The sequence below is a fragment of the Trachypithecus francoisi genome, unplaced genomic scaffold (assembly GCF_009764315.1).
Source record: "Trachypithecus francoisi isolate TF-2019V2 unplaced genomic scaffold, Tfra_2.0 Lachesis_group1, whole genome shotgun sequence".
In the NCBI taxonomy this organism is placed as follows: Eukaryota; Metazoa; Chordata; class Mammalia; order Primates; family Cercopithecidae; genus Trachypithecus; species Trachypithecus francoisi.
This window is the reverse complement of record NW_022681454.1, coordinates 47,862,524-48,006,702: the sequence shown is the minus strand read 5'-3', so window position 1 is coordinate 48,006,702 and position 144,179 is coordinate 47,862,524.

Genomic DNA, 144,179 nt, shown 5'->3' with positions numbered 1-144,179 from the left:
GAAGTTCTCCTTGACGCCTTCCTCTTTAGTACCCCCTACTTCTTGATCAATCATTAATTCTGTCATTCCCACCATCTAAATAACTCCCCAATCCATCTTTGTCTCTCATCACCACTGCCACCACCCTAGGTAGGCCAAGTAATCATTGTTTTTCACCTCTATAACCAAAAGACTCCAAGTGGCATATTCTGTTATTCTCTAATCATACTGCAATTAGAGCAATTTTATAAATGAAAATATAATTACATCAGAACTTCTCTAGAAAGTTTGTATTAATTTTTATTCAATAGCAGTGTATATAGGCCTCTAAGTCCTCATATTCTTTGGATTACTGTGTATTATTAAAAAAAAACTTTGCCAAGTAGATTAGCAAAAACTTCCATCAATTGTTTTAATAGAAATTTCTGTGATTATTAGTGAGATCGATGTTTTTTCTCATATATTTCTTGATTAGTCATACTCCTTCTTTTGCGTCTTGCATCTTCATGCCCTTTGTCTGATTATTTGTTGCAGTATTTACATTAGTATTGATTTAGGATAGTTTTGGGGCTATTTATATTTTTATTGACTTAGGATAGTTTTTTTCTTTTTTAAGACTATTGACTATTAAGCTGGGTGCAGTGGGTACGCCTGTGGTCCCAGCTACTCAGGAGACCGAGGTGGGAGGGTTCCGTGAGCCCAGGAGTTTTAGTCTAGTCTGGGCAACATAGAGAGACCCAGTCCCTAGGGGAAAAAAAAATACTAACTCTTTCTTAGCAATATTTTTTGCAAATGATTCCCTTTTTTGACTTTTAGTGTTATTTTCTGGGCAAAAAGTTCTTATATTTTATGTAGTAAAAAATTTAAGCACTGAATCTGTCAATTTTGCTTTATGCATTGTGCTTTTGATACCACGTTTTAATATCATGGTAAGAAAGGCTAGCCTACTCACAAGATTATGTACAAATTCAGTATGTTTTTCTTTGATCATTTTAGGCTTTCAATTTTTACATTAAGTTTTGTTCCATCTGGACTGTTTGGAGTGTGTGTGTGTGTTTGTGGGTTGGTGTAGAGAACTCATTTTTTTTTTTTTTTAAAGAGTCACTATTGAGATGCTTTAACTCAATTTATGAAAGAATACATTGTTTCTTCAGACTTGAAATATATGGCCACTTTTATCATATACACAATTGTTATGTACTATTCACTTGTTTCCAGATAATCAAAAATTCCAAAGTATTATTCAACCAGATTATTCATTTTATTTCCTAGATTTATATCTCCATAATCTTTAGATGCTTCAAGAATTATATTTCCTTCTCAAAAATGAGGAATAATCTTTAATGAAGATTTTAACAAGAATTTGTTATAGGAGATTTTATTTTATTTATTTTTTTGAGATCGGGCCTTGTTTTGTTGCCCAGGCTGGAGTCCACTGACCTCCTAGGTGTTTCTAGAACAGTCCAGGCATGCTTTCACTTCTGCCTGGAACACACTTATCTCAGGTACCCACATAGCTGGATCCCTTACCATCTTAATTATTTGCTTGATCATGGCTTGCTGCAGCTTCAACCTCCTAGTCTCAGCCTTAAGTAGGTGGGATTACAGATGCGTGCCACCACATTTGTCTAATTTTTTTAAAAAAATTGTTTTTGGGATGGAGACTCACTTCATTACCCAAGCTGGTTTCAAACTTCTGGGCTCAGGGATCCTCCCACCTTGGTCTCCCAAAGTGCTGGAATTATAGGAAATTTTAAAAGATAGATATTCAAAATGTTTTTAGTAATGACAGGATAGTGGTAGTAGGTACATAAATTGATTATTACTGAAAGGATAGCACCCAGTTCATAAATATAGCTTCATAGTAATAAAAAACATGTGTTTAAGAGAAATTTTACTCTTTGAATCACTTTCGTTAGGTTTTGACTAGCTCATAATTGCTTCACAAAACTTTTTGTTTTGATCTAGTCAAAACTTAAGAGCGGTTCAAAGAGTAAAATCTCAGATTAAATATGAGGCTTGATTGTATTGATTGCTTTCTGCCACTGCCTCCACCCCTTCCCATGTATGGACATATTTCCTTGTTTCTTCTTATGTTTATTAACTTTTGGTTTAAAACTGGACATTGCAGTAATTTGTTGTAGTGACTCTTGATTTTGTTTTTTTCAGAAGATCGTTGGGTTTTTATTCTAGTAGATAGTTACCTTGCCTGGATTCAATACTACACACTTTGTCTCCCCTGTGGTATATAGCATGTGATGTTTTTGCTTTGTCCTCAGAGTTTCTAGCTGCCGATTTTTAATTTTTAAATTTTTTTTAGCTTGGCCACTGGGAAGTTTCTCCTATGCTTAAATGGTCTGATTCTTCTCTTCCTTTTCAACTTTGCCTCAGAGTAAATGCATTATAAAACAAAAGTTATTCATTCGACAAATATTCACTTATTGAAGGCCTACTGTGTGCCAGACACCTGGGACACACTAATAGAAAAAAAAAAAAAAGGGCAAAAATTCTGCCTCTGTGGAACTTAAGTTGTAATCGGGAGAGAAAGACAATAAATAGCAAACAATGTATAAGTTAAAAAAGTATGTAAGACAATAATATGGTAAGTGCAATGGAATACAATTATGCAGGGTAAAAGGCATCTGGAATGTCTATGGAGGTAGCTAGTGAGTTCTTTCTAAATACTTGTAATGGCCAGGCATGATGGCTCACGCCTATAATCCCAGCATTTTGTGGGGCTGAGGTGAGTGGATCGCTTAAGCTCAGGAGTTCAAGATCAACCTGGACAACAAGGTGAAACCCCATCTCTACCAAAGATACAAAAATTAACCATGTGTGGTGGCATGCGCCTGTGGTCCCAGCTACTTGGGAGGCTGAGGTGTGAAGATCACTTGAACCTGGGAGGTGAAAGTTGCAGTGAGCTGAGATCTCACCACTGTACTTCAGCCTGGGTGACAGTGAGACTTGACCTCACAAAAACAAAAATAATTATAATGTCAACCTCCAAATTGCCAAATAAACTTTAATATTGGACTTCATGAGCCCACATGGTCTGGTTCCTGTAATCTCAGTTGCCTCATTTTGCAGTAGTCTCCTCCTCTTTCCCTGTATCTGGCCACAGCGACCTCCTTGGTGTTTCTAGAACAGCCCAGGCATGCTTTCACTTCTGCCTGGAGCACACTTATCTCAGATACCCACATAGATGGATCTCTTATCATCTTTATTTTCAAATGTCACCTTGTCAGTGAGCCCATCTCCAGCCACTTTATAAAATTGCTTTTTATCTCTTATAGCCTTCCTTCCATTTCTCTTATTTGATATCTTCTCTCCAATTGCATGTATAAGTATATGTAGTATATTTTGTAATGTATTTGTTTGTTTATTGTCTGTCTTTCTCCCACGGAATGTAAACTTAACAAGGGCACAACTCCATCACGTTTGGAACTTACGGGGTACTCAGGACATATTTGTTGAAAGGATTATAAATGAGAGTCTGAGTCTGGATCAAAGTAGAGAACCTGAAAGGCAGTGGCAGATGGAACCAGTCCTTGTGTGACTTGAGACCTATAAGATAAAATTGTCTTACATATTCTCCTTAAGTTCATATATACTTGCTCACTTTCTGTTGTCTGAAGAAATTCTTGTTACCAGACAATGACTGTAAATAGCTGTGGCCGCTTTAATGGTTATGATGTCTCCTCAGTTTGATCTGTGGTATCTCAGGGACCAGTATGTTCTGATTTGCTAAGAGATCTCATAATGCATATTTAAAGATCTAGGAAGATTTTTTTGACTACATAATCATAGAAAAGAGATTACACCAATTACTATTGTCTCTCTCAAGTTAAGATTACTAGTGTTGGAGTTACGTTTATATCTGCACATGTTGATTTTACCATTTTTCATTAACAATGAGATTTTTGTTTTGAAATTTAAAATTTATCATAGCAGAAAGATAAAAATGCACATACTATAGAATCCCCATTGTAGTTGCTATTTTCTTTCCCAAGATAGCATTATTACTAGCATTGAAGTTACGTTTCTTTTCATGTTTATGCCTGCACATGTTGTTTTTATCATTTTTTCACTAGCCATGAAATTTTGATTTTGAATTTATCACAGCAGAAAAATGGAAGTTCACACATTATAATATCTCAGTTGTAATCAGTTGAGCATTGGTATAAGCCATGACTTCCAAATATTGGGAACAGATGCTCTATGCTAATTTTTATTCCTCTTATCTCCTGTGGAGAAGATTAGGTTGTTATGGAGAAAATGTGGGCTATCCTTTTAGGCATGAAATAGAATGGATTGCTCTATCATAAACATGATGAATGCTTATACAAGATATGGCTGCCATAATTTATGCTGTACCTGAAATTTTCTTTTTAGAGCATGTTAAAATTCCACCATTCCCGTCAGACAATATTTTAAATACCATTATATAAGATATATAGCTTAGGCCGGGCGCGGTGGCTCAAGCCTGTAATCCCAGCACTTTGGGAGGCCGAGACGGGCGGATCACGAGGTCAGGAGATCGAGACCATCCTGGCTAACACAGTGAAACCCCGTCTCTACTAAAAACTACAAAAAACTAGCCGGGCGAGGTGGCGGGCGCCTGTAGTCCCAGCTACTCGGGAGGCTGAGGCGAGAGAATGGCGTAAACCCGGGAGGCGGAGCTTGCAGTGAGCTGAGATCCGGCCACTGCACTCCAGCCTGGGCGACAGAGCGAGACTCCGTCTCAAAAAAAAAAAAAAGAAAAAAAGATATATAGCTTAAGTTTTGCGCATTTTCTTTACTTACATCCTAGCTGGTCTGTCCCATAAATTAGAAATTTTAAATATGCCATTTAGAAAACATATCTGATCCTTATAATTTCTGCTATATTAGCTGGCTTCCTAAGTATTTTGTTTCCTAAGTCACTTTCCCCTGTAATCTTCTAAGTGAACACTATTACTACAAGTCTTTAAGTCTTTAAATTCTCTTGGCATGGACATTAATATCAAATACATTATTTTGATTTACCATGCTTTTTATAATAACACATCAGTGTTATGATTGGTGCATTCCCTATATTGCGTTTTTCAAAATCGTTCTCTCTTTTCATTGATTTACTTGACTACAAGCTTCTTTGCAGTTTTTATTACTATTCCATCTGGGTGCGCCAATTAAGAAAGGTAAATTTGCATTTTGGTCCTTAAAATTAACAAATCTGGGCATTATTTATAAATAATGCAGCGTTATTTGTAAGTTGAACCTACACATCAGTATTGATAAGGGTCAGCCTCTATAAAGCTATTAGAGTTTTTTGACTCTCTTTATACTGCATCTCTGCACATAGGAAGATGAGAACCATTTATCAGTACTGATGTATTGAGTTGTTAGAGGTTTATATAATTGGCAGAAAGAACTTTCTATTGGAAAGCTTGGTATTTGTGAAAGATGGCATTCATCATCCATATGTTCAGCAAATATTTATTAAGAACTTCTGATGTGCTTGGTAATGGTCTAGTGACTGATAATTCAAGAAATAAAATCTTTACTATGGAGCTAATAGGTGAAGACAATAACAAAAAAATGTATAAGTATGTGATAATTCTGGTAGCAATAATTGTTATGAAAATACTGGTACAAGCATAGAGTGACTGGGACTACTTTTGATGGAGTACCAGAGAAAGCTTCTTGAGCAAATGGCATTAAGGCTGAGGTTTAAAAATAAGGAAAATAATGGGTGCAAAAATCCAAGAAAGTAGTGGTGTGGCTGGATTATGGAAGTGAATAGTACAAAATCAGGTTGGAGATTCAGGCAAGGGCCAAATCCTGGGGGCCTTGGGAGCCACTGCAAGGAATCAGTCTTTTATTTTCATTGTAATTGAAGCCATTGGGGAGTTTTAAGCAAGGAGAGAGACATAATCTAATGAATTCTAAAAACATCACTCTGGCTTTGATGGGGAAATTGGAGAGGGGGTGTGTGGATATGTTGGAAACTTATTTTTCTGCATCACCAGGGAAAACAGGCAGGCACATGAATGAGAATGACAGTGTATTAGTCAGTTCTCACGCTACTAATAAAGGAATATCTGGAACTGGGTAATTTATAAAGGAAAGAGGTTTAATGGACTCACAGTTCCACACAGCTGGGGAGGCCTCACAATCATGGCAGAAGATGAAGGAGGAGCAAAGGCATGTCTTACATGGCAGCAGGCAACGGAGGCTGTGCAAGGGAACTACCTGTTTATAAAACAATCATATCTAGGCTGGGCACAATGGCTCACGCCTGTAATCCCAGCACTTTAGAAGGCTGAAGCAGGTGGATCACCTGAGGTCAGGAGTTCAAGACTAGCCTGGTCAACATGGTGACACCTGGCTCTGCAAAAATACAAAAATTAGCTGGGCATGGTGGCACATGCCTGTAATCTCAACTACTCAGGAGGCTCAGGCAGGAGAATCACTTGAACCTGTGAGTCAGAGATTGCAGTGAGCTGAGATTCTGCCACTGCACTCCAGCCTGAGAGACAGAGCAAGACTCCGTCTCAAAAAAATTAATAATAATAATAGCCAGATCTCGTGAGATTTATTCACTATCACAAGAACAGCATGGGAAAAACCTATCCCCATGACTCAATTACCTCCCACCAGGTCCCTCCCACTACATGTGGGGATTATGGGAGCTACAATTTGAGGTGAGATTCGGGTGGGGACACAGCCAAACGATATGAGATAGTTACCATACCTCTTTGTATACTCAAAAATCTGAAAATGTTGATTCAGCTGGCACTTGAGGCTTCTGGAGCATATTAGGTTTATGCTAAACACACACACACACACACACACACACACACACACACACACAGACTATATTTGATGAAAGTCTGAAGTTCTTTATAATGTAACTCTGTTTGATGCCTTCAGTCACTTTTCTAGTCTCCTGCTGGCCTTGTCCTTGAAGTTTCTTATTCCTCTATAAATCATCTACATCAGAAAACATTTTTCTTTTTAAGATTTCCCCTTTTTAAAGATACTCTGTCTAAAGTCTGTTGTGCAGATTAAATCCCCTAAGTGAGAATAGGTAAAGGTGAAAATAAGAAATAAAATGTAATGGCCAGGCACAGTGGCTCAAGCCTTTAATCCCAGCACTTTGGGAGGCCAAGACGGGCAGATCACGAGGTCAGGAGATCGAGACCATCCTGGCTAATCAGGTGAAACCCCGTCTCTACTAAAAGATACAAAAAGCTAGCCGGGCGAGGTGGCAGGCGCCTGTAGTCCCAGCTACTCGGGAGGCTGAGGTAGGAGAATGGCGTGAACCCGGGAGGCGGAGCTTGCAGTGAGCCGAGATCTGGCCACTGCACTCCAGCCTGGGCGAGAGAGCGAGACTCTGTCTCAAAAAAAAAAAAAAAAAAAGAAAGAAATAAAATGTAATGCATAAAGCCAAATAAACCAAGTTAAAGAAAAACCAGAGCTTCACAGTAAAGTGATAAAAACAGATTTTATTCAGAAACTATTGCAATAGGAGAAAAGAGACCTAAGTATAGAGCTAGACTCAATTCTGAATACAGCAAGGACAAGTGAGGATTTATAGTCAAGGAGCAGGGTGGGGTCATTGAACAGAAAATTACTAAGAGGAAATTTTGGGGTAAGGGGGGATTCTGGTTAAACTGACTTGACAAGATTCTTGCTGAAGGCAGGCTAGGGGGTCCAGTTATCCCCTGGAGGAATGTCTGGGAAAATAAATTTGATTTTATTGAGTGATCAGAAATGGAGGGTTGGGGATTCTTTCTGAACTGAATTAACAGGATTCTTGCTGAAATTGAGTGATTCAGGCCTATTGATGATGTCCACTGAAGCCTAAAGTCAAAGCTTACTTGAAAAGAAGGTTTAGAAACCTGACTAATATTTGGTCAACAAGAACATCTTTGATAATCAGGAAGGAATATCTATCTATCTATCTATCTATCTATCTATCTATCTATCTATCTCTCTATCTATCTATCTATCTATCTATCTATCTATCTCTTTTCTGTTAACATGATTGGGCCAGACTAATCATTTACAGACTGCAGCTTCCAGGGAAAATAATGATACAATTTTAATTCAGAGGAAATGCATTAAGTGGATTTTAAGGGCAGTTTTCAGGGGAAAAGAGGGAGATCAAATGTTATAGGAAAGCCACATCCAGTTCTTTTGGAAGGATATATAAAAAAGAGAAGCAATTAAACCAGTTATATCATCAATATATTGATAATCTGAGATGCAGTGGATAGTTATATAAGTATTTTCAGCACCACTAAGTGCTCCATTTATTCTAGGAAAATGAACTATGGTGTCTACTGCATTCACAACCTTTGCAACAACTCTACTCACGCACTTCATTGCCATACTCACAGAAAATGCAAAAATTACGAGCCAAAAAGTCATAATTTATGACCCTGCCCCTTTGGCTACAGATATTGGATTATAAGCAATTGATTGAATGGTAGCCAATGCATAGATTATTTGCTCCCTGTGACATGCACGGCTTTGCACGAAATGATGATCTGAGCTAATGACATTCTTACTCTCATTGACAAGAATTGAGGAAAGAGAGAAGCAGTCAATTAATAGTGGATTTGAAGCTGAAGGTTACATGCAGAGAATCCCTTGCCTTGGATTTGGAGCCGTGTATAAATAATTAAGTTTAGGCCTGTGAAAGATCACCACTATCTTAGTTATAATCAGAAGCTATCAGGGAGAGAAAATATCTAGAATACAGAGAGAAAAAAATAAGCTAAATGGTGTGGTAAGTTAAAGATAGCTACGAATTATTTGACACTTTGTCTTCCCCAAAACTGGGGTACTATTTCTTCTTCCTGTTAATCTGAGTGGGTTAAAAAAAAATTCTGGTTGCTTGACCAATAGAATACAGTGGAAGTGACCCTGTGCCATTTGGGAATCTCAAGAGACTGTTTGCTTTCAATTCCTGTTTCTGAATATTTGTGCTAGAAACCAAACCAATCTGCTATGCTTCTCTATGAGAAGACACATAGAGAAGTGGAGAACTAAAGCCTCTCACCAACAGCCTGGGATGAACTCCTCCTAGTCAATAGCAGCACCAATTTGCCAGGCATGTGAGTCAGCCCTCTGGAAAGCAGATTCTGCAGATGCAGTTGAGCTGCTCTAGCTGACACCACATGGAACAGAACTGAGCCATCCCCATCCAGCCTGCCCAAACCATGGGTTCATGAGGAAAATCGATGACTGTTGTTTATTTTTACTTCTTCCTATTTTTTAATTGTGGTGAAATACACATAAAATTTATTATCTGAACCAGTTTAAAGTACACCATTCAGTGGCATGAAGTACATTCACATTGATGTGTGACTATTACTACTATTCATCTCTAGAACTCTTTGGTTTATGAAACTGAAATTCTATATCCATTCAACAACTCTCCATTCACCTCTTCCCCCAGCCCCTGGCAGCTACCATTCTAATTTCTGTCTACATGAATTTGATTACTCTAGTTACCTGATAAAGTAGAATCATACCGTATTTGTCTTTTTATGACTGGCTTGTTTCACTGAGCACAATGACCTCAAGATTCATCTATGTGGCAGCATGTGTTGGAATTTCCTTCTTTTTTCAGACTTCATTGCATGTATATAACTTTTTTTTTTTTTTAGACAGGGTCTCATTCTGTCACCCAGGCTGGAGTGCAGTGGTGCAATCATGGCTCATTGCAGCCTCGACCTCTTTGGTTGAAGTGATCCGCCCACCTAAGCCTTCTCAGTAGCTGGGACCTCAGGCACGTGCCAACAGCTTCACCTAATTTTTTTTTTTTTTTTTTGTAGAGACAAGGTCCCACTTCATTGCCCAGGCTGGTTGTGAACTCCTGGCCTCAAGCAATCCTCTCATCTTGGACTTTTAAAGTGTTGGGATTACAGGCATGAACCACTTTGCCTGGCCTATACCACATTCTACAAATATAACACATTTTGTTTATTCATTCATCCAAAGATGGATACTCTGGTTGCTTCCATTTTTTGGCTCTTGTAAATCATGTTGCTATAAACATGGATGTACAAATATCTGCTTGAGTCCCTGCTTTCAATACTTTTGGATATACATACCCAGAAATTGATTTGTTTGATCAAACAGCAATTCTGTTTTTGATGTTTTAAGGAGTTGCCATGTTCTTTTCCACAGTGGCTGTACCCATGTACATTTCCACTGCAGTGTACAATTGATCAAATTTCTCTATCTCTTCACCAACCCTTGTTATTTTCTGTTTCTTTTTTGGGGGGATAGCTATCGAATGAGCGTGAAGTACTCTCTCATTGTGATTTTGATTTGCATTTCCCTAATGATTAGTAATGTTGAACCTCTTTTCATGTGCTTATTGGCCATTTGTATATTTTCTGTGGAGAAATGACTATTCAAGTCCTTTGTCCATTTTTTTTATCAGGTTGATTTTCTGGGGGAGGTTACTGTTGTTGACGTGTTGGAATTCTTTTTATGTTCTGGATATTAAGCCCCTACAGATATAAGATTTGCAAATGTTTTATTTCATTTCATGGATTTGCCTTTTCACTCTGTTATGTCCTTTGATGCACAGACATTTTAAATTTTGTTGTAGTTCAGTTCTTCTATTTTTCCTTTTGTTGCCTGTGCTTTTGGTGTCATATCTGAGAAATCATTCCCAAATCTTGTTGGTGTTTTCTTAGGCCTCTGAATTTTGCCATGGGTTGCTACATAGAAATAGATAATCAATAATGAGGCATGAGAAATAAGCAGATATGCCACTACAAAGATCATGAATCTTAAGAGAGATAGAGAGAAGAAGTATTTCTTAGAACTATGGTGGACCCAGGCAGGGTGTGGTGACTCACGCTTGTAATCCCAGCACTTTGGGAGGCCAAGGTGGGCGAGACCATCCTGGCTAACATGGTGAAACCCCATTTCTTCTAAAAAAGTATTAAAACATTAGCTGGGTGTGGTGGCGGGCACCTGTAGTCCCAGCTACTCGGGAGGCTGAGGCAGGAGAATGGTGTGCACCCAGGAGGCGGAGCTTGCAGCGAACTGAGATGGCACCACTGCACTCCAGCCTGGGCAAAAGAGAGAGACTTTGTCTCAATGAAAAAAAAAAAAAAAAGAACTATGGTGGACCCAGTCCCTGTAAAGCCTGGTTGCATCATGGTTCCAATTAATACATTTCTCTAATACTTTTGTCTTCCTTAATATCTTATATAAACCTTAAAATAAATTACCATGAGTCGCTTTTCCTTGTTACCAGAAGAGACCAAGTCAGCATGATTTCTTCCTCTTTGAGTAGTTGTGCAGTTTCAGTCACCTGGAACTACCAATAACCCATTTCCCAAAGGGTGGAATGCTGCAATGGCATGGACTGCGGTGCTAAAATGCCGCATGCAAGGCAGCTATTAGATGGGGTCAGTGATGCTTCAGACTCAAGGCAGTATTTGAAATTAGCTACTTAGCCCACTTCCATGTTTATCTACTCAGTTATGATGGCTGTGGAAAGTGTCTCATTTTGATGACACATGTTGCCTCAGAATCTTAAATTTAATTTGTGGAATGAGACAATATAATATCCACTGAAAATATTTCACTTGCTATGCTTTTCAAATTTTTGATCTAGAAAATTTACATTTGTATGTTTAGTCATTTGTTTTCTATGTATATTATACTAAAGGGATTGGTTACTTTTGACTAGTTTTGGTATACCCATACAAAATAGACTGGTACTCCTTACTTTAATTTATTTTCACTTTCCAGAAACAAAGTGGCAGTTGCAAAAATATTTAATGGGATTGAAAGTTTAGTAAATTCCTACAAGTTCAGATGTTCCAGAGCTTTATAACCCTATATATTCATAAATTAATTTATTTTCAGATAAATCACCACTTAAAAATATGTGAAACATGGTCGGGTTCATTGGCTCATGCCTGTAATCCTGGCACTTTGGGAGGCTGAGGTGAGCAGATCATTTGAGGTCAGGAGTTTGAGACCAGCCTGACCAACATGGTGAAGCCCCGTCTCTACTAAAATACAAAAATTAGCTGGGTGTGGTGGTGAGCGCCTGTAATTTCAGCTACTCATGAGGCTGAGTCAGGAGAAATACCTTGAACCCAGGAGGTGGAGGCTGCAGTGAGCCGAGATCATGACAATGTACTCCAGCCTGGGCACCAGAGCAAGACTCCCTCTCAAAAATAAAATAAAATAAAATAAAAACACAAAACTTAATTTTCTCTGACTCTTATTGAACTTTTGATTTGTATGTGATTGTTTCAAGATTCACAAGCTAACAGAAAAATTGCTTTTAACTATTAGCTCTAAGCTCCTATTCTATCCAGCTTCTCATCAATAACAAACTCTGTTATCTTGCATTTGTCTATATTCCTACCTTGATAGAGTCTTGGAAGGGAAAAATGAGAAACATCAAAATAGTTAGAAGATAAGGAAGAACACAAGCATTAAGACAGATAATTGTCATAACCAAATATTCTTTCCCTAAATATTTAAGTTGTATATATGAAGGATCATGAACAATGTTAATATGTGAAGGGGTTTTATGTGTTTCTGTGTGTTATACAGACTGTAGGAAAGTACAGCAACAGTTCTCTGTCTTCTTTTTGAGACGGAGTCTTGCTCTGTCACCCAGGCTGGAGTGCAGTGGTGTGATCTTGGCTCACTGCATCATCTGCCTCCCAATTTCAATTGATTCTGGTGCCTCAGCCTCCAGAGTAGTTGGGAGTACAGGTGAAAGCCACCATTCCTGGCTAATTTTCATATTTTGGGTAGGGACAAGGGTTTCACTATGTTGGCCAGGCTGGTCTCAAACTCCTGACCTCAAGTGCTTCACCTGCCTCGGCCCCCCAAAGTGCTGGGATTACAGATGTGAGCTATCATGCCAGGCCCTAGAGTAACAGTTCTTAAGCCCAGCTGCATAACATTAGCATCAACTGGGAAGCTTTTTAAATACCTGTGCTCAGGTCCCACCTCATATCCTCAAGTCAGAATATCTGGAGATGAGATATCATCAAAGATATTTTTAAAAATTCTCCAGATAATTATAATGAGCATGTGGAGTAGAGAACAACTAGAAAGGAGAATAGGGTCTGTATTTGTGCATTTTATACAAGGCCAACTACACTTTGAGTGCTCATCAAACATTAAGGATGCCTCTACTGGACTAGGTCTTTTAGTAACAGATGAGGCCTCAATTAGGTAGCTAGCCACTCTATTCTATAGTGCTTTCTGTTTTGAATTTCACACAGATAAGACGAACAGTATCCATGACAACGGCAGATGTGATTCATCCATTCCTTAGCTTTCAGTTCCTTTGGGACATTCTGTTCCCTAGGATGACATTTGGGGCAGCTCATATACTCACTCAGCCATCTGGCATAGCTGGTAATTTGAATACTTCTTCATCTAACACCTTTTTAACATTACAATCCTAAGGCTATGTCTTAGGCATGATATCAGTTCACATACACTTTTAAAATATGTCACAACATTTGCGTGATTATTAATGGGCTCTTCAAACATGTAGTGAATATTTATCAAATGGCTACTAACTAAAGGTTAATCCTTGCCCTCAAGAGTCTTTTATTCTAAGTGCTGATACTAATACTCAATTTTATACCATCAAATTTATTGTATAATTTAGGTTTTCGTGCTTATATACAATACAGTATTGGTCAGGGATCTCCAGCAAAACAGAACCAAAGAGGTTTATTATAAGAGATTGGCTCATGTGATTACGGAAGCTGGGAAATCCAAATCTGCAGTATGTGTGGCCTGGCAGGCTCGAGTCCCAGGAGAGTTGATGTTCCAGCTCAGGGCTGAAGGCTGGCAGGCCAGAGGCCCAGGAGATTCAATAGTGCAGATGAAGTCTGAAGGCAGTCTACTGGAAAATTCTTGTTTTTCTTTTTTGAGATGGAGTCTCTGTCTCCAAGGCTGGAGTGCAATGGCATGATCTTGGCTCACTGCAACCTCTGTCTCCTGGGTTCAAGCAATTCTCCTGCCTCAGCTTCCCAAGTAGCTGGGATTACAGGTGCACACCACCACATCTGGCTAATTTTGTATTTTTAGTAGATACGGGTTTCGCCATGTTGACCAGGCTAGTCTCAAAGTCCTGACCTGAAGTGATCCACCTGCCTTGGCCTCCCAAAGGGATTACAGGTTTGAGACACTATGCCTGGCCTCTGCTGGAAAATTCTCTCATGCATGGGGAGGCTGTTTTTTTGTTCTATTTAGGCCTTCAACTGACTGGATGAGACCCACTCAAATTATGGAGGGCGATCTGCTTACTCAAAGGTCACTGATTTAAATGTGAATCTCATCCATAAATGCCCTCCAAGTTGACACATAAAATTAACTGATGACAATGATGATGATAATAGGTACTGATAGAGCAGGAGTATAGCCATCTTTGACAAACACTGTCATTTTAAAATTCACCTTGATCAAAAACTGCCTAAATCCCATAAACCACAAATAACATTTCTGACCAGAAACATTCCAAACACTTCCCCAAGATAACCTCCCTTCACCCAAAGGCATTCCAACCCCACCATAAACTTCTCCCCTACACAGAAACATGCCAAGCTTGTGATAAGCCCCCTCACCCAAAAACCCATATATACTCTTAGTCCGTAGGACAGAATACTCCTGACGAAAATCAGCCAGAAGCCCCCCTCAGGTTGATTTCTCTAAAATAAACCTGTCCTTGACTGTTGAGTTGCATTTCATGTTTGTTTCCTCTTTCTTTAACTCTTACAGGTACACGATATTTTTTATTTTTGTTTTTCAAGATGGGGTCTTGCAATGTTGACCAGGCTGGTCTCAAACTCCTGGCCTCAAGTGATCCTCCCATCTTGATCTCCCAAAGTGCTAGAATTACAGGCATGAGCCACTGCACTCAGCCAATAGGTACACTATATTGAGTGCTTACCATGTGCCAGACACTTTTCTACTTAGTTTGACCCTATGAGGAAACTATTGCCACTATATTCATCATATAGATGAGAAAAATGAGACATGAAAATATCTTGTCCAAGTCACAAAGCTAATAAGGTTAATCCTACAATTTAAATCCGGATCTATCTGGCTTATAGCCCTTGCCCTTAACCACTCCAAAGCTCCACAAAGATTCTTTTGTGAGTTTTCTTTCTATTGTCCTCTGAGGTATACTGCTAGTGAGAAATGACATCCTGTTGCACCTTAGAAAGAAGAATTTTTTATTTGCAGTGTTTCATTTAATATTGACTTGACATACTGTAGACAACTGCATTTTAATGGTTATATTGAGAGCAAAGATCTGTCTTTATCTACTGGAAAAATTTCATTAGAATTAAATGTGCCTCTGCTTCTTACTATTTAAAATGGAGATACTGCTCACTATTGGTTTGTAAAGTGTTTTGAGAGCTCCACATGGAAAAACTCCAAGTAGAGATATCATTATGCTGATTTAAATAATTGAGTCAATTAACTTTAATACATTTGAATAATGTAAAATATGAATATAGGGGCCGGGCGCGGTGGCTCAAGCCTGTAATCCCAGCACTTTGGGAGGCCGAGACGGGCGGATCAAGAGGTCAGGAGATCGAGATCATCTTGGCTAACACGGTGAAACCCCGTCTCTACTAAAAAAATACAAAAAAAAAAAAAACTAGCCGGGTGAGGTGGTGGGCGCCTGTAGTCCCAGCTACTCAGGAGGCTGAGGCAGGAGAATGGCGTGAACCCGGGAGGCGGAGCTTGCAGTGAGCTGAGATCCGGCCACTGCACTCCAGCCTGGGCGACAGAGCGAGACTCCGTCTCAAAAAAAAAAAAAAAAAAAAATGAATATAACCTCTTGGCTCTTCTAACTTAATTGCATAGGTAATATTATGAGTATAAAGGTGATGTTGTCAGGAGAGTTGGCAGTTAGAATGGAAGTAATGATCTTACCCTTCAAAAGAACTGAGAAAATCAGTCCCATATTTTTCTTCAGTACAGTACCCTCTTGTCTTTCACGTCCCTGGTTCACTCAGCATTTATTTTAATTAATTATTTAGTTAACTAGCAGTCACTCATTCAAAAACTTTTGTTTAGCACTTTTAATGTGCCAGGTGGGTAACTAACATGTGTTTACAACTTTATAAAGCGACTTAACATACATCTCATTTATCTTTGCTCCTGTTCTGAGATAGAGAGTATTAACTCTTTTGTCCATATGCACTTATTATTTTTGTTCATTTTTCTACTCCTTTTCAAATGTTACTTTTGTTTCTATATAATTTTTTCCATATAAACTGAAGATTAGGCTCCCTTCAGAGATAACTGCTGATTTCCAAAGCATATAGCTGTTTTTTATTTTTATTTTTATTTTTTGAGATGGACCTTTGCTCTGTCACCCAGGCTGGAGTGCAGTGGCATGATCTCAGCTTACTGCAACCTCTGCCTCCCAGGTTCAAGCGATTCTCCTGCCTCAGTCACCCAAGTAGCTGGGATTACAGGCATGTGCCACCACAGCCGGCTAATTTTTGTATTTTTTTTTTTTAGTAGAGGCAGGGTTTCACCATGTTGGCCAGGCCAGTTTCAAACTCCTGACCTCAGGCGATCTGACTGCCTCAACCACCCAAAGTGCTGGAATTAGGTGTGAGCCACCGCACCTGGCCCCAAAGTGTATAGTTTTCACTAGTATCTTCTTCCTGCTTGGTCTAACCATTTCAGTTAGCAAGAAAATCAGTATTATATTGGTTGTTACCATTTCCTTCAGAAAGTATCAATTATTAGATCAGAGTATCAGATTTTTGGAAAATTATTTGTGAGAAAATGTTATGTAATGGAAAGAAAAACTTAATTAAGCTTTACTTAGTGCTACTGGTGGATGGTGTCCAGGTTCTTTGGCATTTTGAATAAAGAATTAGACAAAATGCACAAATGAAGCAAGGAAGGAATGAAGCCACAAAAGGAGAGATTTATTCAAAATGAAAGCACACTCTACAGGGTGGGAGTAGGCCTGAGCAAGTGGCGCAAGGGCCCGGTTGCAGAATTTTCTGGGGTTTGAATGTCCCCTGGAGGTTTCCCACTGGTTACTTGGTGTACACCCTATTTAAATGAAGAGGCTGAAGTGAAGTTACAAAGTCATTTACTTTGTGTACACCTTGCGCAAAAGAAGAGGATGTTTCCTGTCATAGCTTACTTGGTCTTAGAAAGTTGGGGATTTTCTGTTTGATTTAGTTCTGGGAAGAACTTAGGTTCCCTGCTCTCAGACCCTCTCTTGCCTCATTAGTATTTAAGTGAGGTGTTTGACATGGTGCAATATTACATATTACATAAGAGAGGATAAAATTATAAAGGCATCGGACAGAATATTTGAGAAAGGAATTCAAACCTGACCAACTGTTTTAGTCTGTTCAGGCTGCTATAACAACCATAAACTAGGTAGTTTGTAAACAGCAGAAATGTATTTCCCATAGTTCTGAAGTCTGGAAAGTCCAAGACCAAGGTGACTGCTGATTTCCTTTGTGGTGAGGGCTTCATTTCTGGTTCATAGATTGTGCCTTCTAGCTGTATTTTCACAAGGTGGAAGGGTCAGATGAGCTTTCTCAGGTCTCTTAGTCCATTTGTGTTGCTATAACAAAATATCACAGACTGGATAATTTATAAAGAACAGAAATTTATTTTCTCACAGTTCTGGAGGCTGGGAAGTTCAAGGTCACAGTTCTGGAGGCTGAGAAGTCCAAGGCTGATGTCTGATAAGGGCTTTCTTGCTGTGTCATCACATGGTAGAAGGCAGAAGGGCAAAAGGAATGAACTTCCTCTGACAAACCCTTTTATAAATGCATTAACCCATTCTTGAGAATGGGGCCCTGATGACCCAAACATCTCCCAAAAGGCCCTGCCTCCCAATACTGTTGCATTGAGGATTATGTCTCAATATGAATTTTTGGAGGGGACAAAAACGTTTAAACCATAGCAAGTACTAATCTCATCTCATTCACAACCTAATCACCTCCCCAAAGCCCTGTCTCCTTAGGAGCATCATCTTAGGAGCTAGACTTTCAACATACGAATTTTGGGAGGAAACAAACATTCAGACCACAGCACCAGCCAATGCTTGCTTAACTTACACCCTATATATCACAAAAATAGCAGTGTAAGGCCCCTTTCTGAACTGGGTCTTCCTCTTCTCTTTAAAGAGAAATATTGTGTTCACCCTTTTCTACTAATCACATTATGCATTGCTTTGGAAAAGGCTACCAGTTAACTGCTGAAAATCATTTCCAGAATGCTGGATTACAGATTGTAGAGTAATAAGTCATGAGATCCTTATGACTATGGATATAGGAAGTTACATCTAGTTCTTTAACAAGTTGGCTTCATTTATTAGTAATTAACATCAGCGGTCCTGGAGCTTGAGCCTTTCTGCCTGTTTAAGGACTATATAAAGATAATTATCTTTTCCTATTTTCCTGGAAAATTAGTGATCATAAACATTAAAATTAATTTATGCATACAAAAAGTTTGCAGATCCTCAAATTTAATTACTATTAAACACTTAAAAGTTAAAGAGAAAACTTTTTCTTGGCATTTGGGAAGAACAATTTTCTATATCTCCCACTTGCCTACCTACCCTTCTTTATTCTACAGCAATGAGGGGGAAGTATTGAACGGGATTTATTAAGACATTATGCAAGTCATATTTCTAGGAGTGGAGTCATAGCAGAAGGAGTATAAATAAGATAATATGTTCCCTTCCTCCCTTTCCTTAGCTTTCTCTAGAGCACTGACAAATGGGATTTGAACTTGGCTTTGAAGTATAAAAAAACAGAGTGGACTTTCTAATTCAAGGCTTCTTAGGCCCATCTAATGTAAAAAGAGTTTTTCATTTGGTCTCAATCTAGAAAACTGGGATTTAACATTGAGGTTTGTGGAAAGGCCTGGACATTAATAAAGCACAATTTTATTCTGGTTCATCATCTTGTACATATATCTGCCTTGCAAATTATTGGGAGATATAAATTAAGGAATTGATACGTCCTAGCAAAGACCCCCATAATGCCATTTTAACTTCACTTTAACCACATCTGTTCAATTAATACTTTTTCCTGGTCTTTTAATAAACTGTCATACTAGGTACACTAAAGTAGTCTCAAATTAAGCCCATTCTTCCAATTTCACTTTCAAGCCCAAATTGCAGTCTTGAATTTTACTACTTAAATTCAGTGGAGAGTCACACTTGCCTTCTTCAGAGAAAAAAAGGGAATGGGCAAGTACATAGGATTAGCAAAAACTTTACCCTTACAGTGATGAACCAGTAACCTTGAATCTGACCTGAGGGATAGATAAGGGTGGAGGTAAAATGGTAAAGAAAAGGTTTTTCTCGGGAAGCCAGCTTCCTTATTCCAGATGTAGTCTGAATAACAATAGCCAGTGTCTTCAATACACATAAAACACACACAAGGATTACAATACTTATACTTGATTCCCTCCTTGTACCTACTGCAAACCTGGCAAAAAGTACAATTACAAATATCTGTAAATAAAATAGTTAGCATGACAGATATACTCAATGAAGAGTGTGAAATCTTAAGAACGAATTTCTAATCTATTCTTATTTTAGAGAGTTAGTCTAAAACAAGTTAGTCTCTATTGCTCAATATTGACATTGCTGTTCCCTTGCTTCCCTTGACACCACTAATTTATAGGAAACAGTCTCACTGAAAGGAAGATACCAAGTTAACTTATTTAACTTTAAATACACTTAAGAAGATACAAAAAAAAAAAAAAAGAAACATTTGATAACATGTATTAAGCACTATCTATGTGCTATTCATTGTTAAACTCATTTAACTTTCATAACTCTGTGGCTAGCCACACTTGACATTTTAGGAAACTGGAGTTTTGAGATGTAAATGTTTCAGAGGTCCTGTAGCTAGTAAGTGATGGCCCTAGAATTCTTTCTCAGGACTGTTAGACTCTAGATCCAGTCATCCCATTCTCTATGTTATTCTGCCTCTATGATATGCATATACACTGTATTAGCATGGTCTAATTTTAAAAAGTTTCTAAGTTTAAAAAGATTTGATTCTGTTATAAAAATATTGTTATATTGAACATATCTCCCTCCATTTACATTCCCATTATATGCTATTCATCAGAATTTATTATTATGGACTTACTTATATGATAAAATATTTTGAAAAATTTTTACAATTTTTTTTTTCCTACTGAGAAGAAATATCTAGAGTTTCCTTGCTTAAATGTCTGTGCATACATCACTATTCTGTGATTGTTCAGTTTATCTTCTGAGGTACATAGTAGTTCTTAGGTATTAATCTTTTATTAAATTTGAACCAGAAATAGGGACAGGTGAATATAAGATCTAAAGCTTAATGTCTCCGTTTGGGACATAGTTTTATATGGCTGGAATAGAGAAGGGGCCACGAGTATGCACAGAAATACAGATATGGTTGAAAGGTTGACTGGGGCCGGTTTGTAATATGACCCATATACAAGCTTTGTTGGAAAAGTGCTGTTTTCAGCTGTTGAATACCCTACACTTTGAAGCTTGGCTGTGCAAGGCCTAGTACCTGGCACATAGTGGATACTTATTAAACTTCTAAGGGAAACAAACTCCAGCAAGACAACAAAGTTTAACAGAACAGCATTAAGAATCACAGCCAAATTAATACATTAATATGCTTATTTTTAGTAGCACAACTAGTCTCAGGAAGAAAATGTAAAGGAATATTGGAGAATGATTAACTTTAAATTAGATATTAATATAAGGAAGAATAAGGTTTCTGGAAAAATATTTAGTGCAATGCCTAGTATACTGGAAGTGATTCAATAAATGTTGAATAAATGAATGAAAAGTGTACATTGTGTGTGTGCTCACATTGATCATACAGGCAAATGGTAAATAGGTAAAACAAAAATGAATGAACATTTAATGCTTTCAAATATATTCGCATTAAAGTCAAAGTTTAACTTTAGAAAAACCTAATGAGAAGCCAAATTTAACAAAGTCTGTTTTTTTTTTTTGAGACGGAGTCTCGCTCTGTAGCCCAAGCTGGAGTGCAGTGGCGCGATCTTGGCGCACTGCAAGCTCCGCCTCCCGGGTTCCCGCCATTCTCCTGCCGCAGCCTCCCGAGTAGCTGGGACTGCAGGCGCCCGCCATCTCGCCCGGCTAGTTTTTTGTATTTTTTAGTAGAGACGGGGTTTCACCGTGTAGACCAGGATGGTCTCGATCTCCTGACCTCGTGATCCACCCGTCTCGGCCTCCCAAAGTGCTGGGATTACAGGCTTGAGCCACCGCGCCCGGCCACAAAGTCTGTTCTTTATCTTTATCGACTGCTGTTAAGCCTTCTGACTGTTTCCTTGCGATGTCAAGTTCCCCAGTGCAATACTATAATAATTTAGGGAAGAAAATCTGAGAGGATGTTGAAAATAATGAGCATTTAGCTGGATGTGAATCCAAGCATTCACAACAAAGGCCCAGGAGTAACATATGGAAAAGATTTAATGAAGAAGAGAAAAGTAATGAAGACCCAAACAACAGAAAGATAATACTCTTTAGACTTCAGATCCTAAAATCTGAAATGCTGCTGAAGGTTTCTGGAACAGAGTGGCTTGTAGGACACCTGAACACTTCTGCTTTATTTGTTTGGTTTTGGGAAATGTAAAAGCAACTGTGGGGTTATAAGGTGAGTATGACTTTGTAAAACAATAATTTTAAACCATACTGTCCTTCTCCTCATTCCTACATGTCTGCATGATCTTACTCTGTATGAACTCGCTCCTGTGTGGATGTCTCAAGCCAGCCCACTTTAGAGATTGAGCCCAAAGTTAAATCTCACATGGGGAGAATTTTCTGTAGAATCATTACAAATATGGTAGAGAGTTTGCTTTTGTTAGAAAAATGAAACAAAAAGCTACATTTAAATTTTGCTAAGTCACCAATTTAATTCAGTTAAGAAATTACACCATTCTATGGGAAAAAAATACTCAAATTCTCCATCAACAGCTTTTAATCTTTTGTGACTGCTTCAGTGTCACATTTTAAAATATCTGCTGGACTTTTCTATTTAGGTGTTCTATTAAAACCTTTCCCTTTGCTTCTGGGAGAGTTGACTTTCTCCCCATCAACTGTCCTGATTAGTTCTGTGTGTGTCCTTCCTCTCTAAACATCTTGGTAAAATATTTTGAAATATTTTTTCTCCTCTTTCTCCGTTCAGAATGTTACCTTGTCTTATTATTTTTCCTTTGAAAAATTAAAAATTAAATGCTTATAAATTAAATATAAATATTTAAATATCTCTACTCTTATTGTTCTAGTTTGAATTGTCCTCATAATTAATTGCTTATCCAAAATATTTTTCTGGAAAATGAAGGTTATACACAAGGCTATTGTAAATTTTAAAAAAATGTATGTACTCATTTAGCATAAAGTAGATGCTTAGTAAATAATCCCCCCAGTTTCCCTGTATAAAAATACTTTCCTGCACACAAATTTTCATTGTTTTATTGCCTCTAGGATAAAATCCAGAAACTCAGACTGATAGTCAGGATTATGAGAGTCTGTTCCTACCTACCTATATGAAATTATTTTGTACTAATCTCTATTACTAAATCATATTAATCTCTTTACGCCACTAATAGGCCGTATTCATTCCAATGTCTTTGCTGACACTCCTGCTGTTCATTTTTGGGGAATATTGCTTCCTTTGTTCAATCATATCCTCCACGTTTCAACTCCAGTCTTGCCATCACTGTGGAACTTCCTTCAATTGTTCTAGGTGCAGGGATATAGCAATGAACAAGGTAGATAATGTTTCTGCTCTCAAAATGCTTACAATCTAGCAAGATTACAGATAATAACCAGATAAAGAAAGGATTGACTATAACATGCATGAACTTTGAGGACATTATTCTAAGTGAAATAAGTCAGTCTGAAAAAGACAAAGACTGCATAATTCCACTTAAAAGGGGAGTTGTTCAATGGGTATAGAGTTTCAGTTTCACAAGATGAAAAAATTCTAGAGATCTGTTGGACAACAATGTGTGTGTAGTTAATATGGTACACATAAAAATGGTTACGGTGGTAAATTTTATTTTGTGTGTATTTTACCATAATAAAAATTGATATAAACCTAGCTAATTATGAATACTATTAAGAAAATAAAGGAGGATATAATAGGATGAAGCACCACTGAGAGGAAATGCTATATTAGAAAGCACCTTGGAAGGGGTGACCTTTGAGTTGAAATCTGAGTGATGAAATAGATTAGTCATGAGCATCAAAAGGAATAGTAAGTGCAAAAGTCATGAGACCCAAACAAATTTGGTCTATTCAAGGAAGATGAGGAAGTCAGCATTCAGAGGGCATGCAGTGGACTTGCTGAGGAAGGCAGACACTAGATACTCTAGGGTCTGTGGGCTAGGAGAAGGAGATTGAATTTTATTTCAGTTCAATTCATTGGAGGATTATAAGCAGTGGATGATGTGATCTGGTTTACAGTTTAGAAAAGTGAGCTAGCTGTCATATGCAAACAGACTCATGGAGGCAAATATGGAAGCTGAGACACCAATTAGAAAGCACACTGGAATGCAGTGGTTGCTAATTTGGACTAGAGCTGAGAAGGACTGAGACGGTCTGACCTCGGATATACTTGAAAGTAATGACAATGGATTTGTAGCTGTATTGAATGTGGGAGATATATAAATAATAATCAAGGATGACTTCTATGTTATTGGCCTGGACAACTAAGTGAAAACTCAGAGAAGAATCGGTATAAGGGAGTCAATAGTTAAGGGTTCAGTTTTGGCCATGTTGAGGTTTTTGTTTTTATTTTTTAAAACCGTATTGAAATATAATAGTATAAAATAAAATGTACATATTTAAAGTGCACAATTCAATAATCTTTTTAGTATAGTCACAGTGTCATGCAACTATCACCACAATCTATGTTTAGAACATTTCAATCACTTCAAAAGAAACTTGTACCTATTTCCCTGCTCCTAGCCACCCACAAACCTGCTTTCTGTCTCTATAGATTTCTCCACTTATATAAAGGCATCTTATATAAAGAAATGCTGTGATATATGGAATTTTATGAGTGGATTCTTTCATTTAACTTAATGTTTGCATGGTTCATACAAGTTATGGCATGTATCAGTCAGATGCTTCCACTTTTTGGCCATTATAAATAATGCTGCTATGAATGTTTGCATGCAAGTTTTTGTGTGAACATATGCTTTCTTTACTCTTCAATATATAACCAAAAGTGGAATTGGTGGGTTGTACAGTAGCTCTATGTTTAATATTTTGAGGAGCTGCTAAACTTTCCAAAGTGGCTTTACCATTTAAATTCCCACCAGCAATGAACAGGAGTTTCAATTCCTCCATATCCTTACAAAACATTTGTTGTTGTCTATATTTTTATTATAGTCATCTTAGTGAGTGTGAAGTGGTATGTCATTGTGGTTTTGATTTGTGTTTCCCTAATACTATGTTGTTGAGCATCTTTTCATGTGCTTATAGTTCATTTGTATAAATTCCTTGGAAAAATGTCTATTCATATTCTTTGCTCATTTTTAAAAGGTTTGTTTTTGGTTGTTTTCTTTTGTTTTTGAGCCAGACTCTCACTCTGACACCCAGGCTGGAGTGTAGTGGCATGATCTTGGCTCACTGTAACCTCTGCCTCCCGGGTTCAAGTGATTCTCCTACCTCAGCCTCCCGAGTAGATGGGATTACAGGTGTGCGCCATCACATCCGGCTAATTTTTGTAATTTTGAGTAGAGACAGAGTTTCACCATCTTAGCCAGTCTGGTCTTGAACTCCTGACCTCAGGTGATCCACTTGCCTTGGCCTCCCAAAGTGCTGGGATTCCAGGTGTGAGCCACCGTGCCTGGCCAAACTTTTTTTTTTTTTAATTGTTGAGTTGTGTGACTTCTTTATATATTCTGGATACAAGACCTCTTTGTCAGGTATCTGATTTGTAAATATTTTCTTCTGTTCTTTGGATTGTATTAGCATGTTTTGATGCTATTGTTTGCACTACAAAAGCTTTTGATTTTAGTGTAGTCCAATTTTTCTATTTTTTCTTTTGTCACTTTTTCTTTTAATATCATCTCTAAGAAATGGCCAGGTGAAATTTTAGCCACCTATTAGACATCCAAGACTAGCAAGTAGTTGTACGTGAATCTAGATTTCAGAGGAGAAATTAAATTGCATGGAATTAAGAAGTATAGACCATATTTAAGCCCTTGGACTTGATGAGATCACTCAGAGAGAGAGAGAGACAGGAAGACTAGAAATAGATGAGTCTTGAAGGATATAATTTATAATCATTACACATAGCCCTGGGATTCATTGTATGCCCCAGGAGTACTGGAGTAACACCAATAGAGACTTTAAGTAGCTGAATAAACACTAAAACTGCCCAGTTTCGGGAAGGGCAGATACCTCCCTGGAAGAGGTATCTATTTAAACTAGTTTCTGTATTCCAAGGGGGCACAACCCTTAAAGAGCAACTTAAGTACAATCTAATTTTACATGCCCGTATGTAATTCGTGCATTACTGCTAGTCAGCACGAATATTGTATAGTACTATAAGTGCTTTACCGTCCATAAAACATACAATTACATATCCACCAATAATCCACCCAAAACATGCTTACAAGCAAGAACTCTATTGAAACAACTCAACTATAACACATATCGCCCAAACATCCAAAGCTCACAACACAGTCCACTAGGATATCAACTATCTCACAGTGCCCATTCTGTGGCCACTACAACAAAATAGACCTTTCAGAAATAAACTGAAATGGAATTTTCTCTACATGTTCTTAACTTTCTAGGAAGCCTCCAACATCAGGCTGATTCCTTGATGATTCTAAGATGTGTATACTGAGCAGGGTGTGGTGGCTAACGCCTGTAATCCCAGCACTTTGGGAGGTCGAGGCAGAAGGATTGCCTGAGCTCAGGAGTTCAAGACCAGACTAACCAACATGGTGAAACCTACTGAAAATACAAAAATTAGCTGGGCGTGGTGGTGGGCACCTGTAATCTCAGCTATTCAGGAGGCTGAGGCAGGAGAATTGCTTGAACCTGGGAGTCAGAGATTGCAGTGAGCCGAGATCATGCTGCTGCACTGCAGCCTGGGCAAAAGAGTGAGACGCTGTCTCAAGAAAAAAACAAAAACAAAAACAAAAACAAGATGTGTATACTGGCCAGAGTGGCAAACGGAAAACATTCCAGCATGTTTAAGATAACAAAGAATTTAGTAGAGAAAACTGGTAATTCAGAGAATCCTTATCAGGGGTGAAGAAATAGGCATCAAGCTAAATTAGCGGGTACCATGTCCAGCAGCACTCGTACATTGGCCTGATGAGCAAACTGTTGCTGCTGCCTCTGACTCCAGAAGCATTCTGTAGGACTCTCCTACTGTGGAAAATGCCACCACCATTGCTGCCACAACCCAGACTTCAGATGTCAGGAACTCCACTTCTGTAAAATTGCTATAGATGCCACATGCTCAATTAACTTTATTGTAATTTCTACTGCTACCCCTTAAAGCAACATATTCAGTTGTCACCTGCACCAGGAAAATAGATACCCAGCATTTAGCCTGTTTTCTTATATTATGATTTGAAATCTCTTGTGAGTGCATCTGATTGGTGGAACCAATTTGCTTGCATCCTAGATGCCAAGAATAGTGGGAAAATGGGTTTTCTGAATTTTATCTTGGGAAGACAAAATGCACAATGGAGAAACTCACAAAATTTAGAGGACATTCAAAAGATAATGGGAGGACATGTGTGAGAGGTCTCCACTCACATATAAGGTGTCATGGACACTCACCATGTATAGCACTTCACTGTTACTTGTGGAAGTATTTTCTTCAGATTTCATCTAGTTGATACATGTTACTGTAATCTCAGCTATTGTCTCATCCATTTTGATGAGACAATTTCTCCACCAAAATGTAACATAGGGTGAACTATATTTGTAAATCCACAAGTTTTTTACCCATCTTTTGTACCTGCATTTCTTTTAGAACAGACTTTGGAGCTGGCTGGTAAGTTATACATATGGAATGTTACGCACATTTTAATAAAGAGCAACTAACTGGGTGATCTTACATAGTTAACCATTAATAATTTGTTTATTGAGAAATTTCAAAATATTACTCTCCTAATGAGATCTACATGCATTATTTTATCTGTGAGATCTCTGGCAAAGAAAAGTTACCATAAAGATACAGTACTCGGGATTTGCTGGCAAGATGACTGATTAAGAACAGTTCCAGTTTGCAGCTCCCAGCGAGATTGATGCAGAAGGCAGGTGATTTCTGCATTTTCAACTGAGGTACCTGGTTCATCTCACTGGGACTGGTTGGACAGTGGGTGCAGCTCACAAAGGGCGACCTGAAGCAGGGGGGGTGTCACCTCACCTGGGAAGTGCAAGGGGTTAGGGGATCTCCCTCCCCCAGCCAAGGGAAGATGTGAGATACTGTACTGGGAGGAACAGTGCACTCCAGTCCAGATACTGCACTTTTCTCACGGTCTTCACAATTGGCAGACCAGGAGATTCCCTCTGGTGCCTATGCCACCAGGGCCCTGGGTTTCAAGCACAAAACTGGGTGGCCATTTGGCAGACACTGAGTTAGCTGCAGGAGTTTTTTTTTCATACCCCAGTGGCAACTGGAATGCAGCAAGACAGAACCATCCACTCCCTTGGAAAGGGGGCTGATGCCAGGGAGCCAAGTGGTCTGGCTCGGCAGGTACCACCACCATGGAGCCCAGCAAGATAAGATCCACTGGTTTAAAATTCTTGCTGCCAGCACAGCAGCCTGAGGTCAACTTGGGATGCTTGAGCTTGGCTGGGGGAGGAGTGTCCACTATTGCTGAGGTTTGAGTAGGGGGGAAGTTTGAACTGGGAGGAGCCAACTGCAACTCAGCAAGGTGGTTGTGGCCAGACCGCCTCTCTAGATTCCTCCTTTCTGAGCAGGGCATCTCTGAAAAGAGGCAGTAGCCCCAGTCAGGGACTTATAGATAAAACCCCAAACTCCTTGGACCAGAGGACCTGGGAGAAGGGATGGCTGTGGGCACAGCTTCAGCGGACTTAAACATCCCTGCCTGACAGCTCTGAAGAGAACAGCGGACCTCCAAGCACAGCATTCAAACTCTGGTAAGGGACAGGCTGCCTCCTCAAGTGGTCCCTGATCCCCGTGTATCCTGACTGGGAGACACCTCCCAGTAGGGGCCAACAGATACCTCATACAGGAGGGCTCTGGCTGGCATCTGGCAGGTGCCTCTCTGGGACAAAACTTTCAGAAGAAGAAACAGGCAGCAATCTTTGCTGTTCTGCAGCCTCCACTGGTGATACCCAGGCAAACAGGGTCTGGAGTGGACCTCCAGCAAACTCCAGCAGACCTACAGCAGAGGGGCCTGAATGGCAGAAGGAACACTAACAAACAGAAAGGAATAGTGTCAACATCAACAAAAAGGGCATTCACTCAGAGACTCTATCCAAAGGTCACCAACATCAAAGACCAAAGGTAGATAAAAACCACAAAGTTGGGGAGAAAACAGAGCAAAAAGGCTGAAAATTCCAAAAACCACAGTGCTTCTCACCAGCAAGGGAACAATACTGGATAGAGAATGAGTTTGACAAATTGTCAGAAGCAAGGCTTCAGAATGTGGGTAATAACAAACCCTTTGAGCTAAAGGAGCATGTTCTAACCCAATGCAAGGAAATTAAGTACCTTGAAAAAAGGTTAGACAAATTGCTAACTGGAATAATCTATTTAGAGAAGAACATAAATGACCTGAAGAAGCTGAAAAACACAGCATGAGAACTTTGTGAAGCATACATAAGTGTCAATTGTTGGACCAATCAAGTGGAAGAAAGGATATTGAGACTGAAGATCAACTCAATGAAATAAAGCAAGACAAGATTAGAGAAAAAAGAATGAAAAGAAACAAACGAAGTCTCCAAGAAATATGGGACTATGTGAAAAGACCGAATCTGCATTTGATTGGTGTACCTAAAAGTGACTGGAAAAATGAAACCAAGTTGGAAAACACTCTTCAGGATATTATCGAGGAGAACTTTCCCAACCTGGCAAGGCAGGCCAACACTCAAATTCAGGAAACACAGAGAATAACAAAAAGATATTACTCGAGAAGAGCAACCTCAAGACACATAATTGTTAGATTCACCAAAGTTGAAATGAAGGAAAAAAATGTTAAGGGTAGCCAGACAGAAAGGTCAGATTACCCACAAAGGGAAGCTCATCAAAATAACAGCAGATCTCTCTGCAGAAACCCTACAAGCCAGAAGAGAGTGGGGGCCAATATTCAACATTCTTAAAGAATTTTCAACTCAGAAGTTCATATCCAGCCAAAGTAAGCTTCATAAGCAAAGGAGAAATAAAATCCTTTACAGGCAAGCAAATGCTGAGAGATTTTGTCACCACCAGGCCTGCCTTACAGGAGCTCCTGAAGGAAGCACTAAATATGGAAAGGTACAACCAGTACCAGCCACTGCAAAAACATACCAAATTGTAAAGACCATCAATGCTGTAAAGAAACTGCATCAAGTAAGGGGAAAAACAACCAGCTAGCATCATAATAACAGGAACAAATTCACACATAACAATATTAACCTTAAATGTAAATGGGCTAAAGACCACAATTCAAAGACACAGACCGGCAAATTGGATAAAGAGTCAGGACCCATGGGTGTGCTGTATTCAGGAGACCCATCTCACGTGCAAAGACACACATAGGCTCAAAATAAAGGGATGAAGGAATATTTACCAAGCAAATGGAAAGCAAAAAAAAAAAAAAAAAAAAAAATCAGGGGTTGCAATTCTATTCTATTCTCTGATAAAACAGACTTCAAACCAGCAAAGATCAAAAGAGACAAAGAAGGGCATTACATAATGGTAAAGAGATCAATGCAACAAGAAAAGCTAACTATCCTACATATATATGCTAAATATTAGACAGAACAATGAGACAGAAAATTAAAAGGGATATTCAGGCCTTGAACTCAGCTCTGGACCAAGTGAATCTAATAGACAACTACAGAACTCTCCACCCCACATCAACAGAATATACATTCTTCTCAGCACACTGCACTTACTCTAAAATTGACCATATAATTGGAAGTAAAACACTCCTTAGCAAATACAAAATAAAAGAAATCGTAACAAACAGTCTCTCAGACCACAGTGCAATCAAAATAGAATTTAGGATTAAAAAACTCACTCAAACCACACCAACTGCATGGAAACTGAACGACTTGCTCCTGAATGACTACTGGGTAAATAATGAAATTAAGGCAGAAACAAAGATGTTCTTTTAAACCGATGAGAACAAAGACACAATGTACCAGAATCTCTGGAACATAGCTAAAGCAGTGTTTACAGGGAAATTTATAGCACTAAATGCCCACAGGAGAAAGCAGGAAAGATCTAAAGTGGACACCCTAATATCACAATTAAAAGAACCAGAGAAGCAAGAGGAAACAAATTCAAAAGCTAGCAGATGACAAAAAATAACTAAGATCAGAGCAGAACTGAAGAAGATAGAGACACAAAAACCCTTCAAAAAAAATCAATGAATCCAGGAGCTGGTTTTTTGAAAAGATCAACAAAACTGATGGACTGCTAGCCAGACTAATGAAGAAAAGAGAGACGAATCAAAGAGACACAATAAAAAATTGGTAAAGGGGATATCATCACTGATGCCACAGAAATACAAACTACCATCAGAGAATACTATAAACACCTCTATGCAAATAAAATAGAAAATCTAGATGAGACAAATTCCTGAACACATACACCCTCCCAAAACTAATCCAGGAAGTTGTCGAATCCCTGAATAGACCAATAACAAGTTCTGAAATTGAAGCAGTAATTAATAGCCTACAAACCAAAAAAAGTCCAGGACCAGATGGATTCACAGCCGAATTCTACCAGAGGTAGAAAGAGGTGCTGGTACCATTCCTTGTAAAACTATTCCAAACAATAGAAAAAGAGGGAATCCTCCCTCACTTATTTTATGAGGCCAGCATCATCCTGATACCAAAACCTGTTGTGTTCGGAATTGGTGGGTTCTTGGTCTCACTGACTTCAACTAACAAGCTGCGGACCCTCCCGGTGAGTGTTACAGTTCTTAAAAATGGTTTGTCTGGAGTTTGTTCCTTCAGATGGTCAGATGTGTCTGGAACTTTTTCCTTCTGGTGGATTCGTGGTCTTGCTGTCAGGAGTGAAGCTGCAGACCTTCATGGTGAGTGTTATAGCTCATAAAGGCAGCATGGACCCAAAGAATGAGCAGCAGTAACATTTACTGCAAAGAGCAAAAGAATAAAGCTTCTACGGTATGGAAGGGGACCCCAGTGGGTTGCCACTCCTAGGCTCGGGCAGCCTCTTTTATTCCCTTATCTGGCCCCACCCACATCCTGCTGATTGGTCCATTTTACAGAGAGCTGATTGGTCCGTTTTGCCAGAGTGCTGATTGGTGCGTTTACAATCCTTGAGCTAGAGACAGAGTCACAGAGTGCTAGTTAGCTAGATACAGGGTACCAATTGGTGCATTTACAAATCTTGAGCTAGACACAGAGTACTGATTGGTGTATTTACAAACCTTGAGCTAGACGCAGAGTGCTGATTGGTGCATTTACAATCCTTGAGCTAGACACAGAGTCACAGAGTGCTAGTCCTCCTTCCCAAGCCTATAAAGCTATTAATATTTTGTGTCATTGTAGGTATGATTTTTCCTAATTATTGAAGCATAACTCACGTACAAGATAATGCATCCATTTAAAGTGTGCTGTTTGCTATAGCCACGGATTTTTTCTGAAGTATAATGACTCTCCCTATAATGTTATTCTTTTGAATTCTCAGCTGTAGTTATTGAACTTTAGAATAAACTTACCATCATTTGATTATATGAGAAAACATTAAATAATTTCTCTTCGTTTTCTGTACACACAAAATCATACAGACTCACTCTATATTCTGTACACAAACTATGTAATATAACAATATTCTTGATCTATAAACTATTCTTGAAAAGTTACTGATACCAAGGCCAGAGGAAGCAGATATAAAACTAAACTACTGAGTTAGAACCTAACTACTATTAGCTACAGCCACACACCCATGAATCATAAAGTCCCTGAAACACAGATATTAATAATTTTCCTAGCCGATAGTTCTCATACAATTATTTTAGAGGAAGGTAGATTATAAATCTTAAGTAAACAATTTAATAAATAAATATATACAGCTGGTGTTTTAATGTTCACTGTGTGAAGGAGAGGGTGGATACAGCACATGTTATCCAGGCGCTTCCACTAATGGAACAATTCTGAAAAAGCTTATTTGAAGCTATTAGCAAGTTTTATGAGTTATTGATTTCTAAGTGCTTTCCTAGTTTGGCAAGAAACCAGATTGCAGGAGACAATGCCATTTAATCATTTTTATCAGTTAGGATGGATAACGGTTTAAGTGTAGTCCAGCTCCCTGGATATGAAATAAATAGAATGATTTTCAATAGTGTTTTACCCCAATTTGCATATGGGTTACAGTAATAAATTCTGGGGAATAGATTATTATAGCTTAGAAATTTGAAGCTTCTGAGACAATTTCCAGGAAGGAGTTCCTGAACAATTTAAAATTTGCAAAACAAACAAGAATAGCAATGATGCAATCAATCAATATGCTCTGCACAATAAATCTTTTTAACAAGCATGTATTGTGAGCTTATTATGTCTGAAGCATCACTTGAAGCCATGGTGATACATAGATGAAGGAGGGCATCTACTCTCAAGTTCCTTTTCGGAGCAGGCAGGAGAGAGAGCATTAAATTAGCAATTGTAACATAGGGTGCTAGGTTTAAGGAGAAAAATATGTCGAGAGCACAATGGCAGCAATAAAGAGAGCTAGATTTGGGCTGAGAGAATCAGAATAACCTTTCTAAAAATGATGATAATTTTGCTAAGTCAAAACACACTAGCAAAAATTAGCAGGTAAAGGAAGTAGAGTCTGTTTGGCTATCTTCGTAAGAAATTTTCCATTATTAAAAGTCATACTTCAATAGAAAAACATAGGTAAGATGCTTGAGAGCCTCTGACTTTTATGGTAAGTTTTGTTTCTCTTGCAAAAATTTTGATAAAAAAGATATTTGCTATTGTTCTAAGGGTTTTTAAAAAAATATTTTAAGCAAAACATCAAAATGGACAACATTAAAATGTTTTCTCATTTACTCTTCCACACACACAGCCTCAGTTTCTTCTGTTGATGGGTCCTGACCTTACAATTGAGTTTGCTGAATTTATCATGACTGTGGAAGGTAAACAAAAGAGCCCAAGGACAGAAGTCCAAAGAAATGTTGGCAGAGCATCCAGCCATGCATTCAGAGCACCCACGTGTTTCCATGCTTTGTCTGTATAAGCTTTTATGCCCACCTTGGCTGGCCAGTTATTAATTCTCAACAGAGACATGCTTGTAATCAATACTAGTTTATACAGTACAAAAGAGGTTTCATAACTGATTGCTTTATATCTGATTTCTATTATAAAATCTTGTTCTGTTGGAGAAATGCTTCATGTTTGGTGTGATTGGAGCATCAAGCATTTGGGTTTATGTTGAGCTCTTCGTGTGCCATGCTAAGGAATTTAGATTTTATTCTGAAAGGAATAAAGGTGATGTTTTTAGATGAATTTCAGAGAGGATTGAGAGATGGCATAAGATTTGAGCTTAGAAAAAGTCCCCTGGCAGCAGTGTGAAATATAGATTGCTGTGTTGGGAAGTGGCGAGAAAGACTACTTATGAAGCTATTAGGATAAAGAGGGACTGAAATAAGGCACTAGGAAAGCAAAGGAGGGAATGATTTAGAGAGATAAGAAAATACAATGATTCTACTCTGTGACAAGCTGGATGTAGGAGTGTATGTGTGTGTGTGTGTGTGTGTGTGTGTGTGTATCTGTGGAAGGTGGTGTCTAAATTAATTCCCATCTTTTTACCTGGGTCAGCAGGTAAAATATGAATGATAGGAGGAAAAGAAGCAGGACCAGTTATTTTTGGAGGGGAGGACTGGGAAGAGGATGTATTTTGAAGTTAAGGTATATATGGGATATATCTAAGCAAATATTTAATAGGTAGACCTGAAAATGAGAGAATTACATTACAGATACAGGATTTTAGAGAAAAAAGTGTAACTTAAAATTATTATTAAAATAAAACATCCACATAGTTAAAAGTATCAACTTGGTCATAATGGCTCATAAAGAAAAATCATTTTGGATAAAGAAAATGTGGTACACATACACCATGGAATACTATGTAGCCACAAAAAAGAATGAAATCATGTCCTTTGCAGCAACATGGATGCAGTTGGAGGCTATTATCCTAAGTAAATTAATGCAGAAACAGAAAACCAAATAATGCATGTTCTTACTTATAAGTAGGAGCTAAACATTGGGTACCCAAGGACAAAAAGATGCGAACAATAAACATTGGGGACTCCGAAAGGAGGGGCAAAGTTGGAAAACTACCTGTAAATAACACTCACAGTATTTCAGCTGTTAAAAAAATATTGCTTTGTGAATCAAGTTGTACACTGTGATTACACTTCCTTCCCTAAGTTTACAAAGTCAAGATTCAGTGTTATGCAAAGGAAAGTAAATCTAGTATCAAATTCAAAAGAGTTATCTTTTCATCATTTACTCAAATTCATGCCATGTTTTAGTTTCCCTCAAATTTAAGCTGCCTTTTTAAAAATAGCTTTTTTTTCTTTTAATATCTGGTGAGGGCTGATTTATCTCTCATTCTTTAATTACTTACATTATCTGCATTTATTATAGTCTTGAGTTTTTCCAAGCTCAGAAATTCTCTCAGTTGCTTTTTTTCAAGTATTTCAATTTCTTCTTTTGTCATGATAGTTTACTTTCTTGTTTTGTTGGAGCGTATCATCAGACAAACTCTTAAGAGAGGCTTTCGCGCGTGTAAATGTTTGGAATTCTTTTATGTTTGAAAATTTCTATATCTTGTTTTTATGTTTTATTATCTGGCTAGGTAGAGTACACTAGGTTAAAATTGTTTTCTTCCTTTGGAACTTTGAAGGCCTTCATTATGTTCTGACACCCATCATTGCTCACGAGATGTCTAATGCTATCAACTTAGATTCTTCTTTTCATTTTTGTTTTCATGAACATTCATAATCATGTAAGTCTGCTGAAGCAGAGGGGAGGTGATATGACTGTGTTTGGACACTTTTTCACTTATTCTTCTTGGAAATCAGTTCGTCCTCTTATTTCATGCTGCTTCATCAGTAATCACCCTTCATTTATTTCCTGTCTCCAATAGCTTTATTGAAATATGTACATTGTCCTCTGTGCTGGATATTCTCCACTGGTCTTTTTATGTCCACTCTCCACCCATCATCATCCTGTTAGATGCCCTGGGAAAGCATACTGCAACTAGCTTCTTTGTCCTCTGGCTCCCAGTTGGTTTTAGCCAATGGAAGACATCAGCAGGATATTGGGGAGTGGGAGGAAGGAAAGGTTGGGGTATTTCCTATAGACACCTACCTGTTGAGGCATGAATGGGCAGTGGTTGAATTTTGCTATAGAGAATTACAGCTCTTGCTAAGATTAACTTGTATTGCTGTTCTTCCAAACTGCTTTCTTTTTGTTTCTCCTTCAGGCCTAGGGACAGTTAATTGTTTCCCTCCATTGTTAGTCTCTGCATGCCTCATAATTCCCTGACAAATTTTCCTTAGTCCTGACCCCACTTTTGTTAATTATCAATGTCTTAATCTCTCTTCTTTACCCATTTATGGGGAGCTTGTAGTTTTCTATCTGTAACCTGACTGATACAATCCGCTAAGTCATTTCTTCTTGGTAGATAAATATGTATACATTAGGAGAAGAGATCAATGAGTATGCCCAATCTCCCCAGTATGACTGGTATATGAAAATATAGGTAAATCTGAGTCAGAACATAATAGAACCAGAATATGGGTAATAGTAGAAGCTTGGATAAGGATAGGGCCACCCATGCTTATGTTTTGGAGTACAAGTTGCATTTTCACCTATCTTGTCATTGGCTATATTAGCAATTTGCTGTTAAGATTTTAATCAGATACATTTAAGATGGCCAAATAGGAACAGCTTCAGTCTGCAAATCCCAACTAGATCAATGCAGAAGGCAGGTAATTTCTGCATTTCCAACTGAGGTACCCGGTTCATGTCACTGGGACTGGTTAGACAGTGGGTGCAGCCCATGGAGGGTGTGCCAAAGCAGGGTGAGGCGTCACCTCAGCCAGGAAGCATAAGGGGTTGGGGAACTCCCACCCCTAGCAAGGGAACCCATGAGGGACTGCCACGAGGAATGGTACATTCAGGCCCAGATACTATGCTTTTCCCACGATCTTCACAACCTGCAGACCAGAGGATTCCCTGGGGTATCTATGCCACCAGGGTCCTGGGTTTCAAGCAAAAACTAGGAGGCCATTTGGGCAGACACCGAGCTAGTTGCAGAAGTTTTTTTTTTTTTTTTTTCATACCCCAGTGGTGTCTGGAACACCAGCAATACAGAACCATTCACTCCTCTGGAAAGGAGGCTGAAGCCAGGGAGCCAAGTGGTCTAGCTTAGTGGATCCCACCCCTATGGAGCCCAGCAAGCTGATATCCACTGGCTTGAAATTCTCACTGCCAGCACAGCAGTCTGAAGTCTACCTGGGTTGATCGAGCATGGTGGGTGGAGGAGCATATGCAATTACTGAGGCTTGAGTAGATGGTTCCCCCCCCCACCAACAGTGTACACAAATTCACTGGGAAGTTCAAACTGGGTGGAGCCCACTGCAGGTCAGCAAAGCTGCTGTAGCCAGACTGCCTCTCCAGATTCCTCCTCTCTGGGCAGGGTATCTCTGAAAGAAAGGCAGCAGTTCCAGTCAGGGGCTTATAGATAAAACCCCCATCTCCCTGGGACAGAGCACTTGGGGGGAGGGGCGGCTGTGGGTGCAGCTTCAGCAGACTTAAATATTCCTGCCTGCCAGCTCTGAAGAGAGCAGCAGATCTCTCAGCATAGTGCTTGAGCTCTGCTAAGTGACAGACTGCCTCCTCAATTGGGTTACTGACCCCCATACCTCCTGATTGGGAGACACCTCCCAACAGGGGTTGATGGACACCTCATACAGGGGAGCTCTGGCTGCTATCTGGCGGGAGCCCTTCTGGGATGAAGCTTCCAGAAGAAGGAACAGGCAGCAATCTTTGCTGTTCTGCAGCCTCTGCTGGTGATACCCAGACAAACAGGGTCTGGAGCAGACCTCCAGCAAACTCCAGCAGACCTGCAGCAGAGGGGCCTGACTGGTAGAAGAAAAACAAACAAACAGAAAGGAAGAGCATCAACATCAACAAAAAGGACATACGCTCAGAAACCTCATCCAAAGGTCACCAGCATTAAAAGACTAAAGGTAGATAAATCCCTAAGATGAGGAAAAACCAGCACAAAAAGGCGGAGAATTCCAAAAACCAGAATGCCTCTTCTCCTCCAAAGGATCACAACTCCTTGCTGGCAAGGTAACAAGACTAGATGGAGAATGAGTTTGATGAATTGAAAGAAGTAGGCTTCAGAAGGTGGGTAATAGCAAACTCCTCTGAGCTAAAGGAGCACGTTCTAACCCAATACAAGGAAGCTAAGAACCTTGAAAAAAGGTTAGAGGAATTGCTAACTAGAATAACCAGTTTAGAGAAGAATATAAATGACCTAATGGAGCTAAAAAACACAGCACGAGAACTTCATGAATCATACACAGCTATCAATAGTTGAATCCCCATCAAGTGGAAGAAAAAAAATCAGAGATTGACAATCAACTTGATGAAATAAAGCATGAAGACAAGATTAGAGAAAAAATAATGAAAAGGAATGAACAAAGCCTCCAAGAAATATGGGACTATGTGAAAAGACCAAACCTATGTTTGATTGGCATACCTGAAAGTGATGAGGAGAATGGAACCAAGTTGGAAAACACTCTTCAGGATATTATCCAGGAGAACTTCCTCAACCAATCAAGAAAGGTCCAGTTCAAATTCAGGAAATACAGAGAACACCACAAAGATACTCCTCAAGAAGAGCAAACCCAAGATACATAGTTGTCAGATTCACTAAGGTTGAAATGAAGGAAAAACTGTTAAGGGCAGTCAGAGAGAAAGGTCGAGTTACCCACAAAGCAAAGCCATCAGACTAACAGCAGATCTCTCTACAGAAACCCTACAAGCCAGAAGAGAGTGGGGACCAATATTCAACATTCTTAAAGAAAAAATTTTCAACCCAGAATTTCATGTCTAGGCAAACTAAGCTTCTTAAGCAAAGGAAAAATAAAATCCTTTACAGACAAGCAAATGCTGAGAGATTTTGTCACCACCAGGCCTGCCTTACAAGAGCTCCTAAAGGAAGCACCAAATATGTAAAGGAAAAAATGGTACCAGCTACTGCAAAAACATACCAAATTGTAAAGACCATCAACACTATACCAACTAATGGGCAAAATAACCAGCTAGCCTCATAATGACAGGATCAAATTCACACATAGCAATATTAACCTTAAATGTAAATGGGCCAAATGACCAAATTAAAAGACACAAACTGGTAAAATGGGTAAAGAGTCAAGACCCATTGGTATGCTGTATTCAGGAGACCCATCGCATGTGCAAAGACACACATAGGCTCAAAATAAAGGATGGAGGAATATTTACCAAGCAAATGGAAAGCAGAAAAGCAGGGGTGGCAATCCTAGTCTCTGGTAAAGCAGACTTTAAACCAACAAAGATCAGAAAAGACAAAGGAAGCAGTTACATAATGGTAAAGGTTATCAATGCAACAAGAAGAGCTAACTATCCTAAATATATATGCACCCAATACAGGAACACCAAGCTTCATAAAACAAGTTCTTTGAGACCTACAAAAAGACTTAGACTGCCACACAATAATAGTGGGAGACTTTAACACCCCACTATCAATATTAGACACATCAACAAGACAGAAAATTAACAAGGATATTCAGGACTTGAACTCAGCTCTGGACCAAGTGGACCTAATAGACATGTACAGAACTCTGCACCCCTAATCAATAGAATATGCATTCTTCTCAGCACCACATCACACTTATTCTAGAAGTGACCACATAATTAGAGGTAAAACATTCCTCAGCAAATGCAAAAGAATGGAAATCATAACAAGCATTCTCTCAGACCACAGTGCAATCAAATTAGAACTCAGGATTAAGAAACACACTCAAAACCACACAACTACATGGAAACTGAACAACCCACTCCTGAATAACTATTGGGTAAAAAACAAAATTAAAGCAGAAATAAAGAAGTTCTTTGAAACCAAGCAGAACAAAGACACAATGTATCAGAATCTCTGGGACACAGCTAAAGCAGTGTTTAAAGGAAAATTTACAGCACTAAATGCCCACATCAGAAGGTGGGAAAGATCTAAACTTGACACCCTAACATCACAATGAAAAGAACTAGAGTAGCAAGAGGAAGCAAATTCAAAAACTAGCAGAAGACAAGAAATAACTAAGGTCAAAACAGAACTGAAGGATAGAGGCATGATAAACTCTTCAAAAAAATCAGTGAATCCAGGAGCTGGTTTTTTGAAAAGATTAACAAAATAGATAGACTGTTAGCCAGACTAATAAAGAAGAGAAGAGAGAAGAATCAAATAGACATAATAAAAAATGATAAAGGGGATATGATCATTGATCCCACAGAAATACAAACTACCATCAGAAAATACTATAAACACCTCTGTGCAAATAAACTTGAAAATCTAGAAGAAATGGATAAATTCCTGGACACATACACCCTCCCAAGTCTAAACCAGTACGAAGTCAAATCCCTGAATAGACCAATAACATGTTCTGAAATTGAGGCAGTAATTAATAGCCTACCAACCAAAAAAAAGCCCAGGAGCAGACAGATTCAGTCAAATTCTACCACAGGTAAAAAAAGGAATTGGTATCATTCTTTCTGAAACTATTCCAAACAATAGATAAAAATGAACTCCCCCTAACTCATTTTATGAGGCCAGCATCGTCCTGATACCAAAACCTGGCAGAGACACACAACAAAAAAAGAATATTTCAGGCCAATATCCCTGATGAACATAGATGTGAAAATCCTCAATAAAATACTGGAAAAATGAATCCAGTAGCACGTCAAAAAGCTTATCCACTATGATCAAATCAGCTTCATCCTTGGGATGCAAGGCTGTTTCAACATATGCAATTCAATAAATGTAATCTATCACGTAAACAGAACCAATGACAAAACCACATGATTATCTCCATAGATGCAGAAAGGCCTTCGATAAAATTCAACACCTCTTCATGCTAAAAACTCTCAATAAACTAGGTGTTGATGGAATGTATCTCAAAATAATAAGACTATTTATTACAAACCCACAGCCAATATCATACTAAATGGGAAAAGCTGGAAGCATTCTCTTTGAAAACCGGCACAAGATAAGGATGCCCTCTTTAACCCTCCTATTCAGAACTTCCACAGTATTGGAAGTTCTGGCCAGGGCAATCAGGCAAGAGAAAGCAATAAAGGGTATTCAAAAAGAAAGAGAAAGTCAAATTGTCTCTGTTTGCAGATGACATGATTGTATATTTTGAAAACTCCATCGTCAAAGCCCAAAATCTCCTTAAGCTGATAAGCAACTTCAGCAAAGTCTCAGGATACAAAATCAGTGTGCAAAAATCACAAGCATTCCTATACACTTACAATAGACAGCAAAATCATGAGTGAACTCCCATTCACAATTGCGACTAAGAGAATGAAATACCTAGGAATCCAACTTACAAGGGATGTGAAGGATCTCTTCAAGGAGAACTACAAACCACCACTCAAAGAAATAAGAGAGGACACAAACAAATGGAAAAACATTCCATGCTCATGGATAGGAAGAATCAATATCAGGAAAATGGCCATACTGCCCAAGGTAATTTATAGATTCAATGCTTTCCCCATCAAGCTACCATTAACTTTCTTCACAGAATTAGAAAAAACTACTTTAAATTTCATATGGAACCAAAAAAGAGCCTGTACAACCAAGACAATCCTAAACTAAAAGAACAAAACTGGAGACATCACGCTACCTGACTTCAATCTATACTACATGGTACAGTAACTAAAACAGCATGGTACTGGTACCAAAACAGATATATAGACCAATGGAATAGAACAGAAGCCTCAGAAATTACACCACACATCTACAACCACTGGATCTTTGACAAACCTGACAAAAACAAGCAATGGGGAAAGGATTCCCTATTTAATAAATGGTGTCAGGAAAAACTGGCTAGCTATATGAAAAGAACTGAAACTGGACCCCTTCCTTACACCTTATACAAAAATTAATTCGAGATGGCTTATAAAACTTAAACATAAGACTTAAAACCACAAATACCCTAGAGGAAAACCTAGGCAGTACTATTCAGGACCTAGGGATGTGCAAAGACTTCATGACTAAACACCAAAAGCAATGGCAACAAAAGCCAAAATTGATAAATGGGATCTAATTAAACTAAAGAGCTTCTGCACAGCAAAAGAAACTATCATCAAAGTGAACAGACAACCTACGGAATGGGAGAAAATTTTTGCAATCTATTCATCTGAAAGAAGGCTAATATCCAGAATCTACAAGGAACTTAAATAGATTTACAAGAAAAAAACAAGCAATCCCATCAAAAAGTGGGCAAAGAATATGAACAGACATTTCGCAAAAGAAGACATTTATGCAGCCAACACTCATATGAAAAAAAGCTCATCCTCACTGATCATTAGAGACATGCAAAACAAAACCACAGTGAGATACCATCTCACGCCAGTTAGAATGGCGATCATTAAAACGTCGAGAAACAACAGATACTATAGGGGATATGGGGAAATAGGAATGCTTTTACACTATTAGTGGTAGTGCAAATTAGTTCAACCATTGTGGAAGCAGTGGGTGATTCCACTAGGATCTAGAACCAGAAATACAATTTGACCCAGCAATCCCATTACTTGGTATATACCCAAAGGATTATAAATCATTCTACTATAAAGACACATGCACACCTATGTTTACTGCAGCATTATTCACAATAGCAAAGACTTGGAACCAACCCAAATGCCCATCAGTGATGGACTGGATAAGGAAAATGTGGCACATATACATCATGGAATATTGTGCAGCCGTAGAAAAGATGAATTCATGTCCTTTGCAGGGACATGGATGAAGCTGGAAACCATCATTCTCAGGAAACTAACACAGGAACAGAAAACCAGACACCACATGTTCTCACTCATAAGTGGGAATTGAACAATGAGAACACATGGACACAGGGAGGGGAACATCACACACTGGGGCCTATTGGGGGGTGGGTGGCTAGTGGAGGGATAGCATTAGGAGAAATACTTAATGTGGATGACAAGTTGATGAGTGCAGCATACCACCATGGCATGTGTATACCTATGTAACAAACCTGTATGTTCTGCACATTTATCCCAGAACTTAAAGTATCATAAAAAAAAAGAAAAGAAAAATTTGTTTAAGTTCTTTGTAGATTCTGGATATTTACCCTTTGTCAGATGGATAGATTACAATTTTTTTTCCCCATTCTTTAGGTTGCCTGTTCACTCCGATGATAGTTTCTTTTGCTGTGCAGAAGCTCTTTAGTTTAACCCGTCAAAAAGTGGGTGAAGGATATGAGCAGACACTTCTCAGAAGAAGACATTTATGCAGCTGACAAACATATGATAAAATGCTCATCATGATTGGTCATTAGAGAAATGCAAATCAAAACCATAATAAGATACCATTTCATACCAGTTAGAATGATGATCATTCAAAAGTTAGAAAACAAGATGCTGGAGAGGATGTGGAGAAAGAGGAATGCTTTTACATTGTCGGTGGGAGTGTAAATTAGTTCAATCATTGTGGAAGACAGTGTGGTGATTCCTTAAGGATCTAGAACAAGAAATACTATTTGACTCAGCAATCTCACTACTGGGTATATACCCAAAGGATTATAAATCATTCTACTATAAATACACATGCACACGTATGCTTATTGCAGCACTATTTGCAATAGCAAAGACTTGGAACTAACCCAAATGGCCCTCAGTGATAGACTGGATAAAGAAAATGTGGCACATATACACCGTGGAATACTATGCAGCCATAAAAAATGATGAGTTCATGTCCTTTGCAGGGACATGGATGAAGCTGGAAACTATCATTCTTGGAAACTAACCCAAGAACCGAAAACCAAACACTGCTTGTTCTCACTCATAAGTGGGAGTTGAATAATGAGAACACATGGACAGAGGGAGGGGAACATCATACATTGGGGCCTGTCAAGGGATGACAGGCTAGGTGAGGGACAGCATTAGGAGAAATACCTAATGTAGATGATGGGTTGATGGGTGCAGCAAACCACCATGGCACTTGTATACCTATGTAACAAGACTGCACGTTCTGCACATTTATGTGAGAACTTAAAGTATAATTTTAAAAAAAGAAAGAAATAAAGAGTTTAACCAACTGAATGTCAGTAAGTTTAGAGAGTTTAGCTCAAATTGAGTATTTAGGAAATGTCTTTTAGTAACTTATTAACCTTGAATAAAACTAGATAGATAACTGATAAAATTAGACTTTTAATTCATAAGTAGAGGAATTCAATTTTTCAAGATTTTTGGTTGATCTTTCAAGGATTTATGAGTTTTTTGTACCTTTGAAGTTTGTTATTACCATATATAAGTAAAAACTAATTGTTTAAATATTAAAAATTTTAACTGGAAAATCTTCTTGTTGCTTCTGTAATTAATAATGTGCATACATTTTTTCAGGCCAGATACATTTCAGCATTGAAATAACTATGGTTATTTTAAGGAAATGTAGAAAGACGTGAAATCTATGTGTACTGAGAAAAGTGCAAGAGCTCATAGAGACTTTATAGAGTGGGAAAAGGCAGGATTCACACAACCATAAATTTAGTTGGATGACCACAATGGATTGAGGAATACGCAAACGTCTGGTCCAAACGTTTATCCTGCTAGTCTGCTATGACATTAAATTTCTCTTATAATCCTTTCAAAATAATCTTTAGTTGAGTCATGATTTTGGTAAGACAATGAAGTTGAGGATGCGGAATGGAGAACAGGCATAGGCTGGTGTGGTACTCAGCTTCTCCTGAAATCCCAAGTCCATCAATAGGGGTCAATATGGATCACATACGTTTAAAGTTAAAAAAAAAAACAAAAAAACTTCCTGATAGAGGCTAAGAAGGAACTATGGTGCACTAGATTAAGACAATTTGGCCCATAGTCTTCTATTCTCATTGTCAGGAAGCTCTAGAAATCCATCTTTCGCTGCTTGTCAACAGTCAGCCTCTCAGCATTTGCCTCATGTCTACTGGGATGACTCCATTATTCCATTTGTGCCTATTTATGTCAATCACCAAAGAAGTCCCCAGACAGCCAAGTCACCTCTCCTCTCCCACACTCTAATTCCCATTGAGCACAATATACCCCTATTTTTTTCTCTTTCATTACTCTTCTCTAATTCCTAAAATTCTTCCATGATTCTTTCTAGAATTCCAGTTTCCTTCGAAGTAAAATCTCCTGTACCCACCCTCAACCTAGTTTCCAAATATTCCATTTACCTTGTTGTTCTAAAAGAAACTTGACTCTCTCCTGAGGTTTCTGCCTGCCTGACAACTGTCACAGGTGATGGCTGTTTTATCTTCCATAGCTTTCTCACTCGAGCTTGAGGGCAGAGGTCTTCTCCTTGCACCTTATTGCTGCTTCCAAATGATTCTCCCTCTCTATAGCCTCCCAGTGTTGACTCCCATGCCATCAGATTTTATCCTTCATTACCCATTATTGTTGCCATCCTCTACTGAGTCTCCAGTTTTTTTCTCTTATTTTTCTGCAGTTTAATCCTTGTTTAATTCTTGTTCTCTCTAATACATTCGTGATTCTTGCTCACTTTAATATGCACACAAGAAATCCTTTCAACACCCTGACCTTTAGTTGGTTGAACTTTTCTTCAATGAACTTGTCTCTAGCCTGGTGCAGCCCCTCACTCACATGTTCTCATATCTGAAACCCTGTGATTACCAATAAATCCAAATCCTTCATAATACCAACTTTTCATACCCCACTCTAACCAGCACCTCCTCCCAGCTCACATCTAGCCATCCTTTGATAACCCTCCCCACCCACCCCACTGAGAGGGGTTCCACCACCTTTAAACTGTCCTTCTCTTTTAGACATCATCATTACTCTTCTTACTCAGCTTAATTTCGTGGCCGATAATAATAATCTCTATTCATATTTACTCTTAACTTCCTTTCTCCACCTCTTTCTTCACTGTACTGCTGCATGAAACTACAGCTGCATAAAACCTTTCCTTCTCAGAGCCTACAACCATCCAGCTGAAACTTGCTGGAGGAAAACCTGTAATTATACTGACTGGTCTCATTTTATGTTCATAATAAAAACCTTAAGTGGGCCGTTAATACTACCAGACAATTATACTGGCCCAATCAGTCTCCTATTCTCCTAGACAACACTTCACATTTTCTCCTTTTCCTCCCACCCATAACCACTGCTCCTCTGTCATCCCTCTCAATTTCTTCACCATGAAAATTAAAGTAATTTAAAAAAGAAACTCCATGGAATTCCCACCACCATATCTATCAGTATCTCACTTTGTAGGAAGTATAAATGTTTCGATACTGATATGGTGATATAGTGATATATGGTGATATAGCAGAGTATTGCTACAGATTAACTACCTACATTCTCACTTTAGGTAGAGCATTCTCTTGTCCACTTAATCTTCTTCTCTCTTGCTATACAGACATTGATTTAGCAATTATTCTGCCTACTAGCTCATTCCCGTCAAAATGCAAACATGCTGTTGTTTCTCCCATCTAAAATAAAATATTATCTTGGCCTCATTCTCTCACCAGTTACCAAGTCTTTTCTTTAATCTCCTTTGCTGGAAAACTCCTCAGAAGAGTTGTCTATGTTGGCTGTCTTCAATTTCCCTTCTCTCATTTTCTCCTATACACACTTCTATCAGGATACTTCTGCAAGCACTCCAAAGATTTGATTCCTGTTACAGTAAACAATAATTTCCATATTACTAAATCCAGTGGCCAATTTTTGGTACTTATCTTGTGTTTATCTGTCAGAACATTTGACACAGTTGATCACACTGGCTTCCTCGATTAAACTTCTGCTAGCTTTGCATCACACCACACTATTTTGGTTTTCCCCATATGTCACTGGTAGCACCTTTTCAGTGCCCTCTCCTCTTCTCTCCAAACTGGTCGTTTGGGGTGATCCAGGACTGAGCACTTTTAATTCTTTGATGTTCTTATTTTTTCTATTTATACTCACTTGTTATGAGATGGCTATTAACATATCACCCTTTACAGATGATGAAAACAAGGCAGAGATTAAATATCTTGTCCAAGATTATAAAGCCAGCAAGTAGCAAACCTGAAATTTGAACCTAGATAATTTGATGCCAGTATCTTTACTTTTAACCACTACTCTCTCCTCTTGAATTTATTATTTCATTATATTAATTAATGCATTTTATTGTATTGTATTAGTACACAACCCCATGAGTCACTGTCTTTAACATCTTTATTTGATTGATAAGGAATCTCAGAGAAGTTATTTGCAAATGGTCACATGGGTGGCTAGTGTTGGAGCTAGGATTTGGAACCCAAAATCGTTGGACTCCAGAGTTGATTTTACTTTTTTAGTTTTAGTTTATTTTTAATTGACATGGACTAATTGTATGTATTTTTGGGTACAGTGTAATGTTTTGATACATGTATACATTGTGTAACAATCAAATCAGGGTATTTGGCACATCCATCACCTAAAACATTTATTATTTCTTCGTGGTGGAAACAATCTAAATACTCTCTTCTGGCTATTTTGAAATATACAATATGATATTGTTATCTATAGTCATCCTCCTGTGTAATACAACACCAAGACTTATTCCTCCTATTTAACTTTGTACCAGTTCACCAATCCTTCCCCAGCCCCCTCCCTTCCCCAGCCTCTAGTAACCACTCTTCTAATCAGATCTCATAATATTTTTTTCTCTGTTTTTAAATTATTATACTTTAAGTTCTAGGGTACATGTGCACAATGTGCAGGTTTGTTACACATGTATACATGTGCCGTGTTGGTTTGCTGCACTCATTAACTTATCATTTACATTAGGTATTTCTCCTAATGCTTTCACTCCCCCATGCCCCCACCCCATGAAAGGCCCCAGTGTGTGATGTTCCCCACCCTGTGTCCAAGTGTTCTCATTGTTCAGTTCCCACCTACGAGTGAGAGCACGTGGTGTTTGGTTTTCTGTCCTTGCGATAGTTTGCTCAGAATGATGGTTTCCAACTTCATTCATGTTGCTACAAAGGACATGAACTCATCCTTTTATATGGCTGCATAGTATTCCATGGTGTATATGTGCCACATTTTCTTAATCCAGACTATCATTGATGGACATCTGGGTCGGTACCAAGTCTTTGCTATTGTGAATAGTGTCACAATAAACATAAGTGTGCATGTGTCTTTATAGTAGCATGATTTATAATCCTTTGAGTATATACCCAGTAATGCGATCGCTGGGTCAAATGGTATTTCTAGTTCTAGATCCTTGAGGAATCGCCACACTGTATTCCACAATGGTTGAACTAGTTTACACTCCAACCAACAGTGCAAAAGCATTGCTATTTCTCCACATCCTCTCCAGCACCTGTTGTTTCCTGATTTTTTTAATGATTGCCATTTTACCCGGTGTGAGATGATATCTCATTATGGTTTTGATTTGCATTTCTCTTATGACTAGTGATGATGAGCATTTTTTCATGTGTCTGTTGGCTGCATAAATGTCTTCTTTTGAAAAGTGTCTGTTCATATCCTTTGCCCACTTTTTGATGGGGTTGTTTGATTTTTTCTTCTAAATTTGTTGAAGTTCTTTGTAGATTCTGGATATTAGCCCTTTGTCAGATGGGTAGATTGCAAAAACTTTCTTCCATTCTGTAGATTGCGTGTTCATTCTGATGGTAGTTTCTTTTGCTGTGCAGAAGCTCTTCAGTTTAGTTAGATCCCATTTGTTGATTTTGGCTTTTGTTGCCATTGCTTTTGTTGTTTCAGTCATGAAGTCCTCGCCCGTGCCTATGTCCTGAACGGTATTGTCTACGTTTTCTTCTAGGGTTTTTATGGTTTGGGGTCTAACATTTAAATCTTTAATCCATTTCAAATTAATTTTTGTATAAGGTGTTAGGAAGGGATCCAGTTTCAGCTTTCTACTTATGGCTAGCCAGTTTGCACAGCACCATTTATTTTTTTTTTCCAAAAGATTTTTATTGAGGCTACAGGGAGAGAGAGGTTGATTAGGAGGGAGGTATGCTAAAAGGGAGGCGGCTAGAGATAGCAAACAAAGGTTGGTTAAATGATATGAAGGATCTCTTTCAATCCCCTAGTGAGACTCTGACTTAAGATCATTAATATAATATACTTTATAGAATAATATATATTCTATATAATATATATTCTAATATTAATAATCTTTTTTTATTATACTTTAAGTTCTAGGGTACATGTGCATAACGTGCAGGTTTGTTACATATGTATACTTGTGCCATGTTGGTGTGCTGCACCCATCAACTCATCAGCACCCATCAATTCATCATTTATATCAGGTATAACTCCCCAATGCAATCCCTTCCCCCTCCCCCCTCCCCATGATAGGCCCCGATGTGTGATGTTCCCCTTCCCAAGTCCAAGTGATGTCATTGTTCAGTTCCCACCTATGAGTGAGAACATGCGGTGTTTGGTTTTCTGTTCTTGTGATAATTTGCTAAGAATGATGGTTTCCAGCTGCATCCATGTCCCTACAAAGGACGCAAGCTCATCCTTTTTTATGGCTGCATAATATTCCATGGTGTATATGTGCCACATTTTCTTAATCCAGTGTGTCACAGATGGACATTTGGGTTGATTCCAAGTCTTTGCTATTGTGAATAGTGCCGCAATTAACATATGTGTGCATGTGTCTTTATAGCAGCATGATTTATAATCCTTTGGGTATATACCTAGTAGTGCGATGACAGCACCATTTATTAAATACAGACTCCTTTCCCCATTTCTTGTTTTTGTCACATTTTTCAAATATCAGATGGTTGTAGGTGTGTGGTGTTATTTTTGAGGGCTCTGTTCTGTTCCATCGTTTATATCTTTGTTTTGGTAGCCGTAGCATGCTGTTTTGGTTACTGTAGCCTTGTAGGATAGTTTGAAGTCAGGTAGTGTGATGCCTCCAGCTTTGTTCTTTTGGCTTTGGATTGTCTTGACAATGTGGGCCCTTTTTTGGTTCCATATGAACTTTAAAGTAGTTTTTTCCAGTTCTGTGAAGAAAGTCATTGGTTGCTTGATGGGGATGACATTGAATCTATAAATTACTTTGGGCAGTATGGCCATTTTCACAATATTGATTCTTCCTATCCATGAGCATGGAATGTTTTTCCATTTGCGTCCTCTTTTATTTCATTGAACAGTGGTTGGTAGTTCTCCTTGAAGAGGTCCTTCACATCCCTTGTAAGCTGGATTCCTAGGTATTTTATTCTCTTTGTAGCAATTGTGAATGGGAGTTCACTCATGATTTGGCTCTCTGTTTGTCTGTTATTGGTGTATAAGAATGCTTTTGATTTTTGCACATTGATTTTGTATCCTGAGACTTTGCTGAAGTTGCTTATCCACTTGAGGAGATTTGGGGCTGAAATGATGGGGTTTTCTAAATATACAACCATGTCATCAGCAAACAGGGACAATTTGACTTCCTGTTTTCCTAACTGAATACCCTTTATTTCTTTCTCTTGCCTGATTGCCCTGGTCAGAACTTCCAACACTATGTTGAATAGGAGTGGTGAGAGAAGGCATCCCTGTCTTGTGCCAGTTTTCAAAGAGAATGCTTCCAGTTTTTGCCCATTCAGTATGATATTGGCTGTGGGTTTGTCATAAATAGCTCTTATTATTTTGAGATATGTTCCATCAATACCGAATTTATTAGGAGTTTTTAGCATGAAAAGCTGTTGAACTTTGTCAAAGGCCTTTTCTGCATCTACTGAGATAATCATGTGGTTTTTGTCTTTGGTTCTGTTTATGTGATGGATTACGTTTATTGATTTGTTTATGTTGAACCAGCCTTGCATCCCAGGGACGAAGCCCACTTGATCATGGTGGATAAACTTTTTGATGTGCTGCTGGATTCGGTTTTCCAGTATTTTATGGAAGATTTTTGCATCGATGTTCATCAGGGATATTGGTCTAAAATTCTCTTTCTTTGTTGCGTCTCTGACATGCTTTGGTATCAGAATGATGCTGGCCTCATAAAACGAGTGATGGAGGATTCCCTCTTTTTCTATTGATTGGAATAGTTTCAGAAGGAATGGTACCAGCTCCTCTTTGTACCTCTGGTAGAATTCAGCTGTGAATCCGTCTGGTCATGGGCTTTTTTGGGTTATAGGCTATTAATTATTGCCTCAATTTCAGAGCCTGTCATTGCTCTATTCAGGGATTCAACTTCTTCCTCGTTTAGTGTTGGTGTACGTATCCAGGAATTTATCAATTTCTTCTAGATTTTCTAGTTTATTTGCAGGGAGGTGTTTACAGTATTCTCTGATCATAGTTTATATATCTGTGGGATCGGTGGTGATATCCCCTTTATCATTTTTTATTGTATCTACTTGACTCTTCTCTCTTTTCTTCTTTATTAGTCTTGCTAGTGGTCAATCAATTTTGTTGATCTTTTCAAAAAACCAACTCCTGGATTCATTGATTTTTTTGGAGAGTTTTTTGTGTCTCTATCTCCTTCAGTTCTGCTCTGATCTTAGTTATTTCTTGCCTTCTGCTAGCTTTTGAATGTGTTTGCTCTTGCTTCTCTAGTTCTTTTAATTGTGATGTTAGAGTGTCAATTTTAGATCTTTCCAGCTTTCTCTTGTGGGCATTTAGTGTTATAAATTTCCCTCTACACACTGCTTTAAATGTGTCCCAGAGATTCTGGTATGTTGTATCTTTGTTCTCATTGGTTTCAAAGAACATCTTTATTTCTGCCTTGATTTCGTTATGTACCCAGTAGTCATTCAGGAGCGGTTTTGATTGAGTTTCTTAGTCCTGAGTTCTAGTTTGATTGCACTGTGGTCTGAGAGACAGTTTGTTGTAATTTCTGTTCTTTTACATTTGCTGATGAGTGCTTTACTTCCAATTATGTGGTCAGTTTTGGAATAAGTGTGATGTGGTGCTGAGAAGAATGTACATTCTGTTGATTTGGGATGGAGAGTTCTGTAGATGTCTATTAGGTCTGCTTGCTGCAGAGATGAGTTCAATTCCTGGATATCCTTGTTAACTTTCTGTCTCATTGATCTGTCTAATACTGACAGTGGGTTGTTAAAGTTTCCCATTATTATTGTATGGGAGTCTAAGTCTCCTTGTAGGTCTCTAAGGACTTGCTTTATGAATCTGGGTGCTCCTGTATTGGGTGCATATATATTTATGATAGTTAGCTCTTCTTCTTGAATTGATCCCTTTACCATTATGTAATGTTCTTGTTTGTCTTTTTTTTTTATCTTTGTTGGTTTAAAATCTAGGATTTTAAACCAGAGACTAGGATTGCAACCTCTGCTCTTTTTTTTTTTTTTTTTGCTTTCCATTTGCTTGGTAGATCTTCCTTCATCCCTTTCTTTTGAACCTATGTATGTCCCTGCACATGAGATGGGTCTCCTGAATACAGTACACTGATGGGTCTTGACTCTTTATCCAATTTGTCAGTCTGTGTCTTTTCATTGGGGCATTTAGCCCATTTACATTTAAAGTTAATATTGTCATGTGTGAATTTAATCCAGTCGTTATGATGTTAGCTGGTCATTTGGCCTGTTAGTTGATGCAGTTTTTCCCTAGCATCGATGGTCTTTACAATTTGGCATGTTTTTGCAGTGGCTGGTACTGGTCACTCCTTTCCATGTTTAGTGCATCCTTGAGGAATTCTTGCAATGCAGGCCTGGTGGTGACAAAATCTCTCAGCATTTGCTTGCCTGTAAATAATTTTATTTCTCCTTCACTTAAGAAGCTTAGTTTGGCTGGATATGAAATTCTGGGTTGAAAATTCTTTTGTTTAAGAATGTTGAATATTATCCCCCACTCTCTTCTGGCTTGGAGAGTTTCTGCTGAGAGATCTGCTGTTAGTCTGGTGGGCTTCCCTTTGTGGGTAACCTGACCTTTCTCTCTGGCTGTCCTTAACATTTTTTCCTTCATTTCAACTTTGGTGAATCTGACAATTATGTGTCTTGGAGTTGCTCTTCTTGAGGAGTATCTTTGTGGTGTTCTCAGTATTTCCTGAATTTGAATGTTGGCCTACCTTGTTATGTTGGGGAAGTCCTCCTGGATAATATCCTGAAGAGTGTTTTCCAACTTGGTTCCGTTCTCCCCGTCACTTTTAGGTACACCAGTCAAACGTAGATTTGGTCTTTTCACATAGTCCTATATTTCTTGGAGGCTTTGTATGTTTCTTTTTACTCTTTTTTCTCTAAACTTTTATTCTCGCTTTATTTCATTAATTTGATCTTCAATCACTGATTCCCTTTCTTCCACTTGATCAAATTGGCTACTGAATCTTGTGCATGCGTAACATAGTTCTCATGCCATGGTTTTCAGCTCCATCAGGTTATTTAAGGTCTTCTCTACACTGTTTATTCTAGTTAACCATTTGTCTAATCTTTTTTTTAAGGTTTTTAGCTTCTTTGCAACGGGTTTGAACACCCTCCTTTAGCTTGGAGAAGTTTGTTATTACCAACTTTCTGAAGCCTACTTCCATCAACTCATCAAAGTCATTCTCCGTCCAGCTTTGTTCCGTTGCTGGCGAGGAGCTGTGATCCTTTAGAGGAGAAGGGGTGTTCTGGTTTTTAGATTTTTCAGCTTTTCTACTCTGGTTTCTCCCCATCTTTATGGTTTTATCTACCTTTGGTCTTTGATGATGGTGACCTACAGATGGGGTTTTGGTGTGGATGTCGTTTTTGTTGATGTTGATGCTATTCCTTTCTGTTGGTTAGTTTTCTCTCTAACAGTCAGGTCCCTCAGCTGCAGGTCTGTTGGAGTTTCCTGAAGGTCCACTACAGACCCTGTTTGCCTGGGTATCACCAGCAGAGGCTGCAGAAAAGCAAATATTGCAGAACAGCAAATATTGCTCCCTGATTCTTTCTCTGAAAGCTTAATCTCTGAGGGGCACCTGGCCATGTGAGGTGTCAGTCTGCCCCTACTGGGGGGTGCCTTCCAGTTAGGCTACTCGGGGGTCAGGGACTCACTTGAGGAGGCAGTCCATCCATTCTCAGAGCTCAAACACCATGCTGGGAGAAACACTGCTCTCTTCAGAGCTGTCAGACAGGGATGTTTAAGTTCGCAGAAGTTTCTGCTGCCTTTTTATTCAACTATGCCCTGCCCCCAGAGGTGGAGTCTACAGAGGCAGGTGGGCCTCGTTGAGCTGTGGTGGGGTCCACCCAGTTTGAGCTTCCTGGTCATTTTGTTTACCTATTCAAGCCTCAGCAGTGGCAGACGCCCCTCCCCCAGCCAGGCTTGCTGCCTTGCAGTTCAATCTCAGACTAGCAGTGAGCAAGGCTCTGTGGGTGTGGGACCCACTGAGCCAGGCATGGGATATTTTCTCCTGATGTACTGTTTGCTAAGATCATTGGAAAACCACAGTGTTTATGTGGCAGTGTCCTGATTTTCCCTGTACAGTCTGTCATGGCTTCCCTTGGTTAGGAAAGGGAAATCCCCCAACTCCTTGTGCTTCCCAGATGAGGCGATGCCCCACGCTGCTCGGCTCGCCCTCTGTGGACTGCACCCACTGTCCGACCAGTCCCAGTGAGATTAACCAGGTACCTCAGTTGGATATGCAGAAATCACCCATCTTTTGTGTCAATCACACTGGGAGCCACAGACTGGAGCTGTTCCTATTTGGCCATCTTAGAATGGACCATCTCAGAGCTCATATTCTTAACCTCTAGGGTACATTGCCTGCTATGGATCTCTGAAGTTCCCTCCCTTCTCCCTGCCTCCTTCCTTGTTTCCATTCTGCTGTCCTTTCTGCCCTCCTGCCCTATTCCCTCCCTTTCTCTTTTATTCAACACATATTTATTGCATGTCTGCTTTGAATCATGTACTTCTCTGTGTGCTGAAGATACCTACAATGATGAACAAAACAGACCAAGTCCCTGCCCTCATGGAGTCTATATTTAGTAAATTTCCAAACAAGTAAACAAATGAACAATAATATAACACCAACAGTTGATAGATACTATAAAGATAAATCAGGGTAAGGTAATAGCCAAGAGCCAGGAGGCTTTGAATACAGAGTGGTCAGGAATGCCTCTATGCTAAGGTGAGATTTGAGTTTAAACCTGAATGAAGGCATATAATAAGCCTGTGATTATCAGAGAGAGCATCCTAGTTGAGGTTAAGCTAACTGCAGAGACCTGAGGCATAAGTGTGCTTGGGGCATATGAGGAGTGCAAACTTGCTGCTAGGGTGGCTGGGCAAGAAGACTGTGGAAATGCGATTGTAGAGGTAGCTAGTGGCCCATAAGTCTTTATGAGTCACGCAATAGGCTTTGGATTTTATTCCTATGTTTATGAGAAGCCAGTGCAGGGTTTTAAGCAAAGGAGTGAAATGGTCTGATTCACATTTTCAAAAGGCCCCTGGCAGCTTCATGGAGAAAACCATGAAAGGGGGAGGAGAGGCAAGCACGGAAACAGGGAGACCTAGACTCAGCAGTTGTCCATGTGCCTGTTTATCATCCTACCCAAAGCTCACACTTGAAGTCCAAAGGGATTATGGGAACATTTAGGAGAGGATTTCAGCAGGATGAAGTTTAATGGCTGCTACCACTTTTTGCCCCTAATAAATGTAGATATTCACCATCAGTAAAATTTTATTGGTGGAAATTTCTCTTGAAATTACAGAAAATGGAGAGGGCCCAGCACTGTGGAACAGAACAAGGACAAGAGTGTACAAAAATTGAGTGAGAGACTCAGGAATGCAACAGGAAAGTTAGGAAGAGGGAGTAATGATGGTGAAAAGGGTTAGCACACTGGGGTCTTGTGAGGAGAACAATTTTGTTATCTGAATCAGATTTTCTGCCCAATATGCTAAGACTTGGTGCTGTCAGATGCTGAATACAGGTGGGCTAGATGGTATAAGATGGTAGCCTCAGTTCCATGTTTATTTCTGATTCTTCTTCAGCATGGCAAGAATAATTTATGGGAATCAGTGTTATCATCTTTGATTCCCCTCCATCAAGCTTCTCTGTGTTCAGTTTTCTATGAAGACACAAAGAGCTCAGAAGTTTTCTGTGATAATGAAAAGAACCAATAGTCCCTTTTGTTATCCAAAGTTGTGAGAGTGATATTTCAATGCATATTGCATCTTGACACTCTTCTGCCCTGTGGCTGCACTTCATAGGAAGAGACTGCAGCTTTAGTAATGATTAATCAGTGAACGACTTCACCCCGAAATTGGAAATACAGCACAAGTCCGAGAATGATAACTCGGCTTCAAAGTCCTTTGTTTGTGAAAAGTGTCTTATCACCATTTGAAAAAAATCTGTCTGTTTTCATATAAACCTCTGAGGTAGGTTATTGTCACTGCTATTCTAATGATGAGACTGTGGAGCTTGGATAATTCCTACAAGGTCATATAAGAGGTCATGGGTTTACAATGAAAACCCAAAGTCCTTGTTTCACCAGATTATTGTCCTTCAAGTCACATAATTATGGTGACAAATGGGATAACCAGGGATAATGTGTTAAGAAGTGAGATAGGCATAGAAGTCTGTTATTGCAAAAATTTGGAAGACAAAAGGGGTCATTATTCATGCAAAAAACATAGTCTGTGCCATGCTTTTAAGCCACTAAGGACAATTAAAATAAACTAAATAAAGTGATACATTTGCTTGTTTTTGTTGTTATTTGTGCTGTATCGATTACCTGAATATTGTCTTTGCTTTTACGTTTATAAAGTGATTCCATGTTGGTGCCTGTCAATGGTAGAAACTGCCAAAGTATGGCTTGATGTTCCCCTGAGCAGCATGATGCTTCTGTATTTCATACTCAGAAGGCAAATGATGAATAGCTAACCAGGTAAAATAGGATCAAAATGCAGTAGAGGTTTTAACAATCTCATTCTCCCTTTCCTTTTTAGAATCTTATGAGGTATATTGCTCTATTGAGAGAGAAGGACATGGGGGTTGAGAACAAGAGAGAGTAGTCTAATCTTACTCGATTTCCTGATGCAGTGCTTAACAAAAGGGGGTCTTTATATATTAGGTATATGAATCATAGATGAAGCCTAAGGTGGCATCAGAAGAAAGGTTTGGGCTTTGTGAAACAGAGAAGGAAATTATTTTACGTGAATCTGCTGCAGAAGATTTAAAAGGAGGATCCTCATTGTTCCTTTCCAATTGCCATTCTATCCAGGAGGGATGGAAGTGAACAAAGGTAAGCAGAGTGCTGATAGCCTTATTACAACATAGACTAAGAGACAGCTTCTGAAGGCAGACAGTAACACAGCTTGTGGAGAGACATGGGCATGACTAACCATAGCAGAGTAACAGCCCTTTTAATGCCACTTGTGGGAGAATTGGGAAATATTTCTCACCTCTGTTATGTCAAGAGTAAGAACAATTGTAAGAGTGATTGCATATGAAATGTGAAAAAAGGCTGAGGAATCTAGTGTCACATTGAGAAGGTGTAAGGAAAATTTTCTAGCTGGCTCCCCTCTCCTTCAGGAGAAAATAGTCTATAAGACTATTTAAGTAGAGCAGCTCACTTTTTCCAATTTTTTTTTCTGCACATCTGGACAATTAGTCACTATATTTTTGGGGAGGGAGAGAAAACCGACTGGGCTAGGACTCCTCCTTTGTTTCCCATGGAACCTTGTACCATCCACATGATTGTGCTTATAATATTGTAATGGTCTATGTTCTCATCTATACCCCGACAGGTACAGGCTGTATGAGGCAGGGATCTAGTCTGGCTTGTCAGTGTAACATCTCCAGCACCTGGTGCAGTGTGCTTGATACTTAGCACACTAAATGCGGTTAGTTGTCCAAAGGAATGAATGGTGGATCAAGGAAAGGGAGTGCATAGATAGGAGAAAAAGTCAATTTCTGGTTCCTAAATCTAATCTTATTTGTACTTTTTAAAGAGGCTTGTAGTATATAATTTAGCATGTTAGCTCTGGGCCCAGACTGCTTTAGTTCCAAATCCAGTTCAGCCATCTCCAGGCTGTGTCATCACAGGAGTTCCTTAACTTTATCTGTGAGTGGGGACGATGATGCCCACTTATATTAGGGACTGAGTTTGGCTTTATGTATAGAAAACCCAAATAAGAGCAGTTCAGGTAGGATAAGGGTTTATCTTTTACTTCCTAATGAGAAGTCAGTTGAAAGAGAGGTAGTCCAGGGCTATGCAGGCATGACCCAGGCTCTCATCACCCCTTCGTTCAGCCATCCCCAGAGTCTTTCTTTTCCTATGGTCACCTGGTGGCTGCTGGGGCTCCAGCTATCACGTTCACTCTGCAGGCGGGAAGAAAGAGAAGAGCAAAAGCAAACTCCACATGTTAGTAGAATTTGCTTCCTTTCAAGATTTCTCAGGAATCTCAACCAAAAACTCCCACTGATATCTCATTGACCAAAACTGTATCACATGAATCCCCCATCTGAATAAAAGTCTGGGAAATGTGTTTTCTTTCTTTTAGCTGGACATATTGATAACTCCACTATAAAAAAGAAAAAGATTATGTTGGTAAGGAAGACGTGAAAGATGAAAATTGGATAGGCAACTAACAATATTGGAGAAGGTGAAGACACACAGTGGTTACTCAGCAAATGTGGGTGTACTCACATTTATATTAGACTTGTGATTTTCATTGAAAATGTATATAAGAATAAGAAATGGTGGCCATATAGACTTGAACATTGGGCTTAAGCATGTGCCTTTTGGGGAGTGTCACAGCCCATGGGTAAGGATTAATGCTGACATGGAATTTATTGTAGACCTGGATCTTTATGTATATTCATTCATTTAACCCTTAACCACAATTCTGAAAAATAGGTATGGCTGTTATTTTCACCTTGTGGATGGAGAAATTGGTTCAGTAGGGTGCTTGAGTTCTACAATCACCAATTGGTAGAGGTAGGTAAGATCTGAATTCAGACAGTCTGCCTTCAGAGTCTAAACTCTTAATCCAATATGAGTGAGAGAATATTTTTCAGTAAAAGTGAATTAAGAAAAATAACTTCTAAAGATTTTCCAGTTCCCTGGATGGAGTATGTTAACTATAGAATCTTACAGATTCATTTAAACTTGTTGTGTCTCTGTGATACCATGTTCAAAATAAGAAGAATAAATAGCAGATGGTGATATTTGTTAGAATATAAACCCAATAAGGGAAAGAACTGCCATTTTTTCTGGCTGCAAGAAGTGCCCAATTTAGTGTTTCAAATATTATGAGAGTACTTGGCAAATCACATTTGTTAGTAAAGCCTACAGTTTGACATTCCCAGCTACCAAGTCTCACCATATAAATATGCTGCAATTTAAGAGCTTCCTATACAGATGGAACTAAAATTCTCATCTTTAGTCAAAATGAGACTATGCTATTTATAAAAGTGTTTAAAGCCAAATGATCACCAACCAAGCAGCTTGAAATTATCCAAGATGAAGCAATATAATCAGACTGCATGCATATATGCATACACACATAGACATATGTATGCATGTTACATGTATATATTATAAGGATTCATGCTTACAGAAGAAAAAAAGCCTGATCATTCTTAGAGCATCTGTTGGGAGAAGTGAACATTATCCAGGCATCGTTCAAGGAAGACACAGATGGTAGATACTGACTGATTATGAAGAAGTGCATGTTATCCCCATAAGGTCAGGCAAAACAAGCTTTGAACCATTTTAGTGTTAGGATGAAGGCAATTCAAATGCAAATATGAGAGAGGAGGAGGAGGTAGCAATCACTGCAGCTGGACTAGACAGTGACCAAATAACGATCAGTATTAACCCTGATTGGAAAGACAGGAGAAGGTGGAGGCACTTATCTTGTTTTAGCTTTCTCTTGCCAACCTGCAACGGATTAGCGGCGAGGTGGGTGGGATGTATAACTGCTTCTGATTGGCTGCCTTCCCGTCCCATGGAAGGAGAAAAAAGGAGAATCAGCAGGTGGGTTTATAGTTCCATAAGCTCCAGACTGGATGATATTTCTGCTATAATTAATCCCACGGGGGCTGCTTTTTCTTTTTCTCCCCTTCTTTGTGTTTTGTTAGTTTACGCCAAAAACGTTGACCTTTCACATTGCCCTCAAAGGAGCCCTTCTGCCAAGATTCGTGGCTACAACTTTCAACCACACACACTCAGGAATCAGTAAGTATTTTCATGCCTAGCTTACCTCTTTTCCTGTGAACCTCGTTGCTGTGGTAGTTGCTTTTTTTTTAATGTTTGGACAAACTGTCATAAAAGCGGCCCTGTGGGACGCACGAAGGCCGCCCATCCTGCTCGAGCCCTCTGTGGAACGTGTCGACTGGTCCATCACCTGCAATTGTTTTAGGAGTAGTCAGGGGATTATTTGCTGCTCTTGGGGTGGGGACAACCCCATAAGAAAAAAAAAACCAAACTCCATAAAGAATATCACCTCTTGTAACCTATTACTCATGTTATTATTGTTGAAATTAGTAGAGCAACAATCTCAGCTGCACAAAATCAGGGAAGAATAGGAACTCAGCTGCCTTTGATTTTGGTAGAGGAGAAACGTTTTTCATCTTGTTATCTTGTCATTCCTTTGTAGTTTTTGAAAATGTGCAATTTCCATGTAAATGTATATTTCCCTAAGGCTAGCGGAGATGAATGAGTAAAAAGAGGACAGTGATGCCTATTTCTTTCTTTCTTTTAATAGAAGTTTTACTCTGTATGTTTCATTAAAACTTTGTATGAGATATTCTCTGAGGTTTGAAATTTTAAAAACATCTACTTTCAAAACTCTTTATAAAAATTTATTTTCACGACATTAGGATTTTTGAGTAAGATATAGAAATAAGATAGAAATATTAAATAAGGTAGTCAAATCTGATTTTCTGATTATTAAAAGCAAGCAGATATTTATATATTTTGGGGGCATTCTAGTTCTTATTATTCGTTTTCCCTTTAGAAACACCCATATCTTATTAATTTGGATGGTACTAATTACTAATTTGTCATAGTTTCAGCTATGTAAAATTTTCCGAGCCAGCCCTTTAATCAGTGATAAACAGTTTTGAAAAAGCAAGATTGTAGAAAGAATGTTGCAAAGAATAATGAGAACACAGTACTTTTAGCTCTTTACTCATTCTCTACCCAGAAATATTTTGGAAGCATATTTGCATTCAAACAACCCAATGGCTACAAGGTTTTCTACTTTACCTGCCAGCACTTCGTTCAACAAATATGCATAGAAAATCTACCTTTTCCCAGGAACCATGCTAGGTACTAGAAATATCAGAATGAACCAGGTAGCTCTCCGTCTTCAGAGAGCTCCAAGTCTAGTGACACAGTAGGACATAAATAAATCACAATAAAAGTAGTTAATATTCTTACTCATGTATGAGCAAAATGTTGTGTAGGTCATTCTCTGTAGGTGTCAAAACAGGCTGAAGGATTTACTCAGGAGATGACATTTAAGTTGGGTTTTGAGGAGGAGTAAGGGGTTTAAGGTAATGAAGTAAGCATAGGGCAGAAGGAGTTGGGAAGTCAGAATCCCAGAGTTGTGACATGGCTTGTGTGTGTCTGGACGCAGTGTGCGTGGAGGGTCTGGTGTTGTCCTTGTAGGAGGTAACCTAGGCTGCATGTGGATGTGACAAGGGTGTTAGTGATGGTACAAGGGCAAGAGCAGTTGGGACTCTAGACCTTGGGTCCATGTTCTCTCTCCTCTGCCATGAGGGCACTGTGGGGATTAGTTTGAGAAGCACTAGGGCAATGGGGAAAACGCTAACTTCATAATTTCTCAAACTTTCTGAGCTGCATTTTACATAAAATGATGCAACAACCCTACCTTGCAGGAATAATGGGAAAATTAATTTAGGAAAAACATAAAAATTGCCCATTAATCTACTGAGTATCTAGTCACCTCAGGTACTTTCCTTTCTCTCCAGGAATTTTTTTGTAAATGAACAAATCCTCTAGTTGAATATTTGTTTTTTTGTTTCATAAATATGAGTTATAACCTTACTTATCTATATAATTATATGAATCTTCCTAAACTTTTGGACACAGAAACATGAGTAGAAAATCTGAAAGTTAGATGATTTGTATCTTTAGGCTGAATCCGAACTGTCATTCTGATGTAGACTGAATATAAACTCACATAAAGTTTCTACAAAATTTCTTCCTCTCAGTATTTTTTCTCAAGAGGTAGACATAATAACAGCTTTCCTCTATAGTTCCTGTGGAGATCTTTGAAGAATAAATTAAATAATGTGTGCAAAAGTAATTTAAGAAGATCCATACCAAAGTACCAATAATAATATGTTACAAAATCCTTAATCAGGTAAATGTGGGTTATTTTTTATTCTAAATGCCTTAATGCATTTCAGTAATCTGTTGTTAGGATAGAAATCTCTGAATAAAAATGCAAATACCTAAAAGCTTTGACAATTTCCTTAAACATAAGTACTCAATTCCAAACCTAGTTTAAAGATTTTTTTTCATTGTTTGTTATGGTTATGCTATGTAGTAGAACCAGAATAAGACTTTTCATATTTATTTTATTAAATCCCTGAACTCTTGGTATGTTGGCCAAGATTCATTGATCAGTCCTATAGTAGTGCATCTTATAACAGCTATTTTCAAAATAGTCCTTAGTTTTTATAGAACAATGTTAATCATTTATCATCATACTTATGGGTTACTTTCTGATTTGTAATCCCTTAACCTAATAATGATTATTGAAAGTTCACAGTACTAAGATGATGCTTTCCTTGATGCTACACATTTACACAGGCTTTTTATCAGTTACTCTACCTCACTTGGGTTCATGAGCAGCTATTTTCCCTCCCTCCCTCCCTCCCTCCCTTCCTACCTTCCTTCCTTCCTTCCTTCCTTCTTCCTCTCTCTCTCTCCCTCTTCCTCTCTTTCAGACAGTCTGTTTCTGTCACCAAGGCTAGAGTGTAGAGGCATGATCATAGCTCACTGCAGCCTCAATCTCCTGGACTCAGGCAATCCTCCCACCTCAGTCTCTTGACTAGCTGGGACTACAGACATGTGCCACCACATCCAGCTAACTGTTTTATTTTTTTGTAGAGATGAAGTCACTTTGTTGTCCAGGCTAGTCTCCAACTCTTGGGCTCAAGAGATTCTCCTGCCTTGGCCTCTTAAAGTGCTGGGATTACAGGCATAAGCCACTGTGACCGGCTTTGATGTTTTCTTTCTACTTGTGGTTTTAGTGATGATTACTTTGTCTTTGATTGATGCAATGCATAGGTCTGCTAGTCTCATGCTTGTGTTATTGTAAATTAGGTCATAATGATTATTGGCTTGACCAGTGTGTTTTAGGATGTAAACAATAGTTATGTCTAGTGATCAGTTTGTAGATGTTGTAGTCACCCAGGTTTACAATTGACAGCATTGTAAACAGCTCATGTGAACAATTCTCTTTTACTTTCTTTTTTTTTTCTTGAAAAAATAATCAATTTTAATTAATAATAGTTTTACTGTATCAATGAACTCTTTATAGGATGTAGCTATTAAAATAAAATCAACAGTTTGACAATTACCTTTTCTTCATTACTCTCCAATTGTTTTATAGGAATTGCTTTCTTCCCAACTAGATTTTATTTTACTTTATTTTTTGTTTTTTTTATTTTTATTTTTTATTATACTTTAAGTTCTAGGGTACATGTGCATAACGTGCAGGTTTGTTACATATGTATATTTGTGCCATGTTGGTGTGCTGCACCCATCAACTCGTCAGCACCCATCAATTCATCATTTATATCATGTATAACTCCCCAATGCAATCCCTCCCTCCTCCCCTCTCCCCATGATAGGCCCCAGTGTGTGATGTTCCCCTTCCCGAGTCCAAGTGATCTCATTGTTCAGTTCCCACCTATGAGTGAGAACATGCAGTGTTTGGTTTTCTGTTCTTGTGATAGTTTGCTAAGAATGATGGTTTCCAGCTGCATCCATGTCCCTACAAAGGACACAAACTCATCCTTTTTTTATGGCTGCATAGTATTCCATGGTGTATATGTGCCACATTTTCTTAATCCAGTGTGTCACAGATGGATATTTGGGTTGATTCCAAGTCTTTGCTATTGTGAATAGTGGCGCAATAAACATACATGTGCATGTGTCTTTGTAGTAGAATAATTTATAATCCTTTGGGTATATACCCAGTAGTGGGATGGCTGGGTCATATGGTACATCTAGTTCTAGATCCTTGAGGAATTGCCATACTGTTTTCCATAATGGTTGGACTAGTTTACACTCCCACCAACAGTGTAAAAGTGTTCCTATTTCTCCACATCCTCTCCAACACCTGTTGTTTCCTGACTTCTTATGATTGCCATTCTAACTGGTGTGAGATGGTATCTCATTGTGGTTTTGATTTGCATTTCTCTGATGGCGAGTGATGATGAGCATTTTTTCATGTGTCTGTTGGCTGTATGGATGTCTTCTTTTGAGAAATGTCTGTTCATATCCTTTGCCCACTTTTTGATGGGGTTGTTTGTTTTTTTCTTGTATACTTGTTTGAGTTCTTTGTAGATTCTGGATATTAGCCCTTTGTCAGATGAGTAGATTGCAAAAATGTTCTCCCATTCTGTAGGTTGCCTGTTCACTCTGATGGTAGTTTCTTTTGCTGTGCAGAAGCTCTTTAGTTTAATTAGATCCCATTTGTCAATTTTGGCTTTTGCTGCTGTTGCTTTTGGTGTTTCAGACATGAAGTCCTTGCCCATGCCTATGTCCTGAATGGTACTACCTAGGTTTTCTTCTAGGGTTTTTATGGTATTAGGTCTAACATTTAAGTCTCTAATCCATCTTGAATTAATCTTCGTATAAGGAGTAAGGAAAGGATCCAGTTTCAGCTTTCTACTTATGGCTAGCCAATTTTCCCAGCACCATTTATTAAATAGGGAATCCTTTCCCCATTTCTTGTTTCTCTCAGGTTTGTCAAAGATCAGATGGCTGTAGACGTGTGGTATTATTTCTGAGGACTCTGTTCTGTTCCATTGGTCTATATCTCTGTTTTGGTACCAGTACCATGCTGTTTTGGTTACTGTAGCCTTGTAGTATAGTTTGAAGTCAGGTAGCATGATGCCTCCAGCTTTGTCCTTTTGACTTAGGATTGTCTTGGCAATGCGGGCTCTTTTTTGGTTCCATACGAACTTTAAAGCAGTTTTTTCCAATTCTGTGAAGAAAGTCGTTGGTAGCTTGATGGGGATGGCATTGAATCTATAAATAACCTTGGGCAGTATGGCCATTTTCACGATATTGATTCTTCCTGTCCATGAGCATGGTATGTTCTTCCATTTGTTTGTGTCCTCTTTGATTTCACTGAGCAGTGGTTTGTAGTTCTCCTTGAAGAGGTCCTTTACATCCTTTGTAAGTTGGATTCCTAGGTATTTTATTCTCTTTGAAGCAATTGTGAATGGAAGTTCATTCCTGATTTGGCTCTCTGTTTGTCTGTTACTGGTGTATAAGAATGCTTGTGATTTTTGCACATTAATTTTGTATCCCGAGACTTTGCCAAAGTTTCTTATCAGGTTAAGGAGATTTTGGGCTGAGACGATGGGGTTTTCTAAATATACAATCATGTCATCTGCAAATAGGGACAATTGGACTTCTTCTTTTCCTAACTGAATACCCTTGATTTCTTTGTCTTGCCTGATTGCCCTAGCCAGAACTTCCAACACTATGTTGAATAGGAGTAGTGAGGGAGGGCATCCCTGTCTTGTGCCAGTTTTCAAAGGGAATTTTTCCAGTTTTTGCCCATTCAGTATGATATTGGCTGTGGGTTTGTCATAAATAGCTCTTATTATTTTGAGATATGTTCCATCAATACCGAATTTATTGAGCGTTTTTAGCATGAAGGGCTGTTGAATTTTGTCAAAAGCCTTTTCTGCATCTATTGAGATAATCATGTGGTTCTTGTCTTTGGTTCTGTTTATGTGCTGGATTACGTTTATTGATTTGCGAATGTTGAACCAGCCTTGCATCCCAAGGATGAAGCCCACTTGATCATGGTAGATAAGCTTTTTGATGTGCTGCTGAATCCGGTTTGCCAGTATTTTATTGAGAATTTTTGCATCAATGTTCATCAGGGATATTGGTCTAAAATTCTCTTTTTTTGTTGTGTCTCTGCCAGGCTTTGGTATCAGGATGATGTTGGCCTCATAAAATGAGTTAGGGAGGATTCCCTCTTTTTCTATTGATTGGAATAGTTTCAGAAGGAATGGTACCAGCTCCTCCTTGTACCTCTGGTAGAATTCAGCTGTGAATCCATCTGGTCCTAGACTTTTTTTCGTGGGTAGGCTATTAATTGTTGTCTCAATTTCAGAGCCTGCTATTGGTCTATTCAGGGATTCAACTTCTTCCTGGTTTAGTCTTGGGAGAGTGTAAGTGTCCAGGAAAGTATCCATTTCTTCTAGATTTTCTAGTTGATTTGCGTAGAGGCGTTTATAGTATTCTCTGATGGTTGTTTGTATTTCTGTGGGGTCGGTGGTGATATCCCCTTTATCATTTTTTATTGCGTCTATTTATTTGATTCCTCTCTCTTTTCTTCTTTATTAGTCTTGCTAGCAGTCTGTCAATTTTGTTGATCTTTTCAAAAAACCAACTCCTGGATTCATTGATTTTTTGGAGGGTTTTTTGTGCCTCTATCTCCTTCAGTTCTTCTCTGATCTTAGTTATTTCTTGCCTTCTGCTAGCTTTTGAATGTGTTTGCTCTTGCCTCTCTAGTTCTTTTAATTGTGATGTTAGAGTGTCATTTTAGATCTTTCCTGCTTTCTCTTGTGGGCATTTAGTGCTATAAATTTCCCTCTACACACTGCTTTAAATGTGTCCCAGAGATTCTGGTATGTTGTATCTTTGTTCTCATTGGTTTCAAAGAACATCTTTATTTCTGCCTTCATTTCGTTATGTACGCAGTGGTCATTCAGGAGCAGGTTGTTCAGTTTCCATGTAGTTGAGCGGTTTTGATTGAGTTTCTTAGTCCTGAGTTCTAGTTTGATTGCACTGTGGTCTGACAGACAGTTTGTTATAATTTCTGTTCTTTTACATTTGCTGAGGAGTGCTTTACTTACAACTATGTGGTCAATTTTGGAATAAGTGTGATGTGGTGCTGAGCAGAATGTATAATCTGTTGATTTGGGGTGGAGAGTTCTATAGATGTCTATTAGGTCCGCTTGTTACAGAGATGAGTTCAATTCCTGGATATCCTTGTTAACTTTCTGTCTCGTTGATCTGTCTAATGTTGACAGTGGAGTGTTGAAGTCTCCCATTATTATTGTATGGGAGTCTAAGTCTCTTTGTAAGTCTCTAAGGACTTGCTTTATGAATCTGGGTGCTCCTGTATTGGGTGCATATATATTTAGGAGAGTTAGCTCTTCCTGTTGATTTGATCCCTTTACCATTATGTAATGTCCTTCTTTGTCTCTTTTGATCTTTGATGGTTTAAAGTCTGTTTTATCAGAGACTAGGATTGCAACCCCTGCTTTTTTTTTGTTCTCCATTTGCTTGGTAGATCTTCCTCCATCCCTTTATTTTGAGCCTATGTATGTCTCTATATGTGAGATGGGTCTCCTGAATACAGCAGACTGATGGGTCTTGACTCTTTATCCAGTTTGCCAGTCTGTGTCTTTTAATTGGAGCATTTAGTCCATTGACATTTAAGGTTAATATTGTTATGTGTGAACTTGATCCTGCCATTATGATATTAACTGGTTATTTTGCTCATTAGTTGATGCAGTTTCTTCCTAGCCTCGATGGTCTTTACATTTTGGCATGTTTTTGCAATGGCTGGTACCGTTGTTCCTTTCCGTGTTTAGGGCTTCCTTCAGGGTCTCTTGTAGGCAGGTGGTGGTGACAAAATCTCTAAGCATTTGCTTATCTGTAAAGGATTTGATTTCTCCTTCACTGATGAAACTTAGTTTGGCTGGATATGAAATTCTGGTTGAAAATCCTTTTCTTTAAGAACGTTGAATATTGGCCCCCACTCTCTTCTGGCTTGTAGAGTTTCTGCCGAGAGATCTGCTGTTAGTCTGATGGGCTTCCCTTTGTGGGTAACCCGACCTTTCTCTCTGGCTGCCCTTAACATTTTTCCTTCATTTCAACTTTGGTGAATCTGGCAATTATGTGTCTTGGAGTCGCTCTTCTGGACGAGTATCTTTGTGGCGTTCTCTGTATTTCCTGAATTTGAATGTTGGCCTGCCCTACTAGGTTGGGAAAGTTCTCCTGGATGATATCCTGAAGAGTGTTTTCCCACTTGGTTCCATTTTCCCCCTCACTTTCAGGCACCCCAATCAGACGTAGATTTGGTCTTTTTACATAATCCCATACTTCTTGCAGGCTTTGTTCATTTCTTTTTCTTCTTTTTTCTTTTGGTTTCTCTTCTCACTTCATTTCATTCATTTGATCCTCAATCGCTGATACTCTTTCTTCCAGTTGATCGAGTCGGTTACTGAAGCTTGTGCATTTGTCACGTATTTCTCGTGTCATGGTTTTCATCTCTGTCATTTCGTTTATGACCTTCTCTGCATTAATTAGTCTAGCTGTCAATTCTTCCACTCTTTTTTCAAGATTTTTAGTTTCTTTGCACTGGGTACGTAATTCCTCCTTTAGCTCTGAGAAGTTTGATGGACTGAAGCCTTCTTCTCTCAACTCGTCAAAGTCATTCTCTGACCAGCTTTGATTCGTTGCTGGCGATGGGCTGCGCTCCTTTGCAGGGGGAGATTCACTCTTATTTTTTGAATTTCCAGCTTTTCTGCCCTGCTTTTTCCCCATCTTTGTGGTTTTATCTGCCTCTGGTCTTTGATGATGGTGACGTACTGATGGGGTTTTGGTATAGGTGTCCTTCCTGTTTGATAGTTTTCCTTCTGACAGTCAGGACCCTCAGCTATAGGTCTGTTGGAGATTGCTTGGGGTCCACTCCCGACCCTATTTGCCTGGGTATCAGCAGCAGAGGTTGCAGAAGATAGAATATTGCTGAACAGCGAGTGTACCTCTCTGATTCTTCCTTTGGAAGCTTCCTCTCAGGGGTGTATTCCACCCTGTGAGGTGTGTGGTGTCAGACTGCCCCTAGTGGGGGATGTCTCCCAGCTAGGCTACTCAGGGGTCAGGGACCCACCTGAGTAGGCAGTCTGTCCCTTCTCAGATCTCAACCTCTGTGTTGGGAGATCTACTGCTCTCTTCAAAGCTGTCAGACAGAGTCGTTTGCATCTGCAGAGGTTCTGCTGCTTTTTTGTTGTTGTTGTTTAGCTGTGCCCTGTCCCCAGAGGTGAGGTCTCCAGAGACAGGCAGGTTTCCTTGAGCTGCTGTGAGCTCCACCCAGTTTGAGCTTCCCAGCGGGTTTGTTTACCTACTTAAGCCTCAGCAATGGCGGGATTTGGCCCCTCCCCCAGCCTCGCTGCTGCCTTGCGGTTAGATCGCAGACTGCTCTGTTAGCAATGAGGGAGGCTCCGTGGGTGTGGGACCCTCCTGGCCAGGTGTGGCATATATTCTCCTGGTGTGCCCGTTTGCTTAAAGCGCAGTATTGAGGTGGGAGTTACCCGATTTTCCAGGTGTTGTGTGTCTCAGTTCCCCTGGCTAGGAAAAGGGATTCCCTTCCCCCTTGTGCTTCCCAGGTGAGGCGATGCCTCACCCTGCTTCAGCTCTCGCTGGTCGGGCTGCAGCAGCTGACCAGCACCGATTGTCTGGCACTCCCTAGTGAGATGACCCCAGTACCTCAGTTGAAAATGCAGAAATCACCGGTGTTCTGTGTCGCTCGCGCTGGGAGTTGGAGACTGGAGCTGTTCCTATTCGGCCATCTTGCTCCGCCCTTACTAAGATGTTATTTACTTTTTACACTATATTGGCAATTGCACTGAAGATACAACATGGTGGGTGAAACTGCTAATATCTTTGCATGAATCAAGTCACTGGCACAAAGCAGTGGAAGCAGTCCTGAGATTCTTCATCATCACACGCAGAAAAAAAGTACATTTTCCCTTACAAATGTTCTTGATGAAATGGCAAATATGATTTATTTTATTAAATCTCAACCCTTGAGAACACATTTTTTCAATGTTAATTGTGACAAAATGACAATGTCAACATAAAGCACTCTACTGCATACTAAAATATGATGCTTTTCTTAAGAAAATGCACTTATTTTGAGATGATTTGACCTAGGCTCCCCAGCTTTTAAAAATGGAATGCCATTTTTACTTGAGAGACAGGAAACCTATGGTCATTCAGATTAGGTATTGGGGAGACCTGTTCTCAGAAATAAAGTGGGTCTGTCATTTCAAGAAAAAAAACTGACAGTATTGTGGCTAATGGTTAAAATTTGACCTTTCAGGTGAAAATTAGATATTTGAAGAAGTTTTACCTGTCACTGTGAAGTTGAGGCTTCCCAATAGTTAGAGGAGTTTCTGAAGAGCTTAGTAGTGATAATAACAAATGAGATTTTTTTTTGTAGAATGCAATTTGTCAGCATTTGAAAGGTGTGCATAACTCATTGATATAACACTTTATAAATGACCAATGCATAATGTTTACAAAATAATGCATGTATAAAAAATATCCATTCAAACTTCAAGACAAACCAAGGAAATTTAATGTATCCATCTTAAAATATTCACTGATACAGTTTCAGATTCTACATTGCAAGTAACCTTTAGGAAGCTACTATTTGTTGAGTTTTGCTGAGAGTATTTAGGAAAAGTATAGCAAGGCTTTACTTAACTTCATTGATAAGTTCTTGGACACTGTGACTTTAAGCAAAATGCTGTGTAATAAAAATAATTTTTTCTACTGGCTAATTAATAAAAACAATAGTTAAGTCCCTGCAGCACATTTCTGGTCACAAAAATAGCATCAACTTTCTAAATTAAGACCCCAAACACTTCTACTGTTAAACATTGAAATAAATGTGAGTGATACATAAATTTAAGAAAGATGAATAAAAAGTATGATAATTATTTACCCATTTTTGGTGAATCAGTGAGGGACAGTGGTTGTAGTGGTGATCGGCTAAATCAAGGGATATTTGCAAAGTGAAAATGGTCAGGAGCACCTTCTCCTACCACACAGTTCAAAACCAAACCATGATCAGTATGGTTTCCTCTCTGAGCCTTTTGTGCCACATATTTTATTGTTGCACATCTATAGGATTATCTACTTTGTTAATTTTAATTTTACTATAATTTATATTGATTCATCTTCCAAACGGCTTATTCCAGTTAAGGGTGTAGGATGGCCCAGAGCCCATCTCGAAAACTTAGGGCACAAGGTGGGACCCAACCCTGGACAGGAAAGCTCTTTATCACCACACACGCACACATACTCATGCATACTGGAACCATGTAGATAACCCAGTTCACCTAATGTGCACATCTTTGGGATGTGGTAGGAAACTGCAGTACTCAAAAAAACCCATGCAGACATGGGGAGAACGTGCAGACTACACACAGACAATGGCCTTGTCCAGGAATCAATTATTTTTTCTCATCAACATTATAACAAAACGGACCGGGTGTGCTGGCTCACTCCTGTAATCCCAGCTGTTTGGGAGGCCATATTGGGCAGATCGCTTGAGGTCAGCAGTTCCAGACCAGCCTGGCCAACATGGTGAAACCCCGTCTCTACTAAAATACAAAAATTAGCCCAGTGTGGTGGCCATGCCTGTAATCCCAGCTACTCGTAGACTGAAACATGAGAGTCACTTGAACCTGGGAAGTGGAGGTTACAGTGAGATCGCACCACTCTACTCCAGCCTGGCTGACAGCCAGACTCTGTCTCAAAAAAAAAAAAAAAAAAAAGAAAAATTATATAACAAAACGATGTTGAGAAAACGTTATTGGAGACCTTGCTATACCTACAATTGTCTGAAGAGGCTATTAAAAGACTCCTCACATTTTCAACTATGTATCTGTGTGAGACTGCAGTTTTTTTTTTTATTATATACTTCAACCAAAACAGAATATTACAGACACATTGAATGCAGAAGACTGGATACAGCTCACTTTTATCAATAGTGAATACTGCCATTCACTATTGAGATTTGCAAAAATCTAAAATGATAAAACTTTTTCCTACATTTATTTTGTTTTGGAAATGTTTTTAATAAAAATATGTGATTTGTGGTAATATGTGGTCAGTTTACTATTTTTTAAATAACTTTAAAATTCATTTTAAAATAAAAATTGTATAAATTTCTGAATTTCAATTTCTAATATATCAATAGACATTATCTAAACAATAACTCCCACCCCAAAAGTTTGTTGTGAAGGTTAAATAAATTAATACATGTAAAGTGTTCAGAAAATGAGGGCACATAATGTCAAAGTCAAAATAAAATATTAAGACAAATCTCTAAATTTGATATTTTATTTTGGGAAGGAAGAATTGCAATTAAGAGCACACACATAGACCACATAGACCAGGTGATCTTTGGTATTTCCAAGAACAAGGAAAGTTTGGGGATTTTATTAGAAAGATAAATGTTACTTATTTTCTTGAAAGAAAGGTCATTGCCACTAGAGAAGCTTTTGGGAGCTCGCAAGCTCTGATTGGTGAATGATGATGGTAGGTAGAATTAGTCTTACAGTTATGGTAGGTCGTTTCAGCAGCTTCTAGGTAAAACTGGTCTTAAGGTTACAGCAGCCTGTTTCAGCAGCTGGGCTTGTGGAAAATTCTTCTAGCAGGTGCTGTGTGCCCTGAGGGCTTTTCCCCCCCGGCCTCTTGACTCCAATTTAGTTGAGCATGTCAAGAAAGACCCCACTTGTGTAGTCAACTTTCACAATAGTAAATGTTTTGAATTATTACTATTTACTTCTTACAACTTGATGAGCTCTTTAAAGAGAAGTAGGTGATTTGCAGCAAAACTCTTCAGGCCTCAGACCTTTTGATGCTTATGTGTCTGTACACAGTAATAAAGGAGCAAAACAGATGCTATATCTCTCTTCTGCCTTTTACATCTCATGGGAGCATCTCTTACTAGTAGATTATAACCTAGAACCATACTGACAAGGGATTTTCAGAAATATTTTTCTCTGCTTGGGCCCCTGTTTCACAGGAGAGCAGGGAATGGTGCTGAGCTGCCAACAGATTATTTGAAGCACAGGAAGTATGGGGGTAACAAAATTAAACACAGTTAAAAATGAATTTGTTATTTCTTAGAGTCTTTAATATGCCAGTGGGCATTGTAAGACTCCAAAGGAGACAAACTTATGATTTCCAAACTTATTTGAGACAGAGCTCTTTCCCTCTAGATCACTTATTTTCCATGGAGCACCTGGAAAGAGAAGAGTTTGTAGTTCTCTTTGAGAATTCTGGGCTCAATAAAACATTACAATACATGTTGGCATTGATGGACTAAAGTCAGCAAGGGTTGAACGTAACAGAATAAGTGCTTTAATTCTTGTGATGCTATCAGATTTCAGGGAATGCCAGGCGTTTCAGCTCTTTTAACCATTGGGAAACTGCAAGAGTTTGCAAATAATCTCCCATCACCTGAAGTTTTTTTGGCCCCAATCCACACTGTTCTTCTCTTTTGATATGCCATGGGCAAATTTTAGAACAAAATTAAAAGATAATAAAGACTCAAATGAGAGTCAACTGGTATAATCTTCAAAAAATGTGTTTCTACAATTGTGATGTCATACTGTAGTTGATTTATGAACACTCAGAGTTGATTTGTCTAATTAGTGGATTACAATATTAACCAGTTATCAGTATCTCTCTCATTGTTTCATTTCTTAATTGATGTACTAAATAAGAACATATGTATATTTCTGAATATGTATGTTAGTGTGTGTATATGCAGATAAATAGATAGATAGATAGATAGATAGATAGATAGATAGATAATTCCTACCAGCAATATACCAGGCATGGAAATATAAGGCATGGTGCTAGACATGGAAATGTAACAATGGTAAAGAGAATCACCCTTGCCCTCAGGAACTGTACAGTCAAGTCTAGTGGATCTCCGTTTCTTCACATACTGCCTATTTTGTTAATTAAAAATTTAGTGGATGAACCAGAGGAAACTCAAAATATGGCTATAAAGTAAACACTTCTTTTAACATTTTTTAAGACAGTTGTGTTGAAAAGATTAGCTATTTTCATCAAAGAGAGGTAGAAGTCCATAGGGGAAATGATAAAAAAATTATTGAGTAAAATATAAAGTTTTTTACTTAATTACTAAGTCGTTTATCTAGGTTCTTTTCATTTCCTGTTGTAGCTGATCTGAACTTCATTTTATAAAGAGTCAAGCAGACACATTTTCAATTCTTTATTGCATTAAAATTACTGTCATGGATTAGTGCATCTGTGATTGTATGATAAATTCTGTTGGTATTTGCATCAGCAAATTTAACACCTCAGCTCCAGGAATTATAGTCCTTCTGTACAATATACCCAAAACTACATGTGTACATATCTGTAAATTTTATATATCAATCAATGGGATCGTTACAGACTTATTTTGTCCCCGTAAAATTTATGTGTTGAAAAGACTTCCAGTGAATGTGACTGTGTTTGAAATAAGACAGTAATTAAGGCTAAATGAGGTCATAAGTATGGGTCTCTGATTAGATAGAATTAATGTCCTTATAAGAGGTGACACCAGAAAGCTCATTCTCTCTCTCTACCACGTGAGAACACAGCATGAAGGCAGTTATTAAATCTATGTTTGTTGTTTAAGCCTTTTGGGCACATGATGGTTTGTGATAGTAACCTGAGCTGACCAATACGTAGGCAAATGGATAAAACAAAAAAATTTACCTGTCAAGGTTGACAGCAAGGAAATATGTAATCTTGCTTTATTTTGAGAACCAATGCAAGTATGTAGGGGATTATTTAGAAATAAAGCACTCCCCAAAATCACTATAAGTTAATTTTGGAGAGTGCATTATTTCTAAGGGCAATGAATTTGTGTAAGTTTTCATGTCAGTGATCATGATGTATAATAAATATCTGACAATACTGTGATAAATAAGTAGTTGGAGGTATGAAAGATAACTTTTAAAACAATACAGAGAAGAAACTGCAAAGAATGGTTTAATGGCATAATTACTATACATCGATTATACGTCAGCTCTTACCGTACAATTTATTTGAACCTTTATGGCTGTTGCCATCAAAAAGTTTCCAAAGGTTTTTTTTTTTTTTTGTCAAGGGTAATATGATTAAAATAACATATAAAGTCAGCTTCCAGTTTTTTAGGAGACTTACTAATTTGAAGCGAAAGACTTACAGCTATTCAAATTTCTTTTGCTCTCTCCCTCTCCCCATCTCTCTTCTTTGTTTAATCCATTGTTACTCTCAAGCACATTTTTTTTCCTTAAAGCGTTCATTTTCAGATGATAATGCACCCCAAACTCAGTCCTTGGACCTCTTCTCTTCTCCATTTACACTTTCTCATCTGGTCCCATGGTTTTAAAAGTCGTCTATATGAAAATATATATTCCATTCCTGTTTCTCCCCTGGGCTCACACTCATACACCAAACTTCTGTCTCTGCCTTGATTTCTATAGCCACAAACTGGGATTCTTGTTCTACACTTTCTTTTTTAGGATATTAATTCTGTCTTTATTTTACTTTATATTTGATGCACATTAAAGTGGACTTTATCTTTTAAATAAGTTTTAGGTTCACAGCAAAATTGAGCAGAAGTTACAGAGATTTTTCCATGCTAGCCTCTACATATGCACAGCAGTTCAATCTTTTTAACTAACAGGCCATTATCATGTCATTTTTTTCTGTGCAGAGTTCTCCACATCATAGAGAGAGCAAAGGTCACATCTCTCATCAATAAGGTTCTTTATGATCTAGCTGCCTTTTCAATCTCCTTTCCTATTGTTGTTTTTCACTTTCAAGCTGATTCAGACACATCACTTTCTAGTGGATATGTTAATTGGCTTCGCTATAGTAACCTTTTACTATCTATATGTATCCCATAATGTATTATAGATCTTAAATATACACAAATCTATTTAAAAAAATAAAGTGTAGCTACTTCTCAAACACACAAAGCCCATTCCTATTTCTGGACTTCTGCATTTGCTATTTATTCTGCCCAAAGTGCTCATTTTCCAGATCTTCACATGGCTCTCTCCCATACTTATTCAGGTATCTGCACATTTTTGTATCCTGGAGAAAATTTCCCTGGCAATATTTTCTAAAAGGGCAACCCTAATCACTTTTTATCCTCTTGCCCTGATTTAGTTTTCGTCATAGAACTAACTCTAGAACTCTTACTGTCTGACATTATATTATATATTATTTGCTTATATGTTTATTATTTGTCTCTTGCAGCATAATATAAGCCTCATGAGAGGTGGGACATTTATAATTTCTTTTCTACTGAATCCCCAGTTGCCTAAAACTGCTTGACACATAGTATGCTCTTTATAACAACTTGTTGAATGAATGAATATGAATGAATGTTGTGCTAATTATTATTTGAATGTTGACTCTTCCCTTTTTTTTTTTGAGATAAGATCTCATTCTGTCACTCAGGCTGGAATACAGTGGCATGATCATGGTTCACTGCAACCTCAACCTCCTAGGCTTAAGCAATCCTCCTACCTCAGCTTCACGAGTAGCTGGGACTACAGGTGTATACCACCACACTAGGCTTATTTTTTTATGTTTTGTAGAGACTGGGTTGGTCTCACTTTGTTGCCCAGGCTGTCTTCCTACATATTTATGCTCAGCTGTTTTATCTATCCACAATCTAGTCTCCCTTTTTATTCTTATAACAAGAAATTAGATTTTGCACCAGTGGGTTTTGGTTCATTAGAATATTTCTTTGAGATTTAATGACATTTGCAATTGTAGTATTCTTTTAGTAATCTCTAGTGATTCCCTCTTTCATTCCCCATGATTAGTGCTTCAAACCTTTACATATTCATAGACTCCTTAATCCATTCAACATGCTTCTTAGTAGAATATTTTCTCACTTAGTCACTGAAAATATAGACTCTCTTAAGTATGAATTCCCTAATATTCTCTGTTTTTTTTTAAACTTGAAATTGTATTTAATTCTACTTTTCCTTTGTGCCAACTCTTGTCTCTGCTTCCTCTTAAGTGAGTGCTCTGGCCCTCTGCCCCTTATGCTCATTACTCCCCAACCTCTGGAAGAAGTCAACCCTTGCTATTTCTGCATCTTCATTTGCCACTTGATATGATTTGGCTGTGTCCGTACCCAAATCTCATCTTGAATTGTAGCTCCCATAATTCCCTCATGTTGTGGGAGGGACCCAGCGGGAGATAATTGAATCATAGGGGTGGTTTCCCCCATACTTTTCTCATGGTAGTCAGTAAGTGTCACGAGATCTGATGGTTTTATAAGGGGAAACCCCTTTTGCTTGGCTCTCACTCTTCTCTTGCCTGCTGCCATATGAGATGTGCCTTTCACCTTCTGCCATAATTGTGAGGCCTCCCTCACATGCAAATGTGAGTCCATTAAACCTCTTTCTTTGTAAATTGCTCAGTCTAGGGTATGTCTTTATCAGCAGTATGAAAATGGACTAATATACCACTATTCTTGATATTGCTTTTTATATCCACAACTCTTTTCTTAGCAGTCACCTGTTATCATCTAATTATCAAGTCTAATAATTTCTTCTTCATCTCCATACCACGTGAACTTACTTTGATTTTAATTTTGTTGATCCATCTTACATCTTACACCACCACCTCATTTTGTTTGACTCTTTCTTTAGCTTCTTATTTCTCTTCATAAATATTTGGTAAGCTTATGGAATTTATTTAATTGGTTCCTGTTTTTCATATGCAACCAAAAATATGGGTGCTAGCCAAAGTCCTATGCTCCGATGCTAGTGATCAAAACCCAATTTGGAACAACCTAAGCAATAACAGAATGTAGGGTGGGCTTCATTTATGGACTCCAATGTTGTCATCAGACTCTCTGCTCTGTATCCTCCATTCTGTGAGTCCCATATAATGACAAAGTTGACCACTGGCTGCTCTCAGCTTATATTTTCTTTATAGCTAACAAGCTGGGGAGAAGCGATTACCTTTTTTCTGATATCTTTACAGAGAGCAGATTTTTCTGATAACTTTATAGATGTCTATAGTTACTTGCTGGCCTAGCTTAGGTTCTGGGATCATCCCTGAATCAGTCACTATGATCAAGGGATGGGAGGACTTGGAATTACCAGTCTTGGATCACGTACTCACTCCTGCAGTTGGAATTTGGGCCGTGTCTCTCTCAGAAGCACATGACCTGAGAATGGGAGAGGACTGGGTCTCCAAAGCGATACTGAGTATCTTCTCTTCCTATTTTTTTATACATATTCTTGGGTTATCATGTCCACTGCTGTAGTTTCTACTATTATCTATTAGTTGGTACTTTGCAAGTCTCATAATATGAATGAGCCTAAATAAACTGGAAAGCCACTGGAAAATTAATTGGAGCTAGAGGCACTGCTCCAAAGGTAATGGTTGATACTAATGAAAAAAATAAAAGCATAATGTCCAAAGAGGATGTCACACCATATGCGGTTTGCAAAGTATCACTATCAGATACCAAAGTATCACTACCAGAATCAGGCAAATTATAATAATTCAATAGCTGAGTAGGTAGATATTGCCAATATTGCCTAAATTCAGGTAGACTTCCAGGACTTCTTTCCAGTCTCGGAAACTCACCTAAGGCTAGTAAAAAGCAGGATCTGACCCTGCAGCTGAAGAAGGACTGAGTGGCAACCAGAAGGGGCATCAGGGGCCTAGTCAAGCAGGCTGGTTTTCAGTACAAGACCCTAGTGCAGGGGATAGACAGGGAAGCAAATAGATACACTGGGAAGAACATAGAAAGTGGCAGACAGGAGACTAACACAGATGGGACCAGTGCAGAGAGGAGATTGGTACTGAAAAAGTAGTTGCTTAAGGTCCACACTCAGGTTTTTTTTTTTTTTTAAATGTAACAAGTTCACAGCTCATTGTAAATATAACTTTGCTATAATCCAAAGTATTGTGAATACTCAAAGATAGGCTTTTGAGAACTTCTGTTCCTACCAATTGCATTTCCGTTTTTTCTTCTTTGTAAATAAAAAATTACAAACAAAATATTCAGGTTGAGTTAGCTAATCTCTAAATTATCTTCTCAATTATGCATGCCTCTAATTCTATGAGTATTCAAGAATATAATTAATAACTTAAGTGAGGGCAAGTATTTTTTGTTTTTTTTTCTCCAATTAAGTCAATACCTAGAGCAGTACTTTACACAAAAATATTTATTAAATTTGAAAGAGTGTTGTGCATGGGAAAATAAAAAGTGGGCTATTGGATTTACTCTCCTTCTCTGAATTAAGGAATAAGATTTAAAAATAATTTTGTAATATATGACATGAAAAGGGGATAATAAGTTTAACTGGAAACCTGTAGAGTTCATAAGTATTGTAAGAAAACTGTGATAGTAGTAAGTCAAAGACATGTCTATTGCTAATTTTCAAACAAATTTGCTTTCAGTTTACTTGGCTGGCCTTGATCTTACCTTAGAGAAACAAAGGAGGTAGACAGACTCCTGAGACAAAATGTTTGTTTTAATATTAATTTTAATTAGCTTTAATTATTTAAAAAGTCCATCATACAGTATCATTCTGTGGAAGACTTTTTACCACATGATGGTATAATGTGGGAAAGTTCCCTAGAATGATTGATTTAAATAAGAAATTAAGAATTTCAAATAGTCGTTTTTAGAGCCAAAATCATACTTGTTGTTATTGACAACTTGTAAGACCAAATTGTGCCACTAGGTGGCAAGAGTTGCAAGTTGAAAGGCAGTGGTGTTACCAGATACGAAGTATACTGGCTGATGTGTACCTCTATACCAGCTTATTTTTGTGTGCAAGTATATTAATCTTAGAAACTCTTATTAGGAGAAAAGAAATTTTATTTGGGTCTTTACGTATGAAATCTATATAATAAAATAGAAAATAGGCATAAGCTCTTAGAATAAAGAAAAGAACAATAGTTTCTCTTAATTGCAGTGATTGGATATTGAGCTACAACATTAGGGAGCATAAGTAAAGTTAGCCTCAGGCAAAATTGCAAAGTGGTGGTTTCATTCCCCTCTCTGCTATCCCCTAGGTATCAAAAGAGATGGTTTTCAACTTTCTTCATTCTCTTTTAGTAAGATCCCTCTCCCAGCTGCTGCTGTTCCTGCTGTCCCAGCTGCTCCATTGTGGGCACTTACCACACTCATTTTTACTTGTACCTTCATCAAAACATGCCTATTCCATGTCTTATCCCTCTGGAGTCAAAACTTTGAGTTCTTACTGTATACGGGCTAATCAAAACACAAACCCATTTTCATGTTTTAATAAAGACTTAAGATTTAATGGAGAAATAGCTCAACTTTGTTTCATTGTGTTACTCCTCTCTTAGTAGATACACTACATTTCCAAATGGGTTCTGTTAGTCATGCTCTGAGCAGGAAACAGAAGGCATGCTTGACAGATGGGGTAACTGGAGAGAATTTAGTAAAGGTACTAGTTAGTGAAGTCCCTAAATGAAGAGCTCAGGGACATCAACAAGTGATAGGGAACCACTGTGGGACTATCCACAGTGAGAACTTATTACCATTCCTTGCCACGGAGTAGACACCTTCCATAAGGAGCTGTGAATATAGAGAGAATGCGCTACTACAAACCTGAGGCCCCCATGGGGAGTGTGTGAGGGGGATGGTGAGGAGTAAGTATTCTGACTTTTCTTTCCTTTCACTGTCTGGTTTCCTGATGTTGCTCTCTATTGGGAAGATCTTAACCAGAAGCTGGAGGGCAAGGGAGCCTTGGGATGTGGTACACAGAGATCAACTCTTCAGGTTCAGAACAGGAAGAAGAAATTAGAGACTGAAACTGGAAGGACAAATGAGAAAATCCACCCCAAGGGAACTTTGATAATAATGCTTAAATAGGGCCTTAAGTAGGCAGTTTCAACTAACCAGTCTTTTTGGCAAGCGGGCCTTAATTTATCACTCAAATCACATTAGCTTGACAGAGCAATGTTCTACAAATGTATTTTCTCTTGTCTTCAGATATACTTGGTAAATACCACATAGTTAATATGAATTAATTTATGATTGTCTTTGCATACCAACAAATAACTAGGTAGTTTGTTAGGATATTTGATCCTAAAGAAGATCTTGCACGTGCTTTCTCCCATCTTCATTAGTGGTTTTTAATGTAGCAAAAACACAGTACTCTATCCCCCATCATTCTGAAAAACAAAGGCCTTGGGAATGCAAAAGTAAACACAAACTGTATTATTTACTATGCCAATTTAACAATTCCAGTTTTCATACAGCATGTCCAAATCTTTTGTTAAAGAAACCTTCGTGCCGGAATTCATTATATATACAGAAATATAGTTCTAGGCAATTTCTACTATGCTAACTTAAGCTTGACTGGTGGCAGAGCTATAGCTTGAACAATAGCTAGCCTGATAGGCTAGTTCTTTTTCTTCCTCCATGCAAAATAGTTCTGCCACTTTTATACTGAGGAAAAGAACATAGGTCATGACAGGGACTGAGAAGCCAGAGTAACATACCCTGGAATCTCTCAGGTTTGGTTTGGAAGTTTTCACAAAGGACTGATATCAAGCACATGCTCAATATTTTGCAGACAATAGACAATTTCTGCTCTACTAGGTCTTAAATAAAAATAATCAAAACACAAAATGAATGTTTTTTCTTTTTCCTTGGCCCAGATTGTTCTACTATTAGAAAAGATTTATATGTCCTGAGAGAATCTGATAGAAAAGGTTTAAAAATGCTTTACTATCCCAGACTGCTAACTGCTTACTATTTACTGAGGAGACATTTTATAAATAATTTGGATTTTGGTCACCCTCTGACTTAGACCCTCAATTCTTCTGGTACTTACCACCAGGTTGCTAAGTATCTAGAGTAAACTAGGCCATCCTTGGTGCTCTTATTTCTTATTTTAGACATTCTGCAGGCAAATTTATGTAAGTTCACTGCTCCAGCAACCAAGTATACACAGATGACACTCAGCTGAAACATTTTCTTCAGATTCAAACACAACTGCTTCACAACCTACTTTGCTACTCCTCTTTTCAGATAAGGCCACCATACTCTCCCTGTGAGTAACCATCCATGCCACCTTCTCCCTTACTTTCTAGTAAGTCACTCATTTCCCTTTGCTCCATCAGTTCTGCTGGAAGTCCCTTTTCTGCATCCTCTCTGCCACTGCCCTAGGTCAGGTTCTTTTCTCCTGGCCACATGCTCTGGTCATACTGAATTGCTTGCGCTTCTCTAAACCAGCTATATAGACTCTCACGCTTTTGAATGTGTTGGCCTCTCCATCTGTTCATTTTATCTGTTGTCATTAATTAGCTCAAGTGTCAGTTCCTCTCTGATATGAAGCCATGCCTAACTCTCCTAGCTAAACTTAGTGCTTCATTCTCTTGGTTCCTATAGTACCTCGTACATATTTCCAATATATTATAGTAATTATTATTGCACTATACTTGCTTATTTATATCTGTTTCCCCAGAATCCTGAAACTATTTGAGGGCTAGGTCTTTGTTGTAATACCTAAGTATCTTGAATAATCATAATCAGCGTTAAATAAGTATGAATTACTAAATAAATGATTATATATGGATAGGACCATATGCTGGGCATGGAAAAGAAACAGGAAATTTTCACTCACGTCTATTAGTGAGAACTACTCAAATGGCCCCACCTAATTAGGGGGAGGCTCGGAAATATCTTTTAACTGCAGTTCTTAGTTTGGTGAATAGCTGGCTTCTCTGCCATATAAGTGATATTATTAGGAGGATATACACTTGGATATGTTAGATGTTCTTTTTAAATAAAACATTTTTTCATTCATGTAAATTCATTTATAGTGAATTCTGATAGTTCTTTCTGCCTTACAATTGACTGTTGTCTGATATTAATATAGCTATTCCAGATTTCCTTTGAGGGATTTGTATGTGGAATATGTTTTTTTATTATTAAAAATTTTGCATCTTAAAAGTAAACATTATGAGTTGTCAACAAAAAAGTCCAACTCTGTAAAATATTTGAAGAAATTTATTCCGAGCCAAGTATGACTGATCGTGGCCCATGACATAGCTCTCAGGAGATCCCAAGAATGTGTGCCCGAAGTGGTTGGGGCACAGCTTGGTTTTCTATACTTTGGGAAACATGAGATGATATCAATCAAATACATTCAAGGGGTACATTAGTTTGGTTCAGAAAGGCGAGACAACTTGAAGTGGGGCAGGGGGTTGAGGTACTGTATGGGGCGATGGGCTTCCAGGTTATAGGTAGATTAAAACATTTTCTGGTTGACAATTGGTTGAGAACTAGGATCAATAGAAAGGAAATGTCTGGGCTAAGATAAAGGATTGTGGAGACCACAAATTTTATTGTGCAGAGGAAGCCCTAAAGTAGTAGGCTTCAGAGAGAATAGATTGTAAATATTTCTTAAAAAGGGTGCCAGACTCTTAGCTGACTATCTCCCAGATCCAGAAAAATGCATGGAAAAAAGGGAAGAAGGGATTCTCTACAGAACGTAGATTTTCCCCCACAAGAGATGACTGCAGGACAATTTCCAGATATGACAAGGAAATACATTTGGACTTAAAATGTTTTTATTTCCTTCCTTATTTGTCATGTGATATTACACCAGATTCAGCTCGGAAAGTGAGCCATGTTATTTAGGGTTAAATAAACCCCTCTGATGAGACTTTATGGTTTGTAGGGCATGGCTCCTCAGGCCCTTTAGAAAAGACTTTAAAGAAGAGAAGAAAAAAGGTCAGAATTTAGTCCTCAGTGTCTTGTAAAGAGCATGTAGCTGAACACTTAAAAAATCTAACATGGTCATCTTTCTTTATTGGTAAATGTAAACATTTAAATTTCAATTGTATGCTTAAGGTAATTTATAACATATTTGACTTTAATGCCTCCATTTTGTTTTTTAGTTTTTATTTATCCTTTATATGTATTTTTTTCTTTTTCTACCTCCTTTTGAATAGATCAAGTTTTATAAAATTCCATTTTAGTGTATGTGCATTATCACTTTCCTAACTGATATGGCTTGGCCCTGTCCTAACCTGAATCTCATCTTGAATTGTAATTCCCATGATCCCCATGTGTTGTGGGAGGGACCTGGTGGGAGGCAACTGAATCATGGAGGTGATTACCTCCATGTTGTTCTCGTGATAGTGAGGGAGTGCTCACGAGATCTGATGGTTTTATAAGGGACTATTCCCCACCTTCTGTCTGCACTTCTCTTTGCTGCCACCATGTGAAGAAGGATGTGTTTGCTTTCCCTTCTGCCATGATTGTATGTTTCCTGAGGGCTCCCCAGCCATGTTGAAGTGTGCAACAATTAAACCGCTGTCCTTTAGAAATTATCAAGACTCAGGTATGTTTTTATTAGCAGCATTAGAATGGACTAATATGGTAAATTAGTACTGGTAGAGTGGAGTGCTGCTATAAGGATACTCGAAAATGTGGAAGCGACTTTGGAACTGGGCAACAAGCAGAGGTTGGAATAGTTTGGAGGGCTCAGAAGAAGACAGGAAACTTCCTAGAGACTTGTTCAATAGCTTTGACCAAAATACTGATAGTGATATGAACAACGAAGTCCAGGTGAGGTGGTCTCAGATGGAGATGAGAAACTTGTTGGTAACCGGAGCAAGGCTGACTCTTGTTACGGTTTAGCAAAATGGCAGCATTTTGTCCCTGCCCTAGAGATCTGTGGAACTTTGAACTTGGGAGAGATGATTTACAGTATCTGGTGGAAGAAATTTCTAAGTGGCAAAGCATTCAAGAGGAAGCACAGCATAAAAGTCTGGAAAATTTGCAGGCTGATGCTGTAGAAAAGAAAAACCCATCTTTTGAGGAGAAATTCAAGCCCACTGCAGAAATTTGCATAAGTAATGACGAACCAAATGTTAATCACCAAGACAATGAGGAAAATGTCCCCAGGGCATGTCAGAGAACTTCATGGCAGCCCCTCCCATCACAGGCCCAGAGACCTAGGAGGGAAAAATGGTTTTGTGGGGCAGGTCCAGGACCGCCCTGCTGTGTGCAGCCTTGGGACTTCGTGCCCTGTGTCCCAGCTTCTCCAGATGCGGCTAAAAGGGGCCAATGTACAGCTCAAACCATTGTTTCAGAGGGTGTAAGCCCCAATCCTTAGCAACTTCCACATGGTATTGGGCCTGCAGGTATGCAGAAGTCAAGAAGTGAGGTTTGGGAACATTGGCTTTAATTTCAGAGGATGTATGGAAAGGCCTGGATGTCCAGACAGAGCTGTGCCACAGGGGCAGGGTCCTCATGGACACCCTCTGCCAGGGCAGTGTGGAAAGGAAATGTGGGGTTGGAGTCCCCACACAGAGTCTCCACTGGGGCACTGCCTAGTAGAGCTGTGAGAAGAGGGCCAACATTCTCTAGACTCCAGATTGGTAGATTCACTGCCACCTTGCATGGTGCACCTTGAAAAGCTGCAGACACTCAATGTCAGCCATGAAAGGAGCCAGGAGAGGGGCTGTGCCCTGCAAAGCCATGGGGCAGAGATGTTCAAGGTCATAGGAACCCATCTCTTGCATGAGCATAACCTGGATATGAGACATGGAGTCAAAGAAGATTATTTTGAAGCTTTAAGATTTAATTACTGCCCAATTGGATTTTGGACTTGCATGGGGCATGTAGCCCTTCTGTTTTGGCCAACTTTTCCCATTTGGAACGGCTGTATTTACCTAATGCCTGCACCCCCATTCTATCTAGGAAGTAACTAACTTGCTTTTGATTTTACAGGCTCATAGGCAGACTGGACTTGCCTTGTCTCAGATGAGACTTTGGACTTGGACTTTTGAGTCAATGTTGGAATGAGTTAAGACTATGTGGTACTGTTGGGAAAGCATGATTGTATTTTGACATGTGAGGACATGAGATTTTGGAGGGGTGAGGGGTCGAATTATATGGTTTGGCTGTGTCCCCACCCAAATCTCATCTTGAATTGTAGTTCCCATAATACATATATGTCATGGGAGGGACCTGGTGGAAGGCAATTGTATCACGGGAGTGGTTACCACCATGCTGTTCTCATGATAGTGAGTGAGTACTCATGAGATCTGATGGTTTTATAGAGGACTTCTCCTCCACTTCACTCTGTACTTCTCCTTGCTGCCACCATGTGAAGAAGGATATGTTTGCTTCCCCCTTCACCATGATTTTAAGTTTCTTGAGGCCTCCCCAGCCACACTGAATTGTGAGTTAATGAAATCTCTGTCTTTTATAAATTACCCAGTGTCAGGTATGTCTTTATCAGCAGCTTGAAGATGAACTAATACACTGGTTAATGTCAAGTCATTTTCCAAAATGGTGTTAGCAACTTATATTCCTGAATGCAATGCGTGAGAATTTTCTTTCTTGATGTTCTCACCAACACTTGATATTGTTTGGCTTCTATTATTTTTGACAATCTGGAAGTTATGCAGTGGTATTTCAATATTTTAAATTTGCATTTATCTGACTACTAGCGAGGCTGATCATATATATAGTGGTCAATTAGATTCTTCCTTTCACAGGAGGAGAGAGAAATAAGTGAAATAAGCCAGGCACAGAAAGATAAATACTGCATGATGTTCCTTATATGTGAAATCTAAAAATGTTGAACTAACAGAAATTGAGAGTAGAATGGCAGTTACCAGGGGCTGGAGAATGGGGGGTCTGGGGAGATGTTGGTGAAAGGGTACAAAGTTTCAGTTATTCAAGATGGATGCAATCTAGAGAGATCTAAGGTACAGCATAGTGACTGTCATTCACAATAATGTACTGTATACTTGAAAACTGCTAACAGAGTACATCTTAAACATTCTCACTGCAAAAATGATAAATATGTGGGGTGATGGATATGTTAATTAGCTTGATTTAATCATCCAACAATGTATACATATATCAAAACATCACTTTTAACCCCATACATATATACAATAGAAATGTTTTTAAAAGTGTTTATATCTTTAGCCTGTTGTTTTCTATTAGGTAGTTTGTTTCTTTCACGTAGATTAGTAGCATTCTTTATGTTTTCTCTGTACTAATCCTTTGTGAATTATATGTGTTGCAAATGTCTTTTTCCACTTTGGGGCTCATTTACCTCCTTTTTCTATGGTGTCCTTTAATGAGAGTTCTTAATTTTAATGTAGTTAAATTTATCATTATTTCCTTTATGGTTAGCAATTTTTGTCCATGTTTTTGTAAATCTTGTTTATGATATCCTTCCCTTCCCTGAAATCTTGAACGTGTTTTCCTGTATAATATTCTAAGAGCTTTATAGTTTGCTTTTTTCATAGGTATTTAATTTGCTTGGTAGTGATTTTAGTCTGTGGCAGGAGGCAGACCTTTTTTTTTTTAAAGACAAAGATATTCAATTACTCCAGACCATTTATTTATCATTCATAATGAAACTTCTATGATCTATAATATTTCCCATAATTTGTAATAACACCTCTGTTATATCACATATTCATAAATGTGTGTGTTAGTTTTTGGATACCTTTTTCTGTTCCATTGGTCTAGTTTTCTATCCCTGCAGCATGACTAAACAGTCATATATACACTAGCTTTATAGTAAATATTGCTATTTTGTGGCAAATTTCTTTCTAAACCACCCAATGTAGCCCTAAGTTTTAAAGTTTCATATTCCAGGAATTGGCATATGCCCCCCGGAATCATTTGAGTACAAATATATCACAATGTATCCCTAAATCTTCTTCATTTTGTGGCCTCTGAAGATTTTCCTAACCTTCTATGTTCTTAGTTACATATTTTAAATAATCTTTATTATAATTTATCTCACAGAGTGTTTTGTTTGGAAGGATTTTTCAGCATATCTTGTTCTCCACATTGTCAGAGTCAAAGCCTCCTCCATTTGGCAAGGAGAAACAACATGCCTCAAAACGCATTTCCAGAATTTCAGCAGAAATAGTACTTTAAAAGATATAAGTAAGTGTGAATAGAAAGACATGGAAGAGAAATTTAGTTTTATGACTTATCCCCACCACCATGCAGTCAATTATTCTCAGATCTTGATAGAATCTGCGGATTAAATATTACATTTTGCATGCAAATTTTCCTTTTTTGTTTTTTGACACAGGGTCTTGCTTTGTTGCCCAGGCTGGAATATAATGGTGTGAACATGGCTCACTGCAGCCTCAAACTCCGGGGTTCAAGCAATTCTCCCACCTCAGCCTCCTGAGTAGCTGGGACCACAGGTGTGCACCACCATACCAAGCTAATTTCTACCTTTTTTGTAAAGAGAGGGTCTCATCATGTTGCCCAGGCTGGTCTTGGACTCCTGGACTCAAGTGATCCTCCTGCCTTGGCCTCCCAAAGTGCTGGGATCACAGGCATGAGCCATTGCACAATGCATAGCATGAAATATTTTCATAGAGATACTTAGTAGCATATTACGGCATTCTGTTTCCTATAACAAGTACTAAATTCTTTTTAATTAACCAACTGATGGTAATGTCTTAGAAGACAACTTTTAAAAAACATTTATATAATTCTTGCACATGTGCCCTGGAACTTAAAGTATAATAAAATAATTTATATAATTCTTGTCATATATCAGGTTCTATTTTAAATGATATGTAAACATCTGTTTTAATACTCATAAAATTTGATGAAGTAGGTAGTAGTATAACAGATAGATTAACTGACACATGGAATAATTAATTGGGTTGCCTAAGGCCAACAGCTGGTAAATAGAGCAGGGATTGGAATCCAGACAGTTTGACTCCAGAGTTAGCACTCTTAACCACTATGCTACTCATAGTGATTTCAGCTCATGTTTCTGTAGAGTTTGCACAGGTGAGAGAAGTCTTAATGAGTGAAACATGATAGCTTCAACCCAGAGGAGAAAAATCAGAAGTCATATAACATGGTTTCATTACCTATATTTGGCATATTTACAATAATTTGCCAGTGAGATGTCAAATGTAAGTGTAATTTAAAAGTGGCTATAGTATTGTCTTAGTTCATTTGGGCTGCTATAACAAAATGCCATAAATTGGGCAGCTTGTAAGCAACAAAAATCTATTTTTCACACTTCTGGAGGCTGGGAAGTCCAAGATCAAGGAGCTACAGATTTGGTGTCTGAGGACCCATTTCCTTGTTCATGGATGGCACCTTTTGTGTCCTCATGTGGTGGAAAGGTGGGAACTAGCTCCGTTTGGCCTGTTTTATAAGGGCACTAATCCTATTCCTGAAGGCTCATGACCTAATCACCTCCCAAAGAGCCTCTAACATCACCTTGAGGGTCAGGACTTTAACATAAGAATTTCGGGAGACACAGAACATTCAGACTATGGCGAGCATGCACACACTACATTTTCTTCATTTAACCTTTTGAGTGCCTGTTACATGGCAAATATTGTGCTACATGCTGAGGTTATGAATGTGAACAAGACTTGCCCTCCCTCCTCCAATTCTCAAGAAAGTTCACCAAAATGGCTGAAGTCATTTTGATGAAAAAGAGATATATCTCTGCAGGAACTTCCTTAGATAAGTGTGGTTGGCAGTGGGAAGAGAAAGAGGAAATGGCAAATCCATATAAAAGAAAAGCAGGGAGGTGGGTTATTTCATTTGACCCTTTGCTGGCTTGTTCCTGTTTTACCTGTGCGAGTGGCCTATGCTATATTTCTAGGACATTGTCCAGAGATATCTTTTTCCCCTGTTTTGGACACTGCAGGTAAGATGTAGGTGTGATAAATAATTTTGAGCTTGTTAGTTTCAGGGTGATTGGTGAAGAAGGAAAAAGAAGATGACATACCTCAGAGTTCGCTAATTGGCATTTCTTCTTGGAATGTGAACAAGGAAAGCAAAATTGGCAGTGTTCTAAAACAATAAGGCAAAGAATTGTCTGCTGTGCATACATGGCTGCTATGACTTTTCATTTCATTTGTGTGACCAACTTGTTTGTGACCTTGATTTGTGCCTGAGGGTTTCATTACCTGCTTCTTAGAACTGTAAAATAAAAACCAACATGAAGCCAGTCAAAACCCAAAGTTGATAATCAAGTATAAATTCTCTGAATTTTCAGGTTATTTGTTAGTTGAAAGTTTCAGTTTTTTGTACTCTATGTAGACACTTTCAAGTCACATAAATGCTTCCAGAAAAATCCACACAATATTCTCTTATATAGAGCTGGTTCTACTAGTTGATAATTAGTGATATCGTTTATTGGGTTCCTCTTCTAATAGAAGGGGTAATTCTATACTATTTCCATTTATTCCCTTTTACCTTTACCTGGCACTTGTTTTCTTTGTGAAAATACCATGTAAAGGATAACCAAGGAGCATTTTGGTGAGAAAAAAGTTTATATAAAATGACTGAATTAAGAAAACAGAATCTTTTGGAGCATCTTTTTTTTTTTCTAATTTTTTACTAAAGAAAGTATACTTGTCACTGCATTTGCTATATGTCATATTTGAAACCATGTAGAATTTTTTTGAATGGAGAAAGGGGTCAGGTAAAAGTCTGGAAAAATGTGTAAGAAAATAACAAGTTGTAAGGAAATATTAGCAACAAAATTTATAGGCGAAATGAAACAGTAGCATCTTAATAATCAGCAAAGCTAATGGATCTCTGCAACATATCATTCTAAAAGCATTTCAAAGGGCTGAAAAGTCATCCCACTTGGAACTCTTTGCATAATCCTGAACCTTATATGACAGGAATGGTAACAAAGCATCAATAAAGACAGCCGTGATGATAAAATATCTTTAGGTCATACCTCCTTGTGGAGACTAAAAAATTAAGGTCAGTACTTATTCTTGAGAGGAAATGAAAGGTGAACATGACTAATGCAGATAAAGTTTGGAGTATAAAAAAGGTATATGAAAGAAAACTCTTCAAGGATAAAATAGTTCAAAAGCAAGAGGGCATGAAATAGAACAAAGGAAGGACTGACGTTTAAAAGAATGCTGTTAAAAGAGTGCAATTCAGGTGTGAAAATAATGACCAAAGGTAGCCATGGAAATTTCCATTTAGTAAGAAGGAATTTATTAGATACTTAGATAAAATTATGGAGCAAATTAGTGGGTGTTGAAAGTTTGACCTGAATGTACTTTTAATGAAGAACTTCTATATTCTACCTTGAAGTACATCTTACAGATAATTTGCTCAGAGGTAAAAGATTACAGCTACTGGGCAGTTGATGGCATGTTATATGCTGCTTTTAATTTATTGCTGACAGTCCATCAATTGTATATATAGGATTACATTTTGAAGTTTTTATTTACAAGCCCATTTATAGGCCAACATAGACACCTGTCAATGGAGAAAACTATATTTTGCTAACCATGTAATGAATAAAAAGATATACTTAGGGTTCACTGAGGTATATCGGGGAAGTGACTATAGTCAATTATTCCAATTCAGTACCTTCTTTGCTAAGTGAAAGTAAATTGTATGCACATGAGACATGTATTTCCCTGAGCTACACTAGCTTTATAGGCAAAAATGTACTCACATTAATTACAGTAGATTATGTGTATTTTTCTCCTTGTTATTTTATTTCCACCTGCAGGATTTTTTACTACCTGTTATTTTGTGATTTCCATTACCACTCACATATCTTCTATACATTTCTCGGCATCTCCAGGATGTTTCCTGTGATCTCACAAGTATATACCTTTAAACTATTACTCACTATGCAAAGGCATTTTGCTAGTTGCATCTGGTATCCACAGTCCCCTATTAGGCACAACCACTAAGTTCTAGCATTGTCCTTGGGTGTTCTAAGGCAGTATCACACTATGTGAGGCCTTCAGCACACTGTGGGGCCCTTGGCTGTACTCAACTTTCCCCAGAAAAGGTAGGGAGAGTGTCTCTCTCTCTCTCCTACTTTGGATTCTCTTTTGTTAGGTGGATATCACAGTGGTGCTGTCTTGACTTTAGAGATTTTAGTGGAAAGGTCATATCTAAAAAGATATATATGCATGCATGTACACACACACACACACACACACACAATTAGGACTGAGATATGAGTCCATAGGTCAAGATGGACAGCTTATGAGAAACACTATGCTTTCTCCATGCCAATGATGAAGGTTTTGTTGCTCAGCCAAATCATTTATATTCCTTGTATGTATTCCTTCCCAAGGGGCTTGCTTCTCAGTCCTGAATGCAAATAGATTTCTGTATTTCCCTCTTCCATTTATTTTCCCCTAGTATGTCAAAATCTGTCAGAAAATTTAGACATGTCTGAAGCCCAGAGATGAACCACTCAGGTAAAACTTGGGACATCTGGCTGAATGAGGAATCTTAAAGTAAAAATAAGGAGGAGAGGAAGTGGAGGGGAAGAAGAAGAAAAAGGAAAAAACATAAGAAAATGAAAATTCGGAACAGACAGTGAACCAGTCTCTCTTTCTGTATCCCTCCCTTGATCCAAACCTGGTCTTTCATTAATGCTCTCTTTGATGTGTATTAGTTTAATATTCAAAATTTTTATTCTATTGGCATCAGACTCTGATACTTCTTGTCAAATGGGATCAGTTAAATCCCACCAAAATATTTAACATTTTACGATTTAGAGAGTAAATGCAATTTCATGGTTCAAATGAAATTTAGTTTTAAGCACAGTGACTACCTTAGAGGCATCCAGCTTGATTCTCTTTTAATTTCTGAGAGAATGTCAGATTTGTACCCCCTTGGTTGCTGAAAAGAAGAAAATTCTCTATAGCTATTTCCAATTCTCTTTGTATCTGCGTCATGCCATTGTTGGTGGCTGGCTGTATCATTATAATATAATTTTCCCTAGCATATTTTTTCTCTCGGAACATAAGTTGCTGTTTCAACCTAGTTAAGCAGATCATTTTCACAGATGTTTCAGAAATATCAACAAAGCTTGTGAGCCACCAAATATCGATATGACCTGACTAGGTGGACTTTGGTTCCTTTGATCTCTGGAAGGGAAGCTGAACAACCTCACAGTGTGAAGCGTGGCAAGTCCCAGCTGCTGGGACACCAGGCAACTTCCAAGGCTAGAATAGCTCTATGTTCTCTAAGAGTAGAAACATCTAATTTTAATGTACTGATGACTTTAGCTGCAGGGTCAATATTGACTTTAGCTGCAGGGTCAAAATTGACTTTAGCTGCAGTAAAATTAAGAAGGCTATGGCAAATTTCTCTTGTCATTTTTAAAACCTGCTGGAGAAAAGCAATCTACAGATTGAATGCAATCCTTGTGAAAACTCCAATGGCACTTTTTACAGAAATAGGAAAAAATTCTAAAATTTATATGGAACTATGAAAGATGCTAAATAGCCAAAGCAACTTTGAACATGAAGAGTGAAGATGGAGGCATCATATGACTTGGTTTTCAAAATATACTACAAAGCTATACTAATCAAAACAGTATGGTACTAGCATAAAAACAGACTTATAGACAAATGGAACAAAATAGAAAACCTAGAAATCTAGATCTGTGCATTTACATTTATTTGATCTTTGACAAAGGTGCCAAGAAAACACAAAGGGGAAAGGATAGTCTCTTTAGTAAATAATGTTGGGAAAACTGGATATCCACATGTAGAAAAATAAAAGTGGAACTTTATTTTACACTGTATACAAAAATAAACTCAAATGGATTAAAATCTGGAGAATTTAAGCTAGTAAATTTTTAAAAATGGAAAAAATCATAGATTCACATGCAGTTGCAATAAATAGTAGAGTGATCTCTTGTACACTTTGCTCCATTTCCCCAATGGTAACAAGTATAGTGTATTAACAATCAGGATATTGACATTAAATCAATCCACCAGTCTTATTCAAATTTCCCCAGTTTTACACGTATTCATGTGTGTGTTTGTGTGGGTTTATTTTTTATACAGTTTTATCATCTTGTAGGTTTATGTATCCACCAGCACAGTCAAGATATTGAAGAGTTCCAATGCCACAAAGATCTCTCCTCTTGCCTTTTTGTAATCATACCTATCTCCCTACTGCCCCAACATACTCTTTAAATAACGGCTAAAATTTTGTCCCTCATTTCCATACTTTTGTCATTTTAATCATAAACACAGTGTAAACTTTTCTTAATAATCTTTATTTTTTGAGTGTTTTGGATTTACAGCAACATTAAGCAGAAAGTATAGAGAGCTCCCATATAATCTTTGTTGCCCAATTCCTATGCACAGTCTCTCCTGCTATTAACATCCTGAACCACAGTACTATATTTGTCACAGTCTATGAAGGTAGAAACCTACATTGACATATCATTATTATCCAAAGACCATAGTTAACATTAGGGTTCACTCTTGGTGTTGTATGTATAGCCTATGGAACTTGGCAAATGTCCAGTGAGGTTTATCCACCATTATGGTAGCATACAAAATAGTTTTACTGTCCTAAACATCTGTACTCCAAGTATCCCTCTCTTAGCCTAACAACTCCTGCAACTACTAACAGTTTTATTGTCTCCATAGTTTTACCTTTTCCAGAAGGTTATATAGTTGAAATCATACAGAATATAGGCTTCTGGAATTGGCTTTCTTCACATAGTATAAATCTCTGGAGAATCATCTAGGTTGTTATACGTATTAATAATTTGTTTCATTTTATTGCTGAGTAATATACCATAATGTGAATGTTCACAATTTGTGTAATCATTCACTTGGTGAAGGACATCAGGACTGCTGCCAGTTTTTGGCTTTTGTGAATAAAACTGTTAAGAACACTCATGAATAGATTTTTGTGTGAATGTAAATTTTCATTTCTCTGGCATAAATGCTCAGAAGTATAATTGTTGGTATATTAGTCCATGTTTACACTGCTGATGAAGACATACCTGAGACTGGATAATTTATAAAGGAAAAGAGATTTAATGGACTCACAGTTCCACATGGCTGGGGAGGCCTCACAATCATGGCAGAAGGCAAAAGGCACATCTTACATGGCAGCAGGCAAGAGAGAATGAGAGCCCAGCAAAAGGGGAAACCCCTTATAAAACCATCAGCTCTCATGAGACTTATTCACTACCATGGGAACAGTATGGGGGAAACCACTCTGTGATTCAATTATCTCCCACTGGGTCCCTCCCACAACACGTGGGAATTATGGGAGCTACAATTGAAGATGAAATTTGGGTGGGAACACAGCCAAAACATATCGGTTGTGTTGTATAGCAATTGAGTGTTTAGCTTTATAAGAAACTGCTAAATTATTTTTCAGAGTGTTTGTATCATGTTACAGCTCCACCAACAATGTATGTGTGATCTAGTTTTTCCACAGCTTTGATAGTCTTTGGTGTTGTCACTTTTTAATTTTAGCCATTCTGATAGGTGTGTATTGAAATCTCATTGAGGCTTTAATTTGCATTTCCCTAGTTGATAATGGCATTGAACATCGTTTTATGTGCTTAATTGTCATCTGTGTGTGGTCCTTGGTGAATTGTCTCTTCATATCCTTTGTCCATTTTCTAATTGAATAGTTTGCTTTTTTACTGTTGAGTTTTGCACATTCTTTACATATTCTGTGTAATAGTCTGTTGTTAGAAATTCTAATCTGCAAATATTTTCTCCAAGTTTGCATCTTGTCTTTATGTTCTCTTCCCATGAGCTTTCACAGAAAATTTTTTAAAAATTTTGATGAAGTCAAATTTATAGGATTTTTATTTTATGGACTGGGCTTTGGCATCAATTCTGATAACTCTGTCTAGCTCTAGATCCCAAAGCATTGCTCCTGTGTGTTTTCTTTCTAGAAACTTTATAGTTTCAGATTTTATATTAAAGTCTACGGTCCATTTTGAGTTCATTTTTGTATAAGGTGTAAGATTTAGATTGTTTCTTTATTTATTTTGCTTATGGATGTCCAAATGCTGCAACACTATTTATTGAAAAGGCTGTCCTTCTTTTCTGAAAGTGTCTTTGTATCTTTGTCACCTAAGCATATTTGTGTTATCTATTTTGTTTCATTGATCTCTGTCCTTCTTACTAAGGTAGTCTATTTTTGCCATTAAATTTGTTGAGTGCATGTACTGTAAATGGATTCACTATCATTTATTTTAAGATCAATAGTTTATGGTCATTCCAGAGTTTTCTTATTTTTAAAAACTAAGCTAGTGAATCAAAAGCAGAGATAATGACAATAGCTAAAATTTATTAAGAGCTTATAATTTACCAGGTACTATTCTAAGTACTTTCTTTTGTATAACTACCTTAAGAGGTCAACACCATCCTTATTTTATAGATAAAGAAACTGGAGCAAAGAGGAGTTAAAGGTTACATAGCACTGTGACTCTAGAGTTAGGACTGTTATTCACAATTGCACACAGGTTCCTAGAAGTGGACATATTTATGCCTCTTAAGAGCATGGATAATATTGCTGTGAAAGATACAGCTATGAAAGTTTGTACCTACATTTTGCTCACAAGCTGACCCATTATAAGAATAAAGATGTAAATTAAAGAGCAAAACATGACTACCTAAAAATACACAAAATTTTCTGAAAGACGTCTTTGAATGACATTCAAAAATTTTTTCTGGATGTGGGGGCAATCTGGCTGCAATATCTTTCACCCCATTGATTTCCAGGGTTGATTTGGTTGATCTAGCTGGCTAGGCAGATGTCTCCTTCTTCCCTCACCACTCCATGTCCATCCCTACCAAAGCTGTGCACTTGGTCAAAGAGGACAGCCATCCCTGACAGAGAAGGACTGGTCTTCAGTCAAGGGTATATAAGTAGCTATGTCCCCTTCTAGAACCTCCAAATAAGCTCTCAAGGTCAATTTGTAGGAGAATGTAGTGTAGTCAAGCTTCCAAGACTCCAGACACATCCAAATGAGGTGCTGCATGTGGCAGTTTGCCTTTCTAAAAAAAAAATTCCTTGCTTTTTCTTGCTACTTTTTAACCTTTACTTTGAGAATATGTACCTGATTTTTGTGTTAAAATTAAAAAATGAAAGAAAAAGGTTATTATTTTTAGAACACTGGATGGTGTATATTGACCTGTTATTTCTCCATGGTTTTACTTAAATCACACCTTGTATACATAGAAAATGTTGCATTAATCCTCTTATAAGTGAGCTTAGATTTTTTGATAGTAAAAAGAAAAATGACTTTTTCATAAAACACTCTGACTTGGGTGTTTTGATGTGCATAATGAAGTTTATGAAGCTCTTTAAATATGTTCACTGTAAAGTCCTTGCTGAGATTATGAAACTTGTTTTTTAAAAATGGTTGTTGTAAAGATTCTGTTTATTACAGAAGTTCTTTTTCTTATTGTTACTCTAGTATTTTCCTTCACTTTCACGGTAGTGTTAACATTCACCATGTAATTCATCATTATGAATAGAGAGAGCAATGCATAAAACAAGAGTGTTTTGTTTCTGGATGAATCCCAGGAAAACTTTAAGTCCCTTCTTCAATTATGCATGGTATCACATTATGAATATGGTGAATGATATGTGAATATTAACACCACCATGAAAGTGAAGAAAAATACTAGAGTAACAATAACCAGAAGTAACCAGTCTCTTCTTTTTATAAAACTGTAAGAGAATAAATTTATGTTGCTTTAAGTCATCAAGTTTATGGTTATTGCAATCATAGGGTATGAATTTTAATAGTCTAACTATAATAGGCCAGTAAAGAAATTTAAAAATACAGTTCAAGGAAAAAATTCTTATTTGACAAGGCAAAGTTTTAAGGAGAAAAGAAAGCCGAAGTGCGAAGTGAGGATGGAGTAGAAAAGCAAGAAAAGAGTAGCAAAGGAGGAGGGAGAAGCTAGATGAAGCTGTGAAGATTGTTCTCTGTCAAAGACTGGCCAGAATAATGAACTGGAAATGGTTTAAGCTTACTTCTGCTTTGGTTGCATAGCAAACAACTATGTAAAGTATGTCCACCAGAAAAGTACACCAGTGAATGTGTGCAGTTACCTGATGCCCCTCTTGTTCCTCAAGGAGCTGTCACCTAGGTTCTGTGATCAAATATTGCCTTTTAAGTAATTAGTCTGAGGGTGGGGACATGGCCTATCAGTGGTCCGTGTACAACCAGTGAAGTTCTTCCTACCTGTGCCATAGTCGCATATGACTATGTTCTATTTTTTGTTGTGTTTTGGGTCTATAGCAGGCCTTGACATAACCTACCACATGAGTTTTCCAAGTGCTGAAAGATAATATTTCATACAAATTCCATTTTGCATTCTATTTTTTTTAGTAATTGAGTTTATGTTATAGTGGTAGCATTTTCTCCTTTATTCCTCCAGTAAGAAGCGGAGGTTCCACTTAATTTTGAACTTATCTGGTATATATATTTTGCACAGACTCTTTTTTTCTCTCAGCAGAAATGACGTAGGGGCAGTCCTTGTTAGATAGAAAACCCTCTGTTACTAGGTTGAGAGGAGAGGAAGAGAGAGCGACAGATAAAACAAGAATGTTTTGTTTCTGGATGAATCCCAGGAAAATTTTAAGCCCCTTCTTCTGTTATGCATGGCACCAAAACAACATGGCAGTGTCATAGTGGGAGATTAGACCTAGATGAGGAAGGCATCCAAGCCTCAAGGTCGAAGGCCATTTAAGTGTGATACTGAGAAAGCAGCCTAACATTATCAGGCTTCCTATGGGAATAAGATAATCTATGGTACCCTGTGGTTAGGACAAGGAGGACAGAGTGTGGGACCCACGGATGCCAGAGAAACTATTTACATAGTCATATTTTAGCAGAAACCAGTGCAGGAGACATAGGAAATCATGTGAAATGAGGGATGTTTCCAAGGAGGTAATAAAGATCTAAAGAACAGGGACAGGAGTACATCAGATGCCCCATGTACTGGTGCCAGGATGATAAGTAAGTGTCTCAAGAATGTAGTTTATGCAGAAAAGGGAGAACCTAAATAAGCAGTCCCTGAGATTATACCTCCCAAAGAGTAATCTGAAACAGCCCGAGTTAATCTTACAGAAACGACTGGGGCCTCAAAGCTGGATGAGGTTAGTTCTAAAAATAAAGCAATTTACATTATAACATCTTTTGGGACAAAAATTTTGACTCTCACAATCCCTTAACCTACATTCTTAAGTACTTCTTAATTATCTCAAAGAACGGTCATCATTGACTTCATGCTTGTCAAGCTTAGTGACTTTTCTGTAGTTTTTATTCTACAATTTCTGTGCTGGTTTCAGAACTATCTTCCCTCAGATTCCTCCTCACCCATATCCTTCTCTGGGCTGTACTGTTGGGGTCTGTTTCCGGGTCTTCCATATGGCTTGCTTATAGGTGAGACAATGGGACACCTGCTGAAAACTGTCAGAGGATCTTTCTGCTAACTTTAATATCTGAATCATACCTAGGTCTGCTTTGATTTTTTGAATTCTTTTGACATTTAAGACACATTTTACTGCCTTTTCAAACGTCCATAAATTGTGATTGTTGCATTATATTACAATGGGTGGTTCACACATCTTCTCTATCCCCAACCTCAAGCACATGTAAGTTTCCTAGTGATTACAGCACCTGGCTCATAGAGAATAGACATTAAAAGTTTATTGGCTAAATGAATAGCTATAGGTGTGGGGTGAGGTAATAGAGCCTCCTCCTGAAGGACTGATCAGAATCAATGTTTGCCACAATTCCGATATCCTACTGAGAATCACTTTCCATAAGTGTAATTCATGAAAATATGTCGTATCCTCAGGAACACTCATGTAGAGAAAAGGTGAGAAGCTTTGCTTTACAGAGAAGAGAGCTTTCCCTACAGGCCTGCCTCTTGACTTATTGGAAAGGAAGAGGACCAGACTGAAAATGAACATAGATCCAAAAAATAGTACAAATATGGAGAAAATGCTTTTCAAACTTTTCCTCCTAATTACTCATCAGGGCAGAGGAAGGTAACTATGTACCTCTGGACCTGAGTTGGAGGTAATGATGATGTGGACCAAGAAACCAATCTGCCAGAGGCTGAAAGTCTATCTTGAACATTAATTTAGATGTCAGTTCTTCAGTTAATATTCAAGATAGACTCTCAGCTATGGCAGACTGGCTTCTTGGTCCACATGGACACATGGAGGGGAACAACAACATACTGGGGATTTTCAGAGGGTAGAGGGTGGGAAGAGGGAGAGGATCAGGACCAATAACTAATGGGTACTAGGCTTACTACCTGGGTGATGAAATAATCTATACAAGAAACCCCCATGACACAAGTTTACCTGTGTAACTAACCTACAGTTGTACCCCTGAACTTAAAATAAGTTAAAAAAATGTCAATTCTACTTCTACCTGTGTGTTTGAATATGTAAGTCTTCTCTTACTTTCAAGAGAGTTGATATTCTAAGTGTGTGGCATGACTTTTACTCTGAGACATTGTCTATCCACTGGCTGAGGCTTCTTCAGCAGGAGCTTCATATTTTCCATGCTTCTACCTTGAGAAGTACGGCACAAAGATACATCACTTGCTGGTTGCAGATCTCATTCCAAGAGAACATTTTGACAGAGGAGAAGAGCTGGAGGCCATCAGGTGCTTGCAGTGCGGGGCAGGAGAGGAGTTTGGGATGTGGATGGGAGAAGTCACTGAAAACTTAGAGTGGTTTTTCCTTTGGATTTTTACTTTGGTTAATTCTGGTATTTAAAAATTTGGGGCAGCAATGATTTTGATTAATATTAACCACATCTTTTCCTTTCACTCATTTAAAATAGCTCCATCTTCTTGTTATAAAATGGTCAGTAAGAGAAAAATCTGATCTTGGTGGATAACCTGTGTGTCCTGCCCAAACTAAAACACTTAAATATTATTACTGTGGTCTCAGAAGACAAAATGTCTCAAATCTATTTATTTTTAGTAAGCATACCTTACTAAAGCACACCTCACTTTTGCTCTCACCAGGTGTGTACAGTCCCATTTAGGAGATAAGTGCTGAGCTGGGGGAAGTAGAAGCCTTCAATGCTCTGTAAATCTCATATGCAAATTATATCACAGTTGCATTATTTGCTAAAGTTCATTTTGAGGAACCCTGGAATGTGATTAATTTTAAGGATAATGCAGGATGTTTTCTACTGAATTTAGGAGCCCTGAGGGATAAATATATTTGCCTGTTTTCTTATTACTAAGGGGATGTTTAATATAAAATGGAAGCATAATACTTGTAGTGGAACATTATAGTATCTAATTTTTACGGGAGGCATAAACTATGCTAGGAGCTATGCTATAGGATAAATGAGCCTATTGCAGTACAGATCAAGCTAATAAAATGAAAGTATGTAAAAATAAGTCTATTTGCTCTCTTCTATGCATCACAAGAATGCCTTGTGCCTCTTGGAGAAAAGAGTCTATCATCCACCTGTGTACTATTGTCTATCTACTATCTATCTATCTATCTATCTATCTATCTATCTATCTATCTATCATCTATCTATCTATCTATCTATCATCTCTCTATTTGTCTACCTATCTATCTTTCAAACTCTTCCAGATCTCCTTAGCCATAATTTACCACCTCCTTATTTAAACTTATATTCCATAACACCTACAACAATCATTTGACAATTGAACTTGTAATACACTACTTTAAAATTGATATTTAGATTCTGTATTGCATAGCTAATATATTTTCTTCCTAACTGGACTATATACCTTCAGGGAGCAGGGACTATGATTTTCTTTATGTATTGCACAAAGATCCTAATGTAGACCTGAATGAATATTTTATTGAGTTGTTTCAGTTATATAGGCACATTTAAAATAATAATAATAGAAAATGGAATTTCGAAAATATTTAGCATTTCCTCAAGGAGCCGGGTATATGTAGTCAGATTATTTTCCTCTTCATGGGTAACTACTCATGCCAATTTATGTCATGAATATTATTGAGAATTTTATTTTTAGGGCACAGTTATGCATGGTGGCAGGGAATGTAGATATGTCCTGAATTTAATGAAGAAAGGAGATATATAAACATCTAACTATTGAGAAGTCTTACTTCTCAATGTGTGTTCTGTGGACCAGCAGCCTTGGCATTACTGGGATCTTGTTAGAGAAATGCAGAATCTCAGCCACCAATGCGACCTACTGAATCAGATCTGCATTTTAGCAAGGTCTCAGGAGGTTTGCATGCCCATGCAAGTCTAAGAAGCACTGGACTACAAAACACACTCTAGAATTATTGTTCTTTCCCTGCTTCTGAACTGGCTTCATATATGGTGTTCATCAGATAGTTCCACAGAAGGACAAAGGAATGGGGCAAGAAACTAATGTCTATTGACCACCTACCTTCAAATACAGACAGACCTACAGTTATCCTTCCTCCTTCTCCCACTTCCAGATTCTCTGTTATTATCAAGCTCATGGTAACAGGAGTTACAGACTTATAAATTTCTATATCATCATAATTGCTGTTTAGCTGTATGGTCTAGCAGTGATGACTTTCAGGGAAATATCACTTACGTGACTTTTGTTGGTTGTATTCCAAACTGATACCACACTCCTGAATAGAACCATGCATTACAACTTGGGGTAGAATGCAGGAGTGATTGAGATGAAGTGCTAGAGTGGCACCTCTATCTGTTTGCAATGCTGGGTATATTTCACATACTAATGAATGACCTTACTGACTGCTAACGCATGCCAGAAAGCATTAATTTGATCCAGTTTTTACTGAGCACTGATGGATCCTGTCAGAAATAGGACTAGAAGATGAGATTAGACATTCCCTTAACTAGGTTTTAGAAAAGGACAGTATCTTTAGTTCTGTAAAATGAGTTGACATGTGGCATTAAATTAATTGCTGTTATCTGTCATAGGCTTTTCTGGGAAGAATAATGAAGGCTACACTGTGTTAGAAATCTGGCTCAATCTTAATATTGCAAATCTGTTGGTAGGCCAGAAACAATGTAATTTTATCAGAATGACTTTGGTGTGTGGAATTGTAATTGATGGAAGAGATAGCTTACACCATCAAAATTTGTCTTTGGGTTTTGAAAATTTAACAAAAATCCAATAATTTAATATACAAAAATGAATTATAGTTCACAATATAAAAGAGACTAAAGAATAAATGAGGCAATGTCTCATTAAGCACGGTAGATAGCATACATGCATTCACTGCCATCTCCACTAAAAGCTTGCTAAAATGACAATACAGGGTTTTTTTTTTTTTTTTTTTTAAAGCCATAAGCCCCATGAACAGAAAAACCAGGACAGGGGAAAAATATATAATTTGGAAGGAGAAAAGCAGATTGTTCTGGTCACGTATTGCTATGTAATTAACTATCCCAAAAGTTAATGGATTAAAACAATGATTTTATTATACCTTACAATTTTTGTGGTCAAAACTTTGGGCAAGGCTCAGCTGGGTGATTCTCTCATTCCATATGCATTGACTGTGGCCACTCAGTGGTATTCGTCTCACAGCTAAGCTAGTCTGGAGTCTCCATGATGGCCTTACTCACACACCTTGGCAGGAGCAGCTGGAAGTCTGTGCTCAGCTGGATCTCCTTTCCTCTCTATAAACTCTTAGTCAGGGCTTCACCTCAGGATGGCTGGATTACTTACCTGGCAACTCAGGGCTCCTAGAATGATTGTTCAATCTGTTACGGCCTGGGCCTAACAATTGGCACAGCTCCATTTCCGTCATATTTTATTAGTCATGTAGTAATCTCAATAGAACAAATGGGGTCAAAAATTTAGGGCCATCCTTAATCTATCACCCAGATGAATAGTAACATACTTAGAAGACCAGAGGAATCTGAAACCCCAGTCAAGAAGGAGAGACATGCAGAGGTCAGTTGAGTCCTACCACAGAATTCTAGAAAGGCTTAGGAATTTCATGTACTTCTGGAAAGAGGGAGAGGGGTCCAGGTAGGGCTTAAAATATCAGGGCTAGTTGAAAGTCTGTATAAAAACAGTCAGATCCTCTGATGTTCACCCAAAACTTGCTCATCCCCTTGTCCATGCAGATAGGAGATTAGAGACTTAATTTTTGGAGACATTGAACCACATAACTGAAAGCAGAAAACTACACAGAAAATAAATATATTACATAAAACTCTATATTGTTCCATGAAATGTCCTTTCCTTCATTCACTACATTACCTCTGATGATACTGGCAGACTCTCATGTAAGAGCTGGAGGCTTCTTCTCTGGTGAAATTTAATAGTCCAAGAGAAAGTGTCTACAGATTTTGAGAGCTGTGGGGCCCAGGGAAATGCCACCATCAAATCCATCTTCAATGAAGCAGTCAGCATGTCTCACCTAAACACAGAGCATCTATCTACTCATCTACTCAGCCTTTTAGTGTCTCCTTTTCTTTCTTTTTTTTTTTTTTTGAGACAGAGTTTCACTCTTGTCGCCCAGGCTGGAGTGCAATGACACAATCTTGGCTCACTACCACCCCTACCTCCTGGGTTCAAACAATTCTCCTGCCTCAGCCTCCCAAGTAGCTGGGATTACAGGTGCCTGCCATCATGCCCAGCTAATTTTTGTATTTTTAGTAGAGACAAGGTTTCATCAGTGTCTTACTCTTAAAGTGAACAGATAAGGAAGGATCAACAGATATTTGAGGAAGCGTTTTAACATGCCAAACCAAACAAGTAGAAATTAATTCTTTTTCCATTTGTCCTGAAAATACTTGTTGGCAGTGCTTGTGGCAGCAGCATTTACCCCAAGATAACTTTGCTATGAAAGATTTCACTTTTATTATTATTTTTGCATCGCTTTAGTATATCAACTTCGGAAACAAAAGACATCGTTTTGTTTATAGCATTCTGTTTTTTAGTGGTGGGATTTCCATTTACAAAATAGAGTAATTCTCGATTGCTGAAAATGTCAAATCCTAGAAAATGTAACATTCCTACATGTGATGTTAACATTATTCTTGAATAGTTGTTGGCCACAGATTCATTTAATGAGTCTGATTTTTCTGAAATAGACAATCCTGATGATTATGATATTCTAATGTTGGTTCTGTTCAGAAATAGCTTCAAGAAGAACAGTTTTTATATTTTATTTTCACACGAAAATCAGTCACATTTGCTTCAGGCTCAAAGAGTATGTTTATGTAAAATTGAATGAGCACTGGCAGTGAGCTGTACCTTTTTTTCCCCCCCGAAATGGGAAAAAGGTTAAGAACACTGGGCAAATAAAGAAATGTGAAGAACAAGGTAAAATTAGAACATTACAAGAGGTGGGGTGGAGCAAGACAGGTGAATAGAAGCCTCCACCAGTCAACCTCTCCTGCAGGAACACCAAGTTTAACAAGTATCTACACACAAATAATCACCTTCACAGGAACCAAAAATCAGGCAAGCACTCACAGTACCTCGCTTTAACTTCATATCACTGAACAAGACACTGAAGTGGGTAGGAGAGATAGTCTCGAATTGCCAACACCACACCTCTGCCAGCCCCCCACAGTGGCCTTGTGGCATGGAAAGAGAATCTGTGCGCTTGAGGGAAGAAAAGAGTAGTGACTATGGGACTTTGCATTGAACTCAGTGCTTCTCTGTCACAGTGGAAAGCAAAACTCGGCTGAACTCAGCTGACAACCATGCAGAGAGCGTTTAAGACAACCCTAGCCAGAAAGGAATCACCTGTTGCAAGGGTCAGAACTTGACTTTTGGCAAGTCTCACCACCACGGGTGAAAGTGCTCTGAGATCCTACATAAACTTGAACGGCAGTCTAGGCTACAAGGACTGCAACTACTAGGTAAGTCCTAGTGCTATGCTGGGCTCGGAATCAGCAGACTTGGGGGAAATGCAAGCGAGTGAGATACTAGTCAGAGCAGCTAAGGGAGTGCTTACGCCACCCTTCTCCCAACCCCAGGTAGCACAGTTCACAGCAAGGAAAGTGACTCTTTCCTTCTGCTTGAGGAGAGGCAAGTGAAGAGTAAAGAGGACTTTGTCTTGCAACTTGGATACCAGTTCAGCCACAGTAGGACAGAGCACTGGGCAGAGTTGTGAGGTCCCTATTCCAGGTCCTAACTCCAGGATGACATTTCTAGACACACCTCGGGCTCAAAGTGAACCTGCTGCCTTGAAGGGAGAGACCCAGTCCTGGCAGAATGCATCACTTGCTGACTAAAGAGCCCCTGGACCCTGAATTATCAGCAGTGATACCCAGATAGTATTCCATGGGCCTTGAGTGAGACTCAGACATGCTGGCTTTAGATGTGATCCAGCACATTCCCAGTGGTGGTGGCTACAGTGGGAGACTCCTTCTGCTTGAGAAAAGCAGAGCAAAAAATAAAGGGGTCTTCATTTTGCAGCTTAGGTACCAGTTTGGCCGCAGTGAGGTAGAGCACCAAATAGGCTCTTGGGGTACCCATTTCCAGGCATAGGCTCTTGGGTTGCATTTCAGCCTGCCCTGGGTCAGAGGGGAGTCCACCGCCCTGAAGGGTGAGCCCTAGGCCTGGCAGCATTCACCACAAGTTAATGGATCTTGGGCTTTAAGTGCACATTGGCAGTAGCCTGGCAGTACTCTCTGTGAGCCTGTAGTGGTGGTGGCCATGGTGAGAGGCTCCTCTGCCTGTGCAAAGAGAAGTGAAGAGTGAAAAGGATTTTGTCTCAGGTTTGAGTCCCAGCTCAGGTGCAGTAGAATACAGCACCAGGTAGATTTCTAAGGTTTTCGACTCCAGTCCCTGGCTCCTGGATGATATCTCTGGACCTGCCCAGGGCCTAGGGGAACTCACTGCACAGGAGACCTGGCTGGCTTTGCCACCTGCTGTTGTGGAGTCCCCGGGCCTTGAGCTAACATAGGCAGTAGTCAGGTAGTGGCTATAGCAGGCTTTGGGTGAGACTCAGTGCTGTGCTGCCTTCAGGTCTGATCCAGCACAGTCCCAGTGATGGCGGCCACAGGGGTGCATGTGTCACCCTTCACTTCCAGGCAGCTCAGCACAGAGAGGGAGACTCCATTTGTGTGAGAGAAAGTAAGGGAAAAGAACAACAGTCTTTGCCTGGTAAACCAGTGAATTCTGGATCTTACCCAAGACCACCAAGGCAGTACATCTACGAATCTGTAAGAATCACAGCATAATTAGTCTTGAGGTGCTTCCTAACACAAATATGTCTTACATCACAATGCCTTTTGAATACCTGGAAAGGCTTCCCAAGAAGGACAGGTACAAACAAGCCCAGAGTGTGAAAACTACAATAAATACCTAACTCTTCAATGACCAGACACCAACCAACATCTACAAGCATCAGGACCATCCAGGAAAACTTGACCTTACCAAATGAACTAAATAAGGCACGAGGGAGCAATCCCAGAGAGACAGAGATATGTGACCTTTCAGAGAGAGAGAAATCAAAATAGTTGTTTTGAAAAAGCTCAAATAAGTTTAAGATAACATAGAGAAGGAATTCAGAATTTTATCAGATAACTTTAACAAAGAAATTGAAATAATTAAAAAGGAGCAGAAATTCTGGAGTTGAAAATGTAACTGGCATACTGAAGAATGCATCAGAGTCTCTTAGTAGCAAAATTGATCAAGCAGAAGAAAGAAAACTATGATTAATATACTCAAACAGTTGGGGAAAATATATAAATAAAAAAACAAAGGATGCTCTAATAAAGGAAAATTAGGTAAACAAGCTAGAATTCTTGGAAATGAAAACTATAGAATCAGAAATTAAAAAGTCAATAAAATTTTAAAAGACATATTTGAGAAAATTTTATGAGTAAAACAACCAAAGAGATGAAAAATAGTACGGAAGTTATAAGAAAGTTCAGGATGTTTCCCACCTAGATAATATGGTACACACACACAGAAAACAGAAAGGGAATAAACAATTGGAGGGAAAAATCATGAAAATATCTCAGCCCTGAGGGATATGAAGTACCAGATTGACAGGGACCACAAAACAAAGGATAAGAAAAGAATGCATGTTATGACACATAATCATGAAATCTTAGGATACCAATGACAAAGAGAAACTCCCTAAAGCTTCCAAGAAGAAAGAAAACTGACTAGGATTAAAAATTGCAAACGTCCACTCATGAACAACAGTGGATGCTAGAAGATAATAAAACGGCATGTTCAAAATTCTGATTGGAATGATTTTCAATCTGAAATTTTAAGTTCAGCTGAGCTATCAATCAGGTGGGTAGAAAAAGGCACAATGCTTTTAGCTAGTTGAAATGTGATAAAATGTATTCAGGATCCACCCCCTCACCCCGCTGGCAAATTGTGAGTAATCATTTCTCTTTATTATGCATTCTATTTTCATTAGACTCTATGGTGTTCAAGGGATGCAACTTTAATTTTTAATTGTCCTACATACTGTCTGCATAAATTAGGCATTAATGAATAGTGTTTATGAATAAATGAACTTTGCTCTACTTTAAATCATGATTATTTGAAGTACTGCATATAATAGTGTTGCTTTGACATATGAAAGTCACTTATTTATTTATTTGCCACTTATTGATACTAATTATTTACTCACAGATTTTTTTTTTTTCTCTATGATCTGGGTCCATTTAGAGGTAAAGAGATTTCATCTTGCTATTCTCTCATTTGATCCAACAGTCTAAAGGATCTTGTTGCTTGAATATTTAGGAAGAAGAGTAGAATATGACGCTCACATTTATTATAACAAAATATTTTCAGAGCCATTTATGATGATGTCAACCCGATAACACCAACTGCCAATAAATTAAAGACACAATTTGAATTTTACCCTGTTGTAATTACTCTCCAGACCACTAATCAGATGCTTAATTACTTCCAGCATTATTGTTGGTAATAAAATCTTTACTGCCACAAGTGAATAGGAGCTGTAATGAATAAGGAAACAAGCTGATTGATTGACCCTGTGGAGGAGGGTGACCCTGGATCTTATGAAGAATGGCTCAAGGAGAACTCAGGGATCTGTGTGACAATCTGGAAATCAGAAAATACTTTGATTTGAAATAATTGTCAAGAACAGCAGAGATCAAGTGAAAGTCAGCTTGGATGAGGTGTAGAAATATTTGGTACTTGAAAGAGAATGCAGACATCAGAATGATAGGAAGCAAAACTGACCTCAGGAACTAAGCGGAAATAGTAGGAATCAAAGGATATAGGAAGTCATTACCTTACCAATGCACACCTATTTGTTTTTATTCTACATATATGTAACAGTAACTGTGTGTAATTTCTTCTGCTTGCAGCAAAACTATTTATTTATTTTTGCTTTTAGGAAGACTAACTTGGGAAGTGTTGAGATATTTGACTTTCTATTGAGATAACTTAGAGATGTACAAAGAATATCATACCACCAGCAGGAGTTCCAAAGGCAAAATTCCAAGGCTGACGGCTGCAACTTTGTGTAGAACTGTGTGTCCACCCATGGGCTAATTATTAAAAATGTTGTGGTGTGCTGGGAGAGGTCCAAGTGCAAAGATGGGGACATATGGGGCCATGAAGAATGGATGCCTTTGTGGTTAGAGATGCCAGTGATACCTTCTCTATGCATACTCTTAGGAATTCTGGCTTCTTCTAATCCCTGGGAGGGGTAGCTCTACGTATAACATGCCTTCAATCTTCATGCCATGACTGATTGATTGGACTATGGATAGATATCTGACCCGTGCTATGCCTGGAATTTGGAGTTGAGATACTGAGAGCTTGACAGATAAACAGTAGCAGGCACTAAACCGATGAGTTCATGCAAACTTAGAAATTATTGTTTTCTTTTTGGCTACACACAGTTTTGCAGAGAAATGGAACAGAGGGAAAAAAGACTAAACTAATGCTTATGTGATGGCTGTGTGATGGAGAGTGTGATAGTGACTGGCTTTTCAAGTTCAATTCTTATTTACAGGAGGCCTGACTTTACTTAGATACTTTGAGAATATAAACTTAAAATACACTTCACCTACCACAGCTTGAATGGGATTCTGTTCTTACAACAGTCAATTCATTTTCATTAATCTGTTCAGTTTTTCTAACCCAGCAATAAAGTTGACTCACCTGCAGACCAGTTAACATAATATTATAGAATGCCTTCCATCCTTTATAATCACAGTTTTATAGTTACTTGGATTTTATCCCTTTCCTTTTGAAGATTGTGAACTCTGATTTTTTTAAACAAGAACTTTATCCCAATTTGTTTCACATAGTAGGTGGCCAGTTGCTTGCTGAAATTGAGTATTGATTGAGCTGCAGTAAATTTGGCTGATGGGAGACATGTTTGGCTTAATGCCCCAAGAAAACAATATTTCTAGTACTTTTGACATATATTCTCAAAAATTTCCCTTTAACATTCTTACATGAAAAATTAGGTATGGATGTTACAATGTGTGAATCCTTTGACTCAACTTATTAGCTGTATTAAAGATGTTGGGTGCTTTGTAACATATGGAAGAATTGGCTCGAGGGTCAGCAGCCTGCCTCTCAACTCCACGAGTGAGGGGATGAGCCTGGCAGCGCCTGGCAGGAAGCCTTTGGTCATTTTGATTCTAAAATCACCATTCTGATTATAAATGATGTGTAGGGTGAATGGTGAGCTCCTCTAGCTTTAAGAACATGTGTGTGAGCATGTATCATTATAAATTTAATTATTTGGCAATTGTTGAGTAAAATCATCTTTAGAAAATAAACTGTCTTTAGAGCTAATTTTCACATTTTCAAATTTAAAAAAATTGCCTAGATAGTAACACAAGCATAATATTCAATTCATTAAGCTGCCTGTTTATTGACTTTCCCAAGAGACTTCTTTCTTGAGTTTCCTGTAATATGTTATAACATTACTGTAATGGGACTTTATTATTTCTTATTTTCCACATGCATTACTCTGATAATTGGAAAAGGTAAGGAAATTCAACTATTGAAATGAGTGACCTTTACGTTTGGAAAACTAATTTGTTCAGGTCTCATAAGAAGTCTCATTATGTCACTTAAAACCCATGGAATTAGAGTCAATTTAATTTTTTGTTATAGGAAATTATTTCCTTAATCAAAACATTCAAATCATATCTTTCTCTTTACTTATTTCCTGTTTTTTGTGTCACCAATTCTTTTTTTTTTTGCCACCACCTCACAAATTTAGTAAGTTTTTAATTTTTTTTTTTTTTTTGCATCTTGACAATTTAAAGATTTTTAGATATGAGCAGTAATCAATGTCCAGGAAATTAACAGCAAATGGGTCATAACAGATATAGGCTGGGGACAGTGTATGATTTAGTCATCTTCCAGCCTAGGTTCATCCCAGACTTAGCAGTGGAGAAGAGCAGCTTTGTGCTTTGTGAAGTCTCATTCTTTCTTCCTTCTCCTCTTCCTTAAAATGCAAATTACATCCACTTGTACATTTAGAAAGCAATAGTGCCCATGAGAGTTTTTCCCAAATATTTTATTTCTTCTATTTCAGCCTCCTAGGCCCGATATTACCTTGTTGAGTTTTCAGCATAGCCCTTAGTCCTTTTGATGAGAAAAAAGCATTTATACGCAAGAGGATAGCCAGTATAGCTGAAGACATTACTCAACCTCTCCAGGTGTCAGCAGGTCTTGAACCACTGAGTGCTCTCTTCCCATGGACATAGGCTGAGGGCTCCAAGAGTCCCAGGATAAATTCCAACAAGTTTTATATTTCTGTCTACCTTACATTTTACAATGGAAAGGACGAGCCCTTTCAAACTATCCATCATTTCAAAGACAGTTCTCTTATTCCTTAGGGTATACCCTGATCTGATCTTATCTCCTGTCTCTCTCTGTCCTCCCAGGCTCTCCCACTCTGCCCATGGGAACCCATGGGATGTTATTAGCAAACTGCTCACATCCTCAACCTCTTGTCTGATTGTTCAGCTTTTATTGATGCCACTTTCTCTAAAGGCAGCTGTGTTTTCTCTCATACTCCACATGAACTTCAAGGCCTGGAGGTGAATGGACGGCCTCGAATCCTTGTTTGCTGCCTTCAAGGCTTCCTCTCCTTCTTTTAAACTGCTAGTTCTTTTTTAGCTCATGACATTAGATTTTACTATTACTCTGCCTTGTGGTGTCATGTACTCCTCTAGTTGCTTCTTCTCACTCCTAGTGACAATGAAAATGCTTCCTTTCTTTCACTTCTTATGCTGCTATGCTAAATTCTTAGTTGCCTGACTTTCTTAGCCCCCAAGAATCTTTCTTTCTCCATCTTGCCATGGCTTCCTGACTCCCGTATATGGTTATACCCAGCCATGGTGTTACTCATAATAATGGCACCATTTCTAGCCATTGTCTTCTCTGACTTCACCTCCTAGCTAGCTAACTCCTAACTCTAGCACTCTCACTTTAGTCATACTTCTTAAACACTTATCTACTGACCCCACCACATTTTTGCTATTCACAACCCTTCACTCTCCTTTTCACCCATTAGATTGGATGTATTGGCCTGATAACCATCCCACTACTAACATCTTTAACTCTCTTGACCTCCCGTCCTGCCCTATTGCATGCAGCTGACCAAATTTTAGCTGTGCCTAATTAAGGCCAATGGTCTGTGTACTTTGGTTCTTGATAAAGTTTGCCTGTGTCCCCACCCAAATCTCATCTTTAATTAGAACTTCTATAATTTACACATGTTATCGGAGGAACCCAGTGGGAGGAAATTAAATTATGGGGGTGGGTCTTTCCCACTCTGTTCTCATGATAGTGACTAAGTTTCATGAGATCTGTTGGTTTTGAAAATGGCAAGCTCTCTCGTTCTCTCTCATCACCACCGTGTAAAAAGTGCCTTTCGCCTTCCACCAGGATTGTGAAGCCTTTCTAGCTGTGTGGAACTGTGAGTCAATTAAACATCTTTCTTTTGTAAATTACCCAGCCTCAGGTATGTCTTTATCAGCAGCATAAAAACAGACTAATGCAGTAAACTGGTACCAGTAGAGTGGGATATTGCTGAAGAGATACGTGAAAATGTGGAAGCGACTTTGGAAGTGGGTAATAGGCAGAGATTGGAAGAGTTTGGAGGGCTCAGAAGAAGACAGGAAAATGTGGGAAAGTTCAGAACTTCCTAGAGACTAGTTGAATGGCTTTGACAAAAAAGTTGATAGTTATATGAACAATAAGGTCCAGGCTGAGATGGTCTCAGATGGAGATGAGGAACTTGTTGGGACTGGAGCAAAGGTGACTCTTGTTATGTTTTAGCAAAGAGACTGGTGGCATTTTGCCCCTGCCCTAGAGATTTATGGACTTTGAATGTGAGAGAGATGATTTAGGCTATCTGGCAGAAGAAATTTCTAAGCAGCAAAGTATTCAAGAGGTGACTTTAGGTCCCATTAAAAGCATTCAGTTTTAAAAGGGAAACAGAGCATAAATGTTTGGAAAATTTGCAGCCTGACAATGTGATAGAAAAGAAAATCTCATTTTGTGAGGTGAATTCAAGCCAGGTGCAGAAATTTGCATAAGTAACAAGCTGAATGTTAATTCCCAAGACATTCAGGAAAATGTCTGCAGGGCATGTCAGAGGTTTTCAGGGTAGCTCCTCCCATCACAAGCCTGGAGCTTTAGAAGGAAAAAAATTGTTTCGTGGGCTGGGCCCAGGATCCCCATGCTGTGTGCAGCCTAGGGACTAGGTGCCCTGTGTCCCAGACACTCCAACTGTGACTAAAAGAGGCCAAGGTACAGCTCAGGCTGTTGCTTCCAAGGCTGGAGGCCCCAAATCTTGGAAGCTTCCATGTGGTGTTGAGTCTGCAGGTTCACAGAAGTCAAGAATTGAGGTTTGGGAATCTCTGCCTAGATTTCAGAGGCTCTATGGAAACTACTGCATATTGAGGCAGAAGTTTGCTGCAGAAGCGAGGCCCTCATGGAGAACCTCTGCTAGGGCAGTGCAGAAGGTAGATGTAGGATGGGAGGCCCCACACAGAGTCCCTACTGGGGCACGACCTAGAGGAGCTGTGAGAAGAGGGCCACTGTCCTCCAGACCCCAGAATGGTACGTCCAGGTACAGCTTGCACCGTGTACCTGGAAAAACCACAGACACTCAACACCAGCCTGTGAAAGCAGCTGGGAGGGAAGCTGTACCCTGCAAAGCCTCGGGGCGGAACTCAAGACCACGGGAACTCACCACTTGTATTAGCGTGACCTGGATGTTAGACATGGTTTCAAACGAAATCATTCTAGAACTTTAAGATTTGACTGCCCTGCTGGATTTCAGACTTGCATGGGGCCTGTGGCCCCTTCATTTTGGCCAGTCCCCACCATTTGGAATGGCTGTATTTACCCAATGCCTGTACCTCCATTGTATCTAGGAAGTAACTAATTTGCCTTTGATTTTACAAGCTCATAAGTGGAAGGGACTTGCCTTGTCTTAGATGTGACTTTGGACTTTTGAGTTAATGCTGAAATGAGTTAAGACTTTGGGAGACTGTTGGGAAGGTATGATTTGTTTTGAAATATGAGGACATGAGATTTGGGAGGGGCCGGGGGTGGCATGATATGGTTTGGCTGTGTTCCCACCCAAATCTCATCTTGAATTGTAACTCCCGTAATTTCCACCTGTTGTGGGAGAAACCCAGTGGGAGGTAATTGAATTATGGGGGCGGGTCTTCCTGTGCTGTTCTTTTGATAGTGAATAAGTCTCATGAGTTCTGATGGTTTTAAAAATGAGAGTTTCTCTGCACAAGCTCTCTCATTCTCTCTCTTGCTACCTTCATGTAAGAAGTACCTTTTGCCTTCCACCATGATTGTGAGGCCTTTCTAGCTGTGTGGAACTGTGAGTCCATTAAACGTCTTTCTTTTGTAAATTGCCCAGTCTCGGGTATGTCTTTATCAGCAGCATGAAAATGGATTAATACAACACTATACCAGAGTAGCTGGACGTTGCTGGATGACAATTAGACTACCATGCTGACTGGCCTTGCTTCAGATTTATGACCCCTGATCTCAAAATCACTGAGCACTTTCAGAAACTCCTATTTCAGTTTTCTAGTAAATTCACTGTCATCCTCTCTAGATGACTGTTTTATAACTCTTCTCCAATCTCAAACACTGCTTATTCTGTTTTACTCTCAGCTGATGACTTGGTCTTCTACTTCAGAGAGAAAATGGATGTAATCAATGAAAAACATGCCGTTTTCCTACCACCTGCCTGTATCTTCAGTCACATACCCTTCTTTTCCTGTATTTCTCTTTTTCTCAAATTTCTCTATTTCTCAAATTGTTCTTACGTTTGCCAGCTCTCTCTCTCTCTCTCTCTCTCTCTCTCTCTCTCTCTCTTTTTAAACACATATCTAACTGCTGGAGTGCCCAAGGTTTATTTTTCAGCTCTCTCATCATCTATAGTTACACTTTTTTCAAGAGACCCTCCTTAGTCCCAAGGCTTTAAATGTCATCTATGTGCCAATGGCTCCCAAATTTTTATTTATACTTTTGAACTCTGTCCTGAAAGTCAGAATTGTATGTCCGATATGTTACACAGTATTTTTACTTGGGTGTCTCTAACCAAACATAGCTTCTCTTAATTTTCTTAAATCCTCTCTCCACTTGGTTGTTGTTCAGGCCAAGAACATGGGAATTATTCTTGAATGCTCTTTCTTTCACTGCCCACATTGAACCTACCAGGCAGTCCAGTTGCCTGTGTTTCTAAATTATATTTTATATCTGACTATATCTCATCATTTCCAGTTCTGCAAACTAGACCAAATTGTCACTATATTTTACTCAGAGCACTTAGAAATTCCTAAAATTATTGTAATTATTTTGCTTATGTTACTGTCTGCTTCCATACATTAGAATGTCAACTCACTGAAGGTAGGGACGTTATCTTGTTCCCTCTTGTGTCCCTAGCACCAATACTAGCACATAGTAAGGGATCAATATTTTTGAATGACTGATATTTTAGTGGAACCTGTCTTTCAGAATAAGCATTGAACTATAGAAAACATCTAAAAATTTATATTTTTGAAATTCCAGCAATTAAGTCTCAGTGCTTCAATTTTAGAAAGTTAATCATGCTGGTACCTAGCTCTCAGTTATAAATGATCCATATAACATAACTCTAATGAGTCATGTAAAATATTTATGTGTGCATATATATGTATACATCCATATATACACACATATATATGTGTATGTGTGCATATGTATATATATACACAAGCATACTAGTTTACAAAAATGTGGTCATATTATGCCTCTGGTTTTGGAGATTTTTCTCCCTTCTTATTTATTTCGTTTCCCTTCTATTTGTCCTTCACTCTTCACTACATAGTTCTCCTAATCCAAAGTAACAATCTGCTGTGTTTTCTTCTCCATGCTATTATAATTATAAAAACATATGCTACATATATTTATTCAAATAATTATATAGGGAGATTTTGTCATTGATTGCTTTACAAAAATTGTATTATTAAACGGATACTTCTATTAATTTGTCTCTAAAAATTACAGGCACCAATTCTTGCCATAGGGATAAAAAACCCAGTAAGAATGTATTAAGATATTGCTGTGACAGTTGTGTCACATGAATGAGAAGAGAGGGCTGAAGAATTACATCACTCTTTTTGAATAGGCTTTGGTAGGTAGTCTGACTAAGAACAACTCAAAGTTTAATAATGGGATTAGTATTGACTTTCAGACTAATTTCAGGGAAATGGAGATTTGCTAAATGCCATATATCTTGGTATGAGGGTCTCTGCCATGTTGCAAGAGCAGTGGCTTGGGAGCAAAGTAGCCTAGATTTTAATGCATATCCTGCAGCTAACTTGCTCGCTAGTCCTTGGAAATTCATTTAATCTCTCTAAGGCAGCCTAAACTGTGGCTAGAAGGCTTGGGTTCCAGTTTATTACTAGAAGTGTGGTCTCATCTTATGAAGAATTCAAGTTATTAAGTTCAATAAACAGTCAGCTAGAGATAATATTTATCATACAAACCCCACAGGTTATTCTTTTGAATCCTAGGTGACAAAATATAAAAAACATAACTTAGATTTAATGTGACTTACAAATGTTAGTTGTCTTTATTATTGTTTCCTCATATATCAATTGAAGACTACAGTAGACATATTTGAGTAATTGTTCAGCTCTGCACTGTCTTACTCTGTGCTGCCAGCTGTGTGGTTTTTTGAGCACTTGAAATCTCATCTGTCCAAACTGATATCATACCAGATTTTAAGTCTTAGTATGAAAAACACATAAACTATCTCATTCTTTTTTGGTAATAATAGCATGTTTGAATAATTTTAGATAAAATTAAATATTAAAATGAGTTTCACCTGTTTGATTGAAATTACATATGTATAAGGAACCACTCAGCTGAAGGTATGGCTTTACATGAGTATGTTTGTAGCAAGCGATCCTGGCACCTATAGTTAATATAAGCTGAGACTTTTATAGAATTCCCCATCCACTCGGGTCTCATATTCCTGTAAGCTCACATTCTGAGTTAGCTCATTCCTAATTGAGCTTATTTGGATCTTCTCTTCTTTTCTTGGTTAATCTCACTCATGTTCTGTCAATTTTATTTGTCTTTTTAAATAATCAGCTTTTTGTTTCATTTATCTTTTGTATTATTTATTGTTTCATTTAGTTCTACTCTTATCTTGGTTATTTCTTTACTTCTGCTGGGCTTGGGGTTGGATTGTTCTTGTTTCTCCAGTTCCTTGAGGTGTGACCTTAGATCATTTCTTTGTGGTTTTTCAGACATTTTGATGTAGGTATCTAGTGCTATGAGCTTTTCTCTTAGCACCACTTTTGCTGTACCCTAGATGGTTTGATAGGTTATGTCACTATTATTGTTCAATTCAAAGAATTTTTAAATTTCCACCTTGGTTTCATTGCTGACACAATGATCATTCAGGAGCACGTTAATTTCCATGCATTTACATGGTTTTGGGGGTTCTTTTTTACAGTTGATTTTCAATGTTATTCCACTGTGGTCTGAGAGAGTACTTGATATAATTTCAAATTTCTTAAATTTACTGAGACTTTGTTTTGTGGCTTATCACATGGTCTATCTTGGAGAATGTTCCATATGGTGATGAACAGAACGTATATTCTGCAGTTGTTGGGTAGAATGTTCTGTAAATATCAGTTAAGTCCATTTGTTGTAGGACATAGTTTAAGTCCATTGTTTCCATTTTGACTTTCTGTCTTGATGACCTGTCTAGCAGCGTTAGTGGAGTATTAAAGTCCCCTACTATTATTGTCTTGCCATCTATCTCATTTCTTAGGTCTAGTAGTAATTGTTTCATAAATTTGGGAGCTCCAGTGTTAGGTACATATATATTTAGAATTGTGATATTTTCCTGTCTTTCCAGTCATTTTATAATTGACATAACATAAAATGAGGAAGACTGGTTCAGTTTCTTTGTTTTATCTAAAAACTTGCCCTTGAAACTGATCTGGCGCTCTTATTAAACCTGCAAGGCCAGGTGTCTCTCTGCACATCTATCCTCTGCACTGGCCCCTTAACTTGCAACGTTCCAGTCTTTTAGTCCGACAGGACAGATCCCTTTTCTCTCAGAGACTTCCTGTCAGAGGTCAGTAAGGAATACAAGTCCTTACAAATCTGAGTAATTTGGCAAAGTGTTTGACAGCTTCACACTTAAAATCAGCAGGGTGTCCTTATAGAAAAATAGAGTACAACTTATAAAATACCTTAGGGGAACTCCTAGAGCATTTTTATTTCCTCAAATTCAGAGTTATCCAGTTCTCCTAGGAACAGCATATTATTTAAGACCACAGACTCTGGAACTTACTTGCCTGGGGTTGAACTCTAATTCCACTAATTAACAGCTGTGGGATCTTGAGAAAATTATTTAAACTAGATGTGTTAAGCACAGTAAATGTTTTCTATTATTACTATTATTATTAGAATTAGTGTTGCTACTTAACATAAACTCTTAATGTCCTTAAGTCTCTCAGAAAGTACAATCCGAGTGTGAGTAGAAAGCAAATGGGAAGATATACCCAGGGAATAGCCCATGCTTCTGGAATGTTCTACTTCCACAAGAGGTATCTGGAAATTGGGGAAAGGCTAAAGATTGTCTGCAAGTTGTAGCTGTGTCACTCACTAGTGGTGTGGCTTGGAGTTAATTATTTTCTAGATTTTAATTTTTCTCTTTTTAAGATGGCTGTAATGATATATAATTCTCAGGGTCATTCAGAGCATTAAATGAGATGATGATGATAATTCTTTGGTACCAAACAGATGCCTAACAAATGTTAGTTTTTTTCCTTTTCTACTACATTTAATTTTAGAAAATTAATATAAAGATAAAACATGTAATCCCAATCCTCTCTCAAATGTTACTTGGTCTTGGGGTAGGGTATCACCCATAAGTTTAGTTTTGTTTTTTTAAATTTTTAAAACACTTCCTTCTAGAAAAGCTTCCATGAAATAAATACTTTAATAAATGTTGTACTTATCTTTAGAAACAGGATTTTTCAATTAGTACTTTTCAATTTCCTAGTCAACAAAAAAACAAAGCTGAAGTTTCTTGCTCTTGGAAATGTACAACGAGGTCTTAGGATGATGCATTTGTTCATTCTTGCATTGTTCTAAAGAAATACATACTTTATTTTCTGCATTTATACTTAATTTATAAAGAAAAGATATTTAATTGGCTCATGGTTCTACAGGCTGTAGAGGAAGCATGATGCTGGCATCTGCTCAGCTTCTGGGGAGGCCTCAGGAAAGTTACAATCATGGTAAAAGGCGAAGGGGGAGCACACATGTCACATGGTCATAGTAGGAGGAACAGAGAGTGGGAAGGAGGAGGTGCCACACACTTTTAAACAACCAGATGTTTTGAAAACTCGTTCACTATCATGAGAAGAGCACCAAGCAGATGGTGCTAAACTATTCATGAGAAATTCAACCCCATGATCCAATCATCTCCCACGAGGCTCCACCTTCAACACTGGGGATTACAATTTGACATGAAGTTTGGGTGGGGACACAGAAACAAACAATGTTATTATGCCCATAGCCCCTCCCAAATCTCGTGTCTTTCTACATTTCAAAATATAACCATATCTTCCCAATAATTCCCAAAGTCTTAACTCATTCCAGCATTAACTCAAAAGTCCAAAGTCCAAATTCTCATCCGAGACAAAGCAAGTTCCTTCCACCTATGAACCTACAAAATAAAAGCAAGTTAGTTCTTCCCAAGATAAAGTGGGGGTATAGGCATTGGGTAAATTCTTCTACTCCAAAAGGGAGAAATTAGCCAAAATAAAGGGGCTACAGACTCCATCCAAGTTCAAAACCAAGCAGGGCAGTCATTAAATCTTAAAGTTCCAAAATGCTCTCCTTTGACTCCATTTTCCACATCTAGGGCACTTTGGTGTGAGGAGTGGGCTCCCATGACCTTGAGCAGCTCCACCCTTGTGGCTTTGCAGGGTTTAGCCCTATAGCTGCTTTCATGGGCTGGCACTGAATGCCTGTGGCTTTTCTGGGTGCAAGATGCAGGTTGTCAGTGGCTCTACCATTCTGGGGTCTGGAGGATGGTGGCACTCTTCTCATAGCTTCACTAAGCAGTTCCCCACTGGGGACTCTGTGAGGTGGGTCCAAACCCTCATTTCCCCCTGCATTGCTCCAGTAGAAGTTCTCCATAAGGGTTCTGTCTATGGAGCAGGCTTTTGCCTGGGTACCCAGACTTTTCTTTTCTTTTTTTTTCTTTTTTCTTTATGTTCTAGGGTACATGTGCACAACATGCAGGTTTGTTACATATGTATACATGTGCCATGTTGGTGTGCTGCACCCATTAACTCGTCATTTAGGTATATCTCCTAATGCTATCCCTTCTCCCTCCCCCAACCCCACAACAGGCCCCAGTGTGTGATGTTCCCCTTCGTATGTCCAAGTGTTCTCATTGTTCAATTCCCACCTATGAGTGAGAACATGTGGTGTTTGTTTTTCTGTTCTTGTGATAGTTTGCTGAGAATGATGGTTTCCAGTTGCATCCATGTTGCTACAAAGGACATGAACTCATCCTTTTTATGTCTGCATAGTATTCCATGGTGTATATGTGCCACATTTTCTTAACCCAGTCTGTCAATGATGGACATTTGGGTTGGTTCCAGGTCTTTGCTATTGTGAATAGTGCTGCAATAAACATATGTGTGCATGTGTCTTTATAGCAGCATGATTTATAATCCTTTGGGTATATACCCAGTAATGGGATGGCTGGGTCAAATGGTATTTCTAGTTGTAGATCCTTGAGGAATCGCCACACTGTCTTCCACAATGGTTGAACTAGTTTACAGTCCCACCAACAGTGTAAAAGTGTTCCTATTTCTCCACATCCTCTCCAGCACCTGTTGTTTCCTGACTTTTTAATGATTGCCATTCTAACTGGTGTGAGATGGTATCTCATTGTGGTTTTGATTTGCATGTCTCTGATGGCGAGTGATGATGAGCATTTTTTCATGTGTCTGTTGGCTGCATAAATGTCTTCTTTTGAGAAGTGTCTGTTCATATCCTTTGCCCACTTTTTGACAGGGTTATTTGTTTTTTTCTTGTAAATTTGTTTGAGTTCTTTGTAGAGTCTGGTTCATATGGAACCAAAAAAGAGCCCGCATTGCCAAGACAGTCCCAAGCCAAAAGAACAAAGCTGGAGGCATCATGCTACCTGACTTCAAACTATACTACAAGGCTACAGTAACCAAAACAGCATGGTACTTGTACCAAAACAGAGACATAGACCAATGGAACAGAACAGAACAGAGTCCTCAGAAATAATACTGCACATCTACAACCATCTGATCTTTGATGAACCTGACAAAAACAAGAAATGGGGAAAGGATTCCCTATTTAATAAATGGTGCTGGGAAAACTGGCTAGCCATAAGTAGAAAGCTGAAACTGGATCCCTTCCTTACACCTTATACAAAAATTAATTCAAGATGGATTAGAGACTTAAATGTTAGACCTAAAACCATAAAGACCCTAGAAGAAAACCTTGGCAATACCATTCAGGACAATAGGCATGGGCAAGGACTTCATGTCTAAAAACACCAAAAGCAATGACAACAAAAGACAAAATTGACAAATGGGATCTAATTAAACTAAAGAGCTTCTGCACAGCAAAAGAAACTACAATCAGAGTGAACAGGCAACCTATAGAATGGGTGGAAATTTTTGCAATCTACTCATCTGACAAACAGGCTTTTCCATACATACTCTGAAATCTAGGTAGAGGCTTCGAAGCCTCAACTCTTGCACTGTGAACCTGCAGGCTTAATGTCATGTGGAAACCACAAAGGCTTATGGTTTGTATTCTCTAAAGCAGCTGCTGAAACTGTACCTAAGCTCCTTTGAGCCACTGCTGGAGCTGGAGTGGCTAGAATGCAGGGAGCAGTGTCCTGAGTCTGTGAAGGGCCTGGCTCACAATATCATTCAGTCTTTCTAGGCTTCTGGGTCTGTGATGAGAGGGACTGTTAGGAAGGTCTCTAAAGTGCTTTAAAGGCCTTGTTCCCATTGTCTTGACTATTAGTACTTAGCTCCTTTTTACTTACGCAAATTTCTGCCGTCTGCTTGAATTCCTTCCCTGAAAATGAACTTTTCTTTTCTACCACATGGCCGGGCTGCAAATTTTCCAAACCTTTACACTCTGCTTTCCCTTTAAATATAAGTTTCAACTTTAGGTCATTTCTCACACACATGAGCATAGGGGGTTAGAAGCAGCCAGACCACATCTTGAATGCTTTGCTGCTTAGAAAATTGTTTTCTCCAGATATCCAAAACCATCACTCTCAAATTCAAAGTTCCAGAGATCCCTAATGCAGGGGCACAGTGCAGTCAAGTTCTTTGCTAAGGCATAATAAAATTGACCTTTGCTCCAGTTCCCAATAATTTTATTATTTCCATCTGAGATCTCCTCAGGCTGAATTTCATTGTCCATATTACTATCAGCATTTTGGTCATAACCGTTTAACCAACCTCTAAGATGTTCCAAACTTTCCCTCATATTCTTATCTTCTTCTGAGTCCTCCAAACTCTTCTAATCTCTGCCTGTTACCCAGTTCCTATGTTACTTCCACATTTTCAGGTATCTTTATAGGAATACCCAACTCCTGATACTAATTTTCTGTATTAGTCCATTCTCACATTCCTGTAAAGAAATACCTGAGATGGGGTAATTTATAAAGAAAAGAGGTTTAACTGGCTCATGATTGCACAGATTGTACAGGAGGCATGATACTGGCATCTGCTTGGCTTCTTGGGAGACCTCAGGAAACTTATAATCATGGCAGAAGTTGAAGAGGAAGCAGACACATCACATGGCCAGAGCATGAGCAAGAGAGTGGGAGGTGCCACACAATTCTAAACAATCAACTCTTGCTAGCACTCACTCACTATCATGAGAAGAGCACCAAAAAAGATGATGTTAAATCATTCATGAGAAATCTGCCTCCATAATCCAAATTACCTCCTACCAGGACCTGCCTCCAACATTAGGGATTACAATTTGATGTGAGATTTTGGCAAGAACACAGATTCAAACCATATCAGATGGTAACTGTCATGTTACTTTGATTTGAATGTGTCACTCAAACTCATGTGTTGAGTACTTAATTCCCAAAGCAAGTATTGGGAAGTGGGACCTTTTGTTTAGGTTCTAAGGGCTCCAGTTTCATGAATGAGTTACTACAAGAGCTTGACAAAGGGTGTTTGGTCCTTTTTGCCCTTCTACCTTCTGCCATGTGACAACCTAACATTCCCTCTCTCCTGAGGATGCAGCACTTATGGTGCCATCTTGGGAAAAGGGAGCAGCCCTCACCAGACAACCAACCTGCTGGCACCTTGATCTGAGACTTCGCAGCCTACAGAACTATTAACATTTTCTGTTTATAAATTACCCAGTCTGTGGTATTTTGTTACAGCAGCACAAATGGAGGAAGACACTACTATTTGGTATATATTATAATTGAATACAAATCTACCTTGATAACCAAGGCACAGTTAAAATTTCAGAGCCCTTTTATAAGTTCCATAAAATTATAGAGATGGCAACATTCTCTCTGAAGGTGTTTACATATTTTGTAAGAATAAAGTGAATAGTAATTTTAATGTGTATGATATACTTGAAAAACAAAAACAGGAATATAGGACATTTCTTATTTATAACTGTGAAAAAGGACACAACTCATAACCCATAACATCATCCCATATTTTATAATTGTCTTTGAAGTTTCTTTCCATTTGGTGGTTCTTTTCTCAGGCTGATCCTAATTTCATCCCACCTTTCCCAGTCAGAGAAAGTACTCAATAATTGATTCTGGTGACCTCTCCTTCCTTCCTTCTCAAATAGGAAAATTTCATCATTCTTTCTGAGTGACTACTGTCCTAGGTCTAACTAATTCTGGCCACTTTTTTTTTTTTTCTGATAACTGAAATCTCAGAAGTATTCTGCCTAAACTAGAGGATGTCCTTAATAATATTATCAGGGTTGGGAACAAAGAAAAAACCCTATTTATCCTATGTGCTTGTGTGACTTTTGCAATGTAGATGACATGAGAGGTTTTCTTATGTGTAAGATTTCAATTCATTTTTCCTACATAACTAACAGTAAAGATTTTGAGGAGGTTGAGAGTAGGTTAGCAACTGTGTTTTTTGATGGTATTTAGAGTAGCATCTGCTCTACCTGGTCCATGTAAACAGAATACATTTACCCAATCTTGCTCCAATGACTTAATAAGATCAATGCATCTTTTACAAATTTGGTATGAAATAATTATTGTATTTATTTACTTATTTATTTTTATTTTTTCATAAGTTATTGGGGTACAGGTGGAATTTGGTTACATAAGTTCTTTAGTGGTGATTTGTGAGATTTTGGTACACCCATCAGCCGAGCAGTATATACTGCACCCTATTTTAATGCATGTATACCACTAATTCTTTATATATGTATCTCTTATATGTCAGAAACAAACCGCTGTGCATTAGAGGCAGTGTCATATAGTAGAGAAGCCTCAGATGTTCAAGTCGCTTATTGTTAGAATGGCTTTTAGGCTTTTAGCAATTACTTTGCATTTTGGTTTTCTCATATTAAAGGTGGAAATCATAATATTCTCCTCACATATTTGTTAAATAAGATGGTAAATGTAAAGGATCTACTATAGTTCTTGGGATAGAAAGGTTTTTCACTAAATTGTGTTATAACTGGTTTGATGCTGCTGTTCTCATAATCATATCATTCCAACAGTGTCACTATCCTCCCTTCCACCTAGGAAAGTACTGTTAATTTGTACCATTCATCCCAGTGAAAAAACTAACACAGTAGCAAATCTCCATTTGAGTTGTCTCACACTATTTTATTTATTCCAGGGAACTTCCCATCTAGAAGCTAGTAGATATTCATTCAAAACACACACACTGCCTGGCACAGTGGCTCACGCCTGTAATCCCAGCACTTTGGGAGGCCAAGGTGGATGCACTACGAGATCAGAAGAGCGAGATCATCCTGGCTAATGCAGTGAAACCCCGTCTCTACTAAAAATACAAAAAATTAGCCGGGCATAGTGACAGATGTCTGTAGTCCCAGTTACTTGGGAGGCTGAGGCAGGAGAATGGCGTGAACCTGGGAGGCTGAGCTTGCAGTGAGCCGAGATTGCGCCACTGCACTCCAGCCTAGGCGAGAGAGCAAGACTCCATCTCAAAACAAACAAACAAACAAAACAACAACAACTCACACACACACACAGAACATATCTTTATGAACAGCTCTTATGCTACAATGTTTAGATTCTGTCCTGAATCTAATCCTGGAGAAAATATGAGTGAGAGCATGCAGTATTTGGCTTTATTATTTCCTTGTTAATTAGCTTAGAATAATGGCCTCCAGCTTCATTCATGTTGCTTCAAAGGATATTATTTTATTTTTATATCAATTTTAATTTTTTTGAAGTTATGAATTTTTTCTTATACATTCAGATCTGGGATACATGTACAGAACATGCAGGTTTTTTACATAGGTATACACATGCCATGGTGGATTGCTGCATTCATCAACCTGACATCTACATTAGGTATTGCTCCTAAGGCTATCCCTCTCCTAGTCCCCCACCCTCCAAAAGACCCTGGTGTGTGATGTTCCCCTCCCTGTGTCCATGTGTTCTCATTGTTCAATTCCCACTTATGAGTGAGAGCATGTGGTGTTTGGTTTTCTTTTCCTGTGTTAGTTTGCTGAGAATGATGGTATCCAGCTTCATCCAAATTCCTGCAAAGGGCATGAACTCATCATTTTTTATGGTTGCATAGTATTCCGCAGTATATATGTGCCACATTTTCTTTATCCAGTCTATCATTGATGGACATTTGGGTTGGTTCCAAGTCTTTGCTATTGTGAAAAGTGCTGCAATAAACATAGGTGTGTACATGTCTTTATAGTAGAATGATTTATAATCCTTTGGGTATATACCCAGTAATGGGATTGCTGAGTCAAATGATATTTCTAGTTCTAGATCCTTGAGGAATCACCACACTGTCTCCCACAATGGTTGGACTAATTTACACTCCCATCAACAGTGTAAGAGTGTTCCTATTTCTCCACATCCTCTCCAGCATCTGTTGTTTCCTGATTTTTTAATGATTGCCAATCTAACTGGTGTGAGATAGTATCTCATTGTGGATTTGATTTGCATGTCTCTGATGGCGAGTGATGATGAGCTTTTTTTCATATGTTTGTTGGCTGTATAAATGTCTTCTTTTGAGAAGTGTCTGTTCATATCCTTCACTGACTTTTTGATGTTTTTTAAAAATTTTTTCTTGTAAATTTAAATTCCTTACAGATTCTTGATATTAGCCTTTTGTCAGGTAGAGAGATTGCAAAAATTTTCTTCCATTCTATAGGTTGCCTGTTCACTCTGATGATAGTTTCTTTTGCTGTGTAGAAACTCTTTAGTTTAATTAGATCCCATTTGTCAATTTTGGCTTTTGGTGCCTTTGCTTTTGGTGTTTTAGTCATGAAGTCTTTGAGTGAGATTCTTAATCCTGAGTTCAAATTTGATTTCACTGTGGTCTGAGAGGCTGTTTGTTATGATTTCTGTTTTTTTTTTTTTTTTGCATTGGCTGAGAAGTGTTTTACTTCCAATTATGTGTTCAATTTTAGAATAAGTGCAATGTAGTGTTGAGAAGAATGTATATTCTCTTGATTTAGGGTGGAGAGTTCTGTAGATGTCTATTAGGTCTGTTGATTCAGAGCTGAGTTCAAGTCTTGAATATTCTGGCTAATTTTCTGTCTCATTGATCTATCTAGTATTGACAGTGGGGTTTTAAAGTCTCCCAGTACTACTGCATGGGACTCTAAGTTTCTTTGTAGGTCTCTAAGAACTTGCCTTTTGAATCTGGGTGCTCCTGTATTGGGTGCATATATATTTAGGATAGTTAGCTCTTCTTGTTGCATTGATCCCTTTACCATTATGTAATGTCCTTGTTTGTCTTTTTTTATCTTTGTTGGTTTATAGTCTGTTTTATTAGAGACTAGGATTGCAACCACTTGTGTTTTTTGCTTTCCATTTGCTGAGTAAATGTTCCTCCATCCCTTTATTTTGAGCGTATGTGTGTCTTTGCATGTGAGATGGGTCTCCTGAATACAGCACACCAATGGGTCTTGACTCTTTATCCAATTTGCCAGTCTGTGTATTTTAATTGGGGCATTTAGCATGTTTACATTTAAGGTTAATAGTGTTATGTGTGAATTTGATCCTGTCATAATGAGGCTAGCTGGATTTTGCCCATTAGTTGATGCAGTTTCTTCATAGTGTCCGTAGTTTTTACACGTTGGTATGTTTTTGCAGTAGCTGGTACTGGTTTTTCCTTTCGGTATTTAGTGGTGACAAAATCTCTCAGCATTTGCTCGTCTATAAGAAAGCTTTATTTCTCCTTCACTTATAAAGCTTAGTTTGCCTGGATATGAAATTCTGGGTTGAAAATTCTTTTCTTTGAGAATGTTGAATATTGGCCCCCACTCTCTTCTGGCTTGTAGGGTTTCTGCAGAGATATTGACTGTTAGTCTAATAGGCTTCCCTTTGTGGGTAACCCGACCTCCCTGCTGCTCTTAACATTTTTTCCTTCATTTTCACCTTGGTGAATCTGATGATTTTGTGTCTTGGGGTTGCTCTTCTCGAGCAGTATCTTTGTGGTGTTCTCTGTATTTACTGAATTTGAGTGTTGGCCTGTTTTGTTAGGTTGGGGAAGTTCTCCTGGATAATATCTTGAAGAGTGTTTTCCAACTTGGTTCCATTCTCCCCATCACTTTCAGGTACACCAATCAAATGTAGGTTGAGTCTTTTCACATAGTCCCATATTTTTTGAAGGCTTTGTTAGCTCCTTTTTATTTTGTCTAATCTTGTCTTCATGGTTTATACCATTAAGGTGATCTTCAGTCTCTGATATCCTTTCTTCCACTTGATTGATACGGCTATTGATACTTGTGCATGCTTCATGAAGTTCTCTTACTGTGTTTTTCTGCTCCTTCAGGTCATTTATCTTCTCTAAACTGGTTATTCTAGTTAGCAATTCATCTAACTTGTTTTCAAGGTTCTTAGCTTCCTTGTACTGGGTTAGAACATGCTCCTTTAGCTCAGAGGAATTATTACCCACCTTCTGAAGCCTACTTCTGTCAATTCATGAAACTCATTCTTTGTCCAGTTTTGTTCCCTTGCTGGCAAGGAGTTGTGATCCTTTGGAGGAGAAGAGGCATTCTGGTTTTGGGAATTTTCAGCATTTTTGCCCTGGTCTGTGGGGGTCTGTCCCACAGACACTGACCCAACGATGGATAAATAACATACATTGACACAGATACTATACTTGTCAGTTGGCTGAGCATTCAGGCCACCTATAGACTCCATGGAAGGTGATGTAAAGAGTCAGCAGCCATGGTCTCAACTCACTGGCCCTCACAGCATTTATTCAACACATATTAAATGACAAAGGTATCAGGTAAACACCACTAGAAGGAAATTACTCTTGTCGACCCCCCAAGTAGAGAGCAATCATGCACCTGTGGATGGTCAAAGGTTAGTCTTAGGACCACATGAGTAAACAAGCTATTTAGATAGACTTCTCTATATTCCTCTATTAATTACCTTTGCTCTGGCTCACAGAGGATTAGACTGCCTTCAGCTGTAACTCTATCATGAGGCTTTTACAAAAACCTTCCAGCCTTCCAAGAAGGTTTGTATTTATTTTACAATTTCTCCCATTATCCTGACTGAACCCCTACATCTCCCCCCTTTCTGTTTTCTGCATCAGGCCTTATTGGTTGGAGAGCACAGATGTATGCAGCAGCAGGTTTGCCAGGCATGGTGGTCATTGCTCTTATTCTGGCTTTGCATCCTAGAATTTGTAAATAACATAAGACAATCATGGATATGATTAACAGCATTCTTTTCCAGACAAAGAGTGACCTGCAGTGTTACTTGGCACTTCAGTTTGAGATGTGCTGTTACTAAGAGACCCCACTGGAAGTATGTTAATCTCTTCTAGACAAGCAGTCACGTTGTTAGAAGCTGGGAAAGGAGTGTCTGCCTAGATAATAGGGCTGAAAAAAGGCAGATTTCAAAGATGAGATTAATAGAATGTTGCAGGTATAGGTAGCAGGGACAGTGAGAGAATTAAAAAAGATTAATAAAGCATAGTAAGGAATAAATTATCTGGAGTGAATAGTTACTGTGTCCAGAGCAGGATTCACTCAGTCTTCTGACTTGTCTTCTTTGGCGCGATGTCCAGGGCCTGTGTTGTCTGTGGAAGCCACATCATCCAGGTGGCTTCAGGGTCAGTTCCTTCATTTCTGCTACTGGGTTGGGCCCTAGCCATGCCATGGTATGGTTTGATATGTTGTGCTGGAATCCAAAGAGGACCTAAGGGGGTGTGAACACAAGCATACTCTCTTCCCCAAGTTAACAATTCATTTGGACCACACCATACATTACTGTTACATCTTTCCATAAAACTGCAGGTTTTATGTCTTGAGAGGTTTTAGCAAAGTGCTTTTCTACAGCCAGTTGAAATTTATCATCTAAATTTAGAAGATTGAAGGTAAATAAGGCTTATGTCAATAGTGTTGCAGGGTCTTTACCCATACTCCCTCTTTTCCATTTTTTGAGCATATTTTTTAAGGATGGAATAGGCACGTTCTACTATGGCCTGTCCTTAGGAGTTATATGGGATGCTGGTGGAATGTTGGATGTTCCACATGTGACAAAATTGTTGAAATTGTGAGCTGGCGTAAGCTGGACCATTATCAGTTTTAATTTTTGTGGGCTGCCCCACAAACGCAAAAGTTAAAAGAAGATGTTTAATGACATATCGAGTGGTCTCTTCAGGAAGGGCATGTGTACTAATTAAATGAGAATTGGTATCAACGGATACATGTACATATCTTCGTTTTCCAAACTCAGGGATGTGTGTAACATGTTTGCCATAACTGATTAGGTTCTATTCCTCTAGGGTTAACTCCTGTTGAAGAAGGGGACATGCCTTTGAGCTGGCAATCTGGGCATTGCAGAAATTGGTTTAGCCAGTCACTGGTAAGTTGAGACTGTTTATATAAGTTTCTCCAATTTTGGTGGAAAAATTGATGTGATTGGGTGGCTTGGTCAAGCAGTGATGTCATAACCTGAAGGTCTGCTTGATCATTGCCATAAGCCAATGGGCCAGGCAGTGAGCTGTGGGCTTGAATGTGTGTAATAAAAAATAGGTTGTGTATGTTGATTTAGCAATTGCTGAAGTTGGAGAAAAAGAGCACACAGGGCAGGCTCTAGAGTGGACTTAATTAGGGCTGTTTCAAGGTTCTGCAATAAATAAACAGAGTAAGCAGAATCGCTAACTATATTGATGGACTGAGTGGAAAATTTTTCCAAGGCCAACATCAGGGCCCCAGTTTTAGCTCTGAGTGCTAGTAAACCCAGACTGAGTGATTGAATTATGTGGTCTCCACCAGACTGCTGCTTTTCCATGTTTACCATCTGGCTTTTAACTGCTCTTTAGCTAGCTCATGGGCTCTTTGTAATCTCTCTTCCTTTAGAGGTTATTGTTTTACTTAAATTGGATTAGGAGAGAGTCATATCAGGGATCAGAGAGAGAGAACAACAGTGCCCATTATCAGAAAAAGATCTTCTAAATTCTTAAATTTTACTTAAATCTTAGCAGCAAACTATAATCTGGGATGTCACTTGTATACAAGGAACACATGAAATTTTGCCATGGGCTGACTGTAGAGCTGGAGAGCTGAGCAGGCGGATCCTTGGGTGGCAGTCGCATTGCACCCACTAGGTGATGCTTTTTGTTTGTGCCATGTTTTTTTCTTGCTTTTTTTTTTTTTTTTAATCTGTTTCTGCTTGTCCCTCCCCCTGCCTCCAGGTGGCTGCTGCCAGCAGGGTGGACCTTCCCACACATGCACCTCCTGCCCATCCCCAGCAGGCCAGCTCTGGCATGCTGGGCCTGGTTCCCTGTTGTTGTTGCCACACAGACTGAGTTCCTGGGAGCATTTGCTGGCTCTGGATTTGTGAGCTTTTTCTCTACCAAGCCTTTCTTCCTACTTACTGCCTGCTTGGCCACGTGGCTCTGGCGTCTAATGCCTTTTCTTAACTCTTTATGTACCTGATTGCCTTGTTGATCTTGCACTACCAGGCAGGCTAAGAGCTTCCCTTCTAATGCCACTTGCTTAAGACAAGGTCTTATAGCTGTAGCGTGTCTCTTGTCTTTTTTCCTATTTATTGGAGGAGGAGGTTCAGGCAAGACCTCCATTTCCTCTTTGTTATTTTGGCTTGGTGATAGCAGGACTGAGGGACTCGGGGGTGGTAAAATAGGTAAAGGTCCTTCCTCCTTCCCCCTTTTAGGCTCTTCTGTGTATAATGGGACCAAAGCCATCCTTACTAGAGCCCATAGTGTTAAAGATGGTACTGGGACCAGTTGCCCTTGTGTATGATGTTGTTTAAGATTTCTCCCCACCTGTTCTCAGAGCCCTATGTCTAGCATGCCTTCTTTCAGGAACCATGGATTATGGGTCATGAGAGTTTGCATTAGGTCCCTTGAGCCTGCAAAACCAAGGCTCCACTAGTTTTAAGCAGCTGTTTCAACACTTTTATATACTGTTTTTGTTGAGTCAATAACTGTTGTCCCATGATGAAACCTCAGCCTGAACAATCCCCCCCGAACTTGGAAATCTCGAGTGGGCACCAATGACTTACTGATTACTCACTGACCACATGGTCCTTTTGACCTTCATTTTCGGGGGGCATCTGTCGTACTCTCTTTGCAGCATTCCTCACACAGGGCACCAGCTGCAGGGGTCTGTCCCACAGACCCTGACCCAACAACTGATGAATAACATACATTGACACAGATATTATGCCTGTCAGTCTGAGTGTCTGGGCCACTTACAGACTCCGTGGAAGGTCCTGTAAAGAGGCAGCAGCCACAGCCTTGACTCACTGGCCCTCCCTGCAGGTATTCATCATTCATTAACTGACAAAGGTCTCAAGTAAACACCACTAGAAGGTACTTACTGTTGCCAACCCCGACCCCCACCCCGAGTAGAGGGTAATCATGCACCTGTGGATGGTCATAGGTTAGTCTTAGGACCACATGAGTAAACAAACTATTTAGATAGACTCTTCTACATTCCTATGTTAATTACCCTTACTATAGCTCAAAGAAGATTAGGCTGCCTTCAGCCATAACTCTATCCTGAGGCTTTTACAGAAACCTTCCAGTCTTCCAAGAAGGTTTGTATTTATTTTACAATTTCTCCCAACATCTTGACTGAACCCCTACACTGGTTTTTCCTCATCTTGGTGGACTTATCTACTTTTGGTCTTTGATGTTGGTGACCTTCTGATGGGGTTTTTGTGTGGACTTCCTTTTTGTTGATGTTGATGCTATTCCTTTCTGTTCGTTAGTTTTTCTTCTAACAGGCCCCTCTGCTGCAGATCTGCTGGAGTTTGCTGGAGGTCTATTCCAGACACTGTTTGCCTGGGTATCACCAGTGGAGGCTGCATAATAGCAAAGATTGCTGCCTGATCCTTCCTCTGTAAGCTTAGTCCCAGAGGGGCACCCGCCAAGTGCCAGTTGGAGCTCTCCTGTATGAGGTGTGTGTCAACCTCTCCTGGGAGGTGTCTCCCAGTCAGGAGGCACGAGGGTCAGGGACCCACTTGAGGAGGCAGTCTGTCCCTTAGTAGAGCTCAAGCATTGTACTGTAAGATCCACTGCTCTCTTCAGAGCTGACCAGGCAAGAACATTTAAGTCTGCTGAAGCTGTGCTCACAGCCACCTCTTACCCCAGGTGCTCTGTCCCAGGGAGATGGAAGTTTTATCTATAAGCCCCTGACTGGGGCTGCTGCCTTTCTTTCAGAGATGCCCTGCCTAGAGAGGAGGAATCTAGAGGGGCAGTCTCGCTACAGCGGCTTTGCTGAGCTGTGGTGGGCTCTGCCCAGTTTGAACTTCCTGGCAGCTTTCTTTACACCATGAGGGGAAAACTGCCTACTCAAGCCTCAGTAATGGTGGGTGCCCCTGCCTGCACCAAGCTTGAGCATCCCAGGTTGACTTCAGACTGCTGTGATGGAAGTCAGTAGTTCAAGTCAGTGGATCTTAGCTTGCTGGGCTTTGTGGTTGTGGGATCCACTGAGCTAGACCACTTGGCTCCCGGGCTTCAACCCCTTTTCCAACAGAGTGAACAGTTCTGTCTCACTGGTCTTCTAGGAACCACTGGGGTATGAAAAAAATTCCTGCAGCTAGGTCAGTGTCTGCCCAAACGGCCACCCAGTTTTGTGCTTGAAACCCAGGGCCCTGGTGGTGTACACATCCGAGGGAATCTCCTGGTCTGCAGGTTGCAAAGACTGTGGGAAAAAAGCATAGTATCTGGGCTGGAATGCACCATCCCTCGTGGCACAGTCCCTGAAGGCTTTCCTTGGCTAGGGCGGGAGTTCCCTGACCCCTTGTGCTTCCGGGGTGTGGCAACACCTCACCCTGCTTTGGCTCCCTCTCCATTGGCTGTACCCAAAGTCTAACCAGTCCCAGTGAGATGAACTGGATACCTCAGTTGGAAATGCAGAAATCCTTTGCCTTCTATATTGATCTTCTGGGAGCTGGAGACTGGAGCTTTTCCTTTTCAACCATCTTGCCAGCCACAATAATTTCATTTTTTTTATGGCTGCACAATATTCCAGGGTGTATATGCACCACATTTTCTTTATCTAAACTACCATTGAAGGATACACAGGTTAACTCCATGCCCTTGCTATTGTGAATAGTGCTGTGATGAACATATGAGTGCATGTGTCTTTTTGGTAGAATGATTTCTTTTCTTTTGTATATGTACCTGGTAAAGGGATTGCTGGGGTGAATGGTAGTTCTGTTTTAAGTCCTTTGAGGAATCTCCAAACTGCTTTCCACAGTGGCTGAACTAATTTAAATTCCAACAAACAGTGTAAGAGCATCCTCTTTTTTTCTGTAGCCTTGCTAATATCTTTCATTCTTAGACTTTTTAATAATAGCCATTCTGATTGGCATGAAATGGTATCTTATTGTGGTTTTGATATGCATTTCCCTGATGAGCAGTTATGTTGACCATTTTCTTCATATGTTTGTTGACTGCTTGTATGTGTGTTTTGAGAGGTGTCTGTTTATTTCTTTTCCTTACTTTTTAATGGGGTTATTTTTCTTTATCTTGTGGATTTAAGTTTCTTATAGATTATGGATATTTGACCTTTGTCAAGTGCATGGTTTGTGAGTATAGTATCCCATTTTGTAGGTTGTCTGTTTACTCTGTTGGTAGTTTGTTTGGCTGTGCAGAAGCTCTTTGGTTTATTATGTCCCATGGGTCAATTTTTGGTTTTGCTACAATTGCTTTGGAGGGCTTGGTTATGAGCTTTCCTAAGGCTGATATCCAGAATGGTGTTTCCTAGTTTTTTTTTTCCCCCCCCCTAGGATTCTTATAGTTTGAGCCATTACATTTAAACCTTTAATCAAGTTTGAGTTAATTTTTGTATATGGTAAAAAGTAGGGTCCCAGTTTCATTATTCTGCATATGGCTACCCAGCTATCCCAGCATCATTTATTGAGTGCATAGTTCTTTCTCCATTAATTATTTTTGTTGACTTTGTCAAAGATCAGAAGGATATAGATGTGAAGTTTTATTATGTGTTCTCTATTCTGTTCTTTGGTCTATGTGACAGTACCGTGATGTTTTGCTTACTGTATAATTGTAGTATAATTTGAAGCTGGATAATGTGATGCCCCCTGTTTTTTTCTTTTTGCTTAGGATCACTTTTGGCTATATGGGCTCTTGTTTGGTGCCATATGAATTTTAAAATAGTTATTTTCTAGTTCTGTGAAAAATGACATTGGTAGTTTGATAGAAATAGCATTAAACATATAGACTGCTTTGGGCAATATGACCATTATAATAATATTGAATCTTCCAATCCATGAGCATGGAATATTTTCCATTTGTGACATCTATCATTTCATTCAGCAGTATTTTGTAGTTCTCCTTGTAAAGATCTTTCACCTCCTCAGTTAAATGTATTCCTAGGTATTTTATTTTATTTTATTTTTGGTTGCTATTGTAAATAGAATTGATTCTTGATTTGGTTCTCAGCTGAAATGTTTTTGGTGTATAGAAATGCTACTGAATTTTGTATATTGATTGTGTATCCTGAAACTTTAGTGAAGTCATTTATAAAGTCTAGGAGCTTTTTGGCGGAGTCTTTAGGGTTTTCTAGGTATAAGATATCACCAGTGAACAGAGATAATTTGATTTCTTCTTTTCCTATTTGGATGCCTTTTATTTTTTTCGTTTTCCTGATTGCTCTGGCTAGAACTTCAATACTACATTGAATAGGAGTGGTGACAGTGAACATCCTTGTCCTGTTCCAGTTCTCAAGAAGAATGCTTCTAGCTTTTGCCAATTCAGTATGATGTTGGCTGTGGTTTTGTTGTAGATTGCTCTTATTATTTTGACAAGTGTTCCTTCAATTCCTAATTTGTTGAGAGTTTTTATAATGAGGTGATGTTAGATTTTATCAAAATCTTTTTCTGCATTTATTGAGATGATCATATGGTTTTTGTTTTAAATTCCATTTCTGTGGGGAATCACATTTATTGATTTGCATATGTTGAACCAATCTTGCATTCCAAGAATGAAGCCTCCTTGATTGAGATGAATTAACTTTTTAAAGTGTTGCTGAATTTGGTTTGCTCGTATTTTGTTAGGGATGTTTGCATCTATTTTCATTATCCCTATATTGGGCTGTAGTTTTGTTTTCTTATTGTGTCTTTGCCAGGTTTTGGTGTCAGGGTGATGCTGGCTTAATGGAATGAGTTAGAGAGCATCCATCCTCCTTGATTTTTTTTTAAAGAATAGTTTCAGTAGGATTTGTACAAGCTCTTCCTTGTATATCTGGTAGAATTAAGCTGTGAATGTATCTGGTGCAGGGCTTCTTTTTTTGGTTGGTATATTTTTTAATTACTGATTCAATTTTAGAATTCAATATTGGCCTGTTTGATGTTTCAATCTCTTTCTCAGTCAATCTTGGGAGGTTGTGTGTTTTCCGGAATTTATCTGTTTACTCTAGGTTTTCTAGCTTTTGTGTATAGAGGTATTCATAGTAATCTCAGCATCTTTTGTATTCCTATGAGATTGGTTGTAATGTCACCTTTGTCATTTCTGATTGTGCTTAATTTGGATCATCTCTCTTTTTTTCTTTGTTAATCTAGCTAGTGGTCTATTGATCTCCTTTATTCTTTCAAACAACCCACTTTTGGTTTTGTTGATTTTTTTGAATGGAATTTTGCATCTTAATTTTATTCAGTTCTGCTCTGATTTTAGTTATTTCCTTTCTTCTGTTAGTTTTAGAGTTTGTTCTCATTTTTCTAGCTCCTCTAAGTGTGATGTTAGATCATTAATTTGAGATCTTTCCATGAGGTAGGCTTTGGGATATAAACTTTCCTCTTTTTTCCTGTGAGTTCGTAATATATTAAAATAAAAAAAAAAAACAACTTTCCTCCGAACACTGCTTTTACTGCATACTTTTGGTATGTTATGTCTCTGTTTTCATTTATTTCAAATAATTTTTGATTTGTTTCTTAATTTCATTGCTTACCCAAAAGTCATTCAGGAGCAAGTTGTAATTGTATGGAATTCAGAAGTCTTCTTGCTATTGATTTCTATTTTTATTACACTGTGGTCCAATAATATGGTTGGTATGATTTATATTTTTTTGAATTTACTGAGAGTTGCTTTTTGGCTGAGCATGTGGCTGATCTTATAGTATGTTCCATGTGCAAATGTGAAGAATGTATATTCTGTGGTTCATCGGTGGAGTGTTCTTTAGATGTCTATTAGGTCCCATTGGTCAAGAGTCAAATTTAAGTCCAGAATTTCTTTTTTTAGTTTTCTTCCTTGAAAATTGTGGTTTTTAAGTCCCCCACTATTATGTGTAGCTGTCTACATCTTTTTATAAAGCTGTAAGTACTTTTTAGATGAATCTGTGTGCTCCAATATTGGGTACGTATATATTTAGGAAAGGCAAATCTTATTTAATTGTACACTTTATCCCTATATAATGCCTTTAAAAAGAAGATATTAAAGAACTTAATAAATATGGCTAAAAACAAGACAGAGAACCAAGGATCATAAAGAAAAATGCAGATATAATTTACCAAATAAAAATAATGTGGCCAAAATCATCACAAATGAAGTCGAAAGACAAATAATGGGCCACAGAGCAATAATAGAAATCATAAATCAAGGGTTATACTCCTAATATAAATTGATTCCCATAAATTGTAGCATGGTCAAGTGCTCTTCTGCACTATACAGTTAGTATATGCAAGTGCTTGGAAAGTTTTTGAGTTTTTGTTTAATTAGCTCAACGTGGTGGGTCTCGACCTGGACACATAGAAAGTAGACTAACTTCCTGTCTAGAAAAAATACCAGTCAGGCTGGTATATTTTTCACAAAAAATGAACAATTTGCATCTATATTTCTGCCATCTACAGAATGTATTTTAAACCTCCACTAACATCACAGACTATATACTATAAAAACATAGTTAGGGAAAGCAATCGTATGCTGACTACAGTGCTGTCTTGCATAAAGTTCTCCTAAGCCATTTGATATTTGAGAAATAATTCTTTACACGTATTTGATGGTCATCAGGGAATAGTATTTCTAGGCCATCATATCTTTTTTTTTTTTTTTTTGAGGCGGAGTCTCGCTCTGTCGCCCGGACTGGAGTGCAGTGGCCGGATCTCAGCTCACTGCAAGCTCCGCCTCCCGGGTTTACGCCATTCTCCTGCCTCAGCCTCCGAGTAGCTGGGACTACAGGCGCCCGCCACCTCGCCTGGCTAGTTTTTTTTTTTTTTTTTTGTATTTTTAGTAGAGACGGGGTTTCACTGTGTTAGCCAGGATGGTCTCGATCTCCTGACCTCGTGATCCGCCCGTCTCGGCCTCCCAAAGTGCTGGGATTACAGGCTTGAGCCACCGCGCCCGGCCATCATATCTTATCCTAATACTCATCCTAGTATCCTTCTGTATTTTGCTCTGTCTTCATTGAGAAGGTTTGTAATAGAATCTTGCATTTGAGTAACATTTTCATGCCATTTGGAAAACTGTAATTGATTAAATGACAAAATTTTACAATGTTAGTCAGATTTTTTATTATAGTCAGGAGATGCATTAATTCCTATTGAAATTTATTCCCAGTTATAGGGTGTTTTTGCTGATTTGTTCTTCTTTTTTAAAAATTATTCTTTCCAGAAAATTTAAAATCAAATGTAGAATTTTAACTCAGCAATTAGTTTCTTTCAGAAATCTTATAACAGCCAATTTCACCTTTTTTCAGTTGTTCATGATCTAATATGATTTGGATATGTGTCCTCACCAAATCTCATGTCAAATTGTAATCCCCAGTGTTGGAGGTGGGGCCTGGTGGGAGGTGATTGGATCATGGAGGCAAGTTCTTATGAGTGGATCAGCACTATCCCCTCAGTGCTCTCCTCATGATAGTAAGCGTGTGAGTTATAAGATCTCATTGCTTTTAAGTGCATAGCATCTCCTCCCTCTTCTTCCTGCTATGGCCATGTGAAGTGCTCAATCCCCCTTTGCCTTCCACCGCGATTGTAAGTTGTTTCCTGAGGCCTCCCTAGAAGTGAAGCTCATGCTTCCTTGCTTTCTGTACAGCCTGCAGAATTGTGAGCCAATTAAACCTTTTTTCTTTATAAATTACCCAGTCTCAGGTATTTCTTTATAGTAGTGTGAGAATGAACTCATACATGGTTTTAGTTTGTATTTTGTATTGCTATAACAGAATACCACAGACTGGGTCATTTATAAAGAAAAAACATTTATTTCTCACAGTTCCAGAGGCTGGGGAGTCCAAGATCAAGGGAATGCTTGTGATAAGGGCTTTCTTGCTACATCATCCCACGGTATAATGGTCAAAAGAGCATGTATGTGCTATGTGTGCACTCATGTGCACATGTCCAGGCAAGACAGAGAAAGGCGGGGTGGGGGAGAAAGAGGGGGAAGAAGGGGAAAGAAAGATGGGGAGGGAAAGAAGAGGGCCAAACTCATTTTTTTTAGTAAGATCCACTCCTGAGATAACTCACCCAGTTTTGAAGTAACAACATTAACCCATTTATGAGGGTAAAGCCCTCATGACCTCATTACCTCTTACAGGTCTCACCTCTCAACACTGTTGCACTGGTGATTGAGTTTCTAACACATGAGCTTTGGGAGACACATTAAAATCATAACAAGTCATTCTTTGTTGAATTTTTAAAGACAGGAATACTTTTACAAAGTTTTAAATTTCTAAAGTCGTGCAAATCATTTTGGAAGCAGAATATACAAATCCATCACTTTATATGCGATGAAACTGAAGTTCAGAAATACTAGTTAGCTGGTCCAATCCCATGCTGATTTATAGTTAAACCAAGGATAGAGACATGGTCTCTTGACTACTGGTATAGAACTTATCCCACTTTACTTTCTTTATTGCCAAATATTTATGAGATATTAATTCTTTAGAATTAGGCAGATTGCAGATTCTAAGGTTTGACCACAAATCCCAAGCTGCAAGTGGGTCTTTGGAATTAATCTTTTTTTTTTTTTTTTCTGAGACAGAGTCTTGCTCTGTTGCCCAGGCTGGAGTGCAGTGGCGTGATCTAGGCTCACTGCAGTCTCCACCTCCGGGTTCAAACATTTCTCCTGCCTCAGCTTCCTGAGTAGCTGGGACTACAGGCGTGCACTACCATGCCAGGCTAATTTTTTGTATTTTTAGTAAAGATGGGGTTTCACTATGTTGGCCAGGATTGTCTTGATCTCCTGACCTCATGATTTGCCCACCTCGGCCTCCCAAAGTGCTGGGATTACAGGCATGAGCCACCATGCCCAGCCCCAAATTAATTCATTTTTAAAGGTGGTTCCTCATAGTGGCTTTGGACATGAATATATTAGAAGAAATTAGAAATATATGTAAACACCTAATTACATTTTTACTAAGTAATAATCTGACCCCATATACATGTGACTTTGAAAAACCTAAATGTGATATATGCTTATGAATTACACAGTATTTCTTCCAAGATAGCTCATCAATCCTACTTTGTAAATATTGCTACCAGGAAAAATACAAGTTGATATGGAACCAGATATATAAATTTCAGCTATTTTCTTTGTGGTCTCTTCAACTTCATGTCTCATTTGACTTGCAGCCTAAGAATTTGTGAATCTGTTGGTGTTCTCCAGATTTTTGTAACAGTGGATTTGAACAACCAATTTCGTATGAAATTGAAGCTATAATTTCCTTTTCAATGTTACAACATACCATGTTATCTATCCCTTGATATCTGGTTTGTGAGTCTCCCAAAGGCTCTTTGCAGGTATATGCAGCATCACAGTATTTGCCAAGTAAAAATAGTATTTCAGTTCCAAAGCCTGCACGAAAGGAAGCCCTGTGTATCTGTGACTGCCAAACTGGCTGAGCAATTTCTTCCTGATACTTTCTACTGCAGATGAAGAATATGAACAGGTGAACTGTTCCCTTTCCCTAGAGTCAAAAGGGCTTTCCCACTGAAGTCCATTGCCAGTCATGCCAAATTAAACATTCTTGAAAAAACAGAGGCCAAAATCGTGGGGGCATAGTTTTCCTCATATTGATCTCATTGAAGTTAATGGAAATGATATGCAGAATTGGATGACAATGGTGGTGGCAAAGCACTGTTAGGTTTGTAGTATATCATTATCACCACCATGACCAAATGCTTCCTAGAGCCTCCCACGTGTCTGGATGGCACCAAGGTAGTTGTAAAAGGTTTATAGTGCTTAGTTTCGAACTGTTTTTCAGGATTACAATGACAATAGGTCATGAGTTTGTGGCAAGGGGAGCGGGTACCTCCCCACACAAACTCCTCTACGAAAGCAGCATAGGTGGTTGCTTTTTGGCTACAAGTATGAAATGTGATAATAAAGTCCTGCCTTTTTATTTGCTCACTGTTCCAAAAGGTAGAATCTATCTCTGCTTCTGTTCAATATTTCAAAATTTAGAACATTTATATGTGAAGATATGTAGTTAATAGATCTGGAAAAATAGTTAACCACTAAAAATCACTAGAGATAGAAATTGACAGGCAAGATTGCAGAATTAGGCAAAGAGCAGTAAGAAAAAAAAAAAAAAGTAATCCTGACTCTAGGTAGGCAGGTTGTATTTAGAAAGTCTCAGAGCAATATTTAGGCAGGTTTAGGTAGGTCAAGGCAGTGACTGTCCAAATAAGACAATGCTATCCTCATCATGAGCGCAGATTCTGTAACATAGATACTCCAAGTATTATTGTCAAAAGGGAAGCCAGAACGACAGCCAAGAGATAGAGTTAGATGAAAGGTAGCAGTCTATGTAAGACTTAGGAATGTCAAGAGGGTTTTCAGAAGACCTGAATCAGCCAGTGTATCAGACACAAGAGAAGCTTAGTCATAAACATTACCCTCTGGGTAATGTTTTAAAGAAAGAAATGACATTTAAATAAAGAAATGTCTTGTTTCTGTTGTTTTTTTGAGACAGAGTCTTGCTCTGTTCCCCAGGCAGGAGTGCAGTGGTGCGATCTCGGCTCACTGCAACCTCTGCCTCCCGGGTTAAAGTGATTCTTTTGCCTCAGCCTCTCTAGTAGCTGGGATTACAGGTGCGTGCCACCACACCAGGCTAATTTTGTATTTTTAGTAGAGATGGGATTTCACTATATTGGCTGGGCTGGTCTCGAACTCCTGACCTTGCGATCCAACCCTGTCAGCCTCCCAAAGTGCTGGGATTACAGGCATGAGCCACTGCACCCAGCCCTAAGAAACATCTTTCACTCTTCTAGCGAGATCGTTCATGAATCTAAGTCTAGATTTCTAGGGAAGGGGACTTAACCAGTTACTATAACGCTACACCTTGTTCCTTCACAACACTTTGAAAGAAGTTCAGTTTATCACATGGAGATACCAGATTCTCTATAAACTTTATTAGGTGATCTCTCTTTATCATTCATTATGAAAAATTTCAAATAAAAACAGTGCAGAGAACAGTATAAAGAACTAATCACCCAATTTCAAAAATTACCAACACACAACTAATTTTGTTCCAACAATATTCCTTCTACTTCCCTCCCACTACAGATACTGAAGCAAATCTTAGATGGCATATTATTTCATCTGTTAAAATTCAGATAGTCCTTTTTGTGAAAAATAAGGACTATTTTTAACATCATTATACCTCTCACATTAACAATCATTTCTTAATATCACCGACTATCCACTTAGTATCTAAAGTTCTCTGATCATCTCATAAATGTCTGTTTACAGTTATCATTTTAAAAAAATAATTAATTAACATATTAAATGTATTTATAAGGTACAAGTGCAAGTTCCTTACATGGGTATATTGTGTAGTGGTGAAGTCTGGGCTTTTACTGTACCCAGCACTTCAATAATGAACATTGTATCCGATAGGTACTTTTTCAACCGTTACCCACTTCCTACCCTCCTACCTTTTGTAGTCTCCAGTGTCTTTAATTCCACTTTGTACGCCCATTGTTTAGCTGCTACTTATAAGTGAGAACACGCAGTATTTCACTTTCTGTTTCTGAGTTAATTCACAGAGAATAGTGGCCTCTAGTTCCATCAATTGGTATCATGTTAAATCAGGTCCCAAACAAGATCCACATTGCTTGGCGTGCTTTTTTTTTTTTTTTTTTTTTTTTTTTTTTAATACCCTTGAAGAGCACATTATGACTTTTTACTAACAGTTCTTCCTTCTTGTTTATTTTTTCCCTTGCCATTTACTTGTTGAAGGAAACAGGTCACTTGTTTTTAGAATTTCCCACATCCTGATTTTAGCTGCTTGCATTCCTGGAGGTGTCATTTAGCATGTTTCTCTCATCCTCTGGATTTTCTGTAAAAGAGTAGTTAGACCTAGAGGCTTGATCAGATTCTCATTTGCCTTTTGGTAAGAACATTTCATTAGTGTTGCTCTGTACTTCTTATTGAATCACATCAGAAGGCTCATAATGTCTGGTTGTTCTTTTTGTGATGTTAAGATTGATCACTGGATTCAGATGATGTCAGCTGATCCATCCATCACAACTTTCCCATCAGTCCTTCAGTTAATGACTTTACTAGCCATTAATGATTATCTAGATGGATTATTTCATTAGGGTTGTGAAAGGGTTATCCTTTAATTCTATCATTCCATTTGTATTTCTTAGCTAGAATTTATCCATAAAGAAGAACTGTCTTTTCTGGACTATTTAGATAATCTGGGAAGCAGTTTGTATAGACAATGTAAAGTGACTATTTAATGTTTTTCACTTTCACTTCTTTGTCATTTTGAGGCAATTATTAAGCCCTTACTCTAATGTGTCACAAGAAGGCACACACAAATCAATGGAAAAATCAGAGCTCTAGATGCAAAACTAAGGGACCTAATCTTGCCATTGTATGGTATGTAGCAGCAAGCTTGTACATGTGATGTATCTGACACATGCAATTCTCTGGTCTAAAGAAACATCTTTAATGATACGTCTTATTTCTATAAAAATTTAATTCCCTAATTCCTATAATTTCTGACATTGTCAGGACCTGTATCTGCTGCTTTTAATCATACATACATACTTTCTTAGTTCTATAAATATATTTGTAACCTCATTCACTGTTCATTATTTTTACTGTAAGCTTCCATTATTCATTATAGAAAAAATTCATTGAATATCTGGCTCCATTTTATATAGACTTATTATTGTGTGTCCTTTATCTTGCTTTCCACCTTAACCAATCTAGTAAAACTGCTTTTATTAAGTCAACCACTTATTTCTGGCAAAAAAACTATATATTTACCTACTATTTTTTTCACTTTGATTCTGCTTATTAGTTATGAAAATTTAGGCAACTCATCTTACTCCTCTATCCTTAGTTCCTTCATTACTAAAATTGGGATCAAGAAACCCTTCTCCAGGGACATTCTGAGGACTAACAAAGGTAAACTAGGTGAAATCGAGAGTCATAGAGCCATTCTTACATTCATTTATCCTGTTCAGTAGTCACTGAGCTCTTTTTGGTGGTAGCTTCTAAGCTAAGTCCCAAGAATATGTAAAGTGAAACAGACATGGGCTTTGCTTTCAGAATGCTTTAGTCTGATAGTGAGTATCCACATTAAAAATATAATTGCACCTAACCCATAGGTGTTCCACAAATGATTGCTGCATTTGACTTCAGCAATTCGACTGTTCTATTGTTATTTCTTATTTCTATCCACTTATTAGAAATTAATGTTTAGTTCTGGCTCACTAATGTTTTCACTATATAGGTGTCATGGTTTTCTTTACTGGGTTTGAAAGAACATATGACACTGAGTTT